At 38.7% G+C, this 126,604-nt stretch overlaps 5 protein-coding genes and 1 pseudogene across 11 annotated transcripts in view; all 6 read left to right on the forward strand.

Annotated features, from left to right (window-relative positions):
- Positions 1–18,713, forward strand: part of LOC114500557 (membrane-spanning 4-domains subfamily A member 7-like) — an 18,985-nt gene extending 272 nt beyond the window's left edge. The window contains exons 2-8 of one of the 2 annotated variants that reach the window (XM_036029512.1): positions 4,199–4,331; positions 9,654–9,782; positions 11,669–11,725; positions 13,734–13,940; positions 16,541–16,642; positions 17,408–17,621; positions 17,657–18,713. In XM_036029512.1, the coding sequence (XP_035885405.1) occupies positions 4,212–4,331; positions 9,654–9,782; positions 11,669–11,725; positions 13,734–13,940; positions 16,541–16,642; positions 17,408–17,539 (747 nt within the window). In that variant the 5' untranslated portion in view covers positions 4,199–4,211 and the 3' untranslated portion in view covers positions 17,540–17,621; positions 17,657–18,713. Of the gene's footprint in view, positions 1–4,198; positions 4,332–9,653; positions 9,783–11,668; positions 11,726–13,733; positions 13,941–16,540; positions 16,643–17,407; positions 17,633–17,656 lie in introns of both variants that reach the window. The other variant, XM_036029511.1, reaches the window with a different exon arrangement.
- Positions 18,714–22,478: 3,765 nt separating this feature from the next.
- On the forward strand, positions 22,479–40,967 carry MS4A14 (membrane spanning 4-domains A14). The gene is made up of 6 exons (XM_028517482.2): positions 22,479–22,952; positions 24,384–24,512; positions 28,923–28,973; positions 30,496–30,645; positions 33,451–33,549; positions 39,001–40,967. Exons 1-6 carry the CDS (start codon positions 22,815–22,817, stop codon positions 40,759–40,761), a joined length of 2,328 nt encoding a protein of 775 aa, XP_028373283.1. The 5' UTR covers positions 22,479–22,814; the 3' UTR covers positions 40,762–40,967.
- LOC114500983 lies at positions 26,310–28,217 on the forward strand (annotated as a pseudogene).
- A 4,559-nt stretch (positions 40,968–45,526) lies between the features above and the next one.
- Positions 45,527–52,816, forward strand: LOC114498456 (membrane-spanning 4-domains subfamily A member 5-like). Its single transcript, XM_028514373.2, has 5 exons — positions 45,527–45,682; positions 47,837–47,965; positions 50,370–50,426; positions 51,404–51,556; positions 52,706–52,816. Exons 1-5 carry the CDS (start codon positions 45,527–45,529, stop codon positions 52,814–52,816), a joined length of 606 nt encoding a protein of 201 aa, XP_028370174.1.
- A 5,803-nt stretch (positions 52,817–58,619) lies between these two features.
- On the forward strand, positions 58,620–73,833 carry MS4A1 (membrane spanning 4-domains A1). Of its 2 annotated transcripts, none has more exons than XM_036029513.1 (7): positions 58,620–58,766; positions 66,316–66,490; positions 66,915–67,034; positions 68,430–68,486; positions 70,061–70,291; positions 71,089–71,151; positions 72,784–73,833. In XM_036029513.1, exons 2-7 carry the CDS (start codon positions 66,332–66,334, stop codon positions 72,997–72,999), a joined length of 846 nt encoding a protein of 281 aa, XP_035885406.1. In that variant the 5' UTR covers positions 58,620–58,766; positions 66,316–66,331; the 3' UTR covers positions 73,000–73,833. The 2 variants fall into 2 exon arrangements, with proteins under 2 accessions (XP_035885406.1, XP_028372299.1); XM_028516498.2 differs by having other exon boundaries at positions 58,627–58,766; positions 71,050–71,151.
- A 15,188-nt stretch (positions 73,834–89,021) lies between these two features.
- Positions 89,022–116,930, forward strand: MS4A13 (membrane spanning 4-domains A13). Of its 5 annotated transcripts, XM_036029515.1 has the most exons (8): positions 89,022–89,651; positions 91,783–91,895; positions 94,009–94,149; positions 99,965–100,021; positions 101,227–101,346; positions 106,939–107,034; positions 114,123–114,244; positions 116,895–116,930. In XM_036029515.1, exons 2-7 carry the CDS (start codon positions 91,848–91,850, stop codon positions 114,132–114,134), a joined length of 474 nt encoding a protein of 157 aa, XP_035885408.1. In that variant the 5' UTR covers positions 89,022–89,651; positions 91,783–91,847; the 3' UTR covers positions 114,135–114,244; positions 116,895–116,930. The 5 variants fall into 5 exon arrangements, 4 of the variants coding, with proteins under 4 accessions (XP_035885408.1, XP_035885407.1, XP_028372594.2 ...); XM_036029514.1 differs by lacking the exons at positions 114,123–114,244; positions 116,895–116,930 and adding an exon at positions 110,822–111,788; XR_004904006.1 differs by lacking the exons at positions 114,123–114,244; positions 116,895–116,930 and having other exon boundaries at positions 99,978–100,021.
- Positions 116,931–126,604: the final 9,674 nt, after the last annotated feature.

Genomic DNA, 126,604 nt, shown 5'->3' on the forward strand with positions numbered 1-126,604 from the left:
AGTCAATTTCCTCTTTGGGTCTCAGTTTACTTGCTTTCCAAATAAGAGAACCGGGTGGGACCATTAGTTAGGTTTCCTTCATGCTTTGAGGTGGTGATTTTCTCTGATTCTCTGCATCTCCTAATGTGTTGTTCAGTCTCACACAATATACACTCTCAACAAAAACTGCGTTTAGATTACTGTAAATCCTGCATTAGGACCCCATTGTTCCACTCTAATTCTGTAATAGAGAAAATTGCTGTGTGCAAAGAAGTTGTCCTCCAAACTAAGATTTGTCGCCTAGGAGGGGACTTTAGAACTGTCTTAAAAAGCTGGGGGCCACCTCAAGTTTGTTTCCACGTGGTGAACGTGAAAGGGCAAAGATCCTTCTCAGCCTGCAGAGTTTGGAGATGATGGCATCAGTGTGGAGATTTCTTCGGAAGCCACCCCCACAACTGAACTCCAAAACGTTGTCAGCTTTCCACACTGAAACGCCATGCCCTCAAAACAGTAACTCCATGTTCCCCTCTCCTCCCAGCCCCTGTAACCATGAGTCTACATTTAAAAAAATTAAATTTATTGGGATGACATCGGTTAATAAGATTATAAAGGTTTCAAGCATACAATTCTAGGCTATATCATCTGTATATTACATTGTGTGCTGACCACCCAAAGTCAAATCTTCTGTTACCATATATTTGATCCACTTTACCCTTGACTATACCCTGACCCCACTTCCCTCTGGTAACCGCCATACTGTTGTCTGTGTCTATGAGTTTTTGTTTGTGTGTTTTCTTGTTTGTTCATTTGCTGCTTTCAGTTTTATATGTCTCTATGGATTTAAGTACTGTGGCTGCCTCACAGAAGTATAATCATATATTCGTCCTTCCACAACTGGCTTATTTCAGTTAGCACATTGTATTCAAGATTCATCCATGTTGTAGCACGTGTCAGAATTTCCAGCTTGGCTTTTACATGTAGAATTGTTATCATCTCTATGTATTAGTGTCAATGATATTCATAGAATAATGTTGAGTGCAAAAGGATTGATAAATAATGTGGAAAAATTATTCTGTCTATTCAGAATGATGAATGTATATGAGCATAAACAAAGAAAGAGGAAGCAAAATGAGAAAGGAGGAAAAGAATGTAAAGGACATGCATGAAATAGTCAATGTGTGGTAGTTAAGATTTAAGGAAATTTTTTATTTTCTTTTTCAAACCTTATTTCCTTTTTGATTGTATTTGCTATGTTATGCACTCTTTTAAACAAAACCAACAGAAATAATTAAACAAATGAATGTACATGGTACCCAAGGGTGCAGTGAGCTAGAGGCTACCAACTGGGCTTGCAGATCCTGGCTTCAGGCTTAGAATCAGGCTCATGCTGTAGTCCTTGAGTATGAGAATTGAAAAATGCAAAAAGGAATTCAGAAGGACAGGGACTTTTTAAAAATCCTTAAGTTGGGGTCAGTGTTTGGTTTTCTGTCTTCCCAACTTCATTTCTTTATTTTTTTTATTGTAGTAAAAGTACTTAACATAAGATTTACCCTCTTGACAGCTTGTTAAATGTATAATACAGTATCGCTATCTATAGAGACAATGTTGTACAGCACACCTCTAGAATTTATCTTGAATAGCTGAAATTTTACACATGATGTACAGGAAATTCTCATTTCCTCCTCCCCAGGTCCTGGCAACCACCATCCTAGCCTTTGCTTCTATGAGTTTGACTATCTGCCACACCTTACATAAGTTAAATAATGCAATATTTGTCCTACTGTGACTGGTTTATCATGCTTAGCACATTGTCCTCAAGGTTAACCTTGAAAGAAGGAAATCTTGCAATATGTGACAAGATAGATACACCTTGAAAGACTGGTTACTAAGGCTAGAAAGAAGAAGGGGTCTACATGGCATATTTGGGCCATTACACCACAGAAGTGAGGCAGAAGCCAAGTTGCCAGAATATAGGAACAATTCTGGAGTTAGAGACCTTCAACCCATATTCTCTAAGGTCAGAAATGTTATTGTGCATGATGGAGCTGGTGAGTGGCAACCAGTGGACTACAGTTATAAGGGGGGAAGGAAAGGATACAGGGGCTGAGGATTATGTGTAATTGGATTGGCAGGCCTAAATGTACAGCATGTAGAAAAGCTCTGGAATCAGACTACCTGGGTTGAAATCTTGCCTTCACTACATGCTAAATCTTGTGCAAATTGTTTGAGTTTCTAAGCCTCATTTTTATCTGCAGAACTCAATGAAGAATAGTAACTATGTCAGAGTCACTGGGTAGATTACATAAAAACCCACACAAAGTTCTTAACAGAGTGCCAGACTTATAGTAGCTGCTTAATATTGTTAGTAATTATTATCATTTCACCAAAAATGTATTTGGTTTTGAAACCTATGATCTTTCCAAATCTGATTATTATTATTTTTGACTTCTCTGGCTTTTAAGATGTGCCAGAAGGGGCCTGGACCATCAACAATATCCTCTCTCCAGCTCTATTGTGAGGATTTAGTGTCAACACTGTTCCTCTCCTTGTTCATGTAATTTCACCCAAACTTCTACCCAGATCCCCAGATACCTCCAAATGATCACTATTTCCATAGACAAGGAGACTTTTATTTTGATAAGTCTTTGATTAAGGTACTTGATGCCGTGAGAGCATGAGAAACTTGACCAAGGCATAGAGGTAGGAGTAGAAATGAGGTAGAGGTCATTGGCCTCCCATTGAGTATTATTGAGCATCTGATCAAGACTTCAGAGGCATGACAAAGAACACTCATATGCATCGCCTCATTCCACTCCTCACAATAATCCTTCATGATGCTATTTTGTAGGTAAGAAAACTGAGGATGAATGAGGGGAAATAATCTGCCTGTGGTCAGCTAGTAAGTATCAGAGCTGGAATTCCAGTGAGTTTTAGATACAGCTAATATGTATTGAGAGTTTATTGGTCACTCTGTGTTGAACACATTACATGCATCATCTCATTTATGTAACCCTCACCACAAATGTATGAGATGGCTAAAATAACTTTGCCTATGATATTTTAGTAACAATTGGAGGGCATAGAATGTTAGCATAGGACTGGACTCCAAGACACATGCTCAGATGTGCAGCTAGATGCTGAAGCTATGACTCCCAGCCCAGTGACCTTTCCCACCTCCCCCACTAGCAACAAGATTGTGCATGCCTGTTCCAATATTTGGATGTTACACACTCCAAGAGAGCCTGGAACCATTGAGGTGATATGTCAATGGACAGAACTGTGGCACCATCAGATTACCATATGCCTTTATCCAAACTATGGCCTGCTGAGAACAGATCTGGGGAGCAGCCCAATGGCTGAACTGTGCTGTTGACACCACAGAGGCCCAGCAATGCTGCTGAGCTGACAGCATTGCTCAGTGCTGGTAGATAGCAGACAGCTTACTGCTTGAGTCTACATTGGAACTGCCAAACCTAGGAAGGAAGAAATAGAGGGGTGAGGGCAATTAATGTGGTAATGAGAAAAACAGCACAAGCTTGAGAGCCAGATCAACTTGGTTCATGCACTTTCTGGTTATGCAAATACAGGCTAATTAATAATTGTATTTGCTACCATGTGTTAAAACTTTCTATGTGCCAGGCTTTGTGCTTTGTGATACTATTTTATTTAGTGAAAGTCACTTGAACTTAATTAGTCATGAGTTTCTAGTGTATGGAGTGGATTTAATAATATCTAAGTTGTTATAAGAATTAGAATTGCTATGGCCTAGTACCTGGAGTTCATCAGGAGTTAAAGAAATGTTTATATTAACAAATTTTAAGCTAATATCAGCGGGGGGTCATTCCAGGTGGTACAGAAAAAGGATGTGGAATAGGATTAATCAACTCTTAATGGAAAGAAGATTCAAGAGAATGATGGAAGCCTGAGCAGGCAGTATAGGTGTAGCATAAAGGGAGAATATGGGGAGATGTTGTGTGGGAATGTGTCACAGGTGAAGCAGAGGTGTAGGAGGAAGAGAAGATGAAAGTAGAGATTATTGGAGGGCAAGTGAAGTGGATTCAAGGCTGCCAAGCAAGTTTTATGTGAATTGTCCACCTGAGGACAGGTCATCCCTTGGACAATGGAGAACAATCTTAAGTGCCTGCAAAGTTTGCTCCTTGGGAGTTTTATAGCATTAAGTCAAGCCTTGGGCCCTAACTGAGTTCAATGCCTCTTTCAGCATCACCAGCATCATGTTATCACAGCCCAAAGCCAAGGAAGCCTTTGACTCCTTCACTCCAAAGCACACCATTATCCCCCCAAAAGAAGATAAACAGGACAATGATCTCCAAAAAGAAACCACAGTTCTTGGGGTAAGTCCACCTCATTATAAGAAGAACCCTGGGGAAAATACTGTGAATGTATCCCAGCTACAGATCTACAATGGATGTGGGAGAGTTTCTCACTTCTTTCTGTCTCACTCTAGGCTAATGGAGACATGGAACGGGGGCTTTATGGGAAAACTATGTCCTCCCTAGGCCTTTCTGCAAACTAACAAAACCACTGGGTCTTTTCTACCTGAAATCTACACAATGAAGTCTCTTATAAATTGTCCTTAATTACAGTAGAGATATTGATGTAACCACATGGCTTTACTCAACATGATTGAATTAGATCTTACTTTAAGTTCATTTCTTAAACGTTTTGAAGCCACACAATCTGGACTAATCTCACCAAACACTTTCTCCCTATTCACATGAGTCACTATAAGACATCCCAGTGTCCAAGGTCATTGTCTTCCTTCAGATCCAGGACTTTAATTCCCTCATGGTTCTTCTGAATATCCTCTTTTAAGACCCAACTTCTACTTACACCCAGCTTTGGAAACCTGCCTAATCATCCCCTCTGGAATTCAAGGTCAGTTAACAGCATATCCTCTTTATGCCATAGCTTTTTATTTTTCTCAAAGGCCTCTTCATCTATAGTGCAAAGAGAAATCTAGCCCTGAAGGAACCGTTTCCACTGCAACCCTTACTCATAGGCACAGAAGTGATGGCAGTGTCTTCTTAGCTTCCCAGGGACACTTCTAGGTCAAGCTTTCCCTCTCATCTCTACTCCTGCTTTACAATCTCATGTCATCTTACTAGGTAACTCACTCCCACTTAAAAAAGCAATTTAATTGTTCTTTTTATTTATTATTTGAAAAATCCTAAGTCAGTCTTCTACCCAAAATGATATTCTTAAAAATGTTATTTATATTTTGAACACTGGAAAAGAATAATTATTTCAAGTAACTATAGTCAGTCAGGTTTTTCTAAAGGTAATTTTAACATTAGGAATAATTGAGAATTTATAGGAGTACTAAAATTCTAGAAGATTGTTGACTTTAAAAACATAAAAATAGTCAGAACATTAACTGATGTATTGGCAAATTGAAAAGTGATCATCCTTAGAAAAATCATTTGATGAATATGTTGCCTGAAACTAAAACCAATCAATATTTGTTAGTCTACTGTTATTTACCAATGTTAACTCATTAATTAACTTCTTTTAGCTAACTGATGCCATGCTGACTTGCCTTTTTCCCTCAGAAGAAATCACTTGTTCCTTCAGCTAATCGCCCTACAATCTAGCCTACACACAGCCTAGAATAACAAACGCATTTCATTTGCTTCCGAAATCAATAGGAAATATTGTAAATATGTTTATTTATTCATTTACCATTAATTGAGCACCTTCAAGACATCAGACACTATTTTACACACTTAGAATAAGCAGGGAACAATGCAGCTGAAAGGAAAAAAGTGACATCCTCATAGTTTTTAAGAGATATAGACAAATTTCAGTACATTCCCACTTCTTTCACTCTCCCAAGTAATTTACCCATTTTCCCTTCATGAAATTAGCTCTTCAATCACTGTGACTCCCTCGGTGAAGTTTCTATCATTATTAGCCTTCACTATTTCAATATTCATGTTTATGATTCTTCAAGTATCATGTGCTCTTTGTTCCTTGACCTCTTCTTCATGGTATTTTATCCATACTTCCTTAGATAAACATTAACATCCCCTAACTTTTACCCTGGACCTTATCAACACTAAGAACAGAAAACCCATCAATATCGACATTTCCTGCATCCCATACTCCAAGCACCAACCTTAATCTTTGCAGGTCACTCCCTCTTACTGTACAGTGACTAGAACTTTCTTTACTCTCACTGAGACTTATTGAGAATATCTCTTTTTCACAGTCTTACTTCCTTATATTATCATTTCCTTCACCTAGCCAAAATTTTATAGTTCACTCTTATCAAAGCTCTCAACAGCTTCATCTCTATAACGCATAGTTTTCACAAAAATCTGTGACATTGATTTAATTCTAATTCTGCCCATTTTCCTACTCCATATCCGAATCCATGCAGCTAATCTTAGTCACACACACATATGCACACACCCTTCTGATTTGTGACCACAACTTCAAATGGACTAAAATAAGCTGCCCCAAAATACATATTTCTTTCATCTATTCACTTTCCTATTACTGCAGGAAACTATTTCATACATTCTTATCCCTCAAACCTCTTATGTTTATCATCTCCATTTATTACTTTGCTTCCTATTATACTAAAAATGTTGAGGCAATCTGGATAGAATGTCCACAAACTGTTACACATCTATAATTTCCCATACCTGTGCCCATACATTCTTTGCCCCAACCCTAATTATTAAGAATAAAATGTCCACTCTGGCTGGTGTAGCTCAGTGGATTGAGCGCGGGCTGTGAATCAAAGTGTCGCAGGTTCGATTCCCAGCCAGGGCACATGCCTTGGTTGCAGGCCATGGCCCCCAGAAACTGCACATTGATGTTTCTCTCTCTCTCTCTCTTTCTTCCTCCCTTCCCTCTCTAAAAATAAATAAATAAAATCTTTAAAAAAATAGGAAACCAATGATATAGTATAGTATTCCTTTAAAAAAATAAAATATCCATCTAATTAATGATAACCCTTCCTTCATGCAGTAAATTTTATCCCTTATCACTTGTTCCAGTAATTCTCCCTATCTGTCTGCAAAATTTTAAATTAATTTCATAAGCACAGAATCTTACTGCAATTTTTACTATCTTGAAAAAGAAAAGCCAAAACAAATACTTTTGAATTTATACTTTCTACATTGATGCTCTATTCATTACTTACCTTCCCCGCAACTCTCTCCTAAAAGGTAGGGAGTCAATATTTCCAATTATTCTTGAATGATAGACTCTCTTTAATCATGTCCAATGGCATTTATCATCTTTGCTCCACATTGCTAACCCAATTTTCAAGCCTTTGTTGTCAACTTTATTGAGTTAATGAAAATGTTTGATGCAGTTGACCACACTCTCCTACTTGAAACATTTTATTCACTCGGCTTTTTGGACATCACATTCTTCTGGTTATTCTTTCTTCCTCAGCTGCTCTTTTTAGGCATGTTTACAGTTTCTATGAATTCCCCTGGTCCTAAATTTGGAGTGCTCCATAGCTCAATCCTTGCGTCCATTCTTTTAAAAAATCTGCTGCACAGAGAGAAAGAAGGAGCTCCTACCTTTTGCAACAGCAAGGATGGAACTGGAGAGCATTATGCTAAGTGAAATAAGCCAGGTGGTGAGGGACAAATACCATATGATCTCACTTTAACTGGAACATAATAAACAAAAGAAAAAAGCAAACAAAATATAACCAGAGACATTGAAATTAAGAACAATCTAACAATAACCAGAGGGGAGGGGGGAGGGGACGTGGGGGGAAGGGTTATCAAGAACTACTATAAAGGACACATAGACAAAACCAAGGGGGACGGTGAAAGCAAGGGATGGAGGTGGGTTTGGCTGCTGTGCGGGGGAGTGGTCGGGGGAGGAAATGCAGACAACTGTAATTGACCAACGATAAAGTAATTTAAAAAATAAAAAAAAATCTGCTGCAATGCTGACTTCATCCAGTAATATGACTTTAAATATTACCTATACTTATGACTTAGGGGAAAAAAGGCTATGTCCTTTGTCTGGATCTCTCCTCCAAACTTAAGACTCATATGTCCAAAAGCCTGTGTACATCTCTGCTTGGATATCTACTAGACATCTCTCTTTTAACCTGTACAGGACTGAAATCCTGACCCTCTTCCTCAAACCCACTCTTCAGACAATACTTCCCATCTCAGATCAATTGTCATTTCTGTCAATTCAGAAGCCCAAGCCAAAACTTTTGGAGGCAACCTTCATTCTTCTCTTTCATAATCCACATTCAAACTTTCAGCAAATCCTATAGGTTTGATCTTTATGGTACATCTAAAATCCAGCCACTTCTCATGATTTCTACTATCAAATTTTCTTTTAGAGAAAGAAAGAGTCAAGATCATCTCACATGAGAGTTATTGCAGTAATCTCCTTTTTGGTGATCTCCTTGCTGTTTCCTTACAACATATTTTTAACAGATCATGTGGAGTAATCTTTTGAAAATAGAAATTAGATCATGTAATCATTTTGCTCAAAATTATCCAATGGGCTCCCTTTTTTTACTGGAAATGAAAGACAGAGTTGGTAAAATAGCCCACAAGGTCCTGCATAGTTTGTATCATGCCCACAGTACTTCTCATGTCTCACTTCCTACTACTTTGCTCTTAACTCATGCTATTTTCTAAGGAAGTCATTGTAAAGGACATAATACCTGTCAAGTGGCAGTGATTTATATTTGCTTTATTCCCCTGATGCTTGGCATATAATAGATATTCAATAAACTAATTGTAGGAATGGTTGAATTCTCTTGACTTTAGGTTATTTCTCCTATGTTTGCATCATCATTCAACTGCATATTCACTAAACAGTAAGTAAGAGTATGGGGTCTAGATGAAACTAACAGGGCCTAAACCCTAGTTCTTCCACTCAGCCATTTGTGTGGGTTTGTACAAGTTATTTTAACTCCTGGTGCCTCATTTTCCTTATCTGCGAATAAGATGAGGTGAATAGCCAGAAGTAGAATATGTTATCATCATGGCTGTCATAAAAATAGTAATTATTTGTGGATTGAGTGCGGGCTGCGAACCAAAGCATCGCAGGTTCGATTCCCAGCCAGGGCACATGCCTGAGTTGCAGGCCATGGCCCCCAGCAACTGCACATTGATGTTTCTCTCTCTCTTTCTCCCTCCCTTCCCTCTCTAAAAATAAATAAATAAAATCTTTTTTAAAAATCTAAAAAAATAGTAATTATTATTAAAATCCATTGATGACAAAGATGAGATAAATTACAACACTAAATAATTCATGCCCTATTGTATTTCCATTGAAATTGAACCCTTTATCAACACTCCCTTGGTAAGTTTGCTTTCTATATCCATCTAACTGGGCTGTTGTTCAGAAAAAAATTTTCTCTAACTACTTCTAGAACCATGAAAAATTTGTCAAGTAACTTTTTCAAAATAAAGTTAAAATGTTCATATAATCATGCCCTGATTTGCTAGTTTAATAATCCTATCAGAAAATAAAAATTGTTAGTAACACATGAATTCCTGTTAGAGATTGTCAATTGACTCTTTGTAACACATTTTTCCTTTTTAGTATGACAAATTATAACATTTTAAGACTTTTTATAATTCATGATGTACATGCAAAAGCCACTTTTATCTATTTAAAGTATATTCCAGAATTTTCCCTCTTGTCTCTTGTAGAGTATCCAGATCCTGTGTTGCCTGCTGATTTTAAGTTTGGGGGCCATTTTGGTTTCGTCTCCCTACTCTTCCCACCTCAAGCCAGCAGTTTCCACCATGTTGATGTACCCATTTTTAGGAGCTCTGTGTGTGAGTAGAGTGGGATCTCCAAGAGGGGATATGCTTTATAAATGTTAACAGGGTGCTAAGTCATGGAGTATCTCAGTCCCAAGAGGAGGGGAGAGAGTGGGAAAAGGCAAAGGTCTTCAACTTCCCCTCTGTTACTATCCCTCATCACGTCTCTGCAATTCAGGAAGAGTAGAAAGGCTTAGTCTACTATTCTGAGTGAGCAACCCACGGAGTGAATGGATGGGACAGAGGGCAAGAGGGTAATGCAATGGGCATACCAGCATCTCTTACCTGGCCTTACACAGTGCCTCTGGAAAAGTGGAAGATTTTTTTACACCCTTCTTTGGGCCTTCAATGAGGCCATTGGATTCCCTCCAGTTTAAGAATAATTCACCTGTCAGGTAGAGAGTGAAAAGGTCATTTTTAAAATAAGATGAGCACCACTGGTAGATATCACAGGTTTACAGAGGATTAGACCAGCAATGGTAAAATTCATGGGAAGCAGAGATTCTCTTGCTTTGTGTTCAGAGGCAATCAGTGCTTGGAAAGATTTTTTGCTGCCTTCCATTTAATGGCTCATGAAGAAAGGCCCAGTGATTTCTTTATTTGGACACTAGCCAAGGCCTAATCATATCTCCCCCCTATACTTTTTTCTTTGTGGTATCCTCTACAAAGTTGAAAAAGGCATACATTCTGAGCAGATAAATCTTACCAAGACATCAGCTCTGTATGGATACAGTCCTTGTGTGAACACAAAAAGGACCTGCTCATACACCCAAAGCATAATTTGTCCTTGACTTTTCTATCTAGCTAGTAGTTGTGGCTTATATATTACAATTAACTCCTGCTGGACCCTGTTTGTGACAACCAAATCCCTAAATCACAGCTTAACCAATATTTTAGCTTCTCAGAATATCTAACTCCAGCTGAATCCCTAACACCAGTGGGATCAAATATTGACTTCCAGGGCTTTATGATGAAAGACTATTCACATCTGACCCTGTACTGGCCACCTTCCTCCACTCCCAGTCTAACTCAGGTCACCTATACCAATGGCTTGAAGCCCATGTGTTTCTGTGCCTTGCCCCACCAAGTGCTTCTGTTGGCTGCTCCCATCTTCTATTCCTTCAAGTCACCGGTCTTTCTCAACTTCTTTTCTTTCAACGTTGTAAAAATTTTTTTTAATGTACAATGATGTTTATTATGGAATTACTTTAGATGGTGAGACATTACTAACCATGAAAGACAAGAATAATGATTCAATGAGAAAAGGCTTACCAGATGATGTTTAGTGGAAAAAAAAAACAAAACAAAACTATTTACAATTAAATTCAGGGAAGAAAAGCCATATACATAAACTGTGTTTACAGTCAGATTCTGTGATGACAAAATACAGCCCTAACAATAAACATGAATAATTAAGAAAGATCCCTACCTATTAGGAAGATCCCTACCTGTTACAGTTGATTGTAAGAGAGGAGTTTCCAGATGATTCCATCTCACATCAAGTGCTTTGCAGATACAGCTTCTAGACAAGTGTGGCCTGTTGCAACAAGTAGACATCCCTAGACCTCTGTTTAGGGAGGTTTCTAGATGATACACTAGGCCCAGGTTAATAGTCAGCCTTGTAATTTATAACACTCTCCTCACATCATGCACACCTCCTCTCCAGGCTTCCTCAGCTCGCAATTATTTTCACTAACATGAGTCCATTGCCTTGTGCACCTGTTGATTCTTCAAAGTCAATGTAAATATCCTGAGGGCAGAAATCAGGTCTCTCTATCTGTATGGATCCACACCATTCCTACAGTGTTAGCTTTCTAAAAGTTTTACAGTGCTTATTGATTGAGTGATTGACACATTTCCACAAAATAAATGAATTGATTATTTCTCTCTTTTCTGAACAGTTTGCCATTGCTGGATTCCTCTCCATTATCTCTGGGAAAAAATCAACTAAGCCCTTTGTAAGTATAGGAACCATCAAATCTCAGCTGGTTGGTGTGAGTGGAACTTCAGAGTTAATTCTTCCAGTTCAAAATCTCCATTTGAGTGTCTAGAGAAATATAGCTCAGAACAAGAGAGAGAGCTCAAGTTTTGCCTGCTGGTCTGCTGGCAAAACTAGGAGTAAAACCTGGATTCCTTGCCTTTTGGACCAGTGCTCTTGCCCCTACAAGATGAAGCCCCTGGATCATGTTCCAAGCTTAGAGGAGGTTTACCTCAGTTGCTTAAACAGTGGAAATTTTTACATATACCAAGAATTCTTTAAAGCTTTTTTCTTTTTTTTTTGTTGAAATTTTTGGGGTGACATTGCTTATTAAAATTATACAGGTTTCAGGTGTACAATTTTATAATACATCATCTGTACATTGTATTGTGTGTTCACCATCTCAAGTCTGTGTTCACCACCATTTATCCCCTCCATACCCTCTTCTACCTACCCCTACCCCTTTTTCTCTTTGGTAATCACTGTACTGTTTAAAACTTCTCTTGGCCCTGAATAGGGTACATCCCAGCCAGAACCTAGAGATTCCTTTTTTTTTCTAGAAAAATCGACCTAATAGTGACTCAATTTCCCTAAATGGCATGGACAGAGGAAGAGGTGTGTGGGCTTAGATCTTCTCTGGCTATCTCCTCCACTCCTACAGGAACAAGAAATGATCAGACTGTGGCCCCTTTCCTGACAAAGGTCAGGAGTTGGGGGTAGTGGGTAGAAGCAGCTGAAGGCTTTGATCTTTTGCATAGCAACCCTCTCCCTTGACACAAATACACAGAGATGACTTAGGGAAAAACCATATCCTGACTCAGGAAGATCTAGGGTCTGGTTAGCCATGGATGAGTGCGCATAAGATGCAAAAGGCTGGTATATGCTCCTGATCCTTGAAGCTAGAGTCTGAACCTCGGTACCAGTGCATAGGGTTTTGAAGAGTTCACAGCATTGGATGGAGTCAGAATTATGGACTTGGAATCAGGAAACCTATGCTCCTGTCCCAGCTTTGTCCCTCATCCATCTCTGTGCTTTAAAAAGTTCCTTCCTTCTCTGGGCTTCAGTTTTCTTATTTACAAAATGTGGAAGATGAATATGTGGATCTCAGATGTTGCTTCCCAAGTGCCCTGAATACACTGAAAAGAAAGACTGTACTTGGGATGAACTGATACAATATGGGCTTCACATGCGGGAGACAGGATGATAAGTGGGCTCATATGAGAACTTGGGGACAAGGTGCTGCCCATACACTCTGTTCTTCCTTCAGGGACTCAGCAGCTTGAAGCCATATAGCTACTGGGCCAAGGGAGAAGAAGATAAGGCAACCATCCTCCCAATGCCCAGTACTCTACAATGATGCTCAAACAGAAAAGGGAATGCCCTGGTACAGAAATGAGGACCGGTACAGAGTCTGGCCCATCAGTGTCTTTGCAGAGGAATGGCATCCCATAAGAGCCCTTTTCCCCAAAATGTTGACTATGACCCAGGAGTATGTACAGTAAATGAGGTTCTCATAGGCCTGACTCACCTATAGAATGTATTCCAACTTCTCCGGTGTGCTTCTGCCTTTTCTCTGAATCCACTTCATTATGGAGGAAGAAGCCATAGATTGGTCTTCCAGGGTGGGAAGCCCTTAAAGCTTCTAGAATGATTCTAAGTCTATTGACGAAGTCAAGGGAGATATTGACAATATCACTTCTGTCTTCAGTACTGCAGAGAGTCAAGGGGCCAGAAGCCCTCTTCCAAATCAGGAATTATTCACAGATTCTCTTATTCAACAAACATTTACTCATATAATGAGTAATATAATGAACTAGATAGTGAGGAGGGATACAGGGATGAATGGAATACAGTATGTGCCCATTAGGAGTATGCTGGTTAGAGTGGCGACAGACCCAAGGAAGCTCCATTGCAGTGCAGTGGAAGGAGGGAAACAGAATGACTTGTTGCTTCTGTGATGAGATTCCAGTGCAGAATTTCTCTTCCAGGCCATGAGCAGCCTGACGTCCAATGCAGTGAGTTCCGTTGTTGCTGTAATAGGCCTCATCCTCCTTGCTGACAGCCTTGTAGCCCTGGGGAGTGCCCCTCAACTCTGTGGCTCACAAAGGGAACATCTAACCTCATTGCCTGATTTGGAGTACGATTATCCAACATACGATGTTGAAGACTGTGTCCTGGATGGTGTCAGTCTAACAGTAAGCACTTTCGGATCAAATATCCTGTCATGTGGAATCTCTGTCCCCCACCCTTGCATAATCTTTCTTTTTCAGGAGTCCCTAGCCTTGTTGGTTTGAATATCTGGAAGCAGACAGAAGAAAAAGAAATATCGTTGAAGGAGGCCCATCAGCAGACTGCATAATATGGGGGATGCATTGTGCAAAATCAAAAAAGGAAATCAAGAAGGAATGTGGGTAGTCTCTTCTTAAATCTCAGTAGGTTTAGCTCTCAAACTACCCCTTTAGTTGAACAGGCATTTTTTTTCCTCAAAGAAATATCCCTCTTTTCTTGAATTTCATTGATTTGGGATGAGTGTATCCTGTGTTAAGTTACATAAGGATTTTGAATCCAAAGCCCAAACATATAATTATTATACTTTGGCAGGCAGAGAGTGAGAAGAACATAGGAGATGGCCTGCCAAAGGATTCTTAGGGGAAATGCCAACATCTCTGGGCAGCATTTTCTTGCCTCCTTTCCCTCAAACTTGATGGTCACCGCCTGTTGATGGTGACAACCCTGGTGTAGTCAGCCCTCTCTATACAGACTCAGAGTTTTGAAATCATCACCTCTGACCCTTTAAGGAGAAAGATTTCTTCCTTTGTGAGTCCTCCCAGTAGGAGCTGGGGAGACAAAGTCACTTCTATTTCATTCCCTGGGGTCTGTCTGTCTTGTGAATCTCAGAGAATGTGTGCTAACTTTCTGGGCTCATAGTTTCCCATGAGTCTGCCCATGTGACCTAATAGGGTGTCAAAAATAAACCCCTTTGACCCAGGAGCTTGAGGAAGTGGGAGAGCACAGAGACCCATCTGGTAGAAGCCAGCATGAGGAAGCCCAGGAGATAGTATAACCCTGATGCAGGTCAGACATTAGGCAAAGCAATGGGGCCGGGAGAGGCATCCTCCCCACTGGGAAAGTAGGGGCTTAATTTAATGACAACTAATGTCAGTACACCAAACTGCCTCCCACTCTCAGATAACTGGAGTCAAAGAAAACTTCCTGCAACATCAGAGTTGTACCATGGCAGGGTAAGCTAGTTCAAAGGTTCACTCTTTCTTTATTAACACAAAGATAACCTGGGCAAAAGTAACAAATCAGAAAATATTTACAGTATATACCCATGGTTTTCAGAAGAAGGAAGAAAGGGAGGGTGAGAGAAAGAAAGAAATCAAGGAAGAAAAACATAGTATGTTCTAGAAACTAAGAAAAACCCTAAAGCCAGGTCATGACCAAACAAGAGCTGAGACCAGAAAAGGTGTCAGAGACTGGGGTCATGAAGTTTTAATGCCCATGGCAGGATTTGAGGCTCCACAGAAAGCAGGGAGTGCACATAGAGTGCCCTGCAAAAATGTTAGAAGCTGAGACAGTAGGTTTACGAAAAAATAAGACAAGAAAAACTCTGCCCAACATCCCACGGGGCTTCAAGAAAGTCTGCTGTAAAGGTTTCTAGGGATGAAACAATCTCATCAAGCCTTGTACAGATATGGTATCCAAATCCAAAATTACATATAAAAGGGAGGAACCTCAGATAGAAGCATTAATGTAAAAACTTCCTGGATCTGTGAAACTCCTAAGGTTCTATCAGAATCAAACCTAAAATTACTATTGAGGGAGATGTCCATAAACCCAATCTATGAGTCTCCCACAAATGAAAGAATTTCCCCCAATACCACCCCCACACTGGAATTATCTAAGGAGAAAGATATTTTGTAAAACATAAGGAAAAATGAGGAAAAGCAGCAAATGGGGCAAACACAAAAGTTAGTTGCTCAATAATTAGAGGTTACATAATAATTTGAAAAAAGTTATAATGAAAATATATTGGGAACGATTAAAGACACATAAAAAAGTAATTGCAACCAAAATGAAAGAACAGGACAGTGAAGAAAAAGAACAAGTAGATTTGAAAAAGAAGTAAATGGTATGATTAGAAATGAAAATTATAACAGCTGATGTTAAATTAAAAACTTAGCATACCAGTTAAATAGCAGAGTCAACATATGCAAAGAAATAAACAGTGAAATTAAATGGAAGTCTGATTCAAACACACCAAACACAACACATTAAGATAAAAATTTGGAAAATATGAATGAGAAATTAGAAGACATAGAGGATACAGCAAAGTGAAAAGGTTCAACACACACCTATCAGAGCTCCAGTGGGATAGCATGGGAGAGGAAAGTTATTCAAAGAAAAATCACTGAACATTTGTTAGAAGTTTAAAAAGACATGATAGTTTAGGCTGAAGGAATGCACTGAGACCAATGTGAAATAAATGAAAATAAATCCACATCTAAAACACCATGGCAATAAAAAGCAACAAAGGAAAAAAGAAAAGCCACTAGAGGTAAATGAAGGAATAGTCTTATCTCACAATGTTTTGAGATGAAGGTTCTGAGATCAAACTGTGGCTGCTTATTTCTCTTCTGTTAAGAGATCGAAAAGAGAAAGCAAAAGAGACCATTAAACTATTTTCTTTGTTCCTTATTTTCCCCACTGCTACAGCCTTCATCTCCTATATCCTCTCAATCAGGTGCAAGGGCTGGCTTAGGGTACCAACCATCCCTGTCCTGATTTGCAGGGTGTGCTGGTGGTGATGTTTTTCTTAACTGTGCTGGAGTTCTTACTGGCTGCATATGCTTCTGTCTTTTGGTGGAAAGAAGTCTACTACAGCAACCCTGGGGTGAGTACTCTGACATGTCACATGATACCTGCTGGGTCCCAAGATTTGAACTATGATGATACAGGTCTAAAAAGAGAAGTCCATTATTGGTCATTGAGTACATGTGGAAGGCAACTTTTATAATGAGAGAAGAGTTCAATTAATGGGCTCCTTCATGATGACACTCTGGTCATCTGAGATCAGTTGGTGCCTATTGGGCAACAAACTAGTTAGAGGATTGCTTAATATGAAGCTAGATGACTTTCGAAATCACTTGGACTAGTCCCTTATAAAAGAATCAACGCTTAGATTAAATCACATGGAGAATGAATGATGCAGGCTAATGGGCTGAGGCTGAGAACTTGCATCTCTTCACTCTTGTCATGAACAGCCACCTGCCTCCCTGCCCAGTTCCCTTGCTTGTGTAATGAGATTTTACTAGAACATCCTCTGTTCTGTTTATGCTTTCCCATGTTCTTCCTTCTTCTTAGGTCTTGACGTTACAACTTTTTAAAACTCTTACTTAAAAGCTGTAGGAGAAAAAAAGGAGAAACATTTCAAGAGAACAAGTAAATTATGATTCAGTTATGATCTTATCAGGAAATGGTAACATAATTAGCAGATTAGAGAATGGCATTCGTTTGAACTAATATTGATGCAATTATATATTATGAGAAAGTTGGGAGAGCTACTACTCTACAACATTTGTGGGGAAAGCATTATAAATATGTATTTTAAAAGCCTCTAAAATCAAAAGCCTCTATTAACAAATTTTATCTTTCCCATAATTCATTTTCTTTGCCTCAGTCACAAGATTATATCAAATATGTCAAAGACTTCTTCAAGGTCATGGATGTGAGAACTCTCAGCCTTAGAGAAAAAAAGGAGGAGAAACACAGTGCTCAAGGCAAAGTGTGATTAGACTTCCCTGAACTTCCGGCGATTTTAGACTCTGGAAGAAACTTTAAAAAAAAATAGCCACTGTTTTGTAGTTTGTCAGTGTGAGTAATTTTCTTTTTTCTTTCTTTTTTTTTTTGTGAGTAATTTTCTTGCTCTTGAAAATAATTTCCAAAAGGCTGGGCCACTAAAATTTTATTAGCCTGTCTTCCAAAATGGCCATAAATTTATATGCTTCTTTGGGTAAACTGGACAGAAAGTAATTGTCTATCATAAATAAGAGGAGAAAATGTGCCCTTTTGTGCTAGTGTGAATTGGCTATGTGCCTGTGCAGGCTCCGTTTCTGTATTATTTTCACATGTATATTGCTTAAATAATATATATTAGGATTGCAGGGGCATTTTAATTAAAAATACTAAAAAATATATGGCTTCCTTTTTGTCAGTTGAATGAATTAAACTTTTGTCAATTAAATATAATAGCTCAATGGTCTGTCTCATTTAATGACTTTATTCTTAAATATCTGGGTTCAAAGATTATAATTAATTACAGTGCTCTGTCCCATCTAAGTTCTAACCAAGTGAGAAATTAGACCCATAGAAATAATATCAACTTCATTACATATTAGTGTAAACAACATGAACTACCTAATAAAGAGATTCCTAATACTGCCCCTGGGTCTAGGTCTTGGGTCCTGTCCCAGAGGGGACTGTGCAACAGAAGTATACATGTATGTTTTCCAAGTGACATGTGCAAATATGGTCGTAGAAGTCATACACATAATAGTCCTCAAACAAAAACTATCCAAATAAACAGTAGAAAAGACAAATAAAAATCGTGGTGCATTTAGATGACTAAGTACTATACGGCAGTGTGAGTGAATAAACTACAGTTCCTGCAGCCACATAGGTAAACCCACAAAATAATGATCAGGGGGACAAAAGCTATGTATAAGAGAGAATATACTGTATAATTCCATTTACATAAAAGAAAGTTGAAAAACAAGCAAAACTAACAGTGTTAGAATCAGGAGCATGGTCACCTTTGTGGGTAATCATTGGAAGGAGACCCAGAGAGCCTGTGGTTTCCTGGAAACGTTCTTTTCCTTGATCTGGATGCTGATGCTGTGCACATAGGATGTGTTCTCTTGCTTCTCTATTATAACAAAGTAAAAGCCATTTTTAACAGTTACTTTTGACCTCTTATGCCTGTCTAGTTATTGAGCCAACTCTCATGTCTTCTCCACAGTCAAATTCTTTTAAAACATCATCTCCCCAAAATCTTGGAGTCATCCTTGACTCTCCTATTTCTCTCACACATCATATCTAAGCTGTCATTAAACCCTGCTAGTTCTAACTTCAAAATATATTGAGTCTGATTACTTCTCCCCATCCCACAAGTACTCTGGTTCATCATTTCCCTTTGACATTATTGCAATAAGCAGCCAGCTGGTCACCCACACCACTCAGCCCTTTCTCCCCATAGCAGACAGCAGGAGTTTTGTTTTTTAATCTAAAATAGATCATGTCATTTCTCTGCTCAAACCCATTCCATTTTATTTCAAATAAGAGCCAGCATCCTTAAGTGTCCTTATAAGATCTAAACTCTCAGTTCCTCTCTGATCCTCTCTCTGACTTCTCTCCTCCTTGCTTCCTCTACTCTTGTCATACTGGCCTTCTGCTGCCACTTAACATATTCTGTTATTTTATTATAGCATCCTTCTACCTGAAAGGATTTTCTTGCAATTATTTTCATTGCTTTCTCACTTCTTTCAGGTCTCTCTTCAAATCTCTCAGCTGCAATAAAACTGCCCCCCCCAACCCTATAAAAATTGTAACCTCTTTCCTTGTCACTTGCTTATTTCTTTCTTCATGGTATTTACTACCATGTGACTCACTATGTATTTTCTTTGTCAATTGTATGTCTACTCCAATAGTCTGTAAGCTACATTAGGGCACTCAATTACTGCTCCCCACTGAGGTTTCAGCTCCTGTTTGAGTGGTTTTTAAGTGTGTGTGCAAGTGTGAATATTTTAAACTTGGGTACAGAACCTTTGAGATTCCTCTTTATCCCATATGTCAAGCAATGCAATAAAATTATATTTTATCCAGGACTTATTTCTTGTTTGTTTGTTTGTTTGTTTGTTTTTGCTATTAACAGAAAGTTTCTTCAGGATAGCTGGAGAGCTATATTAAGAATTACCTAGAATAATATTAAAACTGACAGAAGGTGCAGTAAAGTTGCATCTTTCATTTTCAACTCTCCCCTACTACCCCCCAACACCCAACCTGGTTGTCTTCCACAAATGACATGACTACCCACTCAGTTTCCAAAGACAGAAGTTTGGAAGTTGTTCTTGACTCCTTCCTTTGCTTCTCTACCACATTCCCATTGGGAAAACTGTTAGGCAAAACCACTAACAGAAAGGTCTAATGAAGTTATGGCAAGAGGAGTGGATGGTTTCAACCAAATCCAAGCAGACATTGCAGATCTTTAACATACACATTAGAAGTCTGGGTTCTCACTCTTAATTTTTTTTTTTTTAAAATGCATCATCCCCAAAACAGTAACCCCAAATCAGTGACTGAGCCACACATATTCAGATCTTTATCACAAACCCTCCAATCCTTCCTCCTATCTTACTTAACTTGGTGCAAGATCTCCTTGCTGGTCTGATGAAGTAAGTAAGCAGCCAGGTGAGGCAGCAAGGCATTGAGGGGGCTCCTAGGTCCTGATGGCAGCCTCTTGCCTCCAGCCAGCAAAACCAAAGTCCTTACTCATACACTCATAAGGAAACAAATTTTGTCAGCTATCTGAATGTGCATAACAGTGAGTTTTCCTCAGCTGAGCCTCCAGGTGAAAATACAGCCTGGCTGACTGATTGACTGCACCATGCAAAGTCCTGAGCAAAGGCACCCAACCGAGCCATACCTCACTCCTGAGACACGAAAGATGCAAGGTAATAAATGTGTACTGTTTTAAGTCACTAGATTTGTGGTAGTTACATAGCAATAGAAAACTAATACACACTGAACTGTTGCATGGAAAATGGAAGCGAAAAAGCCAAGTTCAAATTTCAGCCCCACCACTTACCAGCAGTAACTATAGTACTCAGTTATGTCTTCAAAATAGTTATGATAATAAAAACTTACTTCTCAAGGTTGTTGGGAAGGCAACATAGTAATACCAGATGAAAGACAAAGTTAATGAGGGAGTGAATATCTCATTTTACTTAGAGCAGTGTTGTCACATACTATGCACTAAATGCTACTTGTCAAACTCAAGGAGGGGAGGTCTCCTGCAGGTTGAAGGCAAGAGGGAATACCATTTCCACTCAAAGAATACCACCTTGCTTACAGATGCCCCATAAGGGTTCTGTCATTTCACCTTTCCATGGAAAACCTAGTTCCTGCTCTCTGGTCTGATTCCATTGATTGAAATATTAGAGAGCCCATTTTCAAGAAGTTTGAAAGTCTGAAGCAGGAGAAAAAGATGGAGGCTGACAACCAAAATGATGAAATGAGATTCATTTTGAAATAACCAAGGCATATAGAATTATAGGCTTCTTCTGCTTAATATCAGTAATTCATTCCTAAAAATCAGGGATTTTGCATGAAGACAGTTCTTTTTCATCATTTTAAAGGAAGAAAAATTATATGCTATTGGTCAACCCAAAGTCCCATCCATTTTCTAAAATGTGAGTAAAAGGCAGTAAACTATTTACATATAAGTTGTAAGTTAACAGGTTAGAAAAGGCTTAAAGTATTGCAATCACTTGCTCACCGAATAATCACAGTGGTAGATAAAGATGCTGTGTGTGCAGTTTGTGGCTGCAGTTAGAGTCAGCACCATTGGGGGCGCACTTCTCCTTTCTTGCACAACTGGCTTTCGAAACTCCACAAGATTCTCATGGCCTGTCAGTTCTGCTTAGAATTTACATACAGACTTGCCCCACACTTTGTTTTGTTTGACATGTTGCATTGCACTTTAGACACAAATTAAAATTTACCCGAATTAACATTGGCAGAAAAAGGTTATGTTGAGAAATACATACCTTCTCTGTGGTTTGGGTGTAAAAAACAAAGAGGCGTTCTATAAAAAAAAATCAACAGAGGGAACAGCCTGCAGTTACTTCTGTACATCAGTGGTTCTCAACCTGGAATGATTTTGCACCCCCAGAGAGCAAATGTAGCCATGTCTGGAAACAGTTTTGGTTGCCATAGTTGGGACGTGCTGCTAGCATCTAATGAGTAGAGGCCATAGATGCTGCCAAACATCCTACAATGCATAGAACCCCCTGCAGCAAAGAATCATCAGGCCTCACTGGCCAGCAGTGCTGAGGCAGCAACCCTGCTGTGTATGGTTGCCACAAACGAGGAAATATTCAAGATAATATTTGTGTATATATATATATATCTTTGGTTTTCTGAAATAATTTTGCCTTTATGATTTAATAGTTAAAATCATAACAGATATAGGAATATCAAGTATTGATGTGGAAAGCAAAATTCCAAAAAGATTTTCTATTGTCTTAACTGTATTTGTATAATTTAAACCAGGGAGACCTCGAGTAGAGGTCTTTAGCTTTTAACAAAGCTAAAATATGCTTTGTTAAAGTGGCAGCTACATTGGGCCTACACCTTCTTAATGACTGATTTGTATACTACAGAAGGATATGGTTGGAAAATACAGGAGGCAATTCATTAACTACAAGTGGGAACCTCCTTCTGAAAGAGGGTGGAAGCATGATTGAACAGAAATGGCACAGATTTTGGAGACAGAAAAGCAGACTTTGACTCTTTCCCTTGTCCCTTAGTATGTGACCTGGGGTAAGTTAACCTTTCTATACCTCAGTTTCAGCATTGTAGAAACTGTTGTTTAAATTGTTTTTTAAAAATTTAATGCATATGAAAACAAAACACCTTCTACAGTGCCTAGAGCATAGTGCATATTCTGTATGTTTTAGTTCCTTTATATCTCATGAATATAGATGCTGGACTTCGCTTTTATGTATACTGTCCATTTATTTTGTGTTTACTGTCTGTTTCTAAACAAATTGACAAGTAAGTGAGTCCTCTGGATAATTGGATTCTTCACCAGGAAGATACGGGGCTGGATATGCTCTGGAATTCTAAGACTCTATGACTTAATGACTGTGATTCTGTGGTTCTAGTACTGAGGTGAGTAATCGGTATGGGCTCATGGCTAAGGACTCCACGTGGGACTGAAGGAAGACCATGATTGTGGCTGCAATGTTTGCTCACTCATTTTTTAGATAGAGTTTTGCCATTGAATCATGGGGTCATCACTTGAGGTCAAAAGATCGACCCATGTCATCACTCTACAACCAAATGAAACCGTATTGACTGCATTTCCCTATGGGCCTCATAGCTCTCTGCTGGATTTCCTCAGGGGAGAGCCAAGAGTCTTGGGGGTAAGTCCTTTCTCATCCATGGGTCTTTCTGGAAGGGAGAAAAGAAATGATTTCTCCATATATGTCTCCAGAAATACTTTTCAGGGAGGGAGTAAACTGCCTTCCCCCTTCCTCACCCTTCAACTACAGTGTATCGTTCTTGGCTAATCATAAATATGTCTAAGTCATTTGCTCGTACAAATACTTGGATCATCAGTAGAAGAGCCAATATGTAGCCAATACCATTTTCCTAGATTTTGGATAAACAAGAGAAAAAAAAATCTGTTTAGAAACACACACAGGTTGCCTCATGTCTTAGAAATGTTTCTGAGGGCTTATTTAACTCTGCAAAATAGAATATTTAACTATAATTACTAACTCCCACACCTCAAGGAAATCCTATGGCTGTTTCGTGAGGAGTTAGTCCTGTTCTCTGAGTCACAACAGAGGAGATACGGGAAACTGGTGTAATTTTTCCAAATATTTTATTCAGGAGGTGACTTCAGGGTGTGCTGGCATCTCTGAGCTTGGAACAAGAGCCATTAGAGCTTAAACTTCCCCTCTGTGCTGTTACAGGCATTGGGAAGTCTTGAAGAACCATTCTCAGTGCTCCATAGTGAGCTACAAAGTAGACACACACACACACACACACAATTACAGTCATAAATGTACTTAGAAGGGAGCTGTATGCACAAGAGTAAAATCCTTAGGACAAGAGCACTTAGTACAAGAGCACTGAGTACAAGAGTAAAATCACTACTTGTGGCACCAGGACACAGAGGTGTGTAGCCTAGGGACAGAGCCCAGAATGCTGGGGGAACAGCTCTGCACTGAGAAGAGAAGAGGCACGGGCCCACCACAGAGCTCCCTTCCCTGCCGGCTGAAAAGCCCACTAGGTTACTCTCCATTCTATTCAGGCTGTTGCATGAAGATATGAGACATAATCTCACCTTAGCTTCTCCACTCAGCGTCAGTGAACTTTATAAACTTTTAGAGAACTGGGCTGAGCTACAATCCCAAAAGCAGACAGTGACTGTGGAAAACGTGTGTGTTGGGGAGTAGGGAAAATAACAAGATGCTGGGGCTACAGAAGAAAAAAAGTATAAAGGTTAATAGCCTGTAGTCTCTGTCTTTAGGGCATTTGCAATCTAGGTAGTATCGGGTGTATACTCAAATTTGTCTGATACAAAATAAATTGGTTTAACACCTGGGGTTATAGCAAGTAGTGATGGATGAGAGTAAAGCGTTTGAACCTGAAGGACCCCGGCAAGTATGATGAAGAGAAATAATGGGCCTTCTGAAAATCTGAGAGTGGTTGGCCAATGGACAGAGGAAGGCATTCAGAGAGAGAAGTGTGACAGGGGCTTAGAGGGAAGCCCAAGGGTCCTGTGAGAGCCAGGCCAGAGACACTGCAGCCCTTGTAACCTCATGTACCCGTTTCTCTCCTCACAGGCTGTCCAGATGCTGCTTGCCTGGATCATTGTGAGCGTTGGAACAATATTCGCATTTAATTACTTCAGTTACTCCCAAAGATTTCCACTTGTTTTCTTCACAGGATATCCATTCTGGGGAGCGCTTATTGTGAGTACTGTCAGGAACTTTAGAGAAATTACTATGAAGGCTGGCCTCAAGTTCTGGGATAATGAATTCTATGAATATGGTCCCCAAGAAGACTAGTCCCTTCTGTGGGAGGAGAAGTAACTTCATTTAGTTACCGCACTGCCATCATCAAAGTAATAACTACTCATAGGTGTGCAGGGTTTAAAGGTTTCCAAAATCCTTGAATGTATAGCAAAACACTGGCTCCTTTCTATTAGTCTGGGAGATTAGATGGGTGAACACCCTGCTTTTCCCTTTGCAAATAAGGAAACTGAATTTGAGAAGAGTTCATTTAAACATATTGGGTTGACCAAAAAGTCTGTACGGTTTTTTCCTGTAAAATAAAAGACATTTTTTTATTTTCACCAATAACTTTATTGATTTGAATATTTTGAGTATATCAGCTATCTCCTGCATAATACAATGTTGATTGTTCTCAGTGAACATCTCAGGTTGATTGCCAATAACTTCAACTGGTCTACACAACCATGGAGCATCATCCAGTGAGAAATCTCCAGCACAAAACTTTGCAAACCACTTTTGACACATTCAATCAGTCACAGCACCTTCTCCATACAAATCTGTTTTGCATTTTAGTTATGTTTTTCCTTTCTTGAAATAATAAAGCATAATATACCAAAAATCTTGCATATATTCTTCAATATTAAAATGGCTACACAAAAATTCATAAATTTTAAGTTGTTTTTTTTAAATGGACACTGATATGACAGTTGTCACAATACAATTTAACAGAACTGTTTTCAATAAAGTTAAAGACAATTAAGTGCTACTAGAGCCATCTTATGGAAAAAAATCAAGATAACTTTTTGGTCAACCCAATATCTAGCTAGCACCCATAGAATCACAGACTCTCATAGCTTAAGGAGAATTTTAAGATGATCATTATGGTTCAATCCCCTTGTTATCCTGAAAGAATTTTGTGAGTGTCACTCATCTAATTAATTATAGAGCTATAAATAAAATTCTTAGTAGGGTGCTATTTCCAGCCAATCCTCACAGCCTTGGTTCCTATTCTTGGGCCACAATATTTAGGCATAGACTCATTAGAACTGTCCCTACTAGAACACAGTCTCCAAGAGGGGAAGAATATTGTCTTGGTTGTTACATTTTCAGCATCTAGACTCATGCTGAATGCACAGTAGGAATGAATGAATGCATCATTCAATGAACAGATGAATGAAATGAAAAATAAATGAGACTACTGTCTCCATTAAAATCTCTGCTCTTTTGAAGAACATAAATATTCTATGCCTTTTTTATAGTCTGCATTACAAAGACAATTAGTTGTGTTTTCACTTCCAAATATAAATAATATAATATGGACTGATTTTCAAACTACACACTCTGCACTGTAGAAAAACCAAATAGACCAACTCCTCACTTGTCCTTTTCACAAAGAATTTTCCCAGTGTGACTTTGTGTGATTTGCACGCATAAATTTTAATGAGGTTCTGGCATACAGCTTGTTAAAACTCCACTTCTCATTGAAAAGATATTTACTGAGCACAAAGTATATCTTCAGCAGTGTCTTAGCTGCTGAGAGTCCTGGTAAACAGACCCTTTTTGAGAGAACTGGTGGATTGCTCTTAGAATTTGTTGGGGTTTGCCATGTAATAGGGAGGCTAGAAATGAAGAAGTAAAAATAACATAACTTGTGCTAAGCATGCATAAGAAAGGAGTTCCAGGTGCACCATGTGAGAATTAATGGAGGACATATCTGGCCTGGGAGGTCAGGGAAGTGCTTGGCACATAGTTGTCATGGGACATCTTTTGGCATGCTTGGGCTGGAGGACAGTTGCAAGTATTGTCTGGTCAGTGCTGCTTCTCTCCATCTGTACCACAGTGTTTACAATCTTCAGCAGCAGTGATTCATTTCATCCTATACAGTGGCTGTCTGATTCTTTCAATGATCTATATATGATCCTTCAATGATCTTCCTTCTGTCAGTAGTAATAATAATAAGTATTTTTAATGTAGACTTCTATGCATTGTGCCTTCCATTCTCTGCTCCAGACTGGCACTCATTCATCCTCAGGGATATCATTCATCCTCAGTAGCCCACATACTTATTTATTCATGCTGCAATGGGAATGATGGTGGCTTCATGTGCTGTGGAGATAACCAAGGGCTGATGCAGTTTTCTTGTGGTTTCCTGCCCTGGTACTGAGAGCTTAGATAACCCAGCTGCACAAACCTTCTTAAATCAGTATCACCTTTTTTTCTACAGGCTGGAGCATTTTATGGGCTATAGCTACAGCCTCCTGCATTTTCTTAACAATGTGAACTACCTTTCATTTCCCATCATACAGCAATACAAGTTCTTGTGCTTTAGGAGATCTTTGCTCTTAGTAGTTAAACACAGTTTTATGGGATCACTGTTTTTGATTTAAAATATCTGTATTGTGTATTATTGTTTTGGCTGTATTCCCAAAGCTTAGATTAGCACTGCTGTGGACCTTCAGATTGATGAGCAAGTTCACAGGCCTCTTGATACTGTGAGTGGCCTCTTGAATCTCATTACTCTACTGTGTCTGGTTATGTGGGATCTTTCTCTTGATGACTTGGTACATCTCATGGATACTCTTCCAAGTCTATGCCACAGAGGTCCATCTGTTCTCCATTCAATCACCATTTGCAGAAGAGTCAGATGAAGGCCTCCCAAAAGTTTTAAACAGCCATCTGCCCCTTATCATAAAGTATTTGGCCTTGCAGGACCTGATGTTGCTTTCTCAATATTCTTCATGAAGACAGGAAGAAGTTTTTAGTCTTAGCCAACCAAGTGGACATTCCCACAACTGGACAGCTATTTCCAGGGAGTGTTTGAATCTTCTAAATGATATGACTCAGAAGCTGGTTCTCTACCAAGAAGCTGCTACTAAAAATGGAAGGGTGAGGTCTTCATCATACCCAGTGGTACCTAAGAAATTGAATTCTCCAGAAGAAAGTACTTTTCAGACCCCAAAATTTAGCCAGATTCCCTGGCCTTCTATACTCAATGTTGCAAGACCCTTTGGGTCTCAGTTTGGCTCTACTGTAATTTTATCAGATGGCTGGAATTTTTAATGTAAACACCTGCTATGGTCACCTCAAAGTTCTCAGCTGATAAGAAGAAGACCAAGTTTATGGACTTCTGCTTCTAAGCAGCAAATGAATGAACTTTCTAATCCTCCATCTATTGTTAGTGCTGAGAGCAAGACAATAGACAGCCCAGTGTGATTATTCATGGATTCAGAATAAACATGAACAGATAAAGAATTTCTCCTCAGAAGAATGGGTGCTGATAATGTGTTTTTTTCTATAAGCATCCAGAGGCCTCTATTCGGGCTGTTTTTTCACTGGAAGGTCTGTTTCACTTAGTAGCAGCGTCATTTAGAGAAGATGGATTTGGAATTGTCCAGACCACATGGCCAGCAATTCTTAGTATTTTGTTGATTCTGCAAGAAGCAGTACAAGTACTTCAAGCTTCCTCATGCTTCCAGTACACCACCTTGGATTTCAGGAACCCTTGTGGATACCTCTTATAAAACATTAGGACTTACATTTAGAGCATCACAAAAAACTGCCATCTATCAAATAACTACCACATTTGGAGAACATTTGAATGCTGTGCAAATATCTGCTAAACCTCAGAAAAGACTTCAGTAGTTCTTGGAGTTCAAAGAATAGTTGAGTAATATAAACTGTGTTCATTTCACTGCTGATACAACTACAGATGGGACAGTAAATGCCCAGCATTCTTGTATCTGAATAAAATGGGCTAATTAATGCTTCCTCTGTTGTGGTGGTTGCTTTGAGAACTATACTTTAATGGGAGAAATTATAGGAAACATTTCTTAACAAAATAACCAAAAATGCCCTTTTCTGTATCAGTTGCTCATTACATATGTGGTATAACAAAATCTTTATTCAGTTAAAAAAAAAAGAAGTGGCTGAGATCATTACCAGATTTCAGGCCACGTATCAACCTTTAGAGAGTTCTGCCCTGAGAAAGGCTCCTTTTATCTGCTCAGAGCAGACACAGCTCACCCTTCCCTTTTCCAGACCCAGAGCCCAGGGTTATCTTACTTTTTGGAGCTCATCTGGGCCAAAAAGTAAGTGGTATCCTTACCACTTACTGAGGTATCCTTTGGACCTTAAAGAGGGGCTTGCCTCTCCCAGCTAACCTTGGCAAAGAGGCCTTGGTCAGTGCTGAGCATGGCCAGTACAGTATTTCCTACATCCGTGTTACCCTCCTCTTCTGATGCTCAGGTAGAGAGACTGGTTTGGGAGAACCACAGACCAATAGATCACAATATAACCTCGTAAGTAAGTTATATTGTCAAGTGGTCAAATCCATCACTTGGTAACTTTTGTTTCTTTTCTTCTTAAAAGTTTATTATTACGGGGTATATCACAGGATTCAACAAAAAGGAAAAATGTCTGGTAAGTCACTTTTGTTACTCCTATTTAATTTAAAGTCTTCTACTTGCTTTATCTCATCTTTGTGTACAAAGCCTTCAGTAATCCAGGATCCCCTACAGAAATCTTTACATATCAAATTTTCAGATCAAGTCACTGATCTCAATTTTCATCAGTGTCACCATTAGCCCTACATCCTCCCACTGGTTCTCATTGCCCTAGTCAACTAAACTGAAAGAGTTGCTTATTGGAAGCCCTCCTACATTCCTCTAACTCAGCAATTTTCAAACGATGTACCAAAAGAATTTTTAAAACATTCGAGACTTGACTATTTAATCAGAGGCATTGACCTCTTTTCTCTTGGATTGTCAAATAAAAATGACACAGCCAATACAAAAATTGCCATCACTGTGAATGAACCAAAATTATACCCATTATTTTTGTCAGCTCGGCAAAAAGTATATTTTTTGAGAATGTGAGTAGTTTATGTGTGCTATGGGATGAAAAAAGTTGAAAACCATTGCTCTAACTCAATGGTTCTTAATTGGGAGCAATTTTGCTGCCCATCCCCCACACCACCCCTGCCACTCCCCCATCCCCCTGAGAATATTTGACAATGTCTGAGGACAGTTTTGGTTGTACCTACAAAATTGAGATGTGCGATTTTTCTTTTGTTTTTTTTTTTTCTCTTTAAAATGAAAATATTCTCCTCCCTTCAAAGGGATTTAGACAGGTAAACAAAAAATAATAATAATAATAAAATAAAAAGGGAATGAGTAGAGGCATTTGGATGGGGCCATGTGAACTTTCAAGTTGGAACACTAAGCTCAAGAAAGGAAACCTTTAAACTGCAGTCCAAATTTGTTACCATGTGTGAATTATGTTCATGACCACATGGTGAGTTAGTGTGTGAATCCCCCTTGAGCAATGGATCTAAGCCACGTGAAGGCAGGACTTCACCTACCCTGCTTGCCTCTGTGTCCCAGGGGCCTAATGCAGAGTCTGACACATAGCTGGTGTACACTAAATATTTATTAAGATAGGTGAATAAATGGATACTGCCCTAAAATTAGGTGACATCACTGTCATTTTTAAAGGTAGAAATCAAGACTCCAAGAGATTAGCTATCTTGTATGACATTCTATTAATAGTTCACTAGACTCAAAATCAGGTTTGATTACAAGGCCAAGATAATTTCTAACACACTATTTTGCTTATCAGTTGTGAAAGGTGGTGCATCAGGATAAAGTAAACATTTTCTTTTTTTAAAAAATTAATCTTTGTTGTATTTTTTTCACTACCATTTTAGTCCCCTTATCCTAAGTGAAATAGGCCAGTCAGAGAAAGACAAATACCATATGATTTCAGTCATATGTGGAATCTAATGAACAAACTGAACTAACAAGGGAAATGGGGACAGATGTAGAGATGGAGAACATTTTCTTGAGCATTAACCATAGAGCACCCTTTTCTACCCATTCTCTTTCTTGGCTTCCTGGCTCCTTCTAAAACTGTTTGCCTTTATTATTTTTAACAACTTTCCCAGGGGCAAGGTGTCATGGCCTGGAATGTGATCAGTTCCTTGGTTGCAGTGGCTGGGATTGCTCTCATCATTATCAGCTTTAAACATCAGCACCAGTATTGCGACGCGCCTTCCATCGAAGGAATATGTGCTATAGGTAGAATCCTTTTCACTGTAAGTGGTCTTGTTCTGTACAATGAAATCTTTGTAATCTTATCTGAGATATTCACGATGCATCGATTCAATAACTGACGTGTCCACATTGGAACTGACTGTTGAGAAGCATGTTGTGGTTCAAGTCTGGATTTGAAAGCTTGGTCTTGTCCCATATAGGCTTGTGGCCTGGCCTAACATTTTGTCTTCTCTGAGCCCCAGTTTTCCTCATATGGAAAATGAAGATAATAAGAATATCTACCTTATTGGGTTGTTGGAAGGGTTACTTAAATTAGAATACTACCTGATACAGTGTAAATAGTCAACAGATTTTAACTATTACCTTTAGGGTTGAAATGGATTGAATTAAATTTTACCTTTTCAGCGTTAATGAGGAACAGAATGATCTAAAAAGTTTACCCAAAACTGAAAGCAAAATACAGTGGGAGAAGGCATTTAAGTCACTTAATGAGATATATTAATAATTTTAGAAGATAAATCATTGCATACAAATGTGCAATTAGCAGATGAGATGTGTCTTTACCAGGAAATATAATTGTAGGTGTAACTTTATGTATTTATCTACAGAGTATTCAATGAGATTACTTTTACACATGTCGATTAATCAAAAAAGCCATTCCCTCTACTTACCCAAGTGAATGCTGGGGTTTCATTCTCTGTCTACCAACCACATCTTCACAGCTTTTGCTCTAGATTGTTAATGAGATTTGACTCATTTGGATAGAAGTGAAGGGGAATCATGGGAAATTGTCTTCCCCAATGAAGAGGGAAAGGAAAAAGAGCTATTGGTTACTCAATAGATCTTATTTGATCCTCACAATCACTCATTAAAGTGAGTCTAAGGATGCTTCCATATGTTCTGAGGTAAATTCCAGACTTAGACTCGTAAAAGGTCACTAAGGAAAGGCAGAGATCAATCAATATAAGAGATAAAATCTTGTCCTAATTAGGCCAAGAATATTATATGACATTATAATCCTTACCTTTTTCCTAGTGGGCAGAGGGCCATCTGGCCCACCTAGTGGGCAGTGGGCAGTAATTGTACATTACTTTAGTATATACCAGGAAGAAATTGTATACTGAAAGGGTTAAAGTTCCATATAAATTAACCTTTGCTGTCTACTTCCTGCCCCACATGGTTGGGTATTGCAAGATTAGTTTCTGAATACAGAATTAAAGACCCCATTTTTCAGACCATAAGACGCACCCAGGTTTTAGAGGAAGAAAATAGGAAAAAAAATTTTGAAACAAAAAATGTGGTAAAATATTTAATAACATAAATAACATAATATTTCAACAATGTAAATGTAAACAGAACTCAACAGCAGCATTAACAACCATTATTCCTCCCAAATTTGGGCTGGGGGAGGGGAAGCATCTTATAGTCCCAAAATACGGTATATCTAATTCATTTCAAGACTTCATTTCTATTACTTCACAATTCCTTGCTGTAACACATACATCGTAAACCAAAAATGCCAGAGCAATGGGCTTGAGGCATTTCTTGGACTGACTTTTGTTCCAAAGACCATCCATTGTCTACACTTCAGTCTATACTTCAACAGGTAAATCTGAGGACATTAGTCAATGGCTTCCTGTTAAACACAGAATTAAGACCCCAATCTGAAAAGGCTTATAAGACCCTATAGAAACTATCCTGCCTACCTTTCTGACATTATTCCAAGCCTTTATCTTTCTCACTCCATTCTCCTGCCACTTTCTGAAATTTCTTAAGGTGTCCATACTCACTGTCCCAGGGCTATAAGACCAGTTTTTCTTTGCTTCAAATGTTCCCCAGACCCATTCCTTACCCTTTTTCACCTACTCACCAAACTCCTCCTCTTTCCTTCTTTTCAATAGAAACATCACTTTTTTAAGGACACCCTTCCTGATTGCAGCTCTATGTTCCCTAGTGCAGACCTGGTCAGATCTCTCATGAGAGCCATGCATAGCTCCCAGCACTTTTTCACAGCAACTAACACAATTTAGTTGAGTAAATAATAGCTTATTTAATACTGTCTGCCTTCTTTACTATCTATGATAGAAGTTCCACAAAGACCAAAACCAGGTATCTCTTGTATAACAGCTGAAACCAGTAAATTTACAGTAGGTACTTCATACCTAATAGTTTACCAACAAACAGGGTATATCTAAGCTTTTGAATGTGTTGCAGAAAAATCAAGATTCAGTTAGACTCAGTCACTTGCCCAAGGTTAAGTGTAACCTTGGACCCAATTGTACCAGCTCTTTCTGTCTCCATAGTCTATGCTTTTTGGACACAATGCTTTTCCATGCTGCTTCTTGATCTAAGCATTACCTTAAAGCAGAGTGTGCAAAATAGAAATCTGTGGGCTATATTCAGCCTGAAGATATGTTCTAGTTAATTTACATAAGTAAATAAATAACTGGAAAATTTCACATTAAAAATATGTATGTCAGGCTTTCTTAGGTGGAAAAGAAGACCAGGCATCATGGGGCCCTTATTCCCACATGGTAACTATTGCCTGAAATGGAGTAGTGGATGAATTGTAGAAATACCTTTACTGTCCACTATTTCTCCTCCTACCTGTTTAAGTCATGTAAGATGGTTGCCTGGCTTCTACAGGCATTAGAATTTGTTCCCTCTGCTTATTGGGAAGACATGAGATGAAAATTGTTCAATCACTGATGGCTACAGAAGCATCTACAATATGGGTTTTGCTCTATTTGGCCATACAGTGTAAGTGGTCCTTTGCTTAGATCTGTAAAATGCAACAGTTTCATCCCAATTGCCATTTTTTAATATTCAATTTTTCTTTTTTGCAGGGCATTTTGTCAGTCTTACTAATCATCAGCTTGGTAGAGCTCAGCATCTCTGTGACTATAGCCTCCTTTAGAAGCAAGTGCTGGACAAGGTCAAATGAGGTGTGTTCAATTGTTATAAGAACAGATTCCCCTTGGGACACTCCAAGGTGATGTCTGTCCTATCAGTGCATGGAGCAATATTCTCAGATGCTGAATTAAAACTTTTAAGTTTAGGATGGTGAAGGAGGTACAAGCTTAAAATCGAAGGCCTACTCTAACCTTTGAGACAACTATACTACTTTTTCTTGCTCTTCCTACTATCTCCATTCAGATAGCTCCTTATCTCCCTGCCAAAATGTGTAAAAGACTGGACTTAATGGGAACTCATATTACTGTTGCATGAGGAGCTTATACTTTGGTCCCATGGGTGTGTGAGGCAATTCCCTCACCAGAGAGGAAGCAGAGAAGAAGAATATTTAGCAGTAATACTAATATGACATAATAATCATTAGAGATTACATTTACTTAATGATATGCCAGTCAGTCATTATTATGATTGCTTAGCACCAACTTACTCAATCTTAACAAAACTATTAAAACACTTTTCTTTTACATATAAAAGAACTAAAGCACAAAGAATAACCTCTCTAATGTCTTACAACACCAGGAATCTGACTCAAGTAATGTGGTTCCATTGTGCTCTCTATATCACGGTGACAGTTCTAGGCCCTGTGTTAGTGGATTTCCACCTTTTTTACATCAACTTTATGGAATTATAACTTAAAATCATTAAAATGCACCAATTTTAAGTGTATTATTCAAAGAGTTTGATGGTAGTTAAACTACCATCAAATAAAAATGTTGTGAATTCCTGACACCCCAGATGGTTCCCTGGAATCTCTCTTATGGTCAAATTACCTTCATTACCTCTTTCATGGTTGTTACTTTCTCAAACTTCATATACATGGGATTTTATGTAAGTACTCTTTGTATTTGGCTTCTTTCACTCAGCAACGTGTTATGAGATTCATCCGCACTGTTGCATGTATCAATAGTTTGTTCCTTTTATGGAAGGATACACCACAATTTGTTTATCCATTTACTTTTTAATGTTCATTTGTATTCCTGTCTTTGTGTGGGCAGATGTTTTCATGTCTCTTGGCGTGTTGTGTCTAAGATTTGATTGCTAGGTCATATGGCAAGTGGATGTTTAACTTTATAAAAAAATGTTAAACAGTTCTCCAAAGTGACTGTACCATTTTGTATCCTTTTTTATGAAGTATTTTTATTGATTATGCTACTACAGTTTTCTCAATCTTTTCCCCTTTATCCCCACTCCACCCTGCCCTCCCCAACCCTCCAGCATTCCCCTCACCCTTAGTTCATGTCCATGGGTTGTACATACAAGTTCTTTGACTTCTCTGTTTCCTATACCATTTTTTATCTCTCCCCATTTATTTTATGCCTACTAATTATGTTTTTTCTTCCCTGTACATTCCCCCCTATTCTTCCCTTCCCCCTCCCCAATGAACTCCTTCTGTGTGATGTCCATTTCTCTGGTTCTGTTCCTGTTCTGGTTGTTTGCTTAGTTTTTATTTTCATTGTTTTTCTTTTCTTTTAGGTTCATTTGTTGATAGTTGTGAGTTTGTTGTCATTTTATTGTTCATAGTTTTTATCTTCTTTTTCTTAGATAAGTCCCTTTAACATTTCATACAATACTGGCTTGGTGATGGTGAACTCTTTTAACTTGACTTTATCTGGGAAGCACTTTATCTGCCCTTCCATTCTAAATGAAAGCTTTGCTGGGTAGAGTAATCTTGGATGTAGGTCCTTGCCTTTCATGACTTAAAGTACTTCTTTCCAGCCCCTTCTTGCCTATAAGGTTTCCTTTGAGAAATCAGCTGATAGTCTTCTGGGAACTCTTGTAGGTAACTGTCTCCTTACCTCTTGCTGCTTTTAGGATTTTCTCTTTGTCTTTAATCTTGGGTAATTTAATGATGATGTGCCTTGGTGTGTTCCTCTTTGGGTACAACTTCTTTGGGACTCTCTGGGCTTCCTGGACTTCCTGGAAGTCTATTTCCTTCACCAGATTGGGGACATTTTCCTTCATTATTTGTTCAAATAAGTTTTCAATTTCTTGCTGCTGTTCTTCTCCTTCTGGCACCCCTATAATTTGGATATTGGAACATTTCAAGTTGTCCCAGAGAATCCTCAGCCTCTCTTCATTTTTTTGGATTCTTGTTTCTTTGTTCTGATCCAGTTGGATATTTATTTCTTCCTTATGATCCAAATCATTGCTTTGAATCCTGGTTTCCTTCTTGTCACTGTCGGTTCCCTGAATATTTTGCTTTATTTCATTTTGGGTATCTTTTCATTTGTTCTTTCATTTTTTGACCAAGCTCAATCAGTTTGGTGAGCATTGTGATTACCAGGGCTTTAAATTCTCCATCAGATAGGTTGGCAATCTCCTTTTCTCTTAGTTGTCTTTCTGAAGTTTTGCTGTGTTCTTTCATTTGGGCCACATTTCTTTGTCTTAGCGCAGCTGATAGGTTGTAAGGGGGAAGGGCCTTAGGTCTTCACTCTGGCAGGGCAAACCTCTTTGCTGCGCTGCCTGTGTGGGAGGGGCCAGAGAGGGAACAATGCAGCTTGTCTCTAGCGCACTTTCCAACAGACTCTTGTGTCAGACTGGAAGTATCTGTCACCACAGTAACCCCAGCCTTAGCACACAGTCAGCTCTGAGTCTCAATTTTCCCCTTAGGTTAGTCCCTCTGCTGAGGGCAGTCAGCCCCGCCCCCCAGCCGCCTCCCTGTGGTTTTTCTGAGTGGATCTGCTTAGTCTGCCTTACCAGTCTGGTCATTCTGGTTGATTTTTTCTTTAATTCCTTGGTGTCAGAGTTCCATGCAGTTTGATTTTCTGGCGATTTTGGTTGTTTAGTGATTTTAGATAGGTTGTTATCCTCCTTCTGGCTGTGTGAGGAAGTGAAGGGTTTCTACCTACACCTCCATCTTGGCCACAACTCCCATTTTGCATTCTTATCAGCAATATGTGAAAGGAACAAGTGGTCCATCTAACCACCAACACTTGGAATTGTCAGTTGTGTTAATAACTTAGCCATTCTAGTGAGTATTTAGTGTTCATCATAGCTTTAATTTGCATTTCCCAGATAACAAATGATGATGAGACCTTTTCTATGTTTACTATCGATCTGTATATCTTTTTATTGAGATGTGTTCAAATCTTTAGTAAGCTTTATTCCATTATCTTATTGAGTTGTAAGAATGAGTTATAACTTATTCTTAATGTAAATCTTTTTATGAGATTTATGCATTGCTAATATTTTCCCCAGCTTTGGCTTGCCTTTTCATTTCCTTGATAGTTTCTTTCAAATAAGAAACTGCGTAATGTATAATTTATGATTTCTTTTCTTTTATAGTTAGTCTTTTCTGTGTTCTAATAAAAGTTTGCTTACACCAAGACTGTAAAGATTTTCTTCTCTATTTCCTTATAAAAGCGTTACAGTTTTAGCTTTTATGTTTAAGACTATAACATATTTTGAGTTAAATTTTATGTATAGTTGTGAGGTAAGGTTACATATTCATTGGCACACACACATACCGCCATGGAGAGTTTCAATATTATCTGTTGAAAATGCAATATTTTCCTCTAATACCCTGGCAACTTTGTGAAAATCAATTGACCTCTTGTCTATAGGTCTCCTTTGGACACTTGATTTTGTCCCATTGATCTATGTATCTGTCTTTTCATATATTTCACACTGTCTTAATTTCTGTAGGTTTAAAGTAATTCCTTCTTGTTGTGGTAAAATATACATACTATTTATTATTTTAACCATTTTATGAATACAATTCAGTGGCATTAAATAGACTCATAATGAATATAATTACCATCATTATTTATGCCCAAAACTTTTTCATCATCCCAATACAAACTCTGTACCATAAAATGCAAAATTATTGCTGGGATTATGATTGGAGTTGCACTGAACTTATAAATAATTCAGGAAAATTTTACTTATCAATAATATTTACTGAATTTTGTTGTGTATAATGCACATTTTTGCCCCAATTTTTTAAAAAGATTTTATTTATTTATTTTTAGAGAGGGAAGGGAGGGGGAAAGAGAGAGAGAGAAACATCAATGTGCAGTTGCTGGGGGCTGTGGCCTGCAACCCAAGCATGTGCCCTGACTGGGAATCGAACCTGCAATGCTTTCATTCACAGTCCGCGCTCAATCCACTGAGCTACACCAGCCAGGGCTTTTTTGCCCAAATTTTTGAGGGAAAAATAAGGATGCACAGTATACATGGGCAGTGCTATATCTATATAAATAATAGATATTATCTATAATAAATAATATCTATGTCTATATATAATTCCATATCTATATAAAATTTAAGTTTATTTATGCTTATGTGTTAAAAGTCTAACTCTAGAAAGCAATAACAATATCCATATGCAAAATGATACCCCAGAACATGATAATTGGTTTTGTTTCTAAATACAAATAAATAAATAAATAATTGAATTTAAAAAATTTAAGTGAAAGAGTTTTTTCTTGAAAGTCTGGGCCAAAATGTGGGTGTGCAGTATACATGGGAGCACATTATACACAGCAAAATATGGTAGTCTTCCTTATTCATGTCCATAGACTATGTCTACAGTTTCTAACATCTCATTTCATTTCTCTCAGCAGTATCTTGTAGGTTTTAGTGGATAACTCCAGTGCATGGTTTATTAAATTTATCTTATATATTTCATTATTTTTCTGGCCACTTACATTGTATTTAAAAATTTTATTTTCCAAGTAGCCATTGTTACACATAGAAACATTTAGTTTATAGCACCTAGCATACCATCTAACAGTATCTACCTGTTTACCATTGTCCATCACACTATGTTGCATCACAACCTTATGTTTTTGCATCCACTGTTTCCTCTTTCTGGATTTTGACTCCTGTCTTACTTCATATTACCTTTTTGCTTGAGGAATTCCTACTCAGCAAGATATACATCAAATACAACCTCTTCTATGAAGTATTTTTTGGCTTTCTCAGAATTAAATTATCTTCTACATTCCCATAAACCACTTAATAGCTATTTATACAATAACTTTTGCTAAACTATATTGTTATCTAGCTTTGCAATGAACACCATATGGGCAAAACCCACATCTAATTATCTTTAATCTCCATCATTTAGCTCACTTAGTAGGTGATCAATAAATAAATAAAGCTGAATATATGAACACTGACTGGATAATTTAAAATGCCTTAGAAGTTTTATAATGTTAAGTATAGAAGACTTTCAGACTATTTTAATCAAATTCCCCTATTCAATATTTGAGATAATAGAGGGTGATGACTTGTCCAAAATAAAACTGGTGAGTTGATAGTAAGGGCAGTACTGATACTTGTTTCCTTATTCCTCATGTAGTTGTTATTTTCTATCTACTGTCTTAAGGCAGAGATTAAAAGAATTTGGGAATACAAGAAGAAAAGAACATCAAAAATAACTGTTATACTAATTTTTATCCTACCCTTTGGTTTTGTAGATTGTGTTTCTCTTGCCTTTGGATGTTACTCATGAGAGTGAATTATCTATCCCTGAAGAAAATGCTGTAATACAAATGGACCTTCAGGAAGAGTCAAACAGAGAGAACTCACCAACAAACATACAACCTGTTTTCTTTGGAGGCTATACTTTCTTCAAGTTAAGAGTCTCAAGAAATCCTTTAACCTTCCATCATTCAGAGAAAAGAGGCAGTAACAATTACTACCCATCTTCTTCATCTGGGTCAGATGAACAACAAAAAAATGTCCCTTCCCATTTTAGCTATTATGAGGAAGAAACTGAGCAGAAACCTTCGCCTCCCCAATCAGAGAAAAGGCCCTCAGAAGATACCACACACACTGAACAAATAAAGGATGAAGATCTACAATTTGCTGTCGAACACCCCTCAGAAAAGCAATCCCAACTGCTGCAGGCTGAAGCCTTGCCACTGCAGGTTTTTCCATCCCATCCTGTAGAAAATCTTAAAGCATTACCACCTGATCACTTGTCAGCACAAACCCTGCCGTATGAAGACCCCACACCTAATGTCACGCAGTCTCATGACCTGAAATCCAAAGACATGCCAGCACAAGACATGCTTTCCCAAGATATGCTTTCCCATGTAGAGGCTCTGCCAATAAAAGCCAGGCAACTTGAAACCCAAACACTTCATGCTGTGCAGGCCCTTAGTGCACAAGAGCTAGAACAGCAATTCTTGGGTCTTCATCTACAAAGCATCCAACATCTAGACCAGCAATTTGCACATATGTCATATCAGGACATTCAATCAGAAGTAAATATGCTGACCCAAGAATGGAAATATGAGAAACACCAAAGCAGGAAATCCATGAAGCAGCATTCTTTTGAAGAGCATAGTAAAGGCTGGCAATCTTCAACAAAGGAATTCCTAGATTTGCCAATCCAAGCCCCGCAATCCCCAAGGAAGAAATCCATAGATCAACATATCAAAGGCTGGCTATTCCCAAAGAGGCACTCTATAGATAAACAAGTCCAAGATAAACAATTCTCAGATCAGGAAGCTGAAGACCAGCTGCCCCAAGGGAAGCAATCCCTAAGACAACAATCCCACAGTGGGCAAGGTAAAGATGAGCAGGCCCAAGAGGAGAAATCCCCACAGCAGCTAGACCAAAATCAACAATCCCAAATCCAGAAGTACCAAGAGTGGCAGCCTTTAGGCCAACAATCCCGAGAGTGGAGTATGCAAGAATGGAGAAACAAAGAGTATAAAGAACAAGAATGCCAATTTGAAATGAAGCGTTCCCTAAATTGGGAGTCCCAAGCCTGGCAAACCCAAGATCTATTACAGAAAGAATTGCTAAAGAAGAAAGTTCTATACAAAGAAACCCACACTCTGCACGCTATACCTCAACATCAGCTTGATCAGCAATCACAAGACGTTGTACTTCCAGACAGTCAGTATCAAGATAAGAACCAACAAGATCTTCAATCCACTGGTATCCCAAAAGAAGATATGCAAATAGTCCCTATGCCAACAAAAGACCTCAAACTAGTGGACATGAAAAGTCTATGCCGAAAGTCAAGTGACCTACAATCAGAAGACACAAAGATGGATTTTCATCATGCCTCCTGTCAAAGCTCAGCACATGATGTATTCTCCACCTTTTCATCCAATGTTGGTTCAGAACAAGATATACAAGTTGTGCAACAAAATACTTCAGTTAGCTCAACTTTAACCTCATGTTATACAAGGGATCAACAGCAATCTGAAGACTCTGACTAACTTGTAGGATCTACCCAAACACCACACTACTCCCAATTATGGAACCAGATTAGGGGAAAACAATATAGTCACTTCCAACCTATATTCTCAGGTGCTGTTGCCACCTTATTCTCTCACCAGAAAATGAAGGGCAACCAGAAAACTCAAAGGATTTGTCCTTAAGTAAAATAAAATGATAACAAGTATTAATACTGTTTCAGAACTTTGTGAGGGTAAAGGAATAATTCACATTTAAACACTTTGTCATCATGTTAGTGTCTCAATTTATGATCAACAATCATTTTACTACCTAATGCTTACCAGATGTGCTTTTCTATGGTGCTGATATTTCTTGCCTCATTCTACATGTATTATAAGAGCTTAGTACATCAACAAGGAAGAAGCCTATGTTAGCTCTTTGAAGTCTCAAGAACCAAAAGAGTCAGGAAAGGATAAAAATAAATTCCTCCATCCTCCGTTTTGCTGTTTCCAATCACCCAATTTAACTCCCCACCCCCAAATCTGTGTTGAGAGTATATACTGTATGTTTGTTCAGTTACTAATGGGGTTATGTGGCAATAAGGACAGAATGTGGCATGGGGAGAGAAAAAGAAGTAGGACACAGAGGAAGTTAGAGAATGCATATGTCATCAAAGAAAGTATGAAAGACTCATCTATTGAGCAATGAATGCTCTGGCTCCCTTCCACATATCTGCATTCACTGTTTTGAATTTCTCAACACTTATGACATATAATTTCATCCTCAGTGGTCAGAGGAAATTGTATGAACAAAAGCCATCAGTTATCCTCCATCCTCCAAGCCTAATTACATTTTTTCTAATCCTCTCGGTCCTTGATCCCTTTGATACAGTTGGAGTTGTTAACCATCTCTTCTTTCTGCAGTCTTCATCACCCTTGTTGCCTTCTGTGCTTTCATCCCATTTCAAAAAGTCTCAAATAAGTATTTCCAGAGGACCTCTCACTAACTTCTTTCTTTTTTGAAATCATGTACACTCTTTGTTTTTTTTTCAATTTTCTTTTTTTATTGTTGTTGTTCAAGTATAGTTGTCTCCATTTCCCCCCCCACCATTCCCCCATTCCAGCCATCCCCACCTCCCTCCCCTGATCCCACCCCTTCTTGGTTTTGTCCATGTGTCCTTTATAGTTGTTCCTGAAAACTCTTCCCCCTTTTGCCCCCACTATCTCCTCCTACCCCCTCTGGTTACATTCAGTTTGTTCTTAATTTCAGTGTCTCTGGTTCTATTTTGCTTGCTTGTTTGTTTTGTTGATTAGGTTCCACTTATAGGTGAGATCATGTGGTATTTGTCTTGCAGTTCTCTTACATTCTTGTGAATAAGCCCAAACTGTGTCATATCTGTCTTCAAGAGAATTTTGTACAAAGACTTGCTTCTAGCAGGCATTCAATCATTTTTAAAAACATGAATGAGAGCCTGAACACCTAGAGATGAGTGAAATTATGTGTGGTAGAATAATGAGGCATAGGTCTAGAGAGACTGATTATATGTTCCCTGTTTTTGCCTCTGTAGTAAGGATTAGCCTCATGAGCTACCCAAGGTTGTTTGACCTTGGTACAGGCCCTATGTGAGTTTGCCTCCAGTTCCTAAATGATTATCACTTCGTATTCTACTTACCCTGAATACTACTAATCATTTCCCCTTTTGTTTTCACTGGATTTGTACATGTTTGTAGGGTGCTTGTACAAAGGCTTTAATTTTCAGTCCACAAACTCAGGTGTTCCCGAAACACATTTGCAATTCTTAATCAAATTCTTTGAGAATCCAGCCCATGTAGTCTTTCCTGCCCATTCAGCCCCATACTCATCCAACACACTCATACTCATTGATGCACACTTGCACAAGGGTTCTGGGGTCTTAAATAGTGGCAAGTCATCAGAGAGATGATTCCTGTCATCACTGACAAGTCCACACCACTAACCACTGAGAAACTCATTGTCTCAGTTCACATTGACCCTATGTGTCCTATGAACTTGATGCTTCTATACCACACTTGGAACTTGGGTTTTTCTTCCCCCTGTAACTGTAAGAATACAGTGCCTCCTAGGGCAGGGGTATTAAACTCTTTTTCACTGGGGGCCACGTCAGCCATGCGGTTGCCTTCAAAGGACCAAATCTAATTTTAGGACTGTATAAATGTCATTACTCCTTAACAGTTAAGTGAGAGCTTGGTGCTGCCACCGGGTAGAAACAAGGTGCCAGGCTGGATAAAACAAGGTGGAGGGCCAGATTCAGCCTGTGGGCCTTGTGTTTGCCACCTGTGTCCTAGGGTATAAACTCACAATGTGAAAATGTAAAAATGTTTTTAAAACCCATCATTTCTGAGGTTTTACCATCCTAGTGGGAATGACACTAGAAAGCAAATCAGAAGCCCCTTGTGTCCCTCAGACCCTTAGGCACCTTTCCAACGTGCAAGAATACCCCATTTCTACCCCTGTTTTCCAGGCATTCTCCCCCCTCTCGGAGATACCTAATACTGTCCCATCAATGAGTTTGGGTGGTCTGGAGTTGACAAAATCAGATGTGTTTAGGAGCCAACAAAGGAGTATAAATATGTGATGTAGCAGTTTATAAGGCCTGGGGCAAAATGCTCTGGGGGACCAGAGCATTTATGATTTACTTAAAGGCGATATAATTTGTAAAAACAATCTTATTCCAAATACAACATGTCTTTTCCAGACTCTATTAGGCTTCTTCCTTTGGTAAAAATTGGGAAGAGTTATTTTCTGATGCTACTACTTTTTATACCTATAATTCCCAAAGCCCTGTGGGAGATATGAGCTGGTTATTCACTGTCATTTGCTGGATTACACATCCCATAGCTATCTAGCCCCCTTTCCAGCCCCCTTGCATCTAAATAGGTGAGAAGGTGACTATCATCAGTGAAGTGTTGGTGATGTGATGCTCATCACTTCCAGGTTTGAGCCCTCAACCCTTTGCCTTGTTCTTATACTCTCTTTCCTCATGCACTGGCCAGATGCAGTGTATCCAGGACCCGTGATGCTCAGATCTGTAGAGAATTAAACCTGGTCCATAAATAACTACATAGATCCAAAGCCAATTGGCCAAGCAAAGCATGGAACTGTCACAGAAGTTACCCTACTCTGTATAATAGTCACTAAGGCTCAAAATGGTAGAGCCTTACCCTTAGCCCTTTGTATTATCTATCAATATGTAACAAATTACCACAAATGGAGCTGCTTAACAAAACACAAGTTTATTATCTCAGTTTCTGTAGGTCAGAAGTACTGTATAACTTGGTTAGATTATTTGCTGTTTCACTTAACTACAGTCATAGTGCTTGCCAGGTATGTGGTTCTGAGGCTTGGGACCCTCTTTTAAGCTCACTCATTGTTGGAAGAATCCAGTTCCTTGCGCTATAGGTTTCACTGTCAGCCATCAGCTGTGTGGGGGGTGGGGAGGTGACTCTCTCTGCTCCTAGAAGTCACCTGCATTTCTTCTTATGTGGCCCCCTCTATCTTCAACCCAGCAATGGTTTGTCAAGCCCTTCTCAAACTCCTACTTTTTAGGGGTCCTGTGATTACACGAGACCCACTCAAATAATCCAAGATAATCTCCCTATTTTGAAGTAAATTTATTATATTTGCAAGGCTCCTTCTGCCATTTAAGGTAACATATTCATGGATGTGATATCATTTCCACAGTCCTGGGAATAAAATAATGGATTTTTCTTGGGAGGCCACAATTCTTCCTATTACACCCGTGATGAGTGATAAAGGTAGCAGAAAAAAATGATTCAATGTATTTTGATGTATTACTTTTTCAGTTAATATATTAACTTGTCTTGTGCAAGTTATTTTTGAACAACAATGGTTTAAACTGCATAGGTTCACTTATCCATAGATTTTGTTCAATATCTAGTCAGCCCTCTGTATCCTCAGGTTTCACATCTGTGGATTCAACTAACCACAGATCAGAAACAGTCTTTTCCACTCAGATTGGGAGTCTGCGGATGTGGAGGAGGAATGTGTGCATTGCTTTATGCCATTTTATATGAAGGACTGAAGCATCAGAGGATTTTGGTGTCTGTGATGGGAGACCATACTCAACCATCAAGCTCTGTTCACTCCACCAGTTGACCACAGGTGCATGAGAAAACTTGGAGGCAAAGAGCCGAGCTGGACAAGAACAGTAGAAACACCCATATGATCCACAGAACTGCGAGCAAAATCAAATAGTGGTTGTTTGAAGCCACTAAGACTTGGGGTCATTTTTTCATGGCTAAAGCTAATAAATTTAAATGGCAAAGTGAACAAACAAACAAATAAACAAACAAAAAACCCTACCAAAGTGACAGGCTAAACAGAGACCATCTCTGAGTGGTTTTGTCCTTTACCTTCCTTAAGATAGAAAACTAAAATAAATGTTCACAGTGCTATTCTACTTGGGAATTGAAATGCCCTTGTAGATCAACTAGTCCCACCTGATCAATGTACATATAAGGGAGCTGAAATCAAGAGAGGGGGACGTGACTTCCCATGGTCACAGTGACAGCATGACCGCGCAAGGACTACCAGGTGGGTCTTTTTCTCCCCATTCCTTGACTCACTCACCTTAAGATCGTGACCAATCCTGAGATTCTATGACTCTGTGATTCTGTGGTTCTATAATTCCAAGACAAAGTACAACAATGCCAGCGCTCCAGACAACCTTGGGACAGGAGAAGAGCATGGTCTAGACTGAAATACCAACTAAATCACTTAACACTTCAAAATATCAACGACACCATTATGGATTCAAACAGTACGCACAACCCTGTGTTCATGGTATTACCTCCAGAAGTCACTATCCCCGAATTTCATCAGTCACAGGAACCTACAGCCACAACTGATGAGTCTGCCATGCCTTTTCCTAAATTACTTACTACAAAAATAAAAATCTGTGGGGTAAGTGAGATTGGCCCTAAAGTAAATTCTACTGAAGGTGTATTACAAACTTAATATTTATGTTCCCCCAAATTCACATTTGAAACCACAATCCTAATGTGATGGTAACAGGAAGTGGGTACTTGGTGGGGGGGGGGGGTGTGGATAATCAGTCCATTGATGTAGAGCTTTCATGGATGGCATTAATACCTTATAAGAAGGGGTCAGAGAGCTAGCTAGGTTTCTTTGTGAGGATTCAACAGAGAAGTCTACGGTTTGCCAACCAGACAAGGGTCTTCATTAGAATCTGATCACTGTAGCACCCTGATTTCAGACTTTTAGCCTCCAGGACTGTGAGAAATAAGTTTCTGCTGTTCATAAGCCACTCAGCCTATGATGCTTTGTAATAGAAACCTGAACTAAGACAGGAGGCGAGGGGAGAAGAGGAAGGGAAAATATCTGATAGCACAATGTTTTAAGGTAGAAGCCAGTTCCAACTTTTATTTCTATTTGATTCAGAAAGTATCACCATCCTGTATCAATTATGCGCAAGGTTCTGTGGAGAGGAAAACATAAATAAATAAGCTAAGGTTCCTGGGCTCTTACAGGTCAAAGTAAAAATCTCCAAACTGACCACTTCAGAGATTTCTCACAGTCAAGCTGAAAGAAAGGAAAGAAAAATATTAAATAGATATCAATAGACCAGATTCTATATCCTGGGTTACTGAGTTCTACATGGTAACCATGGGACATTCAAGTGGGGATGTTTGACAAGAGCTAAAAATGCGGGCCTGCGGTCGAGGAAAATGACAGTGTTCACAGCTCAGCTACTTAAAGGTAAGTGAGGTTAGTCAGACTGAGAAAGTGGACGGGAATAGAAGAGGGCAGAGGACACAGACTCACACATCATATACCTTCCATTCTTCATGTTGTTCTCATCCGTCTCCCCTCACATTCGTCGAACCACTGCGTGGTGTTGTATTGCATCACAAGTGTGACACAGGGAGAAAAATAGAAAAGAGGGGGATTCTGTGAACCCCGGGATGTGGCAGTACCTTCACAGGCTCAGAGCATTTGGTTGTCAACAGAAGGGTTTTCTGAGTTTGCTTCTGCTTGAGGCATGGCGATTCAGAATTCAGTGCTTCTTAAACTTCAGCATTTATATGCCACAGACTTGGAGATGTCCCCCCAGCTTTACTGAGATGTAATTGACATAAGACATTGTGTAAGTTTAAAGTGCACAACATGATATTTTGACACATGCATGTATTGCAAATGCTTAGCACAGTAAGATTTGTTAGTTAGTTATCACATCTTTCATTTCGCATAATTGCCATTTTCTTGTTATGGTGGGACCATGAAAACTCAACTCAACAGCAGCTTTCAAGTAGGCAATACAGTGTTGCTAACCAAAGTCACCACACTGTACCTCAGATCCTGGAACTTATAACTGAAGCGTGTACCCGCTGACCAACATCTCCCCATTCCTCCCACTCCTCAGCCCCTAACAACTGCCATTCTACTCTCTATTTCTATGAGTTCAATCTTTTTGATTCCACATATAAAGGAGATCATACAGTATTTGTATTTCTCTGACTTACTTCACTTAACAGAACGCCCTCAAAGTCCATCTATGTTGTTGCAAATAGCAGGATTTCCTTCTTTTTTGTGCTGAATAATATTTCATGTTCTTTATCCATTTATCCATCAGTAGTCAGTTAGGTTTTTTCCATGTCTTACCTATTGTGAATAGTGTTGCAGTGAACATGATAGTGCAGATTCTTCTTTAAGAAAATGATTGCTTTTCCCTTGGAAATATATCCAGACGTGGGACTACTGGACCATGTATGTGGCAGTTCTATTTTGAATTTGAACCTGGGGACTCTATTCAGCAAGCACAGAATTGGGCCTGATAGTTTCCATCTCTAATTCCCAGGTGATCCTGAGGCTGCCAATCTGTGAACTACACCTTCAGGAGCATTGATTTAGATCAGTTTGCTTATTACCAAATACCAGATAGAGGGATCTGGAAATACCTGGGTGCATCAAAAATCCGACCCTTATTCATAAAAGAGGATAATTGCCAGATCCTTTTATCAAAAGGAGATCTACATTTTTGAAGGGGAGCCCACCATTTTGCTTTGTCCTCACTAGGTCTTTTTTCTCTGTTTACAGGCTATCCAGATCCTGCTTGGACTGATGAACTTTTCTTTCGGAGTTGTTTTCGTTTTCACCTTTGTAGATCCATACCCAAGGTTTCCCTTTATATTTGTTACAGGATACCCATTCTGGAGCTCCATTTTGGTGAGTATAGTCAATCAAGTCTAATATGAAGCCACACTAACAAGGATATTAGAGAATTCTTTGTTACAAAATGAGCTACATTCACTTGCATGGTAGGTTTTGAAACATCAAAATAAAAATCAATCTTGTTGAAATTATTTTCCCATTAATTCATCAGAGTTACTGATATTCCATCATTGGGTCTTGAAGATCCTTTGGGAATATTTCTTTGAGTCTTGAGGTTATTTGCCCATTCGTTCATTCAAAATGATTTACTATCTAAGCCAGATACCTAGAGGAAGTCAATGACAATTCAAAGGTTAGTAATACATGGGCCCAATATTCTGGTTTCTCTTCAGATTGTATAAATCTTTCACCTTTTAATACATGGGCCCTGAGTATGGAAAATGGTATGGAGATTCTTCCAAAAACTAAAACTGGAACTACCATATGATCCAGCAATTTCACTTTTGGGGATATATCTGAAGGAAACGAATATACTATGTCAAAGAGATATCTATACTCCCATGTTCATAGTGGCATTACTTACATCAGCCATGACATGGAAAAAACCTAAGTATTCATCTATGGACAAACAGATAAAGAAGTTTATACACACACACACACACCAGAATATTCTGCTGTAGAAAAATGAGGATATTGTGCCATTGTGACTACATAGATGAAACTTGAGAGCATTATGCTAAGTAAAGTAAGTCAGATAGAGAAAGACAAATACTGTATGATCTCACTTATATGTGAAATCAAAGGGGGTGAGGGATAGCAAAGAAAAAAGAGGATCAAATATACGATGATGGAAGATTTGACTTTGGGTGGTGGGCCCACACTGCAATGTACAGATGATGTGTCACAGAATCAAAGTCTATACAATTTTATTAATTATTGTCACCCCATCAAATTTAATTTTAAAAAACAAATAAAAAGAAAGAAGAAAAAGGATCAGATTTGAGGTTACCAGAGGCAGAGAGGCATAAAATTCCATTTATAAGATAAAAAAGTACTAGGGATAAAAATATAATGCTATACATGATGACTACAGTTAACACTGCTATATGATATATATAAACACTCATACATATATATACACACATATATATATATAATCTCCCAAGAGTTCTTATCACAAGGAAAAAATACATTTTTCTTTCTTTTTCCTTTTTCTTTGGTATCTATTTAAGATGATGGATGCTAACTAGAGTTTTTGTGGTCATCCTTTCATAAAATATGTAAGTCAAATCAATATGCTGCACACCCTAAACTTATACAGTGAAGTGTATCAACCATTCTAATAAAATTGGAGGGAAAACAAAAAATCAAACAAACACAAGTAGTAATATGTGAAACACTCCCATATTGTGTGATGAATGGTGACAGGGGACACACACACGCAGCCTCTGTAGGAAGCCACCTTCAAAACCGAGGGGTGGTTGCCCAGAGGCATTTCCAGCTTGACTGAGTTTCAGGAGTGTTAATCAGATGAAGAGGTATCCAGAGGATACCTCTGGAAGGGCGGGTGGTTGGGTGCAAGGGGTAGGATATCTTGCTGTACACCAAGGGAGAAACATGAAAAAAATGAAAGAAAAGCTGTGGGGTTGTCCAACCCACAGCCCATGGGCCGCATGCAGCCCAGGACGGCTATAAATGCAGCCCAGCACAAAATCATAAGTTTACTTAACACTTTTTCTTCTGCTGATCAGTTTCTGTTAGTGTTTGTGTATTTAATGTGTGGCCCAAGACAACTCTTCTTCTTCCAGTGTGGCCCTGAGATGCCAAAAGGTTGGACACCCCTGGGAGAGAACACTTTCTAAGAGTTCAGTGCAGAGAGTGAGAGTGGAGGGATGAGGCTGAAGAAACACCAGGCAATGCACCAGAAATTTAAAAGTGGATGTGCTGTGATCAGATTTGGAATTTCTACTAGACAAAGATGCTACCACTATGACTCATCTCCATGAAAATTCTTGGGGTTTTTACATAATTCCCAAAATATTAGCTGCAACTCTGCCTATATTCCCACCTAAGAGAACACATTGGATTGCAAGTGGGTACAAAGGATATTTCTTATAAGAATGATGGAATCTGATTTTATTGGTTGTAAATTGAGTTGACACCCATATGTCCTCAGTCTGCAATAGCTGTAAAGCAACCATGGATGAGAAAACTAAAGCCCAGTGAAATTTTTAAAAAATTTTCATGTTCAAATAAATAGTTAAGGCTAAAGCCAAATTTCTAGCCCAGTGTTTTGTCCACTATCCACTAGTGGACAACCCGTACAAAGCATCTCATCCTCCATGCTCCCCTGAGGGTTGTGTGAAGTATGAAGGAGTGCCTGTGAAAGAAACATGCAGAAGTCTATGCTGTGTGAGCTCTTTACATCCGTCACTAAGATATGTCTCCTTTTTAATAGTTCATTTATTCTGGAGCCTGCCTAATTGCATTGGAAAGAAAAGGCACAGAAACTCTGGTGAGTTATGTCTCCCCTTTAATAAAAACTTATTTACAACTTTGAAATGACTCATTCAAGCTTTGAAAATGGATCTGGAAAATCATGAAGCCTCTCTAATTCTATCAGCTGTCAATCACTGATACCCAATCAATGTTACTTGCTTCTTTTTTTCATAGAATCATAAAACACTTAGTGCCAAAAGCAAGTTTTCTAGCTCATCCAGTTTAATTCTGATTTTAGATATAAAGACACTGAGGTGTAGGAGAAATGACTTGTCCAAGTTCCTTAGCCAAATGGCAGAATGGGTTATTATTCCAGTAACTCACTGGTTCTTTCTGTAAGTGTATTTGGTGCCCACTGCATGCCAGATGCTGGGATGGGCAGTAGTCTGACACCCCCATGATGGGCACACTGTACAGACATCATCATGAAACCTGGTAAGCAGAATCTGATAATAAATAGGTGTTAATGAATGCAGCCTTTTAACTTACAGATAAATTATAAATTGAATATTTTTGCTTTTTCCAACAGTCAAAGCCAAGAGACATTAATGAGCCAATAAATTATTTTCAGCAAAGAACACTCCCTGCAGGTTTGCAGTTTTAGGACGATATAAAAATTGCAAATAAATAAAATGTTTAGTTAGACAGAGTCATAAAACAAAAATGTGAATAGGTCATGACTTTGACCAGAGCATCAAAATGCAATGTCCCCAAAATGCAACTACCCCTCAGAACCGTTTTCTCTTCTTCAGCGTGTACCCCTCCGCCCAAACAAATGGCACAGGTTATGGGGGACGGAAAGGTTGTGGAAAGTTCCCTGGACCCTCTCATTCTGAAGATGAGTGCCCGAAAACGGGCGGGAAGTGACGCACACCGGAGGGCAGGGCAGCTCTGCGGCACTGTGGCTCTGTGACTAGAGTCCTGCTGTCCAGGCCCCCACCCACAGACTCAGCCTGCGCCTGGCCATCAGGTTCTGTTTTCATTCTCTTTCAGGTGAGGATAAGCCGAACAATGAATTGTTTTAGCGTCCTGGCAGCAACATTTGGAATCCTTCTCCTTGCATTTGGTTTCATTGTAGATCGAGGCTACCTTTGTGGCTATTCTGGAGAAGTTAGTCCGTGTAAGGCTGTTAACACCCTATTCCTTGTAAGTATGCTGCATTTTTAGGGTGAGGAGTGATGGATTGAATCACAAATACTCATTGGCACCTAATCAGCCACATCCAAATAATGTTGCAGACAAATGTGTTTTTCATTACAAATATGTACAGAAATCATAGTATCTAATAGATATTATACCAGGCATTGTGAATAGAAAAATAAACATATTATAACCCTCAACTTCAGGAATTCACAGATGAGTAAAGGAGATAAAATACGTACATTAGTGACTATAATATATAAATAAGTGATACACTAAAAGGAAAAACAGGTACAACAACATGGTAGTAGTTATAGCCCTGGATGCACATTAGACTCATGAGTGGAATGTTTTTACATCTTGGTTTTAATATTTAGACTGGACTTCTGGTAAAGCATGATAGATTGAAAACAGACACTTTATTTCTGCTCTTTTAAAATCCCACTAAAATTAGTGTAAATGCGTCTAAAAGATATGAATCTACACAGAGAGAAAAAGTAGCCCATGAGACTCATCAAAAATTGCTGAGAAGGCTTAAAATTAATTGCATCAGGAAAAGGGGGTCCTCATAGGAGTAAAATATCTCACATGGCAGATTCTAAGGAACATTTTGAGCCTTTGGATGTAGTAGGACCACAGAAAACAGGGAGAAAGAGAAGAAAATAGATTAGTGTTGGCAATAGTAAAATGGGATTTGTGAATATAAATAAAGTCAGCATTAATTTGTTTTAATAGCTTTTAAAAAAAAGGCTTGAAGAGCTGTAAACGTCATCTAGAACTCCTAGATAAATTTTTAGATGAAAGCCTAGTTTGAAATCTGTCAATGGATGTCAAAGAGCAACAAAAGTACTTATACCTCAAGACCATTTGCCAATGTTGCCCATTTGGAGTCTGATTCAACCTAAGTGCAGCAGAGGAGGAAGAAACCAAGGGCCTGTGCAGTGCTGTGCTGTACTGTGTGGTGCGGTACAGTGCTGTGCGGTGCGGTGCTAAAACAGCTGTACACTGTAATGAGCCTCCAGTTCATAAACAAACATTAAATATATGTGAGACATGGGAGAGCCTTCTCACCTGGGCATCACTACTTCATTGTCATCAGAAAACCCATTGTTGTGCAAAATCATGACTCTTCTTTTTTCTTTTCTCCTGTTACAGGGAATTTTGACCATGCTGATGGTCTTCAGCATTCTTGAGTTACTCATTGCTATGTCTTTCTCGCTTTTGAGTAGACAGTTTGACTGCTGTGACTGTGAGGAATGGTGTTGAAAAGCACTGTGGAAATAAAGAAGTGTTGTACTATCATGGAGAGATGAAGTATGTTTGTGAGGAAACACCCGCAGGAACATAGGACATTAAGGCTGGCCGGTCTTTGAAGCAAAGCGGAGTGACTCAGGAAAGTAGGGTTGGGGAGCATTTTGGCTGATTAAGCAATTCCTGACTCTTTGCAATGCTATCCCCAAACCACACGGTCACCCTGGGGTCACCTCCTGTGTCAGTCATGCATTCACTGATGTGGAGAACAGCAGTGTGGTGTTGTCACTCTAACAAACAAAGAAAGGAACCAAAGCCCAGGGTGTGCAGTGACCAGGTCCATGATGGCCTGTTGATCTCTCCAAGAGACTCTGCTCAGTGGCTCCTACTCCACTGTTGGGCAGGCAGATGAGTTGGTTGGAAGAATGGCTTGGTCCACAAATTTTATGTTGATTGTGCAAGATCAATATGATCCAGTTACAACAACTGCAACAGTAACAATAATGTATAGAGAACTGTTACACATGGCATGGGAATGTAGCCCAGCCCCCACTTGGAAAGGCCAGTGGGGAGTGAGGTCCAGCACACAGGAGCCACAGCCATGGATAGGTTCTCCTGTGGGGAATCAGGCCTGCATTGTACCTAGGCTGCTATGAGACTTGCTTTTGCTAAAATTTCCTCACCCTGAATTGAGACATCAAGTGCTTACTATAACTTCCTAAAATCTGAGCTAAGCCTCCCAAATATGGTGTAACCAGTTCAACCATTTTTCCCATTTATCTTTAACATCCTTCTCTTTGCAGTAATTAGCAACATTCTTTCCTTTGTTATCTGTAAAAGGTAATCACTTATAGCAAACCTGTGCATAGTGAATGAGGACCATCCTTGATGTAATGTACCCAAAAAAGCAAAGAAAATCTGTCTAGGCAGGGGCCGGGGCCCTCTCTCTCACTCAGAAGACAGCGGCCATGCCGTCCCTTTTTCTCCACAAGACTTCTGCTGTCCATGTGAATTTGTTCATAGGCTCCACAACACATGGATCCTGCCAGCCGGGGTCCGCATCGATAATGGGGTGGAATATTGATGAAAGCCACTATAATGTTCCAGGCACCTTGCAAAGTGTTCTATGTGTATGATTTATTTAATCTAAAGAAGATTCTAAGAGGAAAATTTTACTATGATACTCATTTTATGGACAAGAAAACTGAAGCACAGAAAAGGTAGGTGATATGCCCAGGGGTACAGAGGCAGAGCCTTAATATTGACAGGTACCAGGGCCCAAGGTGTAGACTCCTATACCGACATACCAATGTCTCTGAAATTTGTAGTCTCAGAACCCTTCTACACTCTTAAAAACTGTTGAAGACTCATTGCACATTACTACAAATAAAACTTTTATTAAAATAACTATACTTTCCAAAATAGAAAGAAAATTCATGTGGAGAGTAGCACTGACATATGGTTTTACAAATCTCTTTTTTAAGGTTAGTTAACATTCTTTTATTTTTTAGCTTTATTGAGTTATAGTTTGTATGCAATAAATTGCACACATTTAATGTATGCATACTTCCAATATCATCACCATAGTCAAGATATTAAGCACATCCATCACTTCTAAAAATGTCCTTGTGACCATTTGTTGGGTTTTGTTTTTGTTTCTGAGTGTCTTTTTTTGTACAAATACAACATGAAATCTATCCTCTTAACGTATTTTCCAGCACATAATACCATATTATTAACTGTAAGCACTCTGTTGCACAAGTCTTTAGAACTTACTTTCACAAGAAAAACTTTAGATGTATTGCAAAACACATTCCCATTTACTAACTGCCAATTCATATCGCCTGGAAAACTTTCATAAACCCAGATGCACCACATGCTACCACATACTAATTAAATCAGAATGTGGAGAGCGCCAGGCACCAGTGTTTTTTGAAAATCTCTAAGTGACTCTGACTCCAAGGCAGAGCAGCGTTTGGGAGCTGCCACTTCTCTCTAACTTAATGGAAGACAAGTGGATTCTCTTCATTTCTTTTGCGTTCAACCTATTGGGACACTTCATCTCCTGTAGCCTGTGGAGAATACCACCATAAACTCATGGAAAGGGGCAAATAGGTCTTACTTAGTATTATAATGAGAGTTGTTCTGAGGTCACAGACCCCCCTGAAAGGGTTCCAAGAATTCCAGATGGCTCCCAGACCACATTCTGGGGTCGGCTGCCTTATATTATGTTGCATCCGGCGATGGAATATCTGTTCAGCATTAGAGTCCTTATTAGCTCTGTCATCTCACCCAATTCTCATGAGAGCCCCCTGAGAGGGATGTGTAACTGGCCTATGTCACAGACATGAAAAGTGAAACTCAATGTGGTTAACTTTTCTGATGCCACAAGGGGACATGATTTAGAACCAGGACTTGAAGCAAAGTCTCCACCTCCAAACTCCATTATCCTATGCTTCTTTTGGCTGAGAAAAAACCTGGTGTGTTCAAAGAAATAAACTATCAGGCTTTCATTTCTGCTAGAAGTTGGAAGGAGAGCGGCCTATAGTTACATATATGAGGGCGGAGGATGAGGGAGCGAGGTTCTGATAAAGATTTATTTTTAAATGTTTATTTCCAGCAGAGTGAAGTTTTGATGAAAACTATTTGGTGGCAGCCAAGTGAGGTTCAGACGTGTGAGGTTTTTTGAGATGTATTTAGGGGTGAGAAGCTGTTACCTCAGGGTTATGACTTTTAAGTCAAACCCAGTTTAAATGTCAGTTCTGCAATATAAAGCTGGTTGACTTGAACTAATTATTTAATCTTTGTGAGCTTTAAAGTCCTAGACTAAAATGCAATAATAATACTTCCATAATGAGTTCCATGAGCTTTAAATGAACTCTGTGGGCAGCCTGTATCAATGGCTGGAACTTAAAAATTACTTAGGAAATGGTAGGTTTTCTTTTAAATTTATAATTGAGGTTTTTGTTGCTTTCCAAACATCACATTTTATCACTTACTCTGAGTTTGGGTCAATTTCTCCTGTTTCCTGAACTTTAGTTTTCTTAACGATAAAACAGAACCAAAATCGTGGTGTTATATTGACAGTACTTGCAGTACACACAGGTATTCAACTGGTGTTACTTTCCTGACTGTTAAAAATATAGAGCAGTCCTCCAGGGCAGAAAGAAGGCCTCATAAACTACAAAGCTCTTAAGTCCTCAGATTTACACTTTCCTTAGTTTTAATTATTTGTCAGTATAACATTGGGACTTTCCACCTTGTAATCAAGTTCTATTTGCAACCAGAGGGAGTGGTGGGTGGTGGGGAGTAAAGGGTAAAGGGGTCAAATATATGGTGATGGGAGAAGATTTAACTTTGGATGCTGGGCATGAAATGCAATATACAGATCATGTATCACAGAATTGTATACTTGACACTCTATCACTTTATTAACCAATGTCACCCTAATAAATTTAATTGTAAACAAGTATTTGCAATGATGTCTTTAGTTTCACCTCTGAGAGACCCTGCATCTCCCTAACCAATTCTCTGAAACCAAACACACCAACAGCAGGGAATTCAGGGTGCCAGGGCTTCCTGATAGTGGAGAGGGTTATGATAATCACCTGGATGGGAGGCAGGACCGAAGTAGAACCATCCTCTCTCACAGCCCTGCAGGGAACGCACAATCAGAAAACCTGGCCCTGCTCCCCAGGCACATGCAGGTCAAAGGACACAAATAATTGTGATAACATGGCATTACGAAATGTAGAAACCACATTGTGAAACATAGTTTTCATTAGAGAGGCAAAATGTTTCCAGGATAAGAATAAATAAGAATGTTAGGAGGTAAGGTGAATCAAAGGAAGAAAATTCCCATCAGACCAATAGTAACTAAATAAAAGTTGAGTTAAACTTTTATGTAGACTTCAGGAAACAGATCATTCTGTGGAAGCAAGAGGGACACTATATAATGACAAGAGGTTTAATACAAGAAAACAAAACAGACCCAATAAAATATCTTCAAACGTAACAGAGAAAAAATAGTGGAACAAATAAAGTGCTGCTGACAAACCCAAACAGCGCTGGGGCTGCAGCACACCCAAGCACTTAAAGGTCAATCCAGCCAAACCAGCAAAGGTTACGTAAAAGTTCATTTATCTATACATAAATTCAATTCAAGTTTATTCAGTAGCAATCACACTTAGAGCCACTTAAGCGATCTCATTTGGCCGCAGGATAACAGAGGAGCAAACACTCCAAGACAGACTTGGGGAAAACGGGACCCACAGTGACAAGGATAAGAAAAGCCAGATGTGCAACCCCAGTTCGAGCCTCACTGAGGCCAGACATTTGCTCAGTCTGACCCCACTCCCGTGCTCGCTGAAATGACCTCACCTTTACGTTGGAAGCTAATCAACAAAACAAACAAGAGAGCAAAATGTAGCCAGAGACATTGAAATTAAGAATAAATGGACAATAACCAGAGGGGAGATGGGAGAGGATAATGGGGGACAAGGGGGGAAAAGTTTACAGGAACAGCTATAAAGGACACATGGACAAAACCAAGGGGAAGTGGAATCAGGGGAGGGAGGTGGGGGAAAAAGACAGACAACTATGGTTGACCAACAATAAAATTTTAGAAAATAGGAAAAAAAATAAAATAAAATGAAGGCACACCTCTCTAACCATTCATCATCCTGGACCCAAACCTTGGGCCTCACCATCATCCACAACTCAGATCTTATGAAATCACCATCCCTGTCACCAACCATTCAAGCACTGGAGCAGATACTCATAGACCCACAACCAGAACATTAAATGATGGCAGAGCTTGTGTTTCCATTCCTCTCCTCCCTACAGCTTCTATGGTAGGGAGGAGAGGAGTGGAACAGCTTTTAGGGCTTACTCACGTGTGCCTGATGACAGCAAATTCTCTGTCCACATGGTAGTCTGTTCCACTGATGAACTGCTCCAGTGGTGAGAAAATGGCATTTTAAAATTTTTTATTAAATTCATCGGGGTGACTTTCATTAATAAGATTGATCGTAAAGGCAAAGGAAGTAAAGGCAAAAATGAATGAATGAGATGGCATTACTTTTAATGTTGTATCAAAAGCAGTCTCTCCAGAACTGCTATTACCATTGCATCTAACCCTCTGGTTCCAAACCATCCTAAAGAAAAGGGAGGCAAAGGGAGAAATAAAGGAGGAGAGAGCAGCGGAGAGGAGGGGGCGGGAGGAGAGGGGAGGGAAAGGGAGGGAAAACAGATTGAAACAGAAGAAAATTGTAATGGTGGGAAAGTGTAACCCACCCCACTATTCTTTTGACATTGTTTCTGTAAGTGCTGACTCTGACTAATATGTAGCTTGTCGACATGTTTGTATAAGAATCCTAGCATCTCACTTCAGAAGATACAGACTCCAACCTTCAGGCATCTCAGCTCTGAAAGATCTGCTGATCTTCAACTGTGGAGTCAGGAGGACATTCACAAGTACATGGGCTTAATAGTTCTTGACTTTGTCTGCTAGATGCCTCCTTCCCACCTACTCACTTCTAAAAGTGAAGTAAAAAGGTAAAAGTCATCACAGCCCATCTTTACAGAATTTCTAGAGCCCTTGTTGCCCTTGGGGACCCACGACCCACACCTGCTTGCAGGGTGGGGGCTGCAAAGCCCTTCTAATTAAGGTAGCATAAAGTACACTGTGCAGTCCCCTGGGGTCATTTTCAAGAAGCGAAACCTCCTGGTAGGGCAGAAACATTTTTATACATCCCTCAGCCCTGGCCACTGCATGTGAAACTAAAATAATTGGGGCAAAGCCCAAGGTAGCAGAAGCCACCGATTTCCTGTCACCCTGGTATATATCAGAAGTCCCAGGCCTGGCCTATCTCACTCACCCTGTGGACTTGAGAAAGTAGCCCTCCAGCTAACTCAACAGCAGGCATCAAAGCAGCCCCTGAGCCCTAAGGCTTTGGAGACTCAGGTAAGGAATCAATTTACATACTTCATTTAAATGACTGAAAGGGAGTGATGGGTAAGGTGTAGAATGGTTTGGGAGACTGGAGATTTTCAGCTCTAACCCTAAGGCTTCCCTGGTCAAGTGTTCTGATGGTGTCATGACTGAGGAGGGGTGATATCAAGGCTTGCTGCCCACCTACTCCTAATTTCTCTCTATCTCTCTCTTTCTCACTCTCCCTCGATCCTGGCCGTGAGTTGAACTTTGAGTCATGCTACAAAATCGCAGATTGCAGCATGTAGTTGAAGCATGGTTACCAAGCTGCTGGATCAAATCTGCACTCTACGCCTTACGAGCCATATAACCTCAGGCCAACTTACTAAACTTCTAAGTCCCGCAGTTTCTTCTTCTGTAAAATTACAGCAATAGTAATACCCACTGCATTATGAAGGTTCAGTGAGCTAAAATCCTGAAGCTCTTAGAATTGGTTGCCTGGTGCCAAACAAGAAAATAACCAGTGGTGGCTATAATGAAAATAACTCTATTCTTCTTGTTTTAAATGCTTTTATCTCCAAAGGTATCCCACTAAATGCAAATATCCCTAGATGCTAAACCCCATGACCTAATGTTCCCAGAGGGGGTTGGCAGGCACCAAAATGAGCCCCAAATCCTGCCTCAAATCCATCTCAGAAGCTTAGAGTCAGAGTGGCCACTGAAGATGAGAGGAAGCTCTGATGAAAGGGGATCAAAATGAATTTTAACCATGTCATAACTCCTTTCTGAAACCAGTCTGTAATGTGACTCTCCTCCCCTGTTTCCCATAAAATGGCTTGACCTCACTGATCAGATGAACTTTTTGTTCAATGTCCTGATCATTTTGTAAAACTGTTCTGAGGAAGGTGTTCAATTTAATGTTCATTTTAACATTTACTGAGCTCATAGCATGCGGGAAATGGGTTCTCAAAGCAATCCTAGTAGGACATTTCCCTGCAAGATTTACATCCCTTTAAGAGAAGTTGCAATATGATGAAGAAAGAAAACAGTTGGTGACAAGTAAAAAATGCAGAGAGCTGTGACTTTGAAAGAGAAATCCTTGCCATGGGTGAGAAGAGAAGGGATGGCCTGAGGTGATGTGATCATCTTCTGGGGAGTCTGACTGAAAATGAAGGGGTGGGAGGAGCATTTCCTAGGGGAGAGGACTCACTGAAGAAAGCAGGAGGCAAGTCCAGACCAGTGGCTCCAGCTCCTGTGGGAAGCAACGGGATGGGACTTAAGAAGTTAGGTAGAGCTGAACTGGGAAGGGCCTCTGCATCATCAACGACAGGTACGAGAAAGAGTTCAAGCTCAGGAAGAGAAGGACATAAGTAGTCATTGAGGGAGCCTGATCACAGGCTAACATTTCTGAAGGGGGCTAGTGGACACCAAAACGAGCCCCAAATCCTGCCTCAAGACCATCACAGAAGGGTAGAGGGAGGACAGATTAGAAAAAAAGAAAGATTCAAGGCAGAAAAGCGAGATTGCTGTGCCTCAACCGAGAGAGGAAATGAGAATCGAACGCATGAGGTGACACTGGAAGTAGAAAGAAAGTCCATCTGCAGGATACGGGGCTGACAGAGCGCGACCTGGCCACTACGTGACCATGGGAGACAAAGCGGCAGAGTGGCAGATGCCTCCGGCATTTTAAGCCTGGGTGACAGGGGAAACAGAAATAAAGCAACCTGAGGGATGCCACCCGAGGAAAGGCCAGTGACTTTGCAGCACAGTCCCTGAAGGGAGCAGTTTCAGTTCAGTGGCTCTGGCTGCAACTGGCTGTGAAGCGTTGATGAGTGAGGAGGTGGGAGGAAGTGGAGGAAGAAGGTGGAACCATAAACTTGCTTTTTTAAAGCATATTTTATTGATTATGCTATACAGTTCCCCCCTTCATCCCCCCTCCACCCTGCACCCCTCAACCCCCCAGCATCCCCTACCTTAGTTCATGTCCATGGGTTGTACATGTAAGTTCTTTGAGTTCTCTGTTTCCTATACCATTTTTGACCCCTCCCCATCTATTTAATGCTTACCAATTATGCTTCTTCTTCCCTGTACTTCCCCCCATTCCTCCCTTCCCCCTCCCCACTGAAAACCCTCCATGTGATGTCCATTTCTTTGATTATGTTCCCGTTCTAGTTGTTCGCTTAGTTTTTGTTTTCATTGTTTTTCTTCCTTTTCTTATTTTTAGGTTATTTGTTGATACTTGTGAGTTTGTTGCCATTTTACTGTTCATAGTTTTTTCTTCCTTTTCTTAGATAAGTCCCTTTAACATTTCATATAATATTGGCTTGGTGATGATGAACTCCTTTAACTTGACTTTATCTGGGAAGCACTTTATCTGCCCTTCCATTCTAAATGATAGCTTTGCTGGATAGAGTAATCTTGGATGTAGGTCCTTGCCTTTCATGACTTTAAAGTACTTCTTTCCAGTCCCTTCTTGCCTGCAAGGTTTCTTCTGAGAAATCAGCTGATAGTCTTATGGGAACTCCTTTGTAGGTAACTGCCTCCTTTTCTCTTGCTGCTTTTAAGATTCTCTCTTTGTCTTTAATCTTGGGTAACTTAATGATGATGTGCCTTGGTGTGTTCCTCTTTGGGTACAACTTCTTTGGGACTCTTTTGGCTTCTTGGACCTCCTGGAAGTCTACTTCCTTTGCCAGATTAGGGAAGTTCTCCTTCATTATTTGTTTAAATAAGTTTTCAATTTCTTGCTGCTGTTCTTCTCCTTCTGGCACCCCTATAACTTGGATATTGGAACATTTCAGGTTGTCCCAGAGGTTTGTAAGACTCTCTTCACTTTTTTGAATTCTTTTTTCTTCATTCTGTCCTGGCTAGATGTTTATGTCTTCCTTTTGTTCCAAATTGTTGATTTGAGTCAAGTTGTCATTGTTGGTTCCCTGTTGTCACTGTTGGTCCCCTGAATATTTTGCTTTATTTCATTTTGGGTATCTTTCATTTGTTTTTTCATTTTTTGACCAAGCTCAATTAGTTCTGTGAACATTTTGATTACCAGGGCTTTAAATTCTCCATCAGATAGGTTGGCTATCTCTTCATCGCCTAGCTCTCTTTCTGAGATTTTGCTCTGTACTTTCATTTTGGCCCTATTTCTTTGTTCAGGCCCCTCTTAAGTTGTGAAGAGGTGGGGCCTTAGGTATTCACCAGGGCAGGGCAAACCTCTTTGCTGCGCTGCCGCGCTGCCTGTTGGGGAAGGGCCAGAGAGGGAATAGCACAGCTCACTTGCCAGTCTCTAGCTCACTTTTCCAAGAGCTCTCTGTGAGACTGGGAGCTTCTCCCACCTCAGCAACTGCCGGAGTCCACAGCCACCTCTGAGTCTCAGTTTCCCCTTAAGTCAGTCCCTTCTGTGCAGCCTGACACCTCGCTGCAGCCAGGCCCACCCCCGAGGCCTGCTGCCTCACCACGGTTTCACTCTGTCTGCTGCCTTGCCAGTCTGGTTGTTCTGTTTGACTATTTCTTTGATTCTGTGGTTGTCGGAGTTCCATGCAGTTTGATTTTCTGCCACTTCTGATTGTTTATTGATTTTAGATTGGTTGTTATCTTCCTTTTGCTTGTGCAAGGAAGCAAAGAGTTTCTACCTATGCCTCCATCTTGGCCAGAACTCCATAAGCTTTTAAGAAGCTGTGGCTCAAGGACAGGGGAGACTGGGCAGTGGCCGGGGACACTGCTAGATTAAAGGAAGGGGCTTTGGGACTGGGGGACACCCCAGCACATTTTAACCATTAAAAAAGTCCAGTGACTACAATTATTCTTTGAAAGTTAAGCCTTATAAATTACAAGTTATGTCATGTTCTCAAGGTAATACTTTCAATAGAGAGATCACAAAAGTAGCAAGCAACAGAGGAGGACTAGCCCCTGCTACATAGCACCACAAAGAGTGAGAATGATGGTGCAACAACCGACTTCTTTAAAGGACTGAAGTCTTGGTGGAAGGAGATGGGCTGAAATGCACAGGCAGAGGGAAAGGAAGCAAGAACATTCTTCCTCAGAGAAAAGTATACAAAAGGCCAGAAAGGATGAAAATGCAAAACAATTTTGAGTGACAAAGGAGGAAGTTGAGGTAATAAAGGGGGAAGTTGAGGTAACAAAAAGCTTTGAATTTCTCAGCAAATGATGGAATTATTGGACCTAAAGCTCCTAACTCAAATCACAACCCATGAAAGTTGTGAGCTCTTCTTCAGAGGATGGACAGAAACAGTGGTGCCTTTCAGTTCAGTTTTTTTTTAATAGATTTTATTTATCTATTTTTAAAGCGAAGGGAAGGGAGGGAGAAAAAGGAGAGAAACATCAATGTGTGGTTGCCTCTTACATGGCCCCCACTGGGGACCCAGTCCACAACCCAGGCACGTGCCCTGACTGGGAATCACACCGGCAACCCTTTGGTTTCACAGCCCCCACTCTATCCACTGAGCCACACCAGCCAGGAACAGTGGTGCATTTTAAAAGTCAAGAGAGATTTGCAGAAGTTGCTGTCATCAAATGGGGCAGTGTCTGGTAAACTGAATTCTGATTTTAATATAATTTAGTGAAAATAAGATAGTCTTGTTACCACATTTTGATTACTGTGATGAGTAACCCCAACTAGTATCCCAACTAATCTTTAGGCATAACTATTTGGGGCATTAAGTAATTGTGGACATTTTTTTTTGGATGGGGCAAAACTTCAGAAATCTATAATATCCTTAGGAGTATGGGGTCTAGTTTTATATATTTCCACAGAATGCAACTTTTCATTACCCAGTCTAGGATCTTCTGGCATTTTATACACACACACACACACACACACATTTAGAGTAGCATATAGAAACAAGTATGTATGTGTTTATAAACTACCATTTCACAGTAATATTTACTGAAGGCTTTGCAGAAATTTCCATAGCAAGACATAACTTTAACAGAGCACACAGCTCTCCCCTGTGGTCATGACTGCCATTCACCACTGCAGACATGTCCTAAGTAGAACTTGCTTGCATAAATGGTTTGTCTCACCAGTAATAGAGACATAACCTTAGGCAGCTGAAAAATACGGAGAAATTAAAAATGACAGTAGCTCAATCACCAAGATAATTGATGACTTTTGCTCTTTAAGTCATTGTCACTAAAATGAGCCCTCTGGAGAGGAGTGTGGTGACTCCCAGCTCTTTCCAGACTAGTCATGGGAAAATTAACTTCTCTGAACCTCCGTTTCCATGTCTGCAAGAAGACAAAACACCTACTTAGTAAGGAAGGTGTTAGGAGATTTGGAACTACATGCACATACACTGTCCCTGAAACACAGCAGGTGCTCAGTGAATAGCTCTATGGGGTCTGGCCCGTGGTGCAGCACAAAAAACACCAGCCTCAGGGCCATGGTGACTGCCTTCCAGTTCAGCTCAGTCACTAAGTGCAAGGGCTTTAACAGGGCATGTCCCATCTCTGGGCCACAGTTTCTTCTTTTGTTAGATGAAGAGAATGGTTTCTGAGGTTCCCCTGACTAGCTCTAAAAATCCTTCCTGGTGACCAGAATCAGTTTGTAAAATCCCTGCTGGGCTACATTAGTATAATTCTTTCTGGTTGGTGATCTGGTGGGGTGGTTTGTGGTATGAAGCAAATCCCCATGACCATATGACATCTGATAATCTAGAAGTCAGGCAAAATCAAGTGCAAAGCACCCAGAGCCTCCTCTCTTCCTTTCAACCCAGACAGATATTCTGTTGGCAATTGATTTATAGTCACTCATCTATGTGAAGGAAAAGGAAGAGGTTCATTAGTGAAAGAGGCTGAGTTCCTATTCCCCACGGAGGACAAAGCAGCCTGGTACCATATCTATGGTACCTATCCTCCTTGGATAGGTCCAAGTCCTCATTTTAAATCTTTATTCATCATGAATCTTTGAACAAGTTACCTAACTTTTTTAAGCCCTTGTTATCTCCTGTACAAAATAAGGGCAATAACTCATCTCTAATCTACTCTGTGAGGCTCAAATGACATGTCAGGTGTGAAATCTCTTACTATAAAGTGGGTACAAATGTGAGGCCTGTCACCTGTCTCATGGCACACCTGCAGTTGCTCAGCTGTGTGTGACTTCAGCAAGATAAATGAGATAGACAGACAGCCTTGGTCTCCAAGATTCCTTATGTAACTTGCAGTCAATAGAGACAAGAACAATGACCTGTCCCTAAAGACAGATTTCCAGGGTCCAGAAAAAACCTGGTAGAATTCATGTAAGTAATTGACATAAACAAATTAATACCAAAAGGATGCACAAGGTGAAGAAGGTTGAGCAGTATTAAAATATTAGAGCTGGGAAGGACCTTGGTAATAATCACTAACTTCAGAAATGAATAAATCATAAATTGTAAGAATAAATAGCATTTATCACTCTTGCCTTATGTACTAGGCACTTTCACATGTTTACTTACTTATTTCTCATAAATGTCTGTGAAAGGGGTATTGTGTTTATTTTTCAGATGGAAACAATGCTCATAAAGTTAATAATATGAAAAATAAGAACAGCAACAAAAATACCTAATAATTATTCAGACATGGGTACTTTACATACACTTATTTCTTTAAACATATTTACTAAGAAACTACTGAAATACTGGACAAGAAAGAGCTATGTCTCTGCTTTGATGGAATTTATATTATAGTGGGGAGGTTGAGACTGTAAACAAGAAAGAAAATAATCAAGGTAATTCCCCACAGGTAAGTAAGTGCATGAAGCAAATATAATGTGTTGCAGGAGAGAGTAACTAGGAGGATGCTTCATGGACTGAGGGTTCAGGGAAGGCTTTTCTGAGGATCTGACATTTGAGCCACACCTGAATAAAGACACCAGCCACCCACAAACCATCAGCCCATTTATGATATAGTGACCCTATCAGACAAGAATTATTTTTATTCTGATATTGTAGTTGAACTTGAGGCCCAGAGACTTTTAAAAAACTTGCCCACAGTTTCACAGCAAATAAAAGGATCATGATTTAAACCATACAATCTTAGAGAACCTCCTTGAAGTGATTAACTCAAGGTCACAGAGTCAGTGGTAAGAGCAGACTAGAATCAGCCCCTCCTGATCTCAAGGACAGTTATCATCATACTGTCATGATGCCTCTGGTCCATCACAATGGACGAAAGCAGGTAAGCAAAAGTATAAGGACAAGTCAATGCAAAATACATTTTCTAATATTAAAGTGTAGGAAAAGCATCCAGGGATGAGAGAAAAACAGAACATGCAGATATACAAGCACTGAGTTCTCCACTAAGATCAAGTACACTCCAATCATAGTTGTCAAGAATACTAGCAGTGGCCCTGGGTCCATATGCCTTGCCTGGGATGCCCCACCCCTTGTCCCGCCCCAGATCCTACCTTAGAACACAGCAGTAGGCCTTGCTTCAGCTCCAAAACAGAAGGAAGAGGCCATGACTACCCTCAATGTCACCCCATGGGAAAAATACAGACAAAAAGTATTCAGGTTGAATGACTCAAAATAAAAGACTGCTGAAATTCTGTTCTCTCTCTTCTCATTTTATTATTGGTTTTATTTTTTAGGAGTTTTGAAGGTGAAATGGCAACACCCAGAAATTCAATGAGTGGAGCTTTCCCAGAACATCCTGTGAAAGGCCCTATGGCTATGCAACCTGCTCAAAAAATTATTCCCAGGAGGATGGCTTCCGTGGTGGGCCCCACACAAAGCTTCTTCATGAGGCAGTCCAAGGCTTTGGGGGTGAGTCAGTTGTCCTCCATTCCATATTCTAGGGATTCTGTGGCCTAAGGAAGCAGATGCTGTTGGCCAAGGGCAGGACTCAATCCAATTTGAAGGTATCTGATCCAACCTGAGGTGTTCTTCATGTCGGAAATAATGGGTCAAATCAGTGATGTACTGAGAAGTTATCACAATGATGTTATGTCTCTTTTTGATTTGAGGCTTGCATATTTAAGGATCTCCCATCTAAGTTCATCACTAGCATCCTAGGTATATCTGCCTTGCAAATGTCCCAAGTGATAGAGAAAATGATCTGAACAAGACAAATGTCTTGGCAACTTTACCACTCCCTCTGGGCATTTCACACAGGCTTCCAGCCTTACCTTTGCTTTCTGACTTGAAAATGATTTCAGTTCACCCACCAGTGCCCCTATTTCTTCCCCAGGCTGTCCAGATTATGAATGGGCTCTTCCACATAGCCCTAGGTGGTCTCCTGATGATCCACATAGAAGTCTTTGCACCCATCTGTATCACTGTGTGGTACCCTCTCTGGGGAGGCATTATGGTAAGTAAAAATTCACAACCATTTTGATGCAGACAAAAATGTTGAAAAGCTCCACAGGAATATACCAGATTATTTCTGTGTTGAGTAAAGTTGAGCAGGAAATGGGTTATCTGGTAAAAGTGATGTAATGGAAAGGGTTGACTAAATTGGGTGTGAAGGCCATGGTTGAGTTAGTCGTCATGCGTCATGTGAAGTTGGACGGAGATGCCCTATGTGAATCCACATAGGGAAGGAAGATTGTTCAAAGCATGGCCTCTCCACAGTCAATTTGAGGGGAGCAGGGAAGAGGAGTACTAGATATTTGGACTATATACCATGGTGTTTCAGAAAGCAAAAAGGGGTAGGAGCATCCCACTTCCAGCTGGTCCTTCTTCCCTACAATTCTGCTTAGTTACTATTGCACGTGGTAGAATTAGTCCCATCCCAAATAAATCTCCTATTGCTTATCAGGAGAGCAGCAGTTTCATGTACATATTTTCCAAGCTTTTAATTTTGTCTGGTTATGGTATGGGGCAGTGGTGTTTAAATTACCATTACAGTTTTCAGGTGCTATGATAAAAGATGAGTCCAAGATTGAATTTTTCCAAATAAGGGGAAATGGATTAGAACAAGAATTCTCTCCATTTTACAGCTTGAACCATAGAAAAGGAAAATGATAAATAATCATCACCACTTCCTGTAGAAGCCAACATTTTAATGGGGTGCCCATGGCAGTCAGGCCAAGTATTTTCTACACTGATTCATTCTTTATTGGTGTCAGTCATGTAAATCATTGTGTGTTACAAAAAGCAATTCTACAGGTTTTTTAAAGAAAGAAAAACTAAAAATAATTTAAATTCACATTGTGACTATTAACTGATGGAAATGTGAATTCTGCCTCTTTGGTTTTATTATATTCCTAGTCTCAGCTCCCCAGTTCATTGAATACAAGGTACAGATTAAGTGTAACTGATCCTGAATAAAGGAGAAATAGGACCACTGAAAAATAAATGAATCTGATTAAAAAAGGATGGATAGTTTAGTGAAAGTGGTTGAAAGTGTGGATAGCTTTTTTACAACCAGCTCTCAATGTTAAAAAGTAATAGACTGAAAGAGACCAGAGGGGAGGAGGGTGGGTAATGGTAGAAAGGAGGGGAAGGGACTAGACAAAGAACATGTACAAATGACCCATGGACATGGACAATAGTGTGGGGATTGACTATGGGAGAAAGGGGGTGGCATGGGTGGAGAAAGGCAAAGGCAAAGGGGGAAAAATTGGGACAACTGTAATAGAATAACAATAAAAATGATTTATTAAAAAAAAGTAATTTCCTTCTCCCTCTGGGCCTCTCTTCCCCTCTGCCTGTTCTCCCATCTCCCACACCCTTCCCCACCCGCCACCTCTCTTTTTTTCAGTATATTATTTCTGGATCACTCCTGGCAGCGGCAGGGACAAGCTCCAGAAAGAGTCTGGCAAGTAATCGTATGTTTTTCTCTCCCACACATTCAAGGAATAGCTAAGGTCTCAGTTGAAAACAAGAACCCTTAATGACCTTTGGAATCACAGTAACATTGAGTTCTCTAAAGCTTAAAAAGCAAAAGATCTTCTACACTGCTGTTTTGATTTTATTTATGAAAAAGTTAGAAATGAGAATCCACCTGAAACGCATCCATGGAAACAGAATTAAAACCAGATGGGTGAAGAGCATGCTTATGATCTTAAAACTGATGAATGCTGTGTGAGACCAACAGATCACTCTAAAAACCATGTCATTTCTCTCAGACCACCATGTAGGACAACTGTCTAATCAATGGTATGATTGACTCAAGTCATAGTTAACACTGAGTTTTAACTTTGAGCTCAGTTTACTTCCATGTAACTCTGAGTTTTCACCTGTAAAATGGAGGTAATAGTCCTTGCTACCGTATGAAATTGTTGCTAGGATTAAACGGAGTAGAATAAAGGAAAGTGCTTCAGAGGCTATAAAGAGCTACGGAGTGGTCTTGTTTATAGGGACACATTTACACCCAGGAAGAGCTCCCCATACTGTATGGATCAAGAGCTCATCAGCGAGTTAGTTTCCTTGCCCTACTTCTTTTTATACCTACTAAGCTATTACTCATTTGAGTCACTTCCAAAGTCATTGAGAGACTGAATGAATCGAGATGCCCCTCTCTAGAGGAGGTCTGACAAACTCAGTTTTTGGGGAAAAAAACTTTATGAAGGTCACATTGTTTTACTCTCCAAATACAGCCAGTCCTACTGACTTGCCATCTGTAGGTCATATAGTCAAGGATGAAACATGTTTGTCTTAAAGTAATCATCCATAATCTCATATCATTATGGCACTTGTCACATATATTTTCCTGTTTTGACCTTTTATTGTCCTCACAAGGTAGAACCCACCCACTGACATCCTCTTACCTAATGCTACCAGAGTTATCAGCCCCAATGGTATTTTAAAAGATGGCTGACTGGGGCTGATTGCAACCAATGTTAATAGGAAGTAAGTGGTGGTGTTATTCTTGCTGCTGTTTGTTTCTACTTGATAGTCTAGACCTAGAGGGTTCTGTCTGCTCTTTCCCTACTTATACTCACAGTACCACCCTAGTTCCCCGAAATGAGAGAACCTCCTTCTCTCTCTCCCTTCTACCTTCCTGCACAGACAGATATGGTCTGAATATTTATCTTTATTTACCCGACAAACATTTATTAAATGCCATCTAGGACATTGACAATAGCAGTAAAAGGAAGTGCACAGGGGTAATTGATAAGAATTAAGAATTATTTCCACAATTTTTTCCTGATAAACTGATTGGATGGTGATGGCCTAAAATGAGATGGGGAAGACTGAGACAGATTGAGAGATGAAGGTTTTTATTTTACAGTGTCAGAGACTAAAAACAACTGAGAGGAGAGTGGTATGGATTATTTAGGTATAGGACCTTTGTGAGTCAGAGGCATAAGATCTGGAATTCATGCCTAGCTTAAATTCTCCCAATGGAAATTAAACCCAATTAATAACTCCTGTATGTCTCCATTTCAGGTCACAGGGAAAATGATAATGAACTCAGTGAGCCTCTTTGCTGCCATTTCTGGGGTAATCCTTTTGATCATGGACATATTTAATATTACAGTCTCTCCTTTTTTAAAACTGGAGAGTTTGAACTTGAACAAAGCTTCTGAGATTAACATACCCGACTGTGAAGCAACTAACCACTCTGAGAAAACCACTCTACGTATGGATTATTGTTATAGAATTAGATCTGTGTTCTTGGTAAGTGTGAAATTTGATTTCTTTTTAGAGAGGAAGTGTGGTATTTTTATTATGAGCCAGACTCTCTGCATCTGGTACTTATTGCCTCATGGCTTTGGGCAAGAATTTTAACCACATTCTGTCTGAATTTTAATTATAAAATGTGGAAGGCAATAGTACTTATCTTGTAAGGCTGTTTTGAGGGATGAGTTAATATATGCAAAGCATTTCGAGCAGTGTCTGGTACATAGAAAGTGCTATATAAATACTTGCTTTAACATTAGTAATGCTGTTATTATTAGTGGTATTAATATTTATTATTATTATTGATTAAGGTGAACACTGAAGAACTACCTGAGTTGTCATGAATATCTTTTGCCCCAAGAAGTTTTTAGTGGAGTTTGAAGAGGAAAAAATGTATCTCCCAAGTATGAAGAGGTGTCCTTGGTGTGATACCACCTAAGTAAAGCTAGATAAAATTTAATTTGGGGCTTAGTAATTATTCTCTCCTACATAGAATTGACTCTTCAACTAGTTATTTGTCTCTCATTTTTCTATCAGCAACATGTGTTAACTATTTGTTGTATGTCAGGAGTTGTGCTAAGGGTTAAGATTATAAAGATACTAGTATTAATAGTTCTTACTGGTAGTCATGATTTACTTGAAGAATTGATCTTTTAATAATTTAATTTCAGTCAAAAGTCATTCACTGAGTGGCAATCACATTCTTGTACTTTTTATTATTACATTTTCATCCTCACTTTTCTGTTTTTCTTCAGAGCCTTTTTGCAGTGATGCTGATCTTTGCCTTCTTCCAGAAACTTGTCACAGCTGGTGCTGTTGAGAACGAATGGAGAAAGCTGTGCTCCAGACCCAAAGCTGTAAGTAGTAGCCCATCTGTCTACAACCTTCCTCTAGGAAAACCATGTCTTACTAACAAAAACAAAAACAAAAACAAAAACCTCTCGAATCTTCACAGGAGAATGTAATGTAATGAGACTTTGAGCCTGGGAGCTTCATGACAAAATGGCCTCAGTGTGAAGAAACATGTCTGGAAATTTGAAATAAGTCTATAGGTTAGACAGAAGATACAATTCTATAATGTGCCACCCTCTTACTAATCTTGACTTTTGCTTGACTTCAAGCATTCAACTTGATTCCATAATAATTTGGAAGAAAGCAGGTGACTGAAGGTTGAAGGCCAATGAAAGCCACTAGTTCGTCCACTTTATTTTTCAGTATTCCCTTCTTCCACCTACCCTCCATACATACCGCCTTCTTATCTAATCCCTCTTCCAAAACAATAGTTCAAAGAAGCTCTACAACTGAGAAATAGTAATACCTATTGTCAACTACTTCAGAACTATAGAATGTTAGATTTAGAATGGAATTTAGGAATCATCACTAATTCCTTCATTTTGTTGATGAAAAAAGTAGAATTAGAGATAGATTTTCCCAAAATTATCTTCAATAGAGGCAAATCAAAATGAAATCCATTGAAAATTTTGCTGCTATGAACATTGGGGTGCATAGGTTCTTCTGACTTAGTTTTTCAGGATTCTTAGGCTATAATCTCAGCAGTGGAATTAGTTTAGGGAAGGCAATTAGCTCCATTTTAAGTTCTTTACAGAAATTCCATACTGTTTTCCACAGTCGCTGCACCAGTCTGCACCTGGTGCACTGTTGGAACCCACCAACAGTGCACCAGGGTTCCCTTTACCCCACAACCTTTCCAGCACTTGTTTGTTGACTTATTTAGGATGGCCATTCTGACTGTTGTGAAGTAGTATCTCATTGTTATTTTAATTTGCATCTCTCTGAAGGCTACTGGTGCTGAGCGTCCTTTCATATGTCTCTGGGCCCTCTGTATGTCCTCCTTGGAGAGATTATGCTAAGTGAAATAGGCCAAGCAGTGAATGACAAAAATACCATATGATCTCACCTATAAGTGGAACCTAATCAACAAAACAAATAAGCAAGCAAAATATAACCAGAGATGTTGAAATAAAGAACAAACTGACAGTAACCAGAGAGGATGGGGGAGGGAGATAACAGAGGACAGAAGAGGAAGAGTTGTCAAGGAATATGTATAAAGGACCCATGGATAAAGCCAACAGGGGGTGGGTGTAGGATTGAGTGTGGGAAGTGGGGGTAGGTGAGTGATGGGGGGAAATGGAGACAACTATAGTTGAACAACAATAAAAAAATAGCTCTGCAAAAAAAACCCCATGAAAATCTAAGTGCCTCTATTATTGCAGTATTCCTTCCCAAATATTGGATGATCATTCCAGGCAAAGTGGCAAAAACTGCTGGCCTTGAGGATGAGTCTTGATAAGTGATTTGGTAATTAAGAATGTAAGCACCTAGGAAATCAATCCTGGCACTTAGAACCACATAGGAAATAAAATAGATAGCATAAAACAAGGAGGTATTTGATAAATATTTGTAGAGATTGTTGAGAAATGTGTCAGTGGTAAAGATCAAGAAAAATTTGTTTAATTTGTGTATTCTAGGATGTTGTTTTCCTGTCAGCAGAAGAAAAAAAAGAACAAGCAGTTGAAATAAAAGAAGAAGTGGTGGAGTTGACTGAAACATGTGTCCAACCAAAGAATGAAGAAGATATTGAAATTATTCCCGTCCAAGAAGAAGAAGAAGAAACAGAAATAAACTTTCCAGAACCTCCCCAAGATCAGGAATCCTCACCAGTAGAAAATGATAGTGTCCCTTAAGCCATTTTTTGTTTTCTGCTTCCCTTTTCTAAGCATTAGGGTTCATAGCTTCTGAGACGTATCTCCTCCCATTTCTTGAGGCACTCTGCATGTATCCTGCACAACCGTCTCTGGTCTTTGTATAGAGTAACCATGGCTCCATCTCTGTGTTTCTCATTCAGAGAGTATAGCTATTGCAGCAGATTGTGTCAAAATGTTTCTTGTTCAGAGCAGTTTTCTTGTATTAAAAAAGGGCAGAATGTGATTTCTCACCAGCCTTTGCCTTGGCTAAGCCATAGTAGTAGCAGCAGTAGGGTATGCTTTTCATTTCTTACCTTCTCAATAGGGAAGAAAGGCACCGGATGAAAAAGAAAAATGACAGCTCCATGCCATCCCTAAATTATCTCTAATTCCTTACACATCCACATTTTTGGTGGAGTCCCCTTTGCACCACTGTTTTAAGGAAAGTAAAAATAATGATAATGAGGTGCTATAAGGAGCCTATTTCACCTATCTTTCTGTGGGGCTGACACTGCGACACATTCTTAGAGCCTGCCCCTCCCCCACCCCAATCAGGAAGGCTCTAAGTGGCCAACACCCAATCCTTTTTTTTTTTTGTATAAACAGCACAGCTTATACATGGCCATATATCTGTCTGTCTTAACTTTCCCTAACTCCTGCTCTAGGCCCTTAGTTGCATTGTCTACCTTTAGGCAAGAAAAGAAAGAATGAAAGAAAAATACCATGAGTACCCACATCTCAAATGATAATCAACACTTGCATTTGTTGAATATTTTCCAGTCAACAAAGTATTTTATCAAATAATTGCATTTGACTGTCCATGATCAAGAAAAATCCCCTATTTTACAAATGATTCAAAAAGGCTAATTTGTGAATAATTAAAGGTAATTTCTTGATGGTCATAGCTAGCAATTTTGAGAGCCTTTTTTCAGACCTAGATCTTCTTACTCAAATCCTGCAGTATTTGAAATAGTCAAATTGCCTGTCCAATGTCCACATAAACTATTAGAGCTAAGTCAACAGGTTTTATCAAGCACTTACTCTCTGACCAGCACCAAAAAGGTTTTAAGAGAGACAAAAAAGAGCCAGAAATCTTTACTACTTGCAGATAAAAAGACTTGGCATTCATAATCTTTGAAAAACTACTTATATGGTAAATATAAAATTAGTGTCAGGTTATGTAATGCAGACACTAAGTGCTACAGCCATTCTGAGAATGAAGGTTCTGCCTTAAAATGAAATAAATGGAAATACAATCCCAAATCTCAGGCAATAGCTACCTTACTTTTGATTCTTGTTCATATTCAGAGATACTACTACTCTACAAAGAAAGAATGTTAACCTAGGAAGATGTCACTGGAATCTGTCAACTACATATACAGACAATATAAATTCAATTTTTTGTGATATTTCCATTTTCTTAGGGGTTACTTATAGAAGATATTTCCTCTGATTAGAAAGAAGGAAGGTAGGACATTCTTCTGTCTATGTAAAGTCCCCAGAATTAGATTTAGATAAATAAAATATTTGCATTCTTAGTCACAACATGATTCCAACATGGTATTTCCCCAGTCTTCTTTATTCGTGCAACATCAGACTATGTGAGGCTCCTTGAGCCTTAAGTTCACATTCATACAACCCAATCTGGGTAGGGACTGTAAGGTGTCAGGATATTGACCATTCATGTCATTATATTCTTACACACACACTTTCCCAAGAAAAATTTTCATGGAACAGGTCATTAACAATGTATCTCTCACTCTCAGCACTTCACAACATGACTGAAATATATGGCAGGCACTCCTGCCTTGAATAAGAGGAAAAGGAAGAATTTTATTTTATTCATTTTTAAGATCTCAAATAATTAGTTTTTACTAACTTCAGATAATTCATTATAATCTGAGACACTGTTAATGCCTATTGTTAATAATCCCTGCTATGACTTTCTTCCAATTATCCCTTGGCCAATTTGTTCACAGTAGATCACAGACCACCTTAATCTGTCCAAGACTGAAAGGCTCCCTGGGATGCAGAACTTTTGGTGCTAAGATCTGGATAGCCCAAGGCAAACCAGGATGATTAATCACTTTTGTTCATAGTAATACACAATTTTACCCATCTGTAATGACTGTATAATATAATCTGCTTTTTATACTAAACATTTTTCATAAATACTTTTCCTTGTTGATATATAATTTTCATAAGTATTAGTTTTAGTTGCAACTTAGCCTTCATTAGATCAATGTGGAAGTTACCATTCCTCTAAAACTAGGTACTTAGGGTATTTCCAAATTTTGGGTTTTGGGGGGTTTTTTTGCAAATCACTTTTGGTGCTGCAGAAACCTTGAGAAATATATATATTTCCTCTTCTCATTATTCAAAATGTGGCTTCACACTTCAAGCTTAGTCAAAGTCTGTCAGAGGCTTAAACATAAGAGTTAACACTATACAACTCTTAGAAGAAAACATATGTGTCAACTTCCACACCTTGGATTACACAATGGTGTTTTAGGTATGACACCAAAAACATAAGCAAACAAAGGAAAAAATCATCAATATTAAAACTTTTTTTGCTTCAAAGGACACTATAATGAAAGTGAAAATACAACCCACAGAGGGGAGAAGATAGTTGCACATTATGTAACTGATAAGGGTCTAGTGTCCATAATGTATAAAGAAACCTTACAAATCAACAATAAAAAGACAAGTCAATTAAAAAATTGGCAAAAAATCTGAATATATATTTCTCCAAATATACAAATGGTCAATAAACACATGAAAAGAAGATCAATGTCATTAATCACTAGGGAAATGGAAATCAAAACCACGATGAGTACCACTTCACACTCATGGGGATGGCTATAATCAAAAAGAAAGTAATAGGACTTCTGGTCAAGATGGGGGCATAAGTAGACACACTTCAGCTCTTTTTGCAACAATGGAAAGAATTGCAGCCAGATCTCAAAACAAATAATATCCAGGACCATAAAAAAATTAGCTTTATGGGAGTCCAACAACCAAGGATTTAAAGAAGCCACTTTCATCTAGTCAGGTAGGAGGGGTGGAATTATGGAGACAGGCAGAGAGGCACAGAGATACAGAGTGGAGTGGAGAGGTAGCAGTGGTGATGGAATGGATATGGTGGATAAACATATGGTGGATAAAAAATTGGGAGGGATACCTCGGTAGCATGCGATCCCAGACCCAGGCCAGCCTACACAGCTCAGGGTTTCAGCACCAGGAAGATAAATCCCCAGTGGGGGTTGGGGTGGTGGAAGAAACTGCCAGATTTTCAGGACACTCAGCTTCAAGGACCCACATTAGACTGTATGCAAACCCACTCACTCTGGGATTCACCACCAGGGCAACATCTGGAAGTGGGTGAAGTGAATAGAAAAGGGGTGAGTACCAGGCTCCAGAAGTGGGTGAAATGAATAGAAAAGGGGTGAGTACCAGGCTCCAGAATCCAGGCAGCATCACTGTCCCCTCTCTAAGCCCTCCTCCACATAGAGCCACAAAGTAGTGAAGTGGCTACCCCATCCTGGCGATTACCTAAGACTACCCCACACTATTTACAGGTGCCTTGTCTACAATAGGCCATGCTAATGAAACAGGGAGTCAAAGCAGCTCTACCTAATACACAGAAACAAACACAGGGAGGCTGCCAAATTGAGGAGACAAAGAAATATGGCCCAGATGAAAGAACAGGACAAAACCCCAGAAAAAGAGCTAAACAAAATGGAGATAACCAACCTGTCAGATGCAGAGTTCAAAACACTGGTGATCAGGATGCTCAAAGAATTCACTGAGTACAGCAACAACATAAAGGAAGAAATGAAGTTTACACTAAATGAAATAAAGAAAAATCTACAGGGAACCATCAGTGGTGGGGAAGAAGCCAGGATTCAAATCAATGATTTGGAACATAAGGAAGAAATAAACATTCAGCAAGAACAGAAAGAAGAAACAAGAATTTAAAAAAACAACAACATAGTATAAAGACCCTCTGGAACATCTCCAAATGTACCAACATCCAAATCATGGGGGTGCCAGAAAGGGAAGAGGAAGAGCAAGAAATTGAAAACTTATTTGAAAAAATAATGAAGGAGAACTGCCCTAATTTGGCAAAGGAAATAGACCTCCAGAAAGTCCAGGAAGCTCAGAGTCCCAAAGAGGTTGGACCCAAGGAAGCACACACCAAGGCACATCATAATTATATTAACCCAGATTAAAAATAAGGAAAGAATCTTCAAAGCATAAAGAGAAAAGGAGACAGTTACCTATAAAGGAGTGCCCATAAGACTGTCAGCTGATTTCTCAAAAGTAACCTTACAGGCAAGAAGGGGCTGGAAAGAAATATTTGAAGTCATGAAAGGCAAGGACCTACATCCAAGAATACTCTCTCCAGCAAAGCTATCATTTAGAAAGAAAGGGCAGATAAAGTGCTTCCAAAATAGGTTCAAGTTAAAGGAGTTCATCACCAGGCCCCTATTATATGAAATGTTAAAAGGACTTATCTAAGAAAACGATGATCAAAAATATGAACAATAAAATGACAACAAACTCACAACTATCAACAACTGAACCTAAAAATACAAAAACAAAAATGAACTAAGCAAACAACTAGAACAGGAACAGATTCACAGAAATGGAGATCACCTGGAGAGTTATCAGCAGGGAGGTGGAGAGGGGAGAATGAGGTAAAAGGTACAAAGAATAAGCAGCATAAATGGTAGGTATATAATAGACAAGGGGGGGTTAAGAATAGTATAGGAAATGTAGAAGCCAAAGAACTGATATGTATGAATCATGGACATGAACTAAGAAGCAGGAATGCAGGTGGGAAGGGGGTGCAAGGTGGAGGGGAATAAAGTGAGGGGGAGCAATGGGTCAACTGTAATAGCATAATCAAAAAAAATTAAAAAAGAAGCATAACTGATAGGTACAAAATAGATAAAGGGATGTTAAGAAAAGTATAGGAAATGGAGAAGCCTTTGGACTTATGTGCACAACCCATGGACATGAACTAAGGTGGGAGGATTGCTGGAGGGAAGGGGAGTACCAGGTGGAGAGGGGCAAAGGGGGAAAAATTGGGACAAGTGTAATAGCACAAACAAAAAAATATGTTTTTTTAAAAAGAGTTAATCTCCAAATTATTAATAAATGTAAAAAATAAACAAAACCAAAAAATAAAGTTATGGTTGTTGGTGAGGTTTTGGAGAAGTTGGCACCCTCATAAACTGCTAGTGGTGATGAAAGTTGGTGTAGCTGCTGTAAAGAATTGTTTGGGCATTCCTCAATAAGCTAAACATAAGTCACTACAAGACTCAGTAGCCCACTAGTAGATATATATACTCAAGAGGATTGAAAACATGCATGTGATCACAGTCTCTTTTATACAAATGATCATAGCAGAATTATCCATAATAGCCAAAAGTGGAAACAACCCCAAAGTGTATCAACTGATGAATAGATAAAGACAGTGTGGCATACCCATACAATGAAAGTATTCAGCCATCAAAAGGAATGATGAACTGGTACATGTCACAACATGGGTGAACCTTGAAAATATCATGTTAAGCACAAGAAGCCAGATTCAAAAATCCATATATGTTTCCATTTATGGAAAATAATCATAATAAGTAAATTCATAGAAACAGAAAGTAGATCAGTGGTTGCCAGAGGTTAGTGGGCGTGGGAAGGAAAGTGAGGAATGACTGCTAACTGATTCAGGTTTCCTTTGGGGGTGATGAAAATATTCTGAAATTATATAATGGTGATAGTTGCATAACTTTGTGAATATACTCAAAACAATTTAAAAGGGTTGGTTTTATGGTGTATGAATTACATTTCAATAAAGATAATTTAAAAAGAGAGAACCAGTGATATAAGACAGCCAGAAAGGACTAGATAATGGTGAAGTGCCCTAGTGACAAGCACAAAATAATTGCTCAATTATATTACAGGATAGGAGAGAGCTCTCCTATAATATTACAATGAAGGCTAGAATGTTATAAGAAAATCTCATGGAATAGGGGCATTTGAGTTGATCCTTAGAGAAGAGGCAGAAATTATCTAGTAAAAGGAAAAGGAAAGACTATTTCAGGTAGAGGCAGCATTACCTATACAGAATGAAAACAAAGCATTCTGGTTGTGTGCAGGGGCACTAACGGAATAACCTGGATGGATCTCAGTTAAACCACAGTGTTATCAGACTTAAGAGAATAGAGAAAGCCAAGGACCATACTTTGCAGTGTCTTCAATGCCTATGGCAACTAGCCTTTAATTCATAAACGTTAGAAAATTATTAGAGGTGTTTGAGTAGAGAAGTAAGAAATTATAATATAATCAGCCACACATCACTTTATTTCATGGTTTCCATTTCAAAATAAAAGAAAGCTTATACTGAAAAAATAGTCCAGAAAATAAGTGAGACAAGAGTAAATAAGAAACTAGATATGAATTAAAGGTTAGAAAGAAGAAGGTTATATTTTAGAGATATTTTGGGGTAAACAGGACTCAATGGATATGAAGGAGTTTATTATATATAAAGAGGGAAAAGAGTAAGAAATCAAAAACATCGCTCAGGTTTGAGTTTGGAAAATGGGGAGTGGGGCAGGAGAGAGATAGGAAAGCTGAGAAGGAAGAAGCACGGGAATTGGATCATGAGCTCTGATTGGACCGGTCTATAATTTTACAGTGTAGATTCAAGATTCATTGTGATATGTGTTGCAAATACCTTGAAATGATAGCTGGAAAGTCAGATGAGAGAACAGGACTGAACATACAATAGTGTGAAGTATTCACATAAAATTGATAGAGTTATAGGAATGAATGAGAGCTCTCAGGGGAGGGCAACGCTTAGTAAGGAATGACTTGGTTGTCAGAGAAAGTGAAGTCAGTGAGGATGAAATGGAGGATGTCTGATCAAATAAGGGGGGGACTTGGAGAGCGGTCTGTCTTGGAAGCTAAGGAAGATGAGTGTCTCAAAGGGCAAGGAGGCAGCTGGGCAGTGTTGTTTAGAAATCCCAAAGAATCAGAGTTGAGTAGAGGTCACCAGATTGAGCAGTTAGGAGTCACTGAAAGCACTCGGAGAAACAAGTTTAGAAAAGCACTAAAGAGAGAAGACAAACAGCAATTCAGTAAAAAATGGAACGTGACATGAAAACATTTGAACTGGGAGAGCAGATTCTGCTTTGGGTCTTTTTGGTCATAAAAGGAAGGAGAGAGATGATTCAGCGATTTGAATGAGAAGATCAGGGCAAGAAATTATCCATCATGGTTGGTGGTATAAAACATTTAGGCTCAGACAGGTACAAGGCTACATTCATTTAAGAAATCCAAATATTTATTGAGCACCTTCCATGGCTTGGTACTGTTCCGAGTGATGAGCATACAAGGCCAGGCAAAAGTAGATCTACAGTTGTTCATAGACAAAAAGTTTATTCTTATGTTATTATTTATTCATTATTGTATTATTTTTCATATGAACAGCTGTGAAGCTACTTTTGCTCTACCCTGTATAAGCATTGAACAACACAGACAAAAATGCCTGCCTTTGTGAAGTCTACATCATTCCGACGCATTAATCTCCTGCCACTCGTCAAAAGGATGTTGCCAAGTTTGGCCTCTTTTGTTCCCTTAAGAGCTGCGGTTTCTTGTATCACTTCCAACTTACTGACATTCTAACAACTTACTGACAACTGCGTGTGACTTTTACAACGTTCTTGATCATCAAACCAGTATTTTCCCAGCTTTGGCAGGAACCACCACTGAAGCCAGCATGACAGAAACAAATTTGTGGACTGCGGCATCAATGAGAAGAGCAATCTTACTCGACGAACTAGATGAGATCAAGCAAGAGAGAAGGAGCTGGTTCCAACACGGCAAAAACCTCTCCGTGGGTCAGTGACTCTGACACCATCTTCCATCAGCTTCTGCGGTGAAAGAGCTGCCCAGAGATCTAGTCACAACTCTCTGTGCTTTTCTCTTCGTAGGAAATGAAACCTGTAAAAGTTATGCTTTTGCATTTTGCAGGAAACAGCTGCAGTGAACCTAAGTGTATGACAGGAACAATCCAAGTCACAAGATGGTAGAAAACTTTGTTAAAACTTATTATAGAGTCCCCCGCTGCAATTTTTTTCTTTTTAAGTTTACATGAATTGTGTGCTACATAATGATGTGTTGAACTGCATCCAGGATGTATTATTTGCAGACCTTTTATTTACCAATGTGGAATGGCAATGGATTCTTTTAAACTCTTTCTCTTTCCTAAAGCCTCTTGGAAATTTTATCAGTAGGAAATCTCTGACATAGACAAATTTGGAAAGGAGTATCATTGAATGGGGTACAACTGGAATGGATTTAAGCTAAACTGAGTTTCATGCAGGCATTTTAGTATTAAAAGTAGCTAGGGTGTGTGACATTTTTTAAACCACTCTCTTTCAGCTACAGCTGTACCCTGCGATCACCTGGTTAAGGGCAGGAGGGCACGGTTAAGACTCCTGACACCTAAGTGCCAGCCCAGGGATTCTACCAATTGTCCTGGGGTCAGCTTGGGCATAGGATAAAAAAAAAACAACAACTCACAGTGGCCCTGACTGGTGTGATTCAGTGGGTTGGGCATTTGTCCCCAAAAAGAAAGGTTGTGGGTTCCATTCTCAGTCAGGGCACACGACTGGGTTGCAGGCTGGGTCCCTGGAGGGCGGCATGCGAGAGGCAACAGCAAATAATCAATGCTTTCCTCCCACTCTAAAAATAAATAAATAAAATACTTTCAAAAGTCAAAAAAATAAAAACTCCTACAGTGATTCTAATGTGCATCAGGTTGAGGACTATTCTAAATTCTTTCTATGAAATCTAAATAGTTAAGATAAAGTAATGTAGGCAACTAGTTATCACTTTAAATAGCTTCTGAGATATACTTTTGATTTGTAAAGACAGTATTTCAAAACTTGGGAAAAAGGACAGGGAAAAAAACAACAACATAAAACAGGCCTTTTCTGATCGCTTCATTTCACCTTGCTCTCTAGACACTCCCTCCAGCTTCGTTTTAATTCTTTGCCTGGCACACTAGTTACAATCTGGTGTTTCTAACATTTGTTTGTTTGTTTGTTTCTCTTTCCCAGAATACAAGTTTCTGAGTGCTGGAACTTGCCCATTGTGTCTTGTCTATCACTGGTGCTCCTCTACCTAGAAGAGCATGTGGCACATATTAGGTCCTCAACCAACATTTATTGAACAATGATGGTGAAAATCAGTTCTGTGTATGTTACTTGTATTTATAGTAATGGATAGGCATATTCTTTTCTCTATATAACATTGATAGGTTTCATGTGTATGTTATCTTATTTTAATAGTTGCATAATAGTCCATTGCTAGAAATGCCAAAATTGTTTTACCCATTTACCCTGTGGGTAAACACTAAAGTTGACTCTGACTGTGTATCTCTCTACCTGTCTATCTCTACGTATATGTCTGATCTATTAAAATATGAGCATTCAGTTTCATTCTTCTTTTATCTCTTTACTGGACAAGTTTACAGTTTACATTACAAGTGAAATGTAAAGTGAAATATCGAATCAAAGGGATTTCAATATTTTCTTTTTGTGTCAATTTTTTAAATATAGTTTGCAGTTAAGATTCTCAGTCCCGCGAAAAGATAAGTGTATCCTGGTCACTAAATTTAGAGTAACTTTAATAAATTACCACTCTCTCTTACACATCCTCTTTCTTAATTCATTAAGCAGAAAATTATATGTAATTTCAATAATTTTCCATTGCTAGTGAAATGAAACAGCATTCTAATAAATTTCTTTTTATATTCTTTTCTTATTTTCTGTCCACTAAATGCAATTTACCTTTGTTTTTATTTTTACTAAATTAATAATATCAAGTATTTAAAACATAGTGGAAATATAAGACACACCAAACCACAAAATCCAGTGTGGAATAAAGCAGTCTGCCCTTCCTTCCTTCCTTCCTTCCTTCCTTCCTTCCTTCCTTCCTTCCTTCCCTCCCTCCCTCCCTCCCTCCCTAAGAGAAAGACACTGCATATAGTGTATAAGCTTGCCAAGCTAAGCTACTTTTCTTAATAGGAGAAATGAGAATTGGTTTTTTTGTTTGTTTGTTTGTTTTTGCTATTCAACAAGCAGAGAATGGGGTGGCTCCGAAGAGATTTTACATGCATTCAGAGGTTAAGATGAAAGCAAAAAGGTGATCTTCTTAATGAAAGGAGGTAATATGAAGGATAGATGAGACATCCAGAGGCAAATGACCCCACCCCTTGCTTAGGCCTAGGTGCAAAGCAGTCCAGGGGATGATTCTCTCAAGTGTATGTTTCAACCATCAGGGCAGGAACGAGAACAAAGAGCAAGCAGACAGCGATGGCAAGAAAGAGTAATGCTTATCTGCACCTGAGACCCCTCTTCACAAGGCATCTCAGTGTAGAATATGCCCACATGCTAGTGGACCAAAGCAAGAGGAAACTGATTTAAATTAATACAAGAAATACACTGATGTAAATTAGAGGGAGAGGAACTACCTCTTGTTAAATATACACCATGTGACAAGCATTAGGGTGGAAATATTGTATCCAGCATATTAATTATGCCTCACCTCAACCCCATGGAAGTTGGTGTGATTCCATTTGACAGATGGAAAAATGCAGTTTAAAGAAATGCCACTTCCCAAGGTCACACAGATAGTAAGTGGGAGCTGGCATTCACCTTTCAACCTAACTACAAATTGTTCATCTTTTCTCCAACTGCCTCTCTTAAGACTAAAAAGGGAAAATCTCTGACCTCATCAAAAGATACACCATTTTCTATTAAATCTATAATTCAAGACCCAAACAGACATACTATACAAGCACTGTTATAAGATTCCCAACTATTTGTCACTTTCTAAGGTTCCAGTGTCAGGGGAGAAGCAGAAGGACACATTTTCCTTGCTTCTCCAAGGTTCCAAAGTAACTCCTTGCTATTTCAGAGGAAGAATAGAAGTGTAATTATCCCAAACATGCATGAAGTTAAAAAAAAAGGCAAATATTAACCATGAAAGACATCTGGTGGTTAAAAAAAAAAAGGCAAAAATTAACCATGAAGGACATCTGGTGGTTAAAAAGAAAGGCAAAGACTAACCATGAAGGACATCTGGTGGTTAAAAAAAAGGCAAAGACTAACCATGAAGGACATCTGGTGGTCAAATCTGTCACCATTGTGTCATGATTGCTTCTCTGGACCATACTTGCCACCAGAGACCAATACGCAAGCTCAGACACCATACAGGACTTCCAAGCCTTTGTTTGCCTCCCTGCCTCGTTGGCTTGTCATGACCTACATCTGACCCGGTTCCCTGCAGGCACCCTGCTTCAGTACATGGGTTGAATCCAGACACACCTGCACACAGACGCTCTGCCACTTCCTGTGTGATCTCTATCAGATTGCTCCTCACTTGGGGATGCAGTTTCTCCATGTATAATGAAATCTACTGCAGGATTTCTGAAAGAAACAGAATTCAGGTGAAGCTACAAAGGGCCCAATAAATGGCACATGATTTTATTTCCTAGCCAGTTCTAACTTGACAAGGCATATACTACCATCATTTGACTACCAATGATTGAGGTTTAGAGTTTCTGTCCATAGACATTCTAGGAAGCCTAGCCCTTTTGGCTCTCTTCCTCCTGTCTTTATTCTGACCCAATTTATATGACTGGGCCTTGGTTTCTGTACTGGGCTCTCCAGCCTAAATAGACTATTCCTTGACACTTCCCTGTCTAGAGCATTGGATCTGACTCTCTGTGCCTCTAGCTTCAGGTTGGAGCCTGTTTGGCAAACAGGAACCCGCGATGACTGACACAGGCTGGTGCTCCTCAAACTGCGGACCACAGACCAATGCTGGAATGTGCCTTTATACGTGAACAAACCCATGAAAAGATAAATACAGCAGATAAAAGTAAAACATGTAGGGACTCTCACCTTACTGAACCATTACACTGATATAGACCACACTGGCTGTTCAAACTTGTGTAGCAAGTTGCATGTGGTACAAGCACCATATGGATCAAGCCCTTTAGGTCCATATGACAACATGTGGTATGTTAAGGTTGAAGGAAAGTACACTAGGAAGTACCTTTAAAGATGAATCCCTTTTTTGAGAACATAGGTCTTAGCCAATAAGAAAATGTTTGCATACTTGCAATTAAAAAATGAATATAGGTGAGTGCAAAACCAAGTAAGTAGATGTGTGATTAAAATAAGAAGAAAATAGAAATTTAGAAAAGAAAAAAGATGGATTAAATTGACAGGTATAATCAAGAAGAGGTCGTGGAAAAGGTGGAGCTGAGCTGAGCCCTAGGAGAGGCCATACTAAATAGTTAAGACATGGGCTCTATAGTAAATTAGCTGTATTAAATCTCTTAATATGCCCCTCAGTAATTGTGTGACCTTGGATACTGCTATGGTCTGAATGGTGAGACTCTCATGAATGGGATTAGTGCTTTATCAAAGAGGTTCCTGAAAGACCCCTAGCCCTTCAGCCATGTGAGGACACAGCGAGAAGGTGTTGTCTATAAACCAGGAAGAGGGACTTCACCAGAAAGTGACCATGCTGGTGCCTTGAACATGGACTTCCCAGCCCGCAGAACTGTGGGCAATAAATCTCTGTTGTTTATCAGCTACCTAGTCTGTAGTACTTTGTTACAGCAGCCTCAACAAACTAAGATAGATAACTACTCTCTTTATGTCTCTGTATCTGCATCCAGTTGATGGGAGGATTACAAGAAAAAATGAATGTATTTATAATATTATTAAGCATATAGTTAATGCCCAATATGTTATTTTCTCTTCACTAATACTTTCATGATGACAGGGATTACCCAAGCAGAGAATCAGTCCATTTGAAAAAAGCTATCAAAGTCACAATTAAAGTGTTTTCTTTTAAGTGTCTCTGAGAGGTTCTCAGAAGGTGTGGGCTTAAGCAGTAGCACATTCTGAAAAACTCTCCTTAGGCCAAATCTGCAATCCTCCCCAAATTCCTCAAACAAGACCTTATGCTTATAAGGTTCTGGCTTAGTGTATGTGACAGTCCCACTGGCCCCACTCTTGTGGTACAGGTATGCCTGAATGACAGCCAGGGATCTTGGCAGAGTTGACAATAAGTAACCAGCAGTGAATATAGCAATGTTTCAGGGGTGCCTGAAAATGAGAAGCAAATTAAAAATTCCTTTTTTTCAGACAAAAATGCATAGACACAGACAACAATATGGCAGTTGTCAGAGAGGAAGGGGATGGGTGGGAAGTAGTAAAGGGAAAAGGGGTCAAATATTTGGTGACAGAAGGAGATGTGACTTCGGGTGGTAAACATGCAATGTTTACAGATGATGTGTTATAGAACTGTATGCTTGAAACCTATATAATTATGTTAACCAATGTCACCTTAATAAATTTAACTTAAAAAGACTTAAAAATTAGTGTCCATCCAATATATCTATAGAATATGAGTTCTGCCTTTCTCAGTCTAAACCACTTCTGAAATATTTATTGTTGTGGACATAAACTGATTTTGACTCCCCAGTACCCATCTCCTCATTGCTCTTCTGATACCCAAATCCCTGATTTACTTGGGGAAATGATCCTCTATGAATTAAGTCATTCTTAAAAATGATTTACCCCTGGAGTTTTCAGTTACATGAACCAATAAAAATCCTTTTTTGCCAAAAAAATAAATAAAAAGAAAATAAAATGCCTGTTTTCTTTTTTTCAGGCAATCATGATTGGACTGATGCACATTGGTTTCAGAATTACTTTGAATTAATGAGCATCACTGATGGATCAGTTCCTAATGTTCTTGAATAAGGAAAGTCTTCTGGCATTTCAAAGAAAGTCCAAAATTAATTCACATTCCATGAAAATAAACAGCTGACCATAGCAGAGAAATAATCATGGAGCAAGTTCATTACGAGCAGTAGCACATTTGATGAGTCAGGGACTTTTTGAAGCCTGCGTGAGGTCTCCTGAATAGTCAGGATTTCAGTGTGTTTATCCCTGATCTCAGCTGTCTGAGAAAGGAATTTCAGCCGTGCTGATTATCTTCTCTCGCTCGCAGGTCTGCAAAACTAGTACCGCAGCCCACTTTGCCAGCTGAGCAATCAGCAACACCAACAGGGTGAGTTGGATCTCTTCTCTGTGGAGTGTTCTGAATACATGCTGGAGAAATACAGACCGGAGTGTCAGCTAAGTCCTACTGTGGGCTTCCCAAGGTGCTCTTTGTCCTTGATTCTGATTGGGACCTGGGGATGGGGTGGGGGTTTGGGAAACTGGATAGAATTGTAATAACAATACTGCTGTTTTATTTATTCCTTTTAGTCTGTCCCGTTAATTCCAAACATATATGCAACCAGGGTCTTCCTCAGCTCCTCCTAGAAATGATGGCCACTGAGCTCATGCCACTAGGTATTAAAGAAGAAAGAGCATCATGCAATCTCGTGAAGTGAAACTAGTCTGCAGGAGGTTAAGAAGTTGGCCTCTACTGTTCCTGATGGTTGCTAATCTTTAAAGACTCTGTTTGAGATTTGTCCTTGGTTTGCTACTAATGATAATCATGTGCATCTCCCTGCTACTGTTTCCTCCTACACACCGCTACCACACATCGACATGGGTGAAGGACCAGAGGACTGAAAATAACTCTAACAACCTCAAAGTTAAAAATTTCCTGTTAACCTTACTCTTTCTTCAATGAAATATTACTAAGAACAGAAGCCTTTTTTGGTATATTTTAAAATTTTATTTTGGGTTTGACGGTGTTGTAGAGCAATAGCTCTGGCAAAAGCAGAATGATACAATTTCTCTGTTGATGATTTCAAATCACCCGGGTATCTGTCAGGGTGCCCAAGTCACTAGAGAGTTCCCTTACTCATCCCTGTTCTGTTCAGAAAGCCAAAACCCAGTTGCCCTTGTTGGAGGTCATACTATTTTGTACATTAATATAATCAAACATCTTGCCTTTTGGATATCTGCAGAGCTTTGTTATTTACAAAGTATTTTCATGTGCATTAAATTCATTTACAATTGGGGTAATAGCAGGACAAGGATGATAAATCAGAGGGTTTTTACTGGGGGTTTGGCTTTTTCATTCTTGAAATGGGAGATATGTGGGCATGTTTAAAAGCCAACGAGAACAATCCAGGTAAGAGTGATGTTGAATATATTAGAGATAAGGGATGAATGGCCATGGAAGTTTAAAAAAAAATTAAGTGCGTATATGAAGGGCACGACCAAAGTCATGAGGAAGGGTGGCTTATCTACATAACAGAAAGGAAGATGTTGTTGCAGACACCAGTCGGGGTGCAGGGATGGTAATGAGTAGTGCGGGAGGCTCCCATTCAGTGGCTAGTGTCATCCCTGTCGGAGGAGAAGGGAGGCCGTGCTCAAGGGGAGGGGTGTCATGGGTCAAGTCAGAATACTGAGCAGAAAGGGTAATGTTGGGAGAGTTACGGAAGTAGGGAATTAACTGATCAGAGAAACAGGGGAGGGCTGCCATGGTGCACTGAGAGCGCAGCTGAGGGGGTGACCACAAATTTACCTACAAACTGCTTCAGCACCCTTTGTCTGCTCAGCGGTATATCCAGATGAAGCGCCTATGTGATTTTATCCAGGGTTATGGGCTTTGCTAGAAGGGATGACAAAATACCAGGAAGGCAAAAAGCTTAGGCTACTGTCAAAGTAGTACTAAAAAGATAGACTGTGAAATTAAACCTGGTAAGGAATTAAAGATACTGTTTGCTTAAATTTTTCTATGTTTTTTCCACTTCCTCATCCACCTCAGATCTGATTCTTGTGTATCTTTCAGCTGCTACCTCTGCTTCTTTACACATCTCTTCTCTCTCTCTCTCTCTCTCTTTCTTTGTACTGTTGTTCAAATACAGTTGTAGACATCTCTTCATAAACGTGATTTCAGCCTCTGCCCACATCAAACAGACCATTTGGCACCAAGTATAACCTGAAAGATAAACTCACCTCAGCAGGTGGATGGAAAAGTCATTCCGGAGTCCTGCTACATATTCCCTTCATTAATTTCCTTATTTGGCTACCTGTTTTGAAAAAAGTGAATCTGACTCAGCTACTCGCCTTTTCATTATTTACACCTTCTGAAGTGCACTTGCGGCCAACAGTTGAGGACAGAAAAGGTGAAACGCCAACTTTTCATCAGTGACACTGGTCACGTTGCGGGAGATATGTATCTAACAAATGGACCAGAAAGGCCAATATCAGGCTTGGAGGTTTGAAGAAACACCGTCTAGAGATACGCTCAGCGGTGGTTGGCGTGAGTCAGACCACGTGACGGGGCCCTAGTGAGTCTGCGCGCAAGCCCTCCTGTCCTACCCACCTGGAGTGTGCACGCAGGCACACAAGTACCACCGTTGGAGGCCCGAGCGGCCCAAAGGAGGAGCCTGAGGGCCAGCTGGGTCCTGGGCTCCTTGTTACCTAAGTAATGACCTCTGGGCAGGATCTTGGGACCCGGCGCTGAGAGCGCCGCCAGCTGAGATCTGCCTCTTGAGCCAGGCCTGCGCAGAGACACCCCTAAGCCTGGGCCTGGACCTGAGAGTGTGACACCCAATCGATCCTGAAGACCTTCGACAAGTGAAATGAAGGGTAATGATGTCACTTGGCTTATGCGTTTTCTGAAGTATTAGGAGCCATAAGGGGGCATGGAGACAGGATACCCCCATACAGAGGCTGGGCTCACCCAGTCTGAGTCTCTGGGTCACAGCCCGGGACTGTTGTCCCTGAACATCCAAAATGAATTCCTTGAATTTTGGGAACTCACATTGACTTGGGAGCCAGTGCTGAGAATCAACCGTGAGATTGCACGGTGATCGGAGGCATGCACGTCCAGCACGTTAGGGGAATAGGAGAGCAGGCCTCCCAGAGAGTGTCGCTGCGGGAGCTGTTAGGGCTGAGACTGACGGAGTGGCCGGGATGAGGCTGAGAAGGTGGGCAGGGGGCAGTTAATAAAGGGCTCTGTATGCCCCACTAAAGAATTTCCAGACAGTGAGGAGTTGGTTGCATCACTACTAAAGATGCTAAAGATGGAGAAGTGGTTTCTAGACATGAGCTCTCTGGAATTATTCCAGAATTTGTAAAGCAAGTTTAGGGAATTGGCAGTAAGGGCTCTGGGCTTGTCCTGCAGCTACTTCTGTGTTAGTGATGGAATCAACAGAAAAGAACAAAGAATAAATGATTCATCTTATTTATTTATTTATTTTACAAAAATGGGATAGTTAACTGGGTTGTGTAGTAACTGTATGTAGAATATCTTCTTTAAAAAAAATTCTAACCATCATTTATTCCAGGAATATACTGTAGCATTTCTCAGTTTCTTCCTTTCATCAGTTAAGCTAAGGATTTTCAACACACACACATGCCTTCTTTTCTTTACTATTTTAATGAATGCCTCGTTTTGGGTGGTTTTGGGTGGTTTTGGTGGGAGCCTGATAAAGATGACAGTAATGCTCTCCAAGATGACAGTAAATATTCTGCTGTCCAAGTCACTCTTGCCGCTTTCACTGTCAACTATGAATGTGAAAAGAATTTTTATATACACACAAAAGGACTTCTTATATTTATTATTATCCTTTTATCTGAAAGGTGAAATAATAGCAATCGAGATATGGCTCTTCCTCATTACTGTGTATAAATTCTGTAATTCTATCTCTTTTCATGTAAGCATGACGGAGTGACTAATCTTGGTGACCTGCAGGCCTATACCCTTTCTTTGGTATTTTTTCAGAGATAGTGTTTGAATATAGAAAGCTTACTATTTATACTTCAATTATTAATGTACTGTTTTTTCTATTCTCTGTCAGTAGCTCTGGTATCTTTACCTAGTTTTTTTTTTTTTCCTGTCCCTATACTTTACAGAATTAAGAGACATTCAGAAAATCAGTTTTAGAAACAAAGGCTCATCAAAATAATCAAGTCATGAGATTTTAAGGGTGCGGGGAATTAGAGGTCCCCTAGTCCATATTCCCTGCTTTCTGAAAACACAAAGTTTTAGGATCATCTATCAGGTGATCACCTGGCTAAGGGGCATCACTCATATTATTGACCTAAATATGACATGTTAGAAGACGTAGAGCGGTTTAATTTCTGACCCACAAGAGGATAAAATCCCTTAAGGGGATACAATTATTATCCAGGTTTTTATCTTAAAGTAAATAAGAAGATGATCTAAACATGAGGGAGAAATAGGGGAATATAAGGGGCAGGGCAGGGGGAACAGTGGAAGCCTTCAAGAGTGTGGAGTGATGGAAGAAAAAGTTCTTGCATCTAGAAAGAGGAACTAGGTAGCAGGTATGTGTCAGGAAAAATTTACAAGCCCATGATAAACTTAAGTATAAGAACTTGATTTTGAAAATGCAAACATAGTATTAGGAATTACAATGAATTGATTATGAATTGCAAATGAATTGTTAAAAGCTATACCAGGAATTTTCTAACACTGTTCCATAGATTTTCTTTCTACTTTATAATCCAGACATGCTGTTCACTACTCAGAAAATATCTGTAATATACTAGTACTTTTTAGTCACAGGCTTTTCAGTTGAGACTCTTATTCAGAACAGGTAAATGCAAGTTGATGCTACTAAAAATGAAGGCATGAGAAGAAGAGAATGATTGATTACCTCTGAGTTTGGGGAGGTGGTTGTAAAATAATGAAGAACCAAACTTAATTATTTTCTTTTGAACAAAACGTGTATATGTGTTTTGTATTGTCTTGTAGAAGTTTGCTAATAAAGATATCACCAAAGATTAGAGACGTGATCATCTAGAGGAAATGCTAGTAGTATGGCTCAATGTTCAAAACTATCTACAGCAGATACACTTGTATTAGGGGTAAGTACCACTTCGCTTTGACTAAATGTGAGGTCATGCACTACTTCAATTTAATAAGGAACATCCTTGGATCTGGAAAGGGTCAGGTTTGGTTAAGACAACAGGGTAAACCTTGGTTTTTTTTCTTAAATGTTGATTGTCTTCTACAAGTGTAGAAGACATCATCTACATGGCCCTTCTCATGTAGATGACATCTCATGAGATGAGATGAGTCATCTCATGGCCCTTCATAAAGTAGTATCTATTAGATATAAGCAAACTGACCAAATACACATACACAGGGAAATAGACAAAATCCAAAGTAGGCATTTAAAAACCAGTATTTTTTTAACTGTAAAAGAGATCTATTGCTGATCCCTTTTAAATACTGTATTGATGTCTATGTAGTAGGATGATTATCAATCTGTCTCTTGAGCTATACACAGAGAGTTTATCTAGCTCTCTTACAAAAACACCAAGGAATTGTGGAGACCATGCTCTTTCACATATGAAGGGGAAAATAGTTTTTCACCGGGTGTGAACTTTTCCTTTGAAGCTGGCTACCGTGTAGACCACTAGTCTAAGTCTTCCACCTGACTGTTCAGCAGGGGTTCTTAACCTCTTTGGAGTCATGGACCCCTTAGATATAGGAAGAAAGCTCTGAATCTTCTTCTCAGACTCACATATATATCATAACCCTTTGCACTCATTTTTCCCCCAGGGGAGGACTGTGTCTTCCTGGAACCCACTCATTGGCATTAGGTGAAGAACCATTTTTAAATGAGAAGACCCATCTTGTCCTTCACACACTAGCAGCCATGCTTTCTTGTAGCGTTCTTAACCCTTGGCCAAATTCATGGTTTTATATAGAACAATTACCAATCATATAAAAAGAGACACTATTTTTTAAACCCAGTCACTTTTTTGAACAGTTGGAAAGTCCCGTGGAATTTATGTTCTTGATACTGAGGTGCTTCCACAGGAGGCATTTCCTGGGTGCCTGCTCTGCACTGGGCACCACAGCAGAGGCTGATGATAACAGCAAGACAACTGAGGTCCAGGCCCTGGAGAATTTTTTGATCTAGTGGAGGGTTTTCCCACAATAAAATCCAAAGGACCTCTAAAAATAATGCTGTTCTTCCAAATTGGGTGTAGAGGAAATCTTAAATTCTAAATCTATAAAAAGGCACGACATTTTTACCTACAGCAGTGGTCTTTCTATACCACAAAACCCCACTTCTCTAAAATATATTTTTAATATCAGCCGATTGCATTTATGTGTTTCATAAATGACTTGCTTTACACAGAACTGGAACTATTAAACTTAAAACATTAAATAGCTTTTTTAAAAGTTTATATGAAAATAAAAATAATCTCTGAAGTTTTTAAAGGGTAATTTAAAATGTGATTCAGAATATGAAATATCAGTTTATATATACAGTCAGAAATATTTTTTACTGGGACATATTTACTGACATTGTAATTATATTCTTACACATTAAAGTTGAGTGATAATTCTCCCCTAACCCTAACCTATCCCCATTCAATAGGAAGACCTTGTGCAAGCAAGTATACTTTGGGTACTCTTTGTACCTCTGTGTACCTCATCCCAGCATGCTTGTGAAAAAGACCCATACCCAGGATTTAGTAAAGGAAAAAATATATAAAACTTTATTAGATTCAAAAAGTGATTCATTGTTTCATTAATTGTCTTGTTCATAAAGAACAAGAAAATATTGGATGTGTGGCTACCTGCATCCAGATAGATTAGTAACCACATTTCCTCTCAAGCACCCTCAGTCCTCTCCTCTCATGCTATTGCTGGGTAGAAAAGAAGAGTAGCCAGTGATGGAGTTAGAGTGTCAACTTTCTTTTGGAAGAATTGGCCAGAATTATTAAGGAACAATTATTAGGTGCTCCAGGTATGGTGATTTCTATTTGGTAAGCCTCAGTCAGTACTTCTTGGTGAGGACCTTCCTCTTGGATGAACAAATCCAAGAAATACATGGTTAAGTGTATTACTATTTTACTTTTATCTTTTATAAATGTGTTGGATGTTTCTCATAATTAACAGTTATTGGAATTGTATTATAAATTACATGATTTCAGTACTAATAGCACTCTTTTCTCACAGGCTATCCAGATTTTGATTGGCATCTTTCATATTTTCATGTGGTATTTCCTATTGATTATGTATGTGGGACAGATTAAAGGAGTCTTTGGGACCTATGAACCTCTAACTTACAAAACAGGATGTCCTTTATGGGGAATTATTGTGAGTAGAATGCATTTATATGACTTAATCATTCAATTAATAATATGCATGCCTCTAATGGAAGACAGGGAGCAGTTTCTAAACAGAGTTTTCATAAGAATTATTTAACAAAACTCCAGGTTGGTAATTCATTCAAAATCAATTTCCATTTTTCAACAGATATTTTTTGAGCACTATTAATTTGCCTGTGATGTTACAAGAGATGTGGATACAGGAGTGAATACACAATGACAACCATAGATTGGATTGTCCTTAGATATGTGAGAAACAAAGCATCTCAACCATGATAGCCATTAGCATGGTCAATTTTCATATTTAGGGTTATTATATAAGCTTCCTCACACAATGAGTCTATAATCATACACTGTCTAAATTTGCCATTACCTGAACTCTTCTGTGGTTTTTACGTAGCTGTAATATAGTAGAAAAATCTGGAGAGCCTGGCATCCTGGAAACCAAGTAAACAAAGAAATAAGGAAAGACAAATTATTAAACTCCATTGTTTTTTAAAAAATATTTTATTTATTTATTTTTTAGAGAGTGGGGAAGGGAAGAAGAAAGAGAGGGAAAGAAGCATCAGTGTGTGGTTGTGTCTTGCACACTTCCTCCTGGGGACCTGGCCCACAACCCAGGAATATTCCCTAGACTGGGAATTGAACTGCAACCTTTTGGTTCGCAGGCCCATACTCAGTCCACTGAACTATACCAGCCAGGGCTAAATTCTGCTATTTTTATCAAATAAAACAAGGGCTGATCATTGGATTTAGCAATACAAAGGCCTGTAGTGAACTTGATAAGTAGTTTCAGGTGAATAGTGGGGTACAAGCCTGCCTGGAGTTGGTTTAAGACACAGTAGGAGAAAGGAATTACTGACACTAAACACAAACAACTCCTTGAAGGACTTTGGTTAATGTGGTATATTGAAATGAGATGGTAGCTGGGGAAAGTTTGGGTCAAGAGAGGGTTTGCTTACTTGTTTCACTAAGTTGGAAGTATCATGTCTTTTATTGAGGAAACTGAATCAGAAGAGAAAATTGATGACATGAGATAAATGGTGGGAGAGAGGGATCATTAGAATTCATAGTTGTATAGTCAAGAGATGATGAATTTTAATACACAAATAGCTAAGAGCACAGATAGCTCATCTCTAGCAGTGGTTCTCAACTAGAGGTGATTTTGCCATTCAGAGGACATTTGGTAATGTCTGGAGACAATTTTGGTTTTCGCAGCTGGGGGTGTGCATCTAGTGGGCAGAGACCATGGGTGCTGATAAACATCCTACAATGCATAGGACAGCTCCCACAACAAAGAATTATCCATCTTTAATGTAAATAGTGTCAAGACAGAAGAACACAGAGAGAGGAGAAACATTTTGATAAGTAGGTAGATGGGATGTTGGGAGGTTGTGGAACTTTTCTTCCAATGGCTTGAAATATCCTGGTGAATGAGAAAGACCATGAGCTGCAAGTGCTAATGGCAGAGTAGATTGGTTGTTTGAGGAGAGAGGAGGGGACATGAAATAGTCACATAGGAAAAGTGAGAGAGTGTGTGTATTATGAAAAATTGGGTTGACTTCCATGCAGCAGTAAGGGCTCAATTAAGCTTATAGTGAAATGGGTCAAGAAGGTTGTCTGTCTTTCTCAGGCTGTGACTGGCTGCATGGGTACAGGTATGCAGTAAGAAGAATTACACTTAATCAGGGTTTTGGTCTAAGCATGTAGCTGTGACTAAACAAGAAAGATGCAAAAGACTTGAGAGTGTACATAAATAAGTGAATGTTTGTAGAGTTTGACCATGGAATTTAAGAGAGGGATGGAGAGAATGTAACAGGGGGATGAGGGGCTCAGATTATAGATCTAGATGGGGGCATGAACTAGAATGGTAGAAGTTGGTGGTCAGAGTGGGACAAATTGAGATTTGAAAGATGTTACACTTACTGGTAGAAACAAGAACAAGAGAATGAATATGAGAGTGAGTGACTGAAATAGGATGGAGTTAAAGGATCGAAGGACATAAATCAAAGAACCACAAGCCCAGGATATTAGAAGGATCATATATACAGTAAAAATAACAAAGATTAAGAGATGTTAGAAAGAGAGTTAAAGATGAGATTAAAATTACCCAGAAAGAGGAGAGTGACCAAAGAGTCAACATATGACTTTCACCAGGAGGGACAGTGGGTGATAGAATCTGAGGACAATTGATTCAAAGCTACAGGAGAGAGAATGGTTGGAAATAGCAATAAGAAGCAGGGAGATCACTTACCCCGTGCTTACAACCAATGGTCTAAACCTTGCTGCAGAGGTGCCCAACCTTTTGGCATCTCTGGGCCACACTGGAAGAGGAAAAGTTGTCTTGGGTGACATATTAAATATACAAACACTTAACAAAAATCGATGAGCAAAAACAAGGTTTTAACGAAATTTATGATTCTGTTTTGGGCCACATTCATAGCCATCCTGGGCCACATGGGGCCCACGGGCCTTGGGTTGGACACCCCGGAAGGGCTGTTGGAGATAAAATGGCTGCTACCTGACAGGGCTTTATCCAAAGCAGTGGCCTCTAGGAGATACTCTGCCTTTCCACATTGGCTCACAAGTGTCAAAGCACTGCATTGGAAAACAATGGGAGAAAAATAGTGAATTTGCAGACAAAATCCCAATAAATGATTCATGTCCCTTAGCATTTAATCATTTATATTATCAAAATAGCATATTTAGGACTTCTGGCCAAGATGGAGGTGTAAGGAGACACACTGTGCCTCCTTGCACAACCAAAAGAAGGACAACAACAAATTTAAAAACAAAAATCAACCAGAACTGACAGAAAATCAAACTGTATAGAAGTCTGACAACCAAGGAGTTAAAGAAGAAACATTCATCCAGACCGGTTGGAGGGACAGAAATGGGCAGCTGGGCAGAGAGGACTCACAGCAAAGTGGTGACTGGAGGACCGGGGAGGGCAAGGCTGCAGCTGGCAAGCAAGGTGGTGGCTGGCAGATCCAGAGAGGTGGCGGATTGCAGACTGGGTACAGGTAAATCAGGAGGAACAACCAGAGAACAAGACAGATCACAGGACCCAGTTTTAGTGCGGGAAAGTAAAGTCTCAAACCTCTGATTGAAAACACCTGTAGGGATTGAGGTGGAAGCAGGAAAAACTCCCAGCCTCACAGGAGAGTTCATAGGAGAGATCAGCAGGGTCCTAGAACATACACAAGCCCACTCACCCAGGAATCAACACCAGAAGGGCCCAATTTGATTATGGGTAGCAGGAGAAGCAACTAAAAACTGGCAGAGAGCTGAGCAAGTGGCACTGTTCCTTCTCAGACCCCTCCTCCACATACAGTGTCACAACGCAGTGACGTGGGTTGCCCCACCCTCATGAACACCTAAGGCTCCACCATTTACTATATAATAGGCATGCCGAGATAAAAAAAAATGACCCAAATCAAAGAACAGATCAAAGCACCAGAAAAAATACAACTAAGTGATGAAGAGATAGCCAACCTATCAGATACACAGTTCAAAACACTGGTTATCAGGATGTTTACAAAATTTGTTGAATATGGTCACAAATTAGATGAAAAAATGAAGGCTACACTAAGTGAAATAAAGGAAAATGTACAGGGAACCAACAGTGATGGGAAAAAAAACTAGGACTCGAATCAATAGTGTGGACCAGAAAGAAGAAAGAAACATTCAACCAGAAAAGAATGAAAAAACAATTCAAAAAAATGAGGAGAGGCATAGGAAACTACAGAACAACTTTAAGTGCTCCAACATCCAAATCATAGGGGTACAAGAGGGAGAAGAGGAAGAGCAACAAATTGAAAACTTATTTGAACAAATAATAAAGGAGAACTTCCCCAATCTGGCAGAAAAAATAGATTTCCAAGAAGTCCAGGAAGCTCAGAGAGTCCCAAAGAAGTTGGACCCAAGGAGGAACATACCAAGGTACATCATAATTACATTACCCAAGATTAAAGAGGAGATAATCTTAAAAGCAGCAAGAGGAAAGGAGACAGTTACTTACAAAGGAGTGTCCATAAGACTGTCAGCTGATTTCCCAAAAGAAACCTTGCAGGCAAGAAGAGGCTGGAAAGAAGTATTCCAAGTCACAAAAGGCAAGGACCTACATCCAAAATTACTCTTTCCAGCAAAGCTATAATTCAGAATGGAAAGGCATATAAAGTGCTTCCCAGATAAGGTCAAGTTAAAGGAGTTCATCATCACCAAGCCCTTATGATAATGTTAAAGGGACTTATCTAAGAAATACAAGATAAAAACTATGAACAGTAAAATGACAACAAACTCACAGTTATTAACAACCACACCTAAAACAAAAACAAAAACAAAAACAACTAGAACAGGATCAGAATCACAGAAATGGAGATCACATGGAGGATTATCAGTGGGGGAGTGGGGGGGGGAAGTACAGAGCATAAGTAGCATAGATGGTATGTAGAAAATAGACAGGTGGAGGTTAAGAACAGTATAGGAAATGTAGAAACCAAAGAACTTATATGTATGGCCCATGGACATAAACTAAAGTGGGGGAATGTGGGTGGGAGGAAGTGTGCAGGGTGGAGGGGAATAAAGGGGGGGAAGTGGGATAAGTGTAATAGAATAATCAATAAAATATATTTAAAAATATAAAAAATTACTCCCCCCCCCAAAAAATAGGGTATTTAACTCCTAGTAGAAATTACCTGAAAATTTTATGAAATTTAATCCAATGCAAAACTTCTTACTTAGGTCATAAACTTTGGGTATTTTGTGAAGTACATGGTTTGGTAGTTTAAATTAGAGAGCACTCCGGTTTAAAATTCAAAAGATATTTTTACTTTCTATTCTGAATTAGCCCTTACCTTCACTGTGTATGTCCTTGGAAATCTCAACTTTTGTTACAGAATGAAGTGCTGAGTGTGTAGATTTAAGTTATTCTTGAGGAGTTTATAAGATTCAGATTTGGCCTTTTTTTTTGTATGGTGTATCATATGAATAGTTTGAACAGTATCAACAGTATGAACAGTTAAAATAGTATTTTTCCACAAATTAAAATAAAACAGATAAGACAAAAAGAATATTTGTTCAGCCCACCTTCAAAAAATGTGGCATCAGTTTATACTTCCAGGAAACAGACAAAGTAGCCTGTTATGAGGTAATAGAACTCTTTTTAAAAATAAAGACAAAAATATGAATAGCAGCTGTTACTTTCATAGTGTCATAGTCTCAGTTAAGAGGTATATTTTATACAAACACAATTTTGAGTAGACTCATGGGCCATTTTTTTCACATCTGGGTGAAAAAAATGCTCAGACTGTCCCAAAGAAGTTGGACCCAAGGAGGGACACACCAAGGCACATCATAAGTATATTACCCAAGATTAAAGAGGAGAGAATCTTAAAAGCAGCAAGAGGAAAGGAGACAGTTACTTACAAAGGAGTATCTTTTCACAGCAGTTATAATCAGTGGCATTTCACGAGGAAGGACGGTGCTCCAAGTAATAACTGAATGAGTTCAGGAAACATGCATAGATTTGGTCCCTTATTCAGGACCACCTAGGTCATCTTTGTCATATACCACAACCTGAATTCTGCACACTGTCCCCTATGTATTTCTGTTATTAGTGACCCTACTATTGCTTTTAAATTGATTACTATATGTCCTGACACCTTCAACTAAATTTTTTTTTATATTTTGCTACTCTTAGTATTCTAAAAATAATTGACTTAGAAGAGGGAGTTGTTAAAAATACATTTTAAATTTATGAGCATTATTAATGAATATTTATAAATATATGTTTTTATATACAGTTTATCATTTCAGGAATCTTCTTAATTAAAACAGCAAGGCATCCAGCTCCATTACTGGTAAGTTGAAATGTTTAGGGTATCCTAGAAATCATTTGTCACAAAGCTAAATAAGTTTTCTTTAAAAAAAAAGATTTTATTTATTACTTTTAGACAGAGGAGAAGGGAGGGAGAAAGAGAGGGAGAGAAACATCAATGTGTGTTTGCCTCTCTGGCACCCCTTACTGAGGACCTGGCCTGCAACCCAGGCATGTTCCCTGACTGGGAATCGAACTAGTGACCCTTTGGTTCGCAGGCTGGTGCTCAATCCACTGAGCCACACTAGCCAGGGCTACAGAGCTAAATAAGTTTTAATGAAAAGATAGTGAGTATCTAAACAATGCAGGAATCTACCCTACCTGTAATATAAATGAAGAAATTAAATGAAAATCCAAAGGCACATACTTTAATGTAGACAAACACACTATATTAGTTAGTATTTATATGTAAAGGTTTCTAAATTTATGTATACCTTTTTTTGGGGGGGTGATATTCTACCTTCTTTTAAGAGTGTATAAACTTTACTATTTGAAAAATGTAATAGAACCTAGTGCCTTTATATGCAAACCCTAATACTGCTATAAAATTCCATTTTCCTAACTATGCAGTTTGCAAACAGGATTGCATCTTGTAATAAAATAAAGGATAAATCCAGAATAAAGATATGCCTTTGATATAGGTGGAAAGCTATTGGGAAGAGAAAATTTTAGAGTTAAACAGTACCTTAGAAATTAATTCATCTTATCTCATAATTGTACAGATAAAAAGCTACACATAATTGTACAGATATCCAGAGGTATTAAAGGATTTTTCCTAGAGATTTAAAACCTACCATTAAAAATCATCGATTCCTATTTGGCTTATTTCTACAAGTAGTTCTTTTCTGTCTTTTTCTTCTATTTTTCTGTTTGCAGTAGAACTCCTTTTGTTAGAATCACATCTTATATATAAGGCTTTCTTCCAGCCCACTCAGAAGACTGTAAAATTTTTTAGCCTAGATAGCCATAGAAAGATTTATGCTTATTGATATGATGATATTTTCATGTTTTCTCCAAACTAACTGTTTTATGTAAATCAGAAAAATAATTTATTCTAATGGTAAGCGTACCAACATTTCTAAAGCTTCAGAAACTAGATCAGTTTTAACTGGGTGATTCTTTTAGCACACTGCCTAACTGAAGTGCTTATTCTGATTGTAATAAGTTTACCCTCTATCTTCTTTTCAGGTTGCATGTGCTTTGACCTTGCACATCTTGTGCATAATTGTTTCGATCGTTGCAATAGCGTTGACTATATTAGAGTTGTCTAGGTTTGATTCTGTGTCATATAGGAACTATGGACAAGCGGTAAGTGACCAATTCTATAGGAACATCTCAATTTCGAAATGATTCCTTTTAGAGGTTTTGAAGGTTTTTCTCTGACTTAATAGTAACCTCTTGGTTGAAAATTCTAACTCAAAAATAACTCTATCATAATTCTTTGTAAATATTACTAGAATATTTGAATTCTTGATATATCCAATTAAAATAGAGCAAGTAAATAATTTGAAGGTGGTAAGTGTATCTGCATTAGGCGTGGAATCACTGATGATCCTCTTAAAGAGAGAAAAGTATAATGCTAGACTTTAAAACCATTCTCATAACCGACAAAAGAACTCTGCTATTAATGCACAGTTGTAATTATAGACACCTCGAAACTTCAGGTTTAACGTATAACATTTCATGCGCAGCCTATTTTTGTATCTCGTGAGTTTTGCTTTAAGCCCTTAGGTACCACATAAATGTGAATATCTTCACTGATGGCATAATAGGTTTTTTCCCAATTGTGTTGGCTCTAGATTTAGAATCATAGATTATTAGTGTTGCAGTACTTACAAAATCTTCCATGTAAAATCATAACAGGTTGGAGTGGAGCTCCTCTTTGTTACTGAACAACAGAGCAAAACAAAGAACTATTTGAAAGTTTTAATTTAAACATAATTCTAATGAGTAGAAGAGTCATCATAGGTGAGAGATAAAATTCCTGCTCCCTCCATGTACCCCTACTCTGTAGGACCACCAATGGAAGGAACCCAAGCATGGAAATGAGAGAAGGTACAATAATCCTGAAATAGATCATGTGTAATTAATGACATATTGATTTAAATAAGTGTGAGTCAGATTTTCCCTATAAATTGTAAGAAAACTCTCCACTTGCCCTGGAAATTCAATATACAAATCTTCAATTCTAATTTTTGAGCCAAAGATAGGAAGGGGAATTAAGTATAGAGTAATGTCAAGTTATTACAGCTTACCACTCTTATTCATAAGTTTGTAGTCATCAGTTTAAGATAATATGGCATAACCCCTGCTTTGTGTGGCTCAGTGGATTGAGTGCTGGCCTGCGAACCAAAGGGTTGCCTGTTCAATTCCCAGTCAGGGCACATGCCTGGGCTGTGGGCCAGGTTGGGACCACAGTAGGGAGCATGTGAGAGGCAACCACACATTGATGTTTCTCTCCCTCTCTCCTTCTCTTCCCCTCTCTCTAAAATTAAATAAATAAAATATTTTAAAAGAAGATAACATGACATAATTGCTAAGGCCTACCTTTTGCAAATATTATTACGAAGCATTTCAGACTGTATTTACCTGACCCAAACTCAGTGTTAATGATCAGTTTCACAATCCACCAAAGACACATTTTGGCTTTATTTGCTGTGATTTGTTACACAAAATGAACTTGTATGTTAGGCTTACATATCTCATTTTGGAGGCATTATAGAATTATCTACCTACATTTATTTTTAAAAAGCATTGTATAGGATTTCCTATATGCCAATCTTTCTAAAATAAACAAGTGGCTTGACTAAATCCACAAATGCATTAAATTATCAGTGTTCACAGGTAGGTTCCGGTAGCCCCAAAAGTGTGTGCCTCAAAAATATACTCCTCATAGAGAAAAATGGTAAATAGTATAAATCCAGAGCCAGACTGTCTTTATTCAAACACCACCTTCAGTACTCACTGTGTGTGACCCCCTTGGACAAGTTTCTTAACTTCCTTGTTCTTTAGTTTCTTTATGTGTAAATGGAGAAAATAATAGCACAATCTACTAGTTAACTGCTTTGTCTATCTCCCAAACTCCAGTCTTCTTGTTCTAATGGCAAGCTTGACTTTTCTACTTGGATATGCTTCTAGCATCATCATCTCAAGTGCAATAGATAAAAAATGAAAAATATTTACTCCTCAAAAATACTGTGCCGCAAAACTTCCTTATTTCAGTCTCCTAGGCTCAAACTTTTCTGTAACCGTTCACCCTTCTCTCTTCACTGTCTTCCCAATTACCAACTATTGTTTTTTTCTTAGTTAAATTTTTATTAATTAGGGCTCTTTTTCTTACGACAGGAAATACAACCCAAAGTGACCGAAGTAAAAAAAAGGGGCACCTACTGATTTAAATTGCATTCAGAAGCTTGAATTATGTGTCCAGAACTCAGTCACTCTCTCTTGTTCTTGAACTTCTCTGGCAGACACTTTGCTACTTTCAAGGAGAGGGGTTGAGAATAACACTCACATATAAATTAAGGAATATGGGCAAAATGACTTTCTATAATCTTGCCCACTAAGAAGTTACAAGTACTTCTCAGCTTAAAAATGTTATGATCATGTTTCTGCCAAGAAAATTAAATCAGAATTCTTCACCTTGACATTTCAAACCCTCTATAGTCTTTATCTTGCCTTATCATGAATGAGTGAACACTATAACTTGAGTTAAACATTTTATCGTTTTCTCAACATGTCATACTCATTCTTGCGTTCAGTTTTTTGCTAACATTATCAAACTATAGATCATGTGATATATATTTTATCTTCATTGTTTGTCCTTTTTTATGTCTCCATTTCTTAATTATTTTGTCACACTTGTAATTTATGCTATTAAACTCTTGCTGGAATAAGAAAGGTTACAAAGAAACAAGTAAATTAAAGCTGCCTAGAGTGTTGCTTCCCCACTTTCCTTTTCTCAGTTCTACTCTTATTTCAAAGTTCCTACCTCTTTATGAAGCCCTCCTAGATATGAATGACTTAGGGTGGATCTCCTGTCCCCTATAATTATTGACCAAGTCTTCATCTATTTTGGTATATTTAGCTTTACCATATGTTACCATAATATTATCTTTCTGTTTTTTCTACTTGAATATAAATCTTGAGAAAACAGGAATATTTTGTCATTGCATTCTTATCATCTAATTCTTACCACCTCATACTTTATTTCATATAAAATAAACCCAACCAAAAAAGGACAAAAGAAGGAACCAAAGGAAAGAGAATTATGATATTCTTTTTAGGTCTGAATATCATTATTGTCTTTCCATAGCCAGTACAAAAACCACACTTATTTTCAGAATTAATAGAATCACTTCACGAGGAAGGATGGCATTCTAAGTAATAACTGAATGAGTTCAGAAAGCACACACAGTTTGGTCCCTTATTCAGAACCAAATCCTGAATGGGTTAATAGTTGAAATCCTCATATGTATCAGTAGTTGAAAGTATTTTTCAGATGGCAACCAAAGGGGTCTACTTTATTTAACCCAACAATCACCATCGCCCTAGACTTCCCAGCAAAACATCATTCTTCGAACTCTCAATTCACTCATCCTTCCCTGTGATACTACACAAATTTCTATGTGATATTTTTATTATTACCACATATGTGAATTTGAGAAAGTTTGTAATTAATAATAGCTGTTTTAATACCTGAGGATTGCTTGATAAAATCTCTTGGTAGCCATCTTATCATTGGAGATGGGAAAGTCAACTCTTTTTTTTATTTTTAAGTATATTTTATTGATTATACTATTACAGTTGCCCCATTTTTCTCCTCTTTATCCACCTCCGTCCTGCATCCTGCTCCCACCAGAATTCCCCCCATTTAGTTCATGTCCATGGGTCATACATATAAGTTCTTTGGCTTCTACATGTCCAATACTATTCTTAACTCCTCCCCCTGTCTATTTTGTACCTACCAGTTATGCTTCTTATTCCCTGTACTTTCCTCCTATTCTCTCCCCTCCCACTCCCCACTGATAACCCTCCATGTGATCTTCATTTCTGTGATTCTGTTCCTGTTCTAGTTGTTTGCTTAGTTTGTTTTTGTATTTTAGGTTCAGTTATTGGTAGTTGTGAGTTTGTTGTTATTTTACTGATTATAGCTTTGATTTTTTAGATAAGTCCCTTTAACATTTCGTATAATAAGGGCTTGGTGATGATGAACTCCCTTAACTTTACTTTATCTTGGAAGTATTTTATCTGCCCTCCCATTTTCTGGATTGAGTAATCTTGGATATAGGTCCTTCCCTTTCATGACTTCAAATATTTCTTTCCAGCCCCTTCCTGCCTGCAAGGTTTCTTTTGAGAAATCAGGTGTTAGTCTTATGGGCACTCCTTTGTAGGTAACTATCTCCTTTTCTTTTGCTGCTTTGAAGATTCTCTCCTTATCTTTAATCTAGGGTAATGTAATTATGATGTGCCTTGGTGTGTGCTTCCTTGGGTCCAACCTCTTTGGGACTCTCTGGGCTTCCTGGACTTCTTAGAGTCTATTTCCTTTACCAGATTGGGGAATTCCTCTTTCATTATTTTTTCAAACAAATTTTCAATTTCTTGCTCTTCCTCTTCTCCTTCTGGCACCCCTATGATTCAGATGTTGGAATATTTCAAGTTGTCCCAGAGCTTCCTAAGCTTCTCCTCATTTTTTTTGAATTCTTATTTCTTCATCCTGTTCTGGTATAATGTTTATTTCTTCTTTGTGTTCCAAATTGTTGATTTGAGTCCCAGTTTCTTTCCCTTCACTGTTGGTTCCCTGTATATTTTCTTTTATTTCACTTTCCCTAGCCTTCACTTCCTCCTCTATTTTGTGTTTGTACTCAATCAATTTTGTGAGAATCCTGATTACCAGTGTTTGAACTGTGCACCTGATAGGTTGGTTATCTCCTCATTGCTTATTTCTTTTTCTGGAGTTTTGAACTGTTCTTTCATTTAGGCCATATTCCTTCGTCTCAGCGTACCTGTTATGTTTTAAGGGAAACATAAAGGGTGGGGCCTTAGGTATTTGTCAGGGCAGGACAACCGAGTTTACTTAGTTTTTGTACTGTATGTGGGGGGCAGGTCTGAGAGGAAACATTGCCACTTGCTAGGCTCTCAGCCAGCTTTCAGTCACTTCCCCCACTACCCACAAGCAAATTGGGCTCTTCTGGTGCTAATCCTTGGGTGGGTGGGCTTGTGTATGTTCTAGGACCTAGTGGGTCTCTCTAGCAAACTCTCCTATGAGGCTGGGAGTTTCTCCCATTGACACAACCCCCATGTTTTTACAATCAGAGGTTTTGAGGCTTTAGTTGCCCACCCTGGAACCCTGGTTGCATGGTCTGTCTTGGTCCCCAGTTATTTCTCCCAGCTGCCTGGTCTGCCAGCCTCCACCTTGCCTGCCTGGTCCACTGCCTTGCTGCACATCCTCTCTTCCCCCGTTTCTAGTCTCCACCCCTCCCAGCAGTCTGGATCAATGTTTCTTCTTTAACTCCTTGGTTGTCAGACTTCCATACAGTTTGATTTTCTGGCAGTTCTGCTTGTGTTGTTGTTGTTTTTTTTTTAATTAGTTGTCCTTCTTCTGGTTGTGCAAAGAAGCAAAGCATATCTACCTTCACCTCCATCTTGGTTGGAAGTCACGGAAAGTCAAATCTTCTTGACTGAAGAGTTTGAGTTGTAAACAGGGATAATGAATCAGGGGAATAAAAGGTAGGAAAAGTAGAGCAGAAGTCAAAGGAGTAGAAATGCCTGGGGAATGCAAATAGTAAAAGAGGCTTATTTATTCTTCCTGTTTTCTTCTCAATCTAGGAGCTCCTTCCCTGAACATAGTTGCTCTTACTAAAATAATAATGCAAATTTCTCCCTGTCTTCTGGTTTCAGAAACTTGGGAGGGAAGTTTCTCGGATTTTGCTGTCCTCCTATTCCTTAGAAACAGCTATTGCATTCACATACTGCATCTTTGGCTGTATTAGTTTGGTAAGTGTTTATCTACTCTATAGCATATTAAGAAATACTGATTTTAGTAAGCACATTCTATGAGGAGACGAAGTGCACTGATACAATATGTTTAGAATTACTAAAATGGAATGTGATATTTCCTTTTTAATTTTTCTTAATCTTATTGTTTATAAAGTTACAAAAAGACACCCTGGCTGGCATAGCTCAGTGGATTGAGCATGGGCTGCGAACCCACATATCGCAGGTTCAATTCTCAGTCAGGGCACATGCCTGGGTTGCGGTCCAGGTCCCCAGTGGGGGCCACATGAGAAGCAACCACACATTGATGTTTCTCTCTCTCTCTTTCTCCCTCCCTTCCCATCTCTAAAAAATAAATAAATAAAATCTTTGAAAAAAGTTACAAAAAGACTACTTCAAGCAAATAAAAGAGTGAAAACTTAGAGTAAAAAAGTTATTGTTTTTTAGTGTAGTCTTTGTCATACCCACATAGGCAAATCTATATGAAAAGACACAGACAGACAGACACACTCAGAGTTTTCTTTGTTACTAATTGTGTGATCATACTCATATTGTCTGGTCACATGCATCTTCCTCAACTGCCATAAAAATCTTTTCATTATAAAGCATATCTAAACAATGCCTTTTAATAGCATCATACTTTTCCTTAGATTATAACATTCCTTTATTGCTGCATATTTAGCTTTTTTCCCAATTTTTTAAATTATAAAGAATGATGCAGTAAACATCTCAATACATATGTTTTTGCATGTAAGACTGGTATTTCTGTAGGTAGTTGATTTGTTTAAGTGTACAGTTGACCCTTGCACAACACAGGGATTAAGTGAGCTGAGCCACCATGAAGTTGAAAACCTGTGTATAACTTTTGACTCCTCCAAAATTTAACTACTAAGAGCCTACTGTTGACCAGAGACCTTACTGATACATAAATAGTCAATTAACATGGATTTTGTATGTTGTATATATTATATACTGTATTATTACAATAAAGTAAGCTAGAAAAATTATTAAGAAAACTATAAGGAAGAAAAAAACATTTATAGTACTGTGTTTATCGATACTGTAAGTTTATGCCATCTGTTTCCAAGATGAGCTGTTTGTGAGATCAATATTATCTTACGGGTTATGCATATTACTGACACTAGATATCAAAAATGAAAATATGTGAAAAATTCATACTTCATAGGTTTAAGGATTTATGCATTGATAATGAAAAACAGCAATCTGATTGCTAGTATAATGGATATGATTGCCTCACAGTAGCAACCTATACTCTAATGATTAAATCATTACAAAATCTTTGTTACATACAGTATTATAGTCATATTCATAATACAATATCAGAAACATTGTTACAATTTTAAAGAAGTCATTTACGTGGGATGACAGGCTGATATGCAGTTTTTCCAATTATGAGAGAGAAAGAGGCATACTCTACAGCAATATAATTCTGTAATGACAATGTTGTAATCATTCTCTAGACTTTCATGATGCTCTCTCTGTCAGGGTTCTATTCCATAGCATTGAAAATTTTTTCTATAAAGTACCATGTTACCTTGTACAATGATGGTCCTTAAAGGTCCTTTTGATCCTCTGGTGCAGAGGCTGAATCAGAGATGTTGCATTTGGGGGCAAGTAGTCCACTTCAACACTTTCAATGTTGAACTCATGGGGTTCCTGGTGGCCAGGTGCATTGTCCAATATCAAAAGTACTTTAAAAGGCAGTTGCTTGCTGGTTAGGTACTTCCTGACTGCAGGGAAAATGAGCAATGGAGCCAATCCAGAAAAATGGGTTTTATTGTCCAGGCCTCCTTTCTTGAAAGACTGGCAGCTGGTGTTTGTCTTTCCCAAGGCTTAAGGGAGGAGTGGCTTTATACATAAGAGTGGTCCTAATCTTAAACTCTACTGTATTTGCACAAAACAGTAGTTAGTCTATCTTTTTCTGCCTTAGATCCTGGTTCTCTTTTCTCTTCTTTACTAATAATATCCTCTGTGGCCTTTTTTTTTTTAACAGAATAAGACACTTTCATCTTCATTAAAAACCTGTTCAGTCAGATATGCTTTCTCTTCATGATTTTCTTAATGGCTTCTTGGAATTCATCTTCCCCTTGGTCAGCAAAAGCTGCTTCCTCTGTTATCTCCATGTTTTTTTTAAAGCCAAACCTCTTTCTAAAATTGTCAAACTCTCCTTTGCTGGCATTAAATTCTCCAGGTCTAGCTCCTTCACCTTCTTTTGTTTTAAGTTGTCATATGATGACTTTGTTTTTTCTTGAACCACAGTAGAGTCTGTGGGTAAGTAGTTCTTAAGGCAATCCTGCACCCACACAAAGGCTGCATTTTCAATGCAAGAGAAAAAGATATTGCACAAAAATGCAAGGTTTTTGTGCCTGCTGTCATAGCTGTAGTGGCAGTTTCACAAATTTCCTTCTGTTTTTACATTTGGATTTCTTTATCTTGAAATGGTGGTCAGCCACAGCTGCAGACCTCAGTCTATGGATGTGTGGTAGATATCAAGCAATTCAACTGTTTCTTGGAATGTCATGACCTTTCTCTGCTTCTTGAGACCACTTCCAGCATCATTGGGTCCCATGGTGTTATTCACAGTTTACAATATCACACCTAACACGATGAAAAATATGTAACAACTGTGAGATCACTTTTTACTGCAATACTCAGTGTATTGGAGAGAAAAAGTAATGTGCAGTTGATTAGCATCACATGACATTTAAGCAAGTACTTGCAACACTTGAGCTCATCACAATGACACCAGGAGATGGCTACAAAATTATTACAATAGTGCAGTAAGAACTACAGTTAATTTTATGCAGTTAGGATTTAATATGGCATCTGCTTACATTTCTCTTAATTGTGAATGATTCTGTGTATAGTCAGTGTTTTATGCATAAGTTATGATACATTGAAATGTATTATAATAACTTGTGTATAGCATGTAGTAAGTGATAAAATGGACTGCTGTTTACATATATTTTATGCATTCATGACATACCTAACTTTTCTTGTTTTTTTCAATGTTTCTACTCTACACAGTTCATCTGTATTTTCAAATTGTCACAAATCTCTAAAAAGTTTTCCAATATATTTATTGAAAAGAATCTTTAATTCAAACCTGTATTGTTTAAGTGTCAACTGTAATTACAAGTTTAGTAACATCCCAAATTGCTGTAATAATTCACAGTATCACAAAAGTTTATGCAAAGACTACATATAAATTTATTCATTCTTCCATAAATATTTATGGAGAGCTTACTATATATTAGGCATTGTAATAGGCACTAAGGATGCAATGACTAACGAGACAGCACTCAAATCCTCAGGGATGCAATTCCAGTGGGGAGAAAGACAATAAACACATGCACAATAATTTTAAGAAACAAAAAGTGTTATGAAATAAAATAAAACAGAGTAAAGAGATAAAGCAAAGATTATTTTACACAGGATGGTAAGGGGAAAGCATTCTAAGCAGAGACTAATTGAAGTGCATAAGTAACTACAAGGCAACATGGAAAAACAGTTTTCCAAGAATAGAAAATGTGTGGGACTTCCAGAATTGCTGAGTGAAGATCTGGCAAATGTCCTGAAAAAGAAATGATAAAACTGGAGAGAATTGTCAATAAATGGTTTTTAACTATTCCAGAATAGTTATCAAAGAATACAACAAAGGAGAAGTATTTAAGAAAATTTGCTGAACCTCAGTAAAAACAGTGTCTGTGACATTTTAGCTTGGTGCTACCCTGATTTTTCTCAACTGCTCCCCACCCCTGACCAGGTTCCATTTTGCAGAAGTTTACCTGAGTGAGTCGGACTGTGAAGACCAGCAGTCTCACTACTGGAGAGGGCTGATTTTATTTGTAGGAAAGCACAGAAATTTCCATGACCAGAAGTGTCTTTATAACAGTAAAGATCGCAGTGGCAAACAATTTGGAAAAGCCAATATAACATCTAGCTTAGTTGAAATCACAATACATGTTAGGACAAGAAGTTGACTGGCAACTGGTTAGAAACTTAAAAGGAGATTCTGAGAACAAGAGAGCCAACGTGGGCCTTGGTGATATCCTACTTATCTCTGTGGTCTGGAAGATTATAGATGTGTCAAGGAATATCTGTGCATGCACTGAAGAGGCTGGACAGGGTCTTAGTAAACTAATTATACCTGGATGAATAAGAGGCCTTGAAAACACAGAATAAAAACTGGGACAGATTTACAAATAGTTTAAACTTTGAATAGATTTCTTAAGCTATACTTATTCATTGACAAAGGGTAGATCCCACTGCAAGAGATCTGTACTCCACAATATTAGTGTAGGGGAGTCACAAAAGGCAGCAGTAACAATCCTCCTGGGGGAAGATGAAGCAATCAGAACCCAAAGTTGTTACAGTATATCCTCTAACATATCCATTCTTAAACAACAAAAAAATATAGCATGCAAAGAATGAGAAATAATGAACCATACACTTGGGAAAAAGCCACCTTTTGTGGGGGAAGGAGACAAATGTTGAAATGTTGAAATGTTTGAAAGACTTCAAAGACTAAAGGAAAATGTGTTTAAAGAATGGATGATAATAACTCATCAAATAAAATTATCAATGTCTATTATCTTGATTGTGGTGATGGTATCACACTGTTTGCATATGTCTGAATTTATCAAATTATACACCTTAAATATGTGCAGTTCTTTGTGTATCAATTACATCTCAATTAATCTGTTTAATTTTTAAAATAAAATATAAGTAAAAGAGATATAAATTATTTAAAAGAACCAAAAGAAAATCTTGGAGTTCAAAATAGAGTTGCTGAAGTAAAAAAATTATTACAGGAGCTCAAGAACAGATTTGAGCCAACAGAAAACAAAATCAGCAAATGTGACAGAGCAATATAAATTCTCCAGGCTGAAGAACAGGGGGAGAAAAGGACAAGAAAAATTAACACAGCGTTAGAGCTCGTTGGGACACCATCTAATTGCACCTACATATGAATAGTGAGATCCCCAAAAATGAGAGAACAGGAAAAAACTTGAAGTAAAATGGCCAAAATTTCCCCAAATTCAATGAAAAATATTATTCTGTACATTAGGAAGCTCAATATTCTTCAGTGAGAATAAACACAAACAGATTCATTCCTAGACACTTCAGAGCCAAACTGATTTTAAAAATTGAGAGAAAATCTTTAAAGCAAGAGAAAAATGCTTCTTCATGTACAATGTAACCACAATAAGATTAACAGCTGATTTTTCATCAGAAACAATGGAGCCCTGAAGGTAGTGGAATAGCAAAATGTGTGCACATATGTACATACTACCAAATATTCTTCTCAGAAATTTATGTAGATACTTTATATATGTACTTTATAGTAGCTCCAAAGTATAAACAATGCAAATAGATGTATGGTGAATATATTAAGACCTATTACTCTAATAAAATTCTACACAGCAATTACAATGAACTGCACCTATATTTAACAACATGGATGAATCTCATAGATATAATGTTTAGTGTAAGAAGTCAAATACAAAAGCATACTTTATGATTCTCTTCACATGAAGTTTGAAACCAGGCAAAACTAAAAACTATAATTTTTAGGGAAGAATACAAGCTAGCTGGTAAAACTAGAAAGAAAAGAAAAAGCTTAATTACCTAAAAGTCAAAATGACAGTTACTTTTGAAGGGAAGGAATAAGTAGTAACTGGGAAATTCCATGACAAGGTGGCTTTTGGGATGCTGGCAACTGTTCTTGTTAAGGAAGACCATGAATATTTTTCATTATGAAATTCTAGAAGTAAAGCAAAAGTTACAAGTAGCCCAACAGGAATTAAGAGAGTAGTTGTGGTAGAGATTGGACAGAATGAGGACAAATGACACTTTAACATTTTATTCTATAAACATCAGGATTGCTTGTATTTTTTAAAGTATTTATTACATGTATGATTTTAAGAAACATGATTTAAAAGAGTTTACTTTTTTTTTCAGAGTAGTGGTAATGAAGATGCTATTTCAACTACTACAGTGGAAGCTGAGAGCAGTTTTTAAAAACCTTGGAAATGTGAGATTTTTCCTGGTGCCCAGACCTGATGTGAACCCTAATGATATCTCTGTATAACAACATTGCTTCAAAATCTACAGATGTTGTGCAAAAGAAAATATAAAACAAGTTGGATTTTTTCTTCTCAGTATTCAAGAAATTTCTTTGCACATATTTTTGTAGGCCCTATGGAAGGCTTTTTCCTATTTAAATCTGATATTCTTACAACGAAGAATTTTTTTCTAGGTACTCTGAAGAGCTTTCGACTCTCTCTAATGGAGTTTTCCTAAGACACCACAAACAAGATCCATGATTTTCTCTAGAGTGCAGATTATGAAGACTTGGGAGCATATTACTGTATAATTCTTAGGAAAACTTTAAATAACTTATGCCCCTATGAGTAAAGAGTACATTTCACTCTTAGTTCTTCTACCTAACCTAGCTTCTACCTGAATAAAGTATGAATCAAAAGGCATCCAATTCATAGTCCCTTCATTATTCTTATTTGACTTCTCATTAAAGTTTCTTTCTGCCTTGCTGTGGGGTCAATACATGGCTCTCTCACCACCTGCAACTAGGGCTGGCCGGGGGAATGTGTACTGTTCTGAGAATGGATTGTAACTCCATTTTTATCTCCTTTTGGGAGCGGTTCCTTGTCCTATGACTGCTTCTTGATCTTTTCCTTCTGCAAATACCCACTGAAGTAATGTAGCTCCGGGCCACACATAGGTTTCTGCAAACTGGACCCATGCTGCCTTTGTCTGGGACCCCTTTTAATGAGCCTCGGACTGGAGGAGGTGCTGTCTGTCTCACATCAACACACCACCTTTGGTGCTGTCTACTGTAATGTGAGTAATGAATGGCATGTCCACATCTGCGAGTCCTCTGGGTGTTTTTTGTTTGTCTCTTTGTTTTATTTTTAAATATCACAAACACTTAAGCAGAAGCTCCTGAGCTACACCTGCAAATCTCTGCTCTTTCTTCCCTTTCATTCCCCCTACTTCTTACTTTTTATCGTTTGGATCATCTGTTCAATTTTTTTTTTCCTAAGAAAACAGGCTGATTTTCCACAATGAGAATTTCCCAAGGATAAGTTCTGAATTCAGATTCACCCTCTCTTTTAATATTGAACAGGACTACAGAAAGTCTTGCTCGGCAATGTTAATCAAGCCAGTGAGTACATGTAGTTCCCTTTTAAAGTGCTGCTGTTTTTCATTTGTTTGTTTCCTGCTTTGTCTCTCAAGGAGCTTCATCAATTGTTACCTTAATATTATAAATTAAGATTTCATGTTTCTCAGAATTTCAGTTCTTATCTCATGTATATCATTTCTATACATTGAGTGAGTGTTCACTGTGTACCAATGAATATACTAAACTATGGAGTAAGAAAACTTAATAAGGTACTTCACTACAAAAAGTTTTTATTTTAGGAAAAGAAACTAACAAGTAAATCAACACTATGCAGTACAATACATGTATTAACAGAAATATGAAAAACTTGAAGTAGCACAGAAGAGAAAATGATCCTTCTGTGGGAAAGAGGAGGGAATACAGCTTTATGAAGGATACAGCCTCTCAGCTGGGGATTAATCGTTTACCGAGTGGAATGAAAGGTGGGAGGACATTTCAAATAGAAAGATTAACTCAAGTGAAAACAGAAATGTGAGAAAGATCACAGTACAATTCATTAGCTAAAATAAATATGTATCATTAAAATAATGACAGGAATAAGTCAAGAGTGAAAGGTGGAGAGGCAGGTAGAGGCTAGATGATAAGTCAAATAACCAAATATTGATAACTAAAGTATTGAATGACAGTGCAGACAGTGGTTAAGTCACTGAAGAGTTTTTAAGCAGGGAAATAATAGGTTTGGATTTACATTTGAGAAAAATTTTAAATAGGGGGAAATGCATTAGTAGGGATACATTTAATAACAATTAGAGTGTGGAAGAGAGTAATGGGTAGCTATTGCAATGATTCAGACCAAGAAGTGAAAAAGAGAAAGTTTTAGTTTTGTTGACTTCTTAAACATAGAGCATTAGGGAAATAATTTAAAGTAACTCCTCAGTTTCTAGTTTGGATGACACCTGCATTTATATAAAATGTAGATGTAACAGGATTCAATGAAATAATAAGTTCTGTTTTGTATAAGTTGAATTTGTGATAACTATGAGACATTAATATAAAGATGTCTGTTAGGCAGTTGAAAATACATGTTTGGGGGTTGGAGAAAGTTTAGCTTTGTACAGAGAGATTGATTGTGACTATAATTAGAAATATGAAAGGTTTTCTATTTCCAGCAAGTAAGAACCAGGTTCTTGCAGCCCAAGTCTCCTACAAAGAACACAACAAAAGCAAGCCAAATTTTTAAAACACTATCTGTTTGAAGGTATTGGAGATCTAGGATTTAAGGGAGATTGGATTTAAGAAGCCAAGAACAAGAGTTAAAATGAAGAGATGATTTGGCCTTTTGGCATAGCTTTTCCCTCAGATGAATTTCCTGAGTCACAAACAACAGCTGAGAGGTTAAAAAGCTGAGAAGAGCTTCTAAAATTCTTACATGGTTGTTAAGACAAGCAATTGGAGCTCAGGCTTACCAAACAGTGAGACATTCCTAAATACCCAGGACTTTACATTGTGATCCTTAGAAGGGCTGTATCCTATTAGCAAAGGTAAGCAAAAACGTGCCATTACTCTCATAAGACTGATGCTCAGACTAAAATCAGCTCAGTTACAGACTGTATTAAAGTGAGCTCCCCCAAATATAACATTCTACCAAAGCAAAATAAATCATTTCAAGAAGAAGATAACATTATCCCAGGCATCAAATGATCACTACAGTGTTTCATACATAATGTCTGGTATTCAGTAAAAGTAAAACAAGAATTAAAATCCAAGAAAAACACAGGCCCATGATAGATACCATAACATAATTATAAAATCTTCAAGGACAAGATTTTAGCAGAGAAGTGAAAATTGTGAAAATCAAATGGAAATGAGAAAAAACAGTGAGTGAAATTAAGGTCTAAATATATGACTGTAACAGCAATTAAGCATAAATGATGAGAAAAAAATCAGTGAGCTAGAAGAAAAAGCAGTTAGAAAAATCAGAATGAAATATTGACAAAATAGTAGAAAATGAAATGCAGATGGTAGACAGAGCAAGAGGTATATGGTGCTAATGAAAAGCTTTAATACCATGTATTTGGATTTCAGAAGGAGAATAAGGATAAAAGCCAATAGGTAATATTTGAAAATAACGTATCTGCCCTGGCTGGCATAGCTCAGTGGATTGAGCGCGGGCTGGGAACCAAAGTGTCCCAGGTTCGATTCCCAGTCAGGGCACATGCCTGGGTTGCAGGCCATAACCCCCAGCAACCGCACATTGATGTTTCTCTCTCTCTCTCTCTATCTCCCTCCCTTCACACTCTAAAAATAAATAAATAAAATCTTTAAAAAAAAAGATTTATCAATCTTGTAAAAAAAAAAATAACGTATCTGGGAATTCTCCCAACTTGATAAAAAAAATCATAGTATCAAGAAGGATTACAATCCTAAGCTAAGTAAATACAAGGGAATCCACATCTAAGTACATCATAGTAAAACTGCATAAAACCAGCCATAAAGAGAAAAGTTTTAAAAATAAATAAGGACATTCTCTTTTCATTTTACTTATGTTTTCTTTAGTTGTACAGAAGCTTCTTAATTTGATGTAGTCCCATTTGTTTATTCTTTCCTTTACATCCATTGCTCTAGGGGACATATTGGTGAAAATATTGCTGCATGGAATATCTGAAATTTTCCTGCCTGTGTTCTTCTCTAGGACTTCAAAGTTATTTACAATAGCCAAGTGATGGAAACAGCCTAAGGGCCCATCAATAAATGAGTGGATCAAAAAAACTGTGGTACATTTACACAATGGAATATTATGCAGCAGAAAGATAGAAGGAGCTCCTACCCTTTGCAACAGCATGGATGGAACTGGACAGTATTATGCTAAGTGAAATAAGCCAGGCGGTGAAAGATAAATACCATATGATCTCACCTATAAATTGGAACTAATCAACAAAACAAGCAAGCAAAATAGAACCAGAGACTTTGAAATAAAGAACAAACTGACAGTGACCAAAGGGGAAGGGGAAAGGGATAACAGGGGAAAGAAGGGGAAGGATCAAGTCAAGGAACATGTGTAAAGGACCCATGGACAAAGACAATGGAGTAGGGGAGGATGGAATATGGGAGTGGGTAGGACAGGGGAGAGTTATGGGGGGGATAGGGACAACTGTAATTGCACAACAATAAACAAAAGGAAAAAATAAAAAATAAATTAAAAAAATTCATTCCCCACATAGCACAGTGGGGAGGCCTCCAAAAACCCTACACCTTTCTCTTGAGCCCAGATATCACTTGGATCTCTTCCTCCCTGGTCAGTCCTGCTGTAATGCCCCTTCCTGACAGCACACAGAGTTTGGGGCTCTGTCAGCCCATCAGAGGGGTTCTAATAACCATATTTCAAAGGGATGTGGTGCCATTTCAGTCCCTTGTCTTCTGTACAAATTCTCTCAACTTTATCTTAGACAACCATGTCTACATTCCAGCAATTACTATGAAAGCATCCTTTGTCAAGCCCCCACCAGGTTCACCACCCAAAATGTTCTTTTACACTTTTCCAGTTGTACATTAGATGCCAATCTTTTAAATTTGTATAGGCACATATGTGGCCAGAGAAGAATCCCAAAGGACTGGCTGCACACCAAAATTATGTTTTGTAACCACTTGCACAAAGAAATGGCAACCAGTTTGCTCTGGTGAAAGCATTTTCAGTTCTGATACATTAAACACCTTGTGACATTTTTAAATTTAAATCTCACATGATATGTAATACCTATTTATACATCATTTTAACTGAGAATATAGTTAGCAATAATTCATGAAATCATTGTGGGTGCCTTTTCTCTTTTATAAACTTCCTATAATTTCACATTATTGTATATTTAAAAATATAAATAAGTATTATATGTTTTCAGGCTTTGAGAAATATTTTATTCATATTCAGCATCTTGGAATGAGCACAGAATCTCATTGGACAAAAAAAGGCAACATTTGAATCATCTGTTACTGCTAAAGTTAACATTTTATTTCTTTCTAGTAAATCAGGACATAAACCTACTATGAAGGGCTAATATAGTTAGAATTGGAAATTTGAAAATGGTCTCCCTAAACAGTTTTCCTGGGAAGTTGAAAAATTCTGCAGTAAGTGTATTCACTTTTTTGTTTGTTTCTGTGTTTGTTTGGCTTATAACTGAGTGTTTAAACAAAACTCCTATAGAAAACTGCATAAAGTTGAAGTTTGTTTTCTAGATCTCCACTCTCCTAAGAAAATAGAGGTAGATAAGTATGATTTTCTGTCTCAGATATGTTTCATCAGAATTACATATTCCCTGGGACAAAGACATTTGGTATATGTCATGATCAGCCATAGGATTAAGAACACATTGAAATCTTTGGTCCCTATATTTTATAATTTGTTGTATATAAAAAGATGCAGGATATTTTAAATGTCTTTACAAATCGACATTTTATTTTATTTTATTTTATTTTATTTTATTTTATTTTATTTTATTTTATTTTATTTTATTTTTTCTGGAAACATCAGTTGTTAGCCCAAGAAAGGAGGGTGCAGAAGTTATTCAGTAAAGATATAAGTATTTCTATTCTCGTCTGTCAGCTCTCTCTCATACACCTCATTCCCTGTCCTTATCCTGGGAGCCGACAGACTCAACGGAGCTTCAAGGCCCCCACCACAGAGGTGTCCACGTGGGACTCCTCTCGCAGTCCCACCCCCCTTCCAAACCGCGCTCTAGGCCACAACCGCGGCGTTGGAACCGCGCGAGGAGAGATGAGAGGCACCACCACCATCACCATCACCACCACCAAGAAGCAGCCAGCATCCATGCTGCCAAGATTCCTAGAGCAGAAAGGTCTAGAAGTAAGGGTGCCACCTGCTAGACCATGCCCCTGTAGCCCTGTAATCACGTGAATGTAGAAATATGGGGTCGGTACCCTACATGCAGAGGGCGAGGCCTTCCTAACGCTAATTCTTGTCTGAGTTTCAGTTTTGAACCAAGCCTCTCCTTTGCTCCCCGATACACTCCTGTAGGTTTTTTTGTTGCCGAGAACACAGCCTTTGAAAAAATAAAGGATATGGGCAAGGTCACATGGTAACTGGTAAGGACAAGGTTTGAATCAAGTTTGACTCTTTCCATCTATATCTTTCTAAATTTTCTCAGTTTCAAGTGTCAGTAGGCCATCTTAGGGGCAACAGAAATCATAAGATCTCGTGTTTTATGTAAATGGAAGGAAAAGTTTTTAAGTTAAAGAATTTGAAAACAAGATCTCAGACTTTAGCTATGTCTATAGATAAGGGGATGAAGGGGGTAAACATGACCAGTCAGACACTGAAAATTCTGGAGAGTAGTTTGCCAAAGCCATGTGATTGGGAGACAAGGTAATTTTTAGAAAGAGAGAAAGAAACAGAAACTATCTCTTGCTAGTTTTAGCAAAATAAAGACTTATTACTGTGAAATAACAACAGACATGTTTACATAATGTAAGAGCAAGAAATCAGCCAGGTTTCCAAAAGAAATTGGAACTAGAATATTGAAAACCATCATAAACTCCGCAAGTTCTGTTCCTTCTCATCTCTGCTTTTCTTTAGATGTCCTCTCTATTCTTCTCACTCTCAAAACTCACTTCCTCTACAACTCTCTCCGTTAGGGGAGAACATAGCAATGCCACTGCTCCTAAGGTTTTAGATCTTCTTTTCAAGAAATCAGCCAAAACAACCTGATAAAGAGTAGATTATGGGCACAGCTTGTTAGATGCTCACCTTTGTCCCAATCAGCTAGGCTTAAGAACAAAAATCTCATGGATGTTAAATATGGAGTCCTGGATGTCTGATATGAGTTATACAAAAATCCCAAAAGTTATCCACAATTTTAATGATAGCCATCTGTCTGTGAGTTTAATTTGTCTTATCTATTTCCACCTTCCCTAAGGAAAATTTATAGCACTTTATTTTTCAGCTTCCTGTGCAAATGATGTGGGCATGTAATTTGGGTCCTGCCGGTCAGGTGCCTCTGCACCAGACTTTAATTTGGAAGGAAATAACACATAGTAAGAGAATATGCTATAATAAGGAAAAGTCCAATTTTCCTGACCCTGTGAAGGTGGGATATGGGTAATTTCTAGTGGTATTGGTGGATGGGGCCACACACCACATATTATGTAATACAGCCCAATTTTGAATTTGGCAAATAAACAAATATATTTGAAAAAATATTGGATTTTTTTCAAGATAGCAACATTGCCAGTTTGATGAAATGCATCTAAAGTCCAAAAAGTAGTGAAAAATTAACAGCTCTAAGATTCAATTTCCTCCTCAATTTTAAGTATCTTATCCAGGAAAATCATTATTATTACTCTACCTCATATTTCCCACAGAAAAGAAACACCTGTAACCTCTCTTTTCTCCTATTGCATTCTAGTGGAAAATGCCAAGCACTCGTGTGAGGATAAAAAAAGAAACAAGAATGTTGGGGGTAAGAACTAAATGCTACTTGAGTGAATAAATGACTGTGGTGTTGCAATTTCTAAATATAAAAAAGAAGAGACTTTAACCTCTTCTATTATGAACTCTCCCAATGGAAGAGAGTTAGGGACAGTGTCTTGAAATGGCTATGTAATATCTGCATTTCTCAGATGCAGACTAAACATGCAAACTGTTTATCAGGCCAAAGTTAAACAAAGCAGAAATTATGAATTTATCAATTACATTTAAATAACCCAAACCATTACAATCTAGTCATACTCCTAGGAAATATACTCTTGAGTCTGTAAATGGGTAGAAATCGTTTTTGGCATCTATAAATTATTTAAAGCTAAACTGATCACAACATGGTCCCAAAGAGATGGTCAAATTGTGGAAACTGTGTTTAGGAGAAATTGTAGACTATAGAGCTTTGTGGGCAATGGTCATCATAGCATTATCTTCTTGACATCATCCCCAAACATGCCACTGTCTTCTAGTCAACTCCCATCAAATCCAGCAGGTTTTACCCTTTTGCATTATCCATCTATATTGGACAATGAGGCCAGATTAGGAATCAAACCAATGAGGTTAAAACTTGGTATAGGAATACTCCCCAAATCTCAAGTCTATTACTGACTTCATTCATTTAAGATCTACATGATCCTCTGCCAGAATTGTACTAAGAGACTTACATAAAGCAGGTAAGGAACCCAAACTTTTCTGCTCTTATTCCCAATGTTATGATGTTAAAGACATGGACTCCTAACCCCCTTGTCCACTTATCTGCTCTGGATATTGAGAAGTAATAGATAACATGTGTCTGAAAATAAATAGGTCTGTTACTGACTATATTGCTGTCCTTTAATGAGACCTACCATTAATTCAAGGGTTCAGTCTCATTTTATTCAGCAAAACATTCCAACTTTCAGTTCTGGGCAAGATGAAGCAGGTATACTTCTCCCTATCCCTACCACTCATTATAGCTAAAACTTTGAACAAATATAGGGAAACTATGAAAGGTACAGAAGAGGCACAAGAGCTAGGGACCTAGGAACCCCAGGAATGACATGGTGAGTTATCTGAATTTGGGTGGGGATTAATTTGGGGTTTGGGGGGATTGCTCTAAATATGCAAATTGAGTGCTCAAGAATCTTGTAACAACAAAACAGCAATAAGCACGGACAAGAGGAAGGAAGAAGAGGAGAGGAAAAGACAAAAAAAAAAGGAAGGAAGGAAAGAAGGAAACAGGGAAGGAGGGAAAGAAGGAGGGATGCAGGGAGGGAAGAAAGAAGGAAAAGAAAGAAGAAAAAGGAAAGAAAGGGAAGGGAGGGAGGAAGGGAGGAAGGAAGGAAGGAAGGAAGGAAGGAAGTAAAAGAGAAGAGAAGAGAAGAGGGAAAAAAGAGAGAAAGAGGGTCAAGATGGTGGCATAGGAAAACACGGCTTGCCTCCTTGCACAATCACATCAAAATTACAGCTAAAATATAGAACAACCATCACTCAGAACCATTAGAAATTGAGTTGAATGGAAGTCTGACAGCTATGGAATTAAAGACCCACATCCATCCAGACTGGTAGGAGGGGCAGAGATGCAGAATGGGCTGGTCCCACACCCACATGTAGTGGATAAAAATTTGGGAGGGATATCTCAGGAGTAAGGAGTCCCAGGCCCATACTGGGTGCCCCATCCCATGGTTCCAGTGCTAGGAAGGTAAGTCCCCATAACTTCTGGCTGCAAAAACCAGCAGGGATGGAGTTGGTGGAAGAAACTTCTGGAGTCCCAAGAAGTTCCCCTTAAAGACTCACACATGGACTTACTCATATTCATTCCTTCTGAGCTCTAGCACTTGGTTAACAGCTTGAAAGGTGCCAGCAGCAAACAGGGAGGAACTGAAATGTCTGGCATTAAGGTGGGAGCTGGGGGACAGCTGTCTTTCAGACAGGAAAGTGAGCAGAGGCCATTGTCCCTTTGCTGAACCCTCCCCCTAGAGAGGCACAGAGCTGGCAAACGAGTGCCATATCTGAGACTTCATCAACCTGGCTAACACTGTTTGCCTCCTCATAATCACATACCAGAAGAGAACCCTAATGCAAACTTCAAGCTAAAGAGGAAATATGAGTTGAGGTAAGGCAAGAGATGCTAGGTTCTATACTTCAATATAATTCCTTCAGTTCTTTCAGGCTTAGTGCCAAGTTGAGGGGCCAGGGAGGGTGGCTCATTCAGCTGTGGTAGAAGAAGGCATGCCTGAGAAACATCTATTTAAAAACCAACCGAAAGACTCTACAGTGAGATGTTAGAGGGCTCTAGATAGTAAGCTCAGAATTTTCCCCATCTTCTGGTTCAGAAACTATCCTGGGTGATTTGGCTTCAGTGGGTAGAAATTATCTGCAACCCCATATCAGCCAATGGTCCCTAGGAAAAGCTACAGAAAATCAAGTATTCCAAGGATTCACCATCTTTCTTTAACTCTTGCTTATAAATAAACCATAGTTACAGATGGGCATGGTGGTGGATAGAATCAAGGGAATCAAAGTCCAAGCACCAGTTTTGAGAGCATGAGAGAAAGACAGGTAGAGTCAGAAATACCAAGTCTGCTAGACTATAGAACATAAGAGCTGTATCTGTAAGGGTTTTTAACCACATAGTATTGAGGGTCACCAATTCTTTCAGGGATCCAGGGCTAATGTCAAAGGACCTCTTGAGTAGAGAAACAGGATCCTAGTACACTTTAATTAGACACATAAGTAGTCATTGTTTCTGCAAACTTCTTTGAAATAATAACAACCACTCTTCATCTGAGTTGAAAGTTGAGAATCCTCAAATTTTGCTAGGTCACCACCTTCCTTCTGTATCTTGGCTTTTTCTTGATGTGTGTTTCTTTCAATGGTTGAACCAGAATAGTAGTAATTAATTAACAGTGTTCTTTTCTCCCAGGCCATACAGATAATGACTGGTCTGATTTGCAGCTGGCTGGGACGGCTCTGGGCATACTTGCTTTTAACACAATTTGTTACATTTCAAAACTGGTATATTCCTTTTGCTGCCACATTAAAATATCCATTTTGGTCATCAGTGTCTGTGAGTAAATAATCTACTTCCTGATTAGTATTCATTAATTTATTCATTGTATTTAATGACTGTCTCTGAGCCAAACAGTGTGCCAGGAATAGAACACCAAAAATGCACTGTCCCTGTTCCCAAGGAACTCATTCTTCTATTATTATTGTTGTTATTATTATTGTTGCTGTTCAAGTACAGTTGTCTCCATTTTCACACCACCATGGCCCCCTGCCCCACCCATCCCTGCCTCCCACCCTCAAACCTACCCACTTTGGCTTTGTGCATATGTCCTTTATACATGGATGGAACTGGAGAACATTATGGTAAGTGAAATAAGCCAGGCAGTGAAAGACAAATGCCATAGGATCTCACCTATAAGTGGAACTGAATCAACAAAACAAACAAACAAGCAAAATATAACCAGGGACATTGAAAAAAAGAACAGACAGTACCCAGGGGGATGGGGGGAGAGGGATAATGGGGGAAAATAAGGGAAGGTCCATCAAGGAACATGTGCCAAGGAACTCATTCTTATATCCAGTTGATATCTATACCTCAATTCTTATCAGTAATATTCTTTTATAATAAGAATCCACTTTTTACATAACCTTTTCATCTGATGAAAATGGAAGAGGCCCAAGAGGCATTTTGAAAAAAACAGAAAATGGTTGGTGACTATTCTATTCATAGGTCATTCATTTTGCCAGTGGAGTCAACAAGATGAGGTAGAATAAGGGCTAAGGAAGTAATGGGATCTATAGAGCTTGTGTAGGGGAAGAAAAATGAAATATTTTTGTTCTATTGGTCCATAAAAAGAATTTGGTAGAATTTAACAGAGGTTTCTAAAGTCAATTTCACTGTGTTTGAAAGTATAATGGGTGATGTGCCATTGTCCCCACAAAATCCTGAGTGAAACTCTTTTAATGATGTTGATGATGATGATGATGATGATGATGATGACAAAGTTTGATATTTGGTCATTTAACCAATACTTATTTGATACTCGTTATGTGTCAGGTGCTTGTTCTAGGTGCCTGAAATATATTGGCAAACAAAACAAAGACCCCAGACCTGATGGAACTTTATTCTATCAAATAGTAGGTAGTAGCTAGAAAGTGATAAGGCTGTATACATAAAACAATAAAAAATAGAGTAGGATAAGGGGGAATGGACCTTCTGGGAAAGTAATATTGGTTATCATTTTAAATTTTATGGGGGAGATAAGCATCTACAAGGATTTATTTCTTACTCACACATCTGTAAACTAGTAGAGAGTGAACTGATCTAGGCTGGGACTAGCCAGACTTGGCTTTAAGCTATAGGTCATGTGCAGATTTGTTGCACATCCTCTTTAGACCAGTGGCTACTGACAGCATAGTCTTCTCACAATAAAAGGCAGCAACACAAGGGGTCACCCAAGAACAGTTCAAGCCTTGGGTTGGGTCATGTCTGCTAACATCTCAGCCAAAGCAAATAAAATTGCCAAGTTCTAAATTGAAGGGCAGAGAAGCACAGTCCAACCACCATGAGACTATGGCAAGAGTATGGAAGTATAATATTATCTGTAAGTGAAGAATTGTAACCAGTAATTCAAACTACCACAGTAACTTTTGAGTAAAGACTGGAAAAAATTAGAGTTTTTAGCCAAATGTGAAGAAAGAACACTAGGGCAGTAAACAGTTAGAACAGAGTCTTCTGTGTCTGGTATACCTGCAATGTTCTTAGAAAAGTATGGCCAGTATTGCTGAAGTAGAGAAAGAGCAACAGTAGCAGAAAAGAGGTCAGAAAATAAAGGGTGGGGGCTAATAATACAGAACTTTATAAATCATTGTAAGAACTTTGACTTCTACTTTAACTGAAATTGAAGTTATTATAGTATTTTGTGAGTGTAATTAAATAATCTGACTTAATTTTTTAAAAGGATCACTTTGGCTGCTGTGTTGAAAAGTTAGTAAAGGGGACCAAAGAGACCTTTTAGGAAGCTACTGGAGAAACCCAAGTGAGGCTCAAACAAGGCTGGTGAAGGTGGTGATAAGTAACATGATTTTAGGAAATGTTGAGGGAGAGTTAATTCAATGTTCTGATAGATTGAGTGTGGAATACAAGAAGGAGAAGTTAAAGATAATGCCAGGGTTTGGTTTCAGCTAATAGAAGTGATGGCTTGTCATCAGTGGATACAGGGAAGACTGTGAGTAGATTATCAGGGAAGATAATGAGCTTGTTTTGAACATGTTGAGTTGAAATATCTATGTTTAAGATTCAACTGGAGATGTCAAGTAGCCAGTTGGATATAGAATCTATAGTTTACAAGAGAGAGTTAGGGTTAAGGTAAAAGTTTGGGAGTCACTGGCAGGTAGATAGTTGAAAGCCATGAGACTGGATGAGATCACCAAGAAAGTAAGTGAAAATAAAGAGAAGATGACCAAGGACTAGAGCTATTGTCCAATACAGTAGGCACTAGTCACATGCAACTATTGGGCATTCAAAAAATAGCTAAACCACATTGAGAAATGGTGTAAATGTAAAATGCATACCAGATTTCAAAAAATACTTAAAACTATGGCTTTATATAAGTTTTAATATCAGTATAGTGAGGTCTACCATCTTGTTCTTCTTCAATATTATCTTGACTCTCCTTGCATCACTTTACCATATAAATGTTGGAATAAGTATGTAATTTACATATACATATCCAATACACCTGAAGGGGTCTTGACTAGGGTTTCATGAGATGCTATTTTTTATGGTCTCTCTTATCTAGGACCTAGTTGAAGGTGAACTCTGAAAAGACTAAATCAGAAGACCTGGAATCTATTAAAAGGCTTCTCACACATTTGCTTAACTTCATTTCTAATGTGAATTATGTTATTTAAATTATATTTTC

The sequence above is a fragment of the Phyllostomus discolor genome, chromosome 6 (assembly GCF_004126475.2).
Source record: "Phyllostomus discolor isolate MPI-MPIP mPhyDis1 chromosome 6, mPhyDis1.pri.v3, whole genome shotgun sequence".
Taxonomy (NCBI): Eukaryota; Metazoa; Chordata; class Mammalia; order Chiroptera; family Phyllostomidae; genus Phyllostomus; species Phyllostomus discolor.

Excerpts from the sequence above, each read along its gene's own strand:
- MS4A14 (XM_028517482.2), top strand. The coding sequence starts at position 22,815 with ATGGGGTCATCACTTGAGGTCAAAAGATCGACCCATGTCATCACTCTA. Across the intron at positions 24,513-28,922 it reads CATTCTGGGGAGCGCTTATT|TTTATTATTACGGGGTATAT; the intron begins GTGAGTACTGTC and ends TCTTCTTAAAAG. Across the intron at positions 33,550-39,000 it reads GCTGGACAAGGTCAAATGAG|ATTGTGTTTCTCTTGCCTTT; the intron begins GTGTGTTCAATT and ends TTGGTTTTGTAG.
- MS4A1 (XM_028516498.2), top strand. The coding sequence starts at position 66,332 with ATGGCAACACCCAGAAATTCAATGAGTGGAGCTTTCCCAGAACATCCT. Across the intron at positions 66,491-66,914 it reads GGCAGTCCAAGGCTTTGGGG|GCTGTCCAGATTATGAATGG; the intron begins GTGAGTCAGTTG and ends TTTCTTCCCCAG. Across the intron at positions 68,487-70,060 it reads CAAGCTCCAGAAAGAGTCTG|GTCACAGGGAAAATGATAAT; the intron begins GCAAGTAATCGT and ends TCTCCATTTCAG.
- LOC114498456 (XM_028514373.2), top strand. The coding sequence starts at position 45,527 with ATGGATTCAAACAGTACGCACAACCCTGTGTTCATGGTATTACCTCCA. Across the intron at positions 47,966-50,369 it reads CATTCTGGAGCTCCATTTTG|TTCATTTATTCTGGAGCCTG; the intron begins GTGAGTATAGTC and ends CCTTTTTAATAG. Across the intron at positions 51,557-52,705 it reads CTGTTAACACCCTATTCCTT|GGAATTTTGACCATGCTGAT; the intron begins GTAAGTATGCTG and ends CTCCTGTTACAG.
- MS4A13 (XM_028516793.2), top strand. The coding sequence starts at position 91,848 with ATGGCTCAATGTTCAAAACTATCTACAGCAGATACACTTGTATTAGGG. Across the intron at positions 94,150-99,964 it reads GTCCTTTATGGGGAATTATT|TTTATCATTTCAGGAATCTT; the intron begins GTGAGTAGAATG and ends TTTTATATACAG. Across the intron at positions 100,022-101,226 it reads GGCATCCAGCTCCATTACTG|GTTGCATGTGCTTTGACCTT; the intron begins GTAAGTTGAAAT and ends TCTTCTTTTCAG.